This window comes from Chlorocebus sabaeus, chromosome 8 (genome assembly GCF_047675955.1).
Source record: "Chlorocebus sabaeus isolate Y175 chromosome 8, mChlSab1.0.hap1, whole genome shotgun sequence".
Lineage (NCBI taxonomy): Eukaryota > Metazoa > Chordata > Mammalia > Primates > Cercopithecidae > Chlorocebus > Chlorocebus sabaeus.
In genome coordinates this window covers 8,400,029-8,542,933 of record NC_132911.1, presented here as the reverse complement: position 1 = coordinate 8,542,933, position 142,905 = coordinate 8,400,029, and the positions used below count along the sequence as shown (strand labels likewise).

The 142,905-nt window shown below is 47.1% G+C and overlaps 2 protein-coding genes and 1 pseudogene across 4 annotated transcripts; all 3 read left to right on the top strand.

Annotated features, from left to right (window-relative positions):
* The first annotated feature begins 49,606 nt into the window (after positions 1-49,606).
* GATA4 (GATA binding protein 4) lies at positions 49,607-102,460 on the top strand. Of its 2 annotated transcripts, none has more exons than XM_007961645.3 (6): positions 49,607-50,570; positions 91,496-91,662; positions 92,678-92,803; positions 97,560-97,647; positions 99,425-99,573; positions 100,768-102,460. In XM_007961645.3, the coding sequence occupies exons 1-6, from the start codon at positions 49,955-49,957 to the stop codon at positions 100,948-100,950; spliced, it is 1,329 nt and encodes a 442-aa protein (XP_007959836.1). In that variant the 5' UTR covers positions 49,607-49,954; the 3' UTR covers positions 100,951-102,460. The 2 variants fall into 2 exon arrangements, with proteins under 2 accessions (XP_007959836.1, XP_007959834.1); XM_007961643.3 differs by having other exon boundaries at positions 91,493-91,662.
* A 1,408-nt stretch (positions 102,461-103,868) lies between these two features.
* On the top strand, positions 103,869-112,593 carry LOC103215323 (putative uncharacterized protein C8orf49; annotated as a pseudogene).
* Positions 112,270-131,194, top strand: NEIL2 (nei like DNA glycosylase 2). Of its 2 annotated transcripts, XM_007961638.3 has the most exons (5): positions 112,270-112,383; positions 114,346-114,485; positions 123,510-123,862; positions 127,070-127,266; positions 129,808-131,194. In XM_007961638.3, exons 2-5 carry the CDS (start codon positions 114,348-114,350, stop codon positions 130,116-130,118), a joined length of 999 nt encoding a protein of 332 aa, XP_007959829.2. In that variant the 5' UTR covers positions 112,270-112,383; positions 114,346-114,347; the 3' UTR covers positions 130,119-131,194. The 2 variants fall into 2 exon arrangements, with proteins under 2 accessions (XP_007959829.2, XP_007959832.2); XM_007961641.3 differs by lacking the exon at positions 114,346-114,485 and having other exon boundaries at positions 112,301-112,383.
* The last annotated feature ends 11,711 nt before the right edge of the window (positions 131,195-142,905 follow it).

Sequence of the window (142,905 nt, the reverse complement as noted above, 5' to 3'; positions counted from 1 at the left end):
ACTTGTCCCTATCCAGAGCTGCCCCAAATCCCCAGAACCCTACTATCCCCTGCACCTCCCTGTTTTCCTTCCCTGTGATCCCAGACTAGTGAAGTCCTTCTCCCTTCATCAAAACTCTTTTGCTCCTTTCCCAAGAATTTCCCTCTATGGAGACTCTCTCACCTTCTTTGTAAGTGAAAAAGAATGAAACTAAGAGCCCTTTCCCACTTCCCAGAAGCACCTTCCTCATCGCCCCAGAAGCTCCAGCTGGCACCATAGGCCGCCTGTCCCTGCTGCTGCCCAGTGGAAAGCACACTGGACTTTCTCCCCAGGGCACCTTTGGGGAAGTGGCTGGGTCAGCCTGCTCCTTGGTTCCCTGAGGAGCCTTCCAGACCTGTGGTCCCCACCTCAGCAAATTTGGTCTGCTCCAAAAGACCCACGTGACTCCACCTCACCATCTCTCTGAGTGAAAAATGTACCTTATGAAATAGGAGAAAAGATTTGGAAACCATATAACATATAAGGGGTAAATATTCATAATATATAAAGAATTCCAACAACTCAACCACAAGAAAAAATCCAATTTTTTTTAAATGGGCAGAGGACTTGAAGAGACATTTCTCCAAAGAAGATATACAGATGGCCAGCACACTCGTGAAAAGATGCTCAACATCACTAATCATTAGGGAAATGCAAATCAAAACTTAGAAAGGGGAGTTTAGACTACATAGTTGGTGGGAAGACGCGGACAGGCCCATGAAGTTCTGAAGAAGTTACCCAGAGAGAGCGAGGTGCCCATTTCACTGGGGCGCGGGGGGTTGAAGCATAAGATTAGACACTCCTCTGGGTGGATAGAGGTGACATGCCAGTTCACACAGGATGTTCCACTGGGTGACTGAAAAGCCACCCCCAGGATTTTCACTCTGACCACCTTGTTATTCAACCAAGAGCACCTAGAAGTGAGAGAAATGGCAAATTCAAGGCTGACTAACCACCTGTGCTCGTCCAGGGTGGGTCCCAGGGACACGTGGCTCCAGCAGGAGCAGAGAAGGAGTGTGTCGCTGCCTTCCTGCATCCCCGGGACCAGGCAGTGTGGATCACACTCACGGAAGACCAGCTCTGAAGCCTGGAAGTTGGAGGGGCTTGGTCACGGTCTCTCAGCAGGTTAGGAGCAGAGCCTGGCACAGGCCTCTCACTCCACCATACCGCATCCCCTCACAACCCTCAGCCTGACACCAACCATCTCAGAGATGAAGAGTGGTCCCCAAATTTCAGCAACTTCCTCATGTCTCATGTAAACTACTCTCCCTCCTTTGACCTTCATCACCTTTCTGCTTCCATCTTGCCTTATTTCTTTATCATCCAACTGAAGACTTCCTGCCTTGCCCAAGGCTCCCCGTGTCACACAATTGTCACTGGCATTATTTTTTTCTGTAGGTGTTTGCAACCGACCTGATGCTGGAACAACCTCCTCTTGGAGTCTGTGCTCTCTCTGAACCACGGCCCTCAAACTGCATGAAACAAGTGCATCACGTTATGCACATGTACGCTAGAACTTAAAGTATAATAATAAAAAAAAAGAGTGTAAAAAAAAAAAGAAAAAAAGAAAACCACCTGTAAAAAAAAAAAAAAGAAAAGAAAAGAAAAAAGAAACAAGTGCATCAGTTTGTGAGACTCCACTTCTTAAAGGCTTATTCCATCTAGAGAGACGGTACCTGTTCTTTTCCCCTGGGTAGTCTAAACAAGCATCTTAAGAAAAAGGCATTTACTGCCAAGACAATTGGAGATAAGGGAAAATCATCTGTCTGCCAAAATGGCTTGGGCTGGGCCTGAGCTGTGGCATTGTCAGAGTGATTTTAGCACAGACCCTGCTAGACATGAGCCTATTACAAACGCTAGATAAGGCCCTCGTTTTTATAGAGCTCAGAGGAGTAGAGGGGAGACGGGGAGTTGCAGTAATAGTCGCCACTGCAGATAAGAAGAATATATATTTTGTTTAACCAAACCTGTCCGTTGGCTAGAGACTCCAATGCACTGGTATCCATCAAATCCTTTTCTGATTTACACGAATACCTGATTCCCCCGATAAGGAAAAGTGTAAGTCAACACTGCTCTGTTGTAATTGGGTGTTACCTGCCCCGATACTGGACTTTTTATCTGCAGCTCCTTTTTCAGGCTCGCTCCAGCTTTATCTGCCTCTTAGGCGTGACCAAATTGTCGTGTGTGTGTGTGTGTGTGTGTGTGTGTGTGTGTCTGTTGGCTCCAAAGGTTTATTCATGAATAGATTCCACAGAAATGTCACAGAGAAATAGTGACTTGAAGTCCAAAGAGGAAAAAAAGGGAGGCGGCAGGCACATGATGGATCTGTGCAATGGTCATATGTAAGCCGCCATGATGTGCACGCCACGGCGACCCCGTCAGCTATGCATCACCCACAGCACCGGCAGCCGAACCCCAGGGCTGCCCTGATAAGAGGCCGAAACTGTGGTAAATCATCCCACACCTCCATCCCACACCTCTGGACTCAGTTTCTCCATCTATGAAAGGGAAAATTCGGTCCACTGCCAGGTATTTATCATGAGGATAAATGAACTGCATTGCGCCAAGTGATCTTGAAACAGGAAGGCTGGTGGATTAAATAAAGATTTACAAAGAATTATGTCCAAATGATCCTTATTTACGATGTGCTTGGTGAAGGTAATAGATGAGAACTCAAAGAGACCCTAAGAGAACCTGCTTCCAGTGCCTTTTTTTCCAGATGGAAACACACACACACACACACACACACACACACACACATATGCACACCAAAATTGAGGCCCAGAGAAAAGAAGGAACTTGCCCAAGATAAACTAACCCCTTCCCCACCTCCACCTTCCTTAGCTGGGTAAGGCAGGGCTCAGGAAAGACAAGCTTGTGCTACAAGCTGTCCTCAAAGCCACCTTCTAGCCCTGAAAAGGGTGTGCTCAGAAAGAATTTTTAGCAATGCAAAGAAAAATTGTAGTAAAATGTTAAGGAACACAGCAGAATAAGAAAAAATAGCTCACATCCTATGAACTGCAAAAAATTGTGTGTTGGGGGAAACAATATTTCAAAAGACGAAAATAGTTGTGTTTGGGAGTGGGTTTTATTTTCAAATTTTGTTTCTGTTGTCATTGCTTTGTTACTGGTCTGTTACAAATTATTAATATTACATTCTCTTTGTAAAAGCTTTTGTTTTCAAGCAATGCAGAAGTGAATAAAATGTTTTTAAATAAATAAACAAAAGCACTGCCTTACTCCCACTACCCAACCTCCTAATCTCATTCTCCCAGAGTAACTATTTTTACATTTGCAGGGTCTTTCCAGACCTTTCTTGGATACAAACTTGAACCTAAATGTTTGAATTTCTGTGTTTTGTAATTTAAAGGGGATGGTGGTGGTGCTGGTAGTGGTGGTGGAAGTTCCCTGGTGCAATCATTCAACAAACAAGAACAAGCCGTTCTGTGACCCAAGCCATTCGAGGGAGGCGAATGCACTCTTAGAGCCACCAGGAAAACGTGGCTTGTGAGCTGGGTGAGAACAGAGTTCATTCACCTCCCTCAGGAGAGACATTACTCCCAGAAAGACTGACTCAGGCCGGTTCCGGGTGGCCTGGCTCCTTCCCCTCAGCCCACAAGGCCTCCAAGTTTATTGGCCTCATGGACTCAACTAGTACCATTGTAGTCAGAGGTCAGTTTAATGGGGGTGGCTCTGAGACAGCAGTGAATTGGTGTATTTGAGTGACTTGACAAAAACAAATAATAAGACAAGAATTCTGGAGAGAATAGGTAGAGCTGACATTATGTCCAATATATTGCAATGTGTGTGGATAATATTCCTGGGAAATCCACTGCCCTTCAAATACCATCTTTGTAAAGCATTCACTTATCTTCAACCCTGGGTTGTCCTAGTGTGCTAATCCGAGCTTTGGAACAGGACACTTTCATGATGCCAGTAGCCCTGTGTAGCACCCAACCATTGATATAGCATCCCCATCAACACTTACCCCATCCCTTGATCCCAAAACACTTGGAGCAGGCTCTCCATATTCAGGGTTTCTAACTGTAGCAAATAAAAACACAGGATACCCAATCACATGTGAATTTCAGATAAACACCCAATCATGTTTCTTAACTAGTTAGTGTTGGTATGGAAGTTAATTTTTTCAGATACTTCTTTTATAACCAGCTACCATATAAAACTATCTTATAAGCTGGGGTACCAGCCAGGGACCGGTCAGGAGACAGAAACTACATCAGTATTTTTAACAGATAATTTAATAAAATGAATTGTTAATTAGGCATGGAAAAACCAATAAAGCAGAAAGATGATCCTAACATATCATGAAGGTAGAGACTGCAGAGGCAGATATTACTTGTAAAGTTGGGCAAGCAGAAGAAAAAGGTTGAAATTATTAACATTTAGACACTTGGAGGAACGGCCTATGGGGCTGGAAACATATGTCTGAGGAAGGAGTGAGTGACAGACAGTACTGGCATCTCTGACAGTCTTGATGAGTTTGTTTCTGCAAGAATAAGAAAAACCAGGCTGGGCATAGTGGCTTATGCCTGTAATCCTAGCACTTTGGAAGGCTGAGGTGGGTGGATCACTTGAGCTCAGGAGTTCCACACCAGCCTGGCCAACATGGCAAAACCTCATCTTTACAAAAAATGCAAAAAATAGCCAGGTGTGGTGGCACATGCCTGTAATCCCAGCTACTCGGGAGGCTGAGGCAGGAGAATCACTTGAACCTAGGAGGCAGAGGTTACAGTGAGCGAGTATCACACCACTGCACTCCAGCCTGGGTAACAGAGTGAGATTCCGTCTCAAAAAAAAAAAAAAAAAAGAAAGGAAAAACTGAAAACTGGAGTCATCTCCTGCTATAAGAAAGAACTGTTGCTGTCATGATAGAGAGGCTAAAGAAGGGCATTTATGAATAGGAAGCAAACAGAAGGTGTATTTCCTTCACCTCCACAAGCCTTGTAGTCTCCCTCCATTGTTCTCTATGGGCAGAACCTGACATAGAGCCAGCCAGAAAGACAGAAAGGTGGTTTACAGAATCTCAACCCCACAAGCAAAAGACAGAAAATAGAAAGGTGGGTTTGAGGCAGGAACTACAGCTTAGACTCGCACAGTGTGTAGGTAAAAATTTGCTTCCTCCCTTCCAATTCTTATGTCTCATGTTTTTCTTATATTATTGCATTGGCTAGCATTTCCAGAATACTGATGTTGGGCATCTTCTTTTTGTTCCTAACAAGAATGAGAAAATCTCTTCTGGTTTTTCACCATTAAATAATGCTAGTGGTTGGTTTGAGTCAGATTTCAAACTTTTTTTTTTATTTCAATAGCTTTTTGGGTACAAGTGGTTTTTTGGTTACATGGATACATTGTACAGTGGTGAAGTCAGATTTTTATGCGCCTGTCACCCAAGTAGTATACATTGTACCCAATAAGTAATTTTTTATCCCTCACCTCCCTCCCTTCCTCTTTCTTCTGAGTCTCCAAGGTCCGTTATACTACTCTGTCTGCCTTTGCATACCCCATAGTTTAGCTCTCACTTATAAGTGAGAACATACAGTGTTTGGTTTTCCACCCTTGAGTTATTTCACTTAGAATAATGGCATCCAGCTCCATTCAAGTTGCTGCAAAAGACATACTTTCCTTTTTATGGCTGAGTAGTATTCCATGGTGTATATATTTGCTTTCTCTACTCATTAGTCAATGGGCACTTAGATTTGTTCTTCATCTTTGGAACTGCAAATTGTATTGTAATAAACATATGCATATGGGTGTCTTTTTGATATTACTATTTTTCCTTTGGGTAGTTACCTGGTAGTGAGATTGCTGGGTCAAATCATAGATCTACTTTTACTTCTTTGAGACATCTCCACACAGTTTTCCATAGAGGTTGTACTCATTTACATTTTCACCAGTAGGGTATAATGGTCCCTTTTCACCATGTGCAGCCAACGTCTATTGTTTTTTAATTTGTTTAATAATGGCCATTCTTACAGGGGTGAGGTGGTATCTTATTGTGGTTTTAATTTGCATTTTGCTGATAATTAGTGATGTTGAGCATTTTTTCATATGTTGGTTGGCCATTTGTATATCTTCTTTTGAGAATGTCTACTCATGTCATTTGCCCGCTTTTTGATGGGATTATTTGTTTCTTTCTTGCTCATTTGTTTGAATTTCTTATAGATTCTGGATATTAGTCCTTTGTTAAATGCATAGTTTGCAAATATTTTCTCCCACTCTGTGGGTTGTCTGTTTACTCTGATGATTATTTCTTTTGCTGTACAGAAGATTTTAGTTTAATAAGGTCCCATTTCTTTATTTTGTTTGAATCAGATATTTTTATTATGTTATAGGAATATCCTTTTGTTCTAATTTTTAGTAAGAGTTTTATTTGTTTTAATCAAGAAAGGATGCTGCATTTGGTTAAACGCCTTTTCATTCCTATTGGTATAATTGTATAGTTTTTCTTCCTTTGACTGAATACTGTAATAAATTATATTGCTTCCTAATATTTTGTTTTGTTTCTTAGAGATGAGAGTCTTACTCTGTCATGCAGGCTAGAATGTAGTGGTAGAATCATAGCTCACTGCAGCCTTGAACCCCTGGGCTCAAGAAGTCCTCCTGCCTCAGTCTCCCAAGTGGCTGGGATTACAGGCATGAGACACAGTGCCTGTCTATTTCCTAATATTAATGACCTGGCTCCCGAAGGGAAAACCCTATTGAGCATTGATATTTTCTTTTAATATACCGCTGGATTCAGCTTGCTAATATTTTATTCATTTAGAATAGTTGCATCAATATTAAGAAGAATAATTTAATTAAAATGACTCCAAATTTACACCAGTTTTATCCTTCTTTTATCCTAAAAAATTCAGACTGGATGGAGTGCAGTCTGAATCCTAAAATTCAGTCCTAAAATCCCAGCATTTTGGGAGGCCAAGGCAGGAGGATCACCTGAGACCAGAAGTTCGAGACCAACCTGGACAAAATAGTGAGACTCTGTCACTACAAAAATTTTAAAGAATTAGCCAGGCATGGTGGCACACATCTGTAGTCCCAGCTACTCAGTAAGGGAGGTTGAGGTGCGAGGATCACTTGAGCCAGGGAAGTTGAGGCTGCAGTAAGCCTTGATCATACCACCGCACTCCAGCCAGGGTGACAGAGTGAGAGCCTGTCTCAATTTAAAAAAAAAAAAAAAAAAAAAAAGGAAAAGTTTCAAATCAGCTACCTAAGCTCTCACCTCAAGAAACTGGAAAAATAACAGCAAAATAAATCCAAAGCAAATAAAAGGAAGGAAGTAATAAAGACAGGAGCAGATATCAATGAAATAGAAAATATAAAAATCAAAGAAAAAAACAATAAAACAAAAAGTTAAAAAGGCCGGGCGTGGTAGCTCATGCCTCCCAAAGCCGTAGTAGCTCCCAAAGTAATCCCAGCACTTTGGGAGGCTGAGGCAGGTGGATCACCGAGGTCGGGAGTTTGAGACCAGCCTGACCAACATGGTGAATGAAATTCAATCTCTAATAAAAATACCAGTTATTCAAAAAGTCTAAAGTACAACCACTTACTTAATATGAAGTAGGCCATTTAGCCCCATAACTCCTTTTAAAATTGAAATTGTAATTAAAACTCCAAAAACACACCCATTCAACACATTTTTTTCCAGAAAAAAAAGAAAACATTTTCCAATGCATTTTGTAAGGCCAATATTACTCTAACACTGAAACCAGACTAATATACAAAGAAAACACTACAGCCCAATATCCCTTATTTACATAGATGCAAATCCTTAACAAAATATCAGCAAATAGAAGGCAGCAATATGCAAGAATTACACACCATGACTAGTGAGATTTATTTCAGAGGTGTCTAACTGACTGAATAATTTAAAATCAGTGTGATCTGCCACATTAACACGCTAAAGAAAACAAATCATATAATCATACCAGTTGGTACAGAAAAAAGCTTTTGATGAAATTTGATGCCCATTCATGATAAAAACTCTGAAAATTAGGAATAGAGGGAACTTCCTCAACTTGATAAAGAATACTTACAAAAGACCAACAGCTAACATAATTAATGGTAAAAGACGAAAGCCTTTCCACAAAGGCTGAGAATAAGACAAGAATTTCCACTCTCACTACTTCTATTCAACATAGCAATGGAAGTTTTAGCCAGACAATTAGGCAAGTAAAGAAAATAATAATAAAAGGGCTGGGTGCAGTAGCATGTACTAGCAGTAGTCCAAGCTACTAGGGAGGCTGAGGCAACAGGATCACTTGAGCCCAGGAGCTCAGGCTGTAGTACACCTTAATTGCACCTGTGCATACCCATTGATCTCCAGCCTGGGCAACACAGCAAGACCCTTTCTTTTTAAAAGATGGTACAAAAAATAAAAATACAATGCATACAGGTCAGAAAGGAAGAAATTAAAGTATGTCTGTTTGGAGATAACATGATCATCTACATAGAAAACCTCCAAGAAATATACTAGAAAAGAAAAATAAAACCTCCTAGAACCAACAAATGAGTTCAGCAAGGCTGCAGAAAACAAAATCAACATACAAAGATAAACTATATTTCCATATACTAGCAATGAACATGTGGAAAATGAAATTAAATGTATAATATTACTTACAGTTGCTCAAATAATTAGATTCTTAAGTGTAAATCAAACAAAACATGTATAGGACTTGTACACTGAGTATTACAAAACACTGGTGAAAGAAATTAAGATTTAAATAAATGGAGAGACATACCACATTCATGGATTGGAAGATTCAACATAGTAAATATGTCAATTCTTTCAAAATTCATGTATAGATTTAATGCAATTCCTGTGAAAAATCTCAGCAAGATTTTCATATAGAGACAAGATTATTCTAAAATATATGTAGAAAGGCAAAAAAAATTATGTAGAAAGCATAGAAAAACCCACCCAACTAGAAAAGCTGAAACAAGTTTGGGAAAGAAGAACAAAGTGGGATTATATAGCTATAGTAATCAAGACTATTGATAGAGAAATAGGCACTACATCAGTAGAACACAGTAGAGAACCCAGAAATAGACCCACACGAGTATGGTTTTTGACAAAGGTGCAAAAGCAATTCAATGGAGAATAGATAGTCCTTTCAACAAACGATGCTGGAACAACTGGATATCTTGAAACTAAACAAATAAACAAACCTTGAACTCAGCTCATACTTTATACAAAAATAACTCAAAGTGGAGCATAGATTTAAATATAAAATGTATAAGTATAAAAGTTTTAGAAGAAAACGTAGGAGAAAATCTTCATAACCTAGGGTTTTATGAAGACTGCTTAGACATGACACCAAAAGTACAATTCATTAAAAAATTGAACTTCTTCAAACTGAAAATGTTTGCTATGTGAAAGACCCTTTTAAGAAACTGAAAAGACAAGTTATAGATGGGGAGAAAATATTTGCAAACCAAAGATTCACATCTAGAATATATAAAGAACCCTCAAAGCTCAACAGTAAAATAATAATTATAATAACAACAGTAAAACCTAACTACTCAGACAATGGGCAAAAGACAGGAGGAGACATTTCCTCAAAGGATATACAGATGGCAAATAAGTATATGAAAAGATTTTCAGTATCACTAGCCACTGGGAAAATGCAAACTCAAACCATGTTAAGTATCACTACACACCTACCAGAACAGCAAATGCTGGCAAGAGTGCAGAAAAACTCAATCTCTTATATATTGCTGATGGAATGTAAAATAGTAGAGCCACTTCAGATGGTAGTATGGCAGTCTCTTTAAAAAAATAAACATAAGCTTCATCTCATGACCCAGCACTCACATTTCTGAACATTCATCCATAAGAAATGAAAACTTATATTCACAAAAAAACCTGTACGCAATGGCTCTTAGCAGCTTCATTTGTAATAGCCAAGGACAGAAAACAACCAAAATGTCTTTCAGTAAGTAAATAGTTGAAAAACTGTGGTACATCCATACCATGGGATACTACTCAACGATGAGAGGGAATGAGCTGATGATATTTGCAGCAACTTAGATGAATCTCAAAAACATTAGCAGGCTGAAAAAAAAAAAAGCCAGCCTCAAAAGGTCACACACACTGTATAATTCTATTAATATAACATTTTCAAAAATGGCCAAATTATAGAGATGGAGAAATTGGTGTTTGCCAGGAATTAGGCATGCTGGGGAAAAGGGGAGGGGTGGCTGCAGAGGCATAGCTCAAGGGAAGTTTTTGTAGTGATGGAATATTTCCACATGTTAATTGCAGTCATGGTTCCATGCATCTACATACGGTAAAATGACATGGAACTTAGCACATGCATTGCAGCAATGTCAAATTCCTGGTTTGGGTATTGTACTACAATCACATAAGAAATAATAATTGGGAAAAATTGGATGAAGTGTACACGAAATGTGTCCACACTATTTTTGCATCTTCTTGTAAATCTAAAATTATTTCATAATTTTTAGGATCACCTGAGGTCAGGAGTTTGAGACCAGCCTGGCCAACATGGGGAAACCCTGTCTCTACTAAAAATACAAAAATTAGCTGGGAGTGGTGGTGCATGTCTGTAATCTCAGCTACTTGGGAGGCTGAGGCTGGAGTACTGCTTGAACCTGGGAGGCAGAAGTTGCAGTGAGCTGAGATCGTGCCACTGTACTCCAGTCTGGGCAAGACTCCATCTCAAAACATAAAAACTAAAATTATTTCAAAATAAAAAGTTTATATATGTATGTATGCATATACACATATGAATCATGGTGAATTAGCAGCCAAAACGCTTCCCTGTGAGTAAAGACTGAAGAGGAAAGAGCCTTTGTGCTGTCATGAGAGTCTTTTCCTCACGTTTTGATAGCACATATCTCTTTTAATGAAACACAGACGATGATTGGGATGAGAACAGTGATGGCATCTTCTTCCTTTTCCAACACATTTGTAGCGTCAAAGGAAAGCTTGATCACTTAGAATTTGACGCAAATTGTTTGTCGAACCATAAGAAGAGAGGAGATTTGGTTTATCCAATGCCACAGCTTACTCGTTCATACAGGACAATAAGTCAACAGAATGATGGATTATTCTGTGTTTGTGACCCTGTGTTAGTCAGTACTCTTTCAGTTGCAAGTGTCAAAAAATTCAAATTAGCTTAATAAAGACATGGCTGAATCTAGGCGTTCAAAATATGTGAGACCTGAAGACACACATCCTACCAATTTTGAAACCCCAATAGACAAATGCCTTCTTCAACCATCGTGGAAGACAGTGTGGTGATTCCTCAAAGATCTAAAAGCAGAAATACTGTGTGACCCAACAATCCCATTACTGGGTATATATCCAAAAGAATATAGATCATTTATCATAAAGACACATACACGCCTATGTTTGCTGCAGCACTATTTATAATAGCAAAGACATGGAATCAACCTAAATGCCCATCAATGGTAGACTGGATAAAGAAAATGTGGTATATATACACCATGGAATACTATGCAGCCATTTAAAAAGAACGAGATAATGTGTTTTGCAGGAACATGAATGAAGCTGGAGGCCATTATCCTTAGCAAACTAACGCAGGAAGAGAAAACCAAATACTATATGTTCTCACTTAAAAGTGGGAGCCAAATGATGAGAACACATAGAAGGGAACAACACACACTAAGGCCTATCACAGGGTAAAGGGTGGGAGGAGGGAGAGGATAAGCAAAAATAACTAATGGGTACTAGGCTTAATACCTGGGTGACAAAATAATCTGTAAACAAACCCCATGACACAATTATACCTATATAACAAACCAGTACATGTACCCCTGAACTTTAAAGTTAATTTTTTTAAGTTTTATTTTTAATTCATACGCAATAATTACACATATTTATGGGGATAAAATACAATGTTTAGATACATGTATATATTACATAATAATCAAACCGGAGTAATTAGCATATCCATCACCTTAAACATTTATCATTTCTTTGTGGCGAGAACAATGTCCAGTCTTCTAGCTATTCTGAAATATACATTGTTGTTAACTATAGTCACCGTATTGTGTAGCGGAACACCAAACTACTTCCTCCTATCTTACTGAAACTTTGTACTAGTTGACTAACTTCTCCTTATTCCCCTTCCACCCTCACCTGCCTGCCTCCGGCGACCACCATACTATTCTCTACTTCTATGAGCTCAGCTGTTTTAGATTCCACACATAAGTGAGCTTGTGCAGTATTTGCCTTTCTGTATCTGGCTTATTTCACTTAGTGTAATGTCTTCCAGCTTCCTCCACGTTGCCGCAAATGAGAGAATTTCCTTCTTTTTGTGGCTGAATAGTCTTCCATTGTGTGTATGTGCCACATTTTCTTTATTCATCTGTTAATGGACACTTGGGTTGATTCCAAATCTTCACTATTGTGAAAAGTGCAGCAATAAACATGGCAGTGCAGATGTCATTTCTACTTACTGATTTCCTTTTCTTTCCCACTACTCAGTAGTGAGATTACCGGATTACATAGGTAATTCTAGTTTTAAATATTTTTTGAAACCTCTATACTGTTTTCTTAGTGGCAGTACTAATTTACATTCCCATCAACAGTGTATAAGAGTTTCCCTTTCTCCACATCCTTGCCAACACTTGTTATCTTTTGTCTGTCTGACCATAGCCATTCTAAACGGAGTGAGGTGATATCTCATTGTCATTTTGAGTTGCATTTCCCTGATGATTACTGATATTGAGCATTTTTTCACATCCCTGTTTGCTATTTGTATGCCTTCTTTTGAGAAATATTTATTCCTTCTATTCAGTTATTTTGCTCACTTTTAAATCAGATTTTTTTGCGATTGAATTATTTGAATTTCTGACATAGTCTAGATATTAACCCTTTGTCAGATGTATAGTTTGCAAATATCTTCTCCCATTCTGTGGGTTGTCTCTTCACTTTGTTGATTGTTTCCTTTGCTGTGCAGACTTTTTAGTTTGATGTAATTCCATGTGTCTATTTTTTGCTTTTGTTGCCTGTGCTTTTGAGATCTTATCCAAAAAATCCTTGCCCAGACCAACATCATGAAACATTTTCCCTATGATTTATTCTAGTAGTTTCATAGTTTTGAGTCTAGTCTTCAAGTCTGTAATCCATTTTGAATTGATTTTTGTATTTAGTAAGAGATAGAGGTCTAGTGTCATTCTTCTTCATGTAGCTATCCAATTTTTCCAGCACCACTTGTTGAAGAAAATATCCTTTTCCCCATGTGTTTTCTTGGTCCCTTTGTCAAAAATAAGTTGACTGCAGATGTATTAATTCATTTCTGGACTTTCTGTTCTGTTCCATCGGTCTATGTGTCTGTTTTTATGCCAGTATCATGCTGTTTTGGTTACTATAGCTTTGTAGTGTATTTGGAAATCAAGTAGTGGGATGTCTTTACCTTTGTTCTTTTTGCTTAATATTGCTTTGGTGATTCAGGGTTTTTTTTTGTTGTTGTTGTTCCATGCAAATTTCAGAATTATTTTTGGACAGAGCTTTTTCATCATTAGCCCTGGCTAAAACGTCCCAGGAAAATTCTCAGTGGATCTTCAAATTGGCCAAACTTGGGACACCTGTTGCACCTCAGCCACAGGGAGTGGATGTCCCATAGGAAAGAGGATTTGTCCCTTGAAGAAGGGATGAGAGAGGCCATATGATGGGACAAGCCCTCCAAAAAACCCTCTTGGCCCTTAAAAATGAAATAATCAGATGGCCCTTGGCCCTGTAGACCTTATATCCTTATGTCCCAAGGGGAGCAAGATGAATGCAAATACATAATTAATACATAAACACCAGAGATGGGAGATTGCAAATATGCACACACTCAACTTATGAAAAGACATTGATCTGAGTAGGACATTAAAGGCTGAATAATGAAATGTTGAGCTGGTATCCCAAGTGACTGGAGGGTCTGGGATCAGATGAACCTGGTGCAGAGAGACTCCAAGCAGCAGGGTCAAGGGAGGGAAAGTATGAAAACATTCTCCTCGCACACACACAAGGTGGATGGGAGGATCAAATGAAGCAACAGAAGAGAATGCTTTGTAAACTCCAACCTGCTACACAAATTATTGTTGGTATTACTTAGCAAGGAGTGTGATCTTGAGGGCAGGTATAATGAGTAGGTCAGAGTCAGCCTGGCACAGCAAAAATAAAATAATTTTTTTTGAGATGAGGTCTTGCTCTGCCACCCAGGATGGAGTGCAGTGGTGTGATCATAGCTCACTGTGACTTCAAACCCTTGGGCTCAAGTGATCCTCCTGCCTCAGCCTTCTGAGTAGCTAGGACTATAGGTGTGTGCCATCATGCCCAGCTAACTTTTGTATTTTTTGTAGAGACAGGATCTCATTATGTTGCCCAGGCTGGTCTTGAAGTCCCGGGCTCAAGCGATCCTTCTACTCCGGCCTCCCAAAGTGCTGGGATTACAGGCCTGAGTCACTGTGCCTAGCCACAAGAATATGAGAGTGGAAGCCAGAAGACCTCAGTTCTAGGCTTTCTTGTAAAATTAGATAATAAGAGAGAATGCACACATAGGTCTTAGCACAGTGCCTGGTACTGGGAGAGCCCAAGAAATGGTGGTCATTGATCAAAACAGTCCCGGTTCACCAATGTCCCAGTTCAATGTCAATGTGTACAAGCCAGAGGGAGGGAGTGTGGCTCAGTTGCAGATGCGGACCCAGTAAAGTGAGCCAGCGTGGAGCTGGGCCAGCCAAACTCCAAGGAGCACAGTAACTGTAATACCTGGGATTTTATACAAGAAACTTCCAGTAAACATTTACTGAATCCAATCAAACTGCAGCCTTGGGGGATGAAAATGTTAAGATTTCAATACTGATGATGGTTACATAACCTTGTGAGATACTAAAAACCACTGACTCGTGCATTTTTAAAGGGTAAATTGATGGTATGTGAATTCTATCTCATTTTGTAACAGTGGAAGCCTGACAGGCTGGAACAGAGAGCGTCGCTCATTGCAGGATGGAAATGTGGAGTTCAGTCAGAACCTGGCCCATCAGGCCACTTGATTTCAAATTGTTCTCACTTCGGCCCATGCTGTGGGGACTTCAGGCAACTCCAGGGTCCCTTAGCTCTTCTGGAGACTCCGGTGTGAATAAAGTGCCACTCACCAGCAGTTCATCACTTAGGGCTTCCTAGTCCCTAGGGGACACTCTTTCCAGCAGTTCTGTCACCATGATGGGAGAAGCTGCCTGCTGAGCACTCCATAGCCAGCAGAGGCAATGGGATGTCAGAGGTGAAGATCAAACACAGGTGCTCTTGTTACTGTACCACAACACTGGAAGTTATGCTTCCTAATTTTTTAATAAAGAAGTGAGTGTTCTCTCTGCTCCACTGCAATTCTCTAGAGAACTTCATGTTCCACCTTCTTCCTTACTGCACATCACTCTCTCACAGAACTTCAGAGCAGGCAGGGCAATCTGCCCCTGAATGTGACTCCAACTGCGATAAGCGGATGCTGCTGCTCCCAGTTACCTGCTACGTAGACAGAACGATGGAGACCTCCTCTCTAAATTTTGGATCAAAACTCCATGAGAGGTGGAAAATGGTATGGCAATTCCTCGAAAAACTTGCACGTAGACAGGTCCTTGTGAGCCGGCAAACCCCCTTCTAAGGCTTTGCCCGGAAGAACTGAAAGCAGCAACTAAAACAGACATTTGCACACCTATGTTTATGGCAGAATTATTCACAGTAACCAAAAGGTGAAAACAACCCAAATGCCCATCAACAGATGAATGGATAAACACCACACAGTCTTCGTGTGGCCCCTGCTACCGCGCAGATGAAGCTCGAGGACATGGTGCTAAGTGAAACAAACCAGCCACAAAGGAATACACACTGTACAATTCCATTTATAGGAGGTACCTAGAGGAGTCACATTCAGGGAGGCAGAAAGTTGAATGGGGGTTGCCAGAGGTTAGGGGAAAGAGGGGAATGGAGAATTCGTGTCTAATAGGTGCAAGGTTCCTGTTTGGAAAGGTGAACATGTTCCAGAGATGGAAGTGGTGATGGTTGTACAACAATGTGAATGTACCTAACACCATGGAACTGTACACTTAAAAACGGTTAAAGTGGAATCGGGTACAGTGGCTCATACCTGTAATCCCAGCACTTTGGGAGGCCGAGGAGGGCGGATCATGAGGTCAGGAGTTCAAGACCAGCCTGGCCAACATGGTGAAACCCCGTCTCTATTAAAAATACAAAAATTAGCTGGGGATAGTGGCACGTGCCTGTAATCCCAGCTACTCGAGAGGCTGAGGCAGGAAAATTGTTTGAACCGGGACCTGGGAGGCAGAGGTTGCAGTGAGCCAAGATCACACCACTACACTCCAGCCTGGGCTACAGAGCGAGACGTCGTCTCAAAAAAAAAAAAGAAAGAAAAGAAAAGAAAAGAAAAAAGAAACAAAAGCACAGTTAAAAGTGTCGGGAGGCTGAGGCAGGAGAACTGCTTGAAACTGGGAGGCAGAAGAGATTGCAGTGAGCAGACATCAGGCCACTGCCCTCCAACCTGGGTGACAAGAGCAAAACTCCGACTCGAAACAAACAACGGTTCAAGTGGCAAATTTTGTATTATGTGTATTTTACCATAATAATCATAAGTAATAAAAATAACTCCATAAGGGAAAGCTACATGTGAACGAGGCTCCTCCCTGGTGAAAACGGCAGGGCCCCTGGAAAGACAAGGCCTGGCCCTGGCCTGTGCATCTGTGCCTTGTACTGTTGGGCTCATGCGTCAGGAATTTTAATGATCTGACACCACAGGGAGTTTTACACTAAAATCTTCCTGAGGCATAGTTTCTACGAGTCATTTGGCAGGGGAAGAGTATAAAGCCAGATAACAATAATGGACACTTTATTCATCACTTGCAAAAATATTCAAAACCAAAAATTCTTGGAAGGGAAAAAATATTCATGTTTCCTTCATATTTTTCCTCTCTCTTCCCAGCCTGATTCACCTCTCTAGTTCTGTTCCCACCTGATGACCATATGTTTACTCTTTGATTTCTGGCAGTTCACTTACCTTTTCTGTTTCAGTTTCCTGGCCTATATTTGTTTGTTGTTGTTGTTGTTGTTGGTTGTTTGTTTTGAGATGGGGTCTCGCTCTGTCACCCAGGCTGAAGTGCAGTGGCATGATCTCAATCTTGACTCACTGCAGCCTCCCCCTCTGGGGTTCAAGCTGTTCTCCTGCCTCAGCCTCCTGAGTAGCTGGGATTACAGGCACCCGCCACCACACTCGGCTAATTTTTGTATTTTTAGTAGAGATAGGGTTTCGCCATGTTGGCCAGGCTGGTCTCGAACTCTCGACCTCAAGTGATCTGCCTGCCTCAGCCTCCCAAAGTGCTGGAATTACAGGCATGAACCACCAAGCTCGTTTTCCTGGCCTACATTTGGAAAAAAATATTAACTTGTCTGGTTTCTCCCTACCTTGCAGAGATTGTTGTAAGGATCCTGGGAGACTGTGAACTGGGAAATACGTTAAAATAGAAAGGTATTGGGTTTCTTCCTTTCCTCCAAACTGCCTTTGGGAGATACCAACTCCCAACAGGGACAATTTCCCTAAATAAAACCAGGCACGAGAGCAGGGAATTCCACAGCAGACCTGTCAAGGGAGATCTGTTTGCCCAGTTCCTCAAATCACACGACAGAGGCAGCTCCCTGTGCCTTTCTGTGTTCCCAGCCCGGCAATGCTGGGTCATTTGGGAAGCAGCAAAGTGTGGTGGTCAGCGGAGCTGCACACGCATGGCACACAGAGAATGAGCTCCCCATCACCAAGAGTATTCAAGTAGAGTACTGATAATCGCCTTGGAGGGTATTCCTGATTTAAGCAGGAGCTTGGAATTCTGGGGTCTCTTCCTATTCTAAGAAGCCATGGATTTCTTTAATTTGAAATTCAATACCGGCTCCATTTATTTCTTGCTGTGACTTGACCACAGGCACATTCCTAACCTCTCTGAGCCGGTTACCTCATCTAGGTTAATAATATAGCATCTGCCTGCTTGACACTATTGTAAGGAGCTCAGAAATGCTGTTATAGCAGTGCTTGCAAAAAAGTTGTAATTTGTAATTGCATGCTAGGAGGAGTTGCGCTGCTGTTACTATTATTTCCATGCCCAGAGGGCAATCACACAACAGAAGCAATGTCACAACGCAGTCCTCCCTACCTCAATCTAAAGGCAAGACTAGAGTCTGAGAGGAGTCTTGGGGTGCAGGAAGCACATACAGTGAACTGAGCATTTCTCCCCATGAATGGCAATTCCTCGGGTCCTTCTGAGGGACCTTCCAGAAGCATCTCTGGAACCTTGTGAACATTGACTTTTTTAAAACTGTCCAGCCAGAACTTCATTCCTTAGCAGATTTCCTTCCACTTTTACACACACACACCAAAAAAAAAAAAAAAAAAAAAAAAAAGGCTTGCTGAATTAATGAACCACTTCTCTTATCTATTTTTCCTGTTATCTAATTCTGAGAAGGAAGCTGGGAGCTCAGAGGGAGCTGGGAGACAGCTCACAAAGTCTCCCTCCCACCCGGCTCAGAACAGCCTGGATTCCCTGGGCAGACTTTGCCTCACACCAGGCCTTGAGCAGCCGCAGGGACGCCGCTCCCACCGCGGGTGAGTCCCCTCCTGGCCCTCCTGGTGACCCCTCTGCCGGGGGAGGCTGGGATGATGGGGGAATGGAAGGCTTGGGGAGCTCTCCTTGCTCACCGCAGTCTCCAGCTGTGGGGAGAGGGAGGTGGGGGAGGGGAGGCAAGGCTTCCCCAGCGTGGGGCCGAGGCCGAGGCTGGGTAGAGGCTTTGAGGCCTATGCGGGACAGGAAGGAAGGATGAGGCTCTGTGCAGGCCGGGCGGCAGACGCCGGGCTTCCGTCCCACTTTCTTTCTGTGTCCGTCCTTCTTACAATTACGTGGCATTTTAGTTTCTCTATTTCCTGATTCAGCTTCCCATTCCCACAACTGGAAAAGGAGAGGGGTGGCTGTTCTCTCAGGAAAAAACCTAAATAAATACATACACACCAGAAATCCAATGGATCTGACCAGGTATGCCAGGACCATCTGGCCTCTGCTTCCTCTAGCACACCCAAATCCCCTGGGGTCCCCCGCAGCCGTTGGCATCCTTTTAAGAACGCACTTGGAAAGTTCAGGCAAACCACTCCTGGCCCATGTCAGACCCAGCCTAGTTTGCTTTGGGGTCAGCAAGTCTGCATGCTGTTTCCCGTCGGTTGGTTTCATTAGTTAGTAGCTAGCTCTCAGAGCCCTCAGGCTGGGATACTTTTCTTCGCCTATTCGCAGATCAAGGGTCGGCCAGGTTTGGTTCAGGGTTTAATTTTCGTTTATTCTGGAGCCAGACCTGTGATGGGAAAGAGGGGTGGGGGTAGATCTTGCAGGTGGACCGCAGCGATTGTATTTTTCTTCCCCAGGTCCACTGCATGCTTTGCAGAGCTTGGTCGCTATGCTTTTGGTTGCAGTCTTTTGCATACAAGTCGAACTTAACTCTGCTTCCTCTAAAGCCAAAGTCTGGACAAATGAGTCTTGAATCTTATTTGTAGCTGAGAAAAGGACTGAGTCAAAATAATGATAATAATAATAAATAGGAGTGACAGCTTTGAGAAGGAGTGCAGCTTTGAGAAGGCACCGGTCAGTGTCATAACCAAGGCTCTGAGAGTTTGAAACCTATCAGGTTTCCTGTGCCTCCTCCACATGCTCACAGGTTGAAAGCAGACAGTGGCATTTGTTCACTCTGTAGCCTCAGGAGGACCCAGCAAGGGCTCTTCTGGAATTGGGTAGGATTGAGGGCAAAGCCTCTCAGTCCTGGTGTACCTACTACAAATATTAGCTTTGCGAAGCAGAGAACAGAAAATTGTTCCCTTTGACTATCTTTCCATCTCCAGCAGCCCCGCGGGCTTCCAGGGGGTGAATTGAAAAGCTCTCACAAAACTTACACTCATCTGCGTTGCTTATCTTTCCCCTGCCCAACTCTCTGGCTTGCTTACCCTTGCTAATGTTTTCCCAGGGCTGATATTCCTGCTCTTCTGTACGCTGTCCAAAAATAAGGGAAATTGAAAGGGTTTTAGCTGGGAAAAGCAGGGACGGGCCAATCTGAGTTGAGGGAAAGCTGTTATTATGTAAGGTTGCTAGAATCCTGTGATTTATCATCACAAAATTGGATTGGCTTTTTAAGTAGTAGTAGCAGTAGTTGTTGTAGTATTTGTAGTACTAAGAAATGTTTTGTTTCTGCTGGTCTCATTTTGATAAATCAATCTAGAGTAAAGGATACTTGAAAGTCCCATTTTATGAACTTCTTTTTACAGAGTTCATTTTTAGTGACATAATCATTGCCACAGATTTCCTTTTTCTTCTAAGAATTTGTCTCTGAAAGTGATTTTGCAGTCACAAGTTCGATTGGAGGGGAGCCTTAAAGACAATTTTGTGTGCTTGGTATTGAGGAAGTGTTTATAAATTACTCTTTCTCCCTGTTCTAGTCTCAAGCCTAATAAAATATCAATTTCAAATAGCTTTCTAATGTCTTGTTATATTTGCCAAGTGATTTATAGGACAGAAAATTAGAGTTTGCGTGTGTAAAGTTCAGATATTTTAGAGCTTGGAGCAGAGGAGAGGAGAGGTTTTAGGGTTAAATTCAAGTCATCAATCTCCAATTGTCTAAACACTGCACGAAGTGGAGATTCAAGGCAATTATCCGAATAATTGGGGGGGCACTTTCCCCTGAATTATCTAGATAAAAGTGTGACACAGGAGAATGTCCGTGGCCCTGAAGGCCCTGCCTCGAATCTCCACGGTTGCGCGAATTCGGGCAATTTTTCTGCAGGTTCTCAGACTCGGGGATGGGGGAGGAAGGGGATGTTTCTAGAAGAAGCTTAAAGGGGGCTCGCGCCGCACGACTGGAGGTGGAGGGCGTGCGCCGCGGGACGCCCCAGCCGGGTCTGATAAAGCCCCGAAGCCCATCTAAGGTCAATAAACTAGGCGGCGTCAGGCTCGGACCGAGGGCCGGGAGTGGAGAAGAGTGGAGCCCGCTCAGGCTGGGGGCAGAATGAAAAGGAACCAGGACTGCTGCGGTCCAAGCCCTGGTCCGTTTGCGGGGCGCGCAGCCGGGGAGAGGAGCTCGGCGCTCGGCCTGGGCCCCTCCCCTGCCTGACCCCAGGACAGCCAAGCACCCGCGGCCTTAAAAGTATCCCTTAAAAGTATCCCGGCGAACCCTGAGTGGGCCGGGTCCTGGGCAAACTGTCCTAGCCCTGCACTGAGTTTGGAAAAGCGAACGGAAAGTGACATTTTTACAGGGGCGAGGTTGGGGTCTGGAGGGAGATGGAGACCCCCGAATAATGGAAACGCAGAAGCCTCAGAGACACCACCAACAGGCAGAGAAGTGTCCCTAAGTGGGGAAAATGAGGAAGAGGGTAACAGTATTGTTAATTGACCATGAATTTTAATCCCTGTTGTGTGTCGCCGAATAGTTTACAAACTCTTTTTGCCTTGGGGTTTTGTTTCTCCCACTCCCTGTGTGATGAGAAGAAAGATTGGGACAAGTTAATCGGCTCAAAGTCACGTCGCTGGGGTCTCCTGCCAGGGGCTTGGGCCGGTTGCTAAAGGATTTACCGCCGCAGGTCTTCCCAAGGGAGATTCCCAATCAGAGCGCGCAGCCCGCGGGGAAAACATAACGCGCGCCGGTAAATGACGCCGCTCCCACCTAGGCCGCTCTGGGGCCGCTTAACGTCCCGAATGTCCCGACCCCCGGCTCAATCTTTGGTGGAAAGCCTGAGTGGGCAGGTGGGAGACGAGGCGGTGCCGGTGGAGCGGGCTGCTTCAGCAGCACGAGGCTGGAAAGATTCTCGCGGACAGGCGCGACAACGCGCCCTGGAGCCCGCGGATCTTTGCAAGTAACTAACCTGGCCCTCGGATTCATTGCGACTTTCCCGCCCTCGGCCCACGAGGCCAAGGAGCTCCCTCTCTTCTCCTCTCCGTTCCTGGCAAGGCCGAAGCCGGATTGCTTTGGATGCATTTCGACCCTTCTGGCGCCACATGGGCCAGGTCACCTTGGACGGGTGTCGCGCCCACGTCCTTCGGGATCGCATGCTGGTGGGCCAGGAAGCCCAGGCCATGCCCAGCAGGGTCCGAGCCGCGGTCGGTGGCGTGACCTCTGGCCAGGCCTGGAGCTTCTGGGAACGTGTCTCTGGTTGCCCTTTACTCCAGAGACCCCCACTTGGGGAGCGTGGAGTCCTCCAGCCGCTGCGCACTGATACCTGGGGCGGCGAGGGGAGCCCGGCTTCTGCGCACTCCTCTCCGGATGCCAGGTGCTCACCCACCCCTCTCCCGGCTCGCCCCGACGCCGCTGTCCCCACGCTCTCGGCAGCGAGACATATAGCGAAGCCCCTGACCCATTTCTTCTCAGTTGCGACTCTCTGTGTGAGACCCCTAAAGAGGCCGAGGATCACAGTCGGTGTTTCATCAAAAAGGCCACTGTGTCCCCAGGTTAGGCTGCTGGTATCTCAACATCACCCTGCGGAGAGACCCCCGTACCCCGGAATCCCATACCCCAGTCTGCAAAGCACAGATCTAATGCCTTCTTTCTCTGGCTGGGTTTGGAGGGACATTGAGGGGCATGGGTGGCACCCCAGGCTCGCAGGGTTCGTGGTCCCGAAAACCGAGCCCAGGAAATCGCCAGCTCCGTTCTGTTTGAAGAACCTTCGGGTGTTAGTCACAGACCCCGGCCCGCGCGGGATCTGGAGGCAGACATTTCTCGACGTTTGGGGACTTAGGGTTTGTCTGGGAGCCACTGCATTTCCAGGCCTCTGCACGCTGCGGTTCCGGTAAAGAGCACAGTCTTCACCACTTCTCGACCTGCGCCCTAACCCCACGCTTTTCCAGCGCTCATCCCCCTAGGTTTCACAAAAACTCCTGGCAGACGCTTCCAGGACCACGCGGGGGCCGTAGCTGCGATCCCCGCGCAGACGCCCAAATCCGGGGCCGGGTCCCCGCGCAGATACCCGAACCCGGGGCCAGGTCCCCGCACTGGGTGCGGCGCTTGCGGGGGTCGATGAGGCCGGTCCCTCTTGGGAACAGCTGCTGTTGTTTCTTTAGATACTGAGATATAATTTCTCCCTCATCCACCCCACCCGCTGTTCTTAACAATTTTCTTTATTGGTTTGCTATTGTCTTGTTAACGTTTCTTCTCTTCTAGCCTTTTTTCATCCCTTTTCTCTCTTCATTTCTCTCTTTTTCCTTAATTCTGTTGCAAAGTTTCCTTTTCTTGTTTAATCAAAATCCTCCCCGCTTACTTTGTTCTTTGTCCATAGCATTCGTTCTTCTTTTCTCCTTGCCTGCCTGTCTTCTTTCCCGCTGTTCTTGGCCTTGGGCAGACACGGCTGATTTAGGAACTGCAGTTTTTCCCAGGCATACTCTGCGCTTTCAGATTTGGTCCGCGTCTGGCTGGGCCTTTTCCCACCCCAACCTGAGGTCCTTGCCCCTCACAATAAATTCGTTTTTATTCATTCCGATGTTTGCATACAGAAGTTACTCGATAAAGCTGTTTTGTTTGATGTCAAAGGGCTTCTTGTCAGTGAATTAATTTCTGGGTATTAAACTGCACAGTAGCTAATTTGTTTGCCTTTAAGAAATTTCTTAAATTTTTACCTCTAACTAATGGCACATTATAAATAATTTTCCAAGCACTAGGTGGTGTCTGACAAGGTTGAGTCACTCAAAAACAATGCAGAAGTTCTTAAATGTAGAATCTTTTAAAACGGTGTCAGATGGCTTCTCCTGCTACATCGTTTATTTGTAGCTTTCCACTAACTCTAAAGATTGAACAGGAAACTGATATGGTAAAAATAGATAACTTTTCCCTGTTCACTAGCTAAGATTTGATTTGCTTTCTGTTAGATCACAGTAGTTCTAGCATAATAATGATAGAACAATTAGTCTTTTCTTGTAGATAAATAATGATTTTGAGTGCTATTATTTGTTTTATGTAGAATTTGTTGTTAGATCACACATGAGAATTTTATTTCACTGAATAGTGCTAATAGATAGTAGATGCTTTTCATTTTCAACAAAACGGAGACAAGATTTTGCTCATAAGAAGTTTTTTTTCCCCTTCAAGAAACTTAAAGCTTCAACTCTTATAAAAAATTCTAACAAAACTTTTCTTGAAGAAACAAAATTATTAATAGGTAAAAACTTGACCATGAGAAATTCAGAAGGAAGGAGTGAAAGTCAGCTGTGTCTCCTCTGCTGATTGCAGAACAACAAAAATTAGGAAAGTTACCATCCTACTGGTCAGATGTAGTAGTCCCCGTTTGTGCAAAATACTTCTTGGTCGTGGCGATGTGGGGAAGGGGTGTGGTCCAATAGTCCTTCTCACTTCTCAAAGGTTGATACAGAGTCTAACAGTTACCCTCTTAGAACTACTCAGTAGGTAGTAGTTAGAATTCAGTAGGTAGTAGCTAGTTTCCACACCGGGGACCTGCTTTGTTAAATGCTGTGGGTGTGGGGACAAGACCTTGGGTTCAGAAAAAGTTCTGGGAAGAGCCTTGAGGTGGAAACAGCCTCGGTGCGCGGGGGTTTCTCGACAGCTCTCTGGTCTCTCTTACCTCCTAGGTTTTCCCAACCTTCCCGCCGGATTGCCTTGGAAAGCTCTTGGTGTGGTGGCCACTGCGGTTTGCTCCAGCAAAGATAATGGAGGGGCTCGCTATCTAATCTGGACAGCAGCAAGAACAATCCATTAGACCTCAGCTTTTATCCGGGGCGGGGGAGGACGGAGAGACGGGGCTGGCGTGCTCCACCCGGCCCTGGGAGGCGCAGGTCTGCCCCATAGGTGGCAGGGGGATTCATCAAACAGAGAGTTTAGTGCGAAATCAAAACTCACCACTGCGTATTATGCTTGCTGATGCCGGTAAATGGTAATTCTACCCATTATGACTGTTAGGAAGTAGCAGAATCCCTTTGTGTTGGAGGGATCTTTTTTTTTGGTTTAAGAAGTTCAATGTGCTTTACATTGTCTCGTTCAAACTCATCCATCAAGGGGCGCGGTTCGATTCCAACCTTCACCAGTATTCCTTGAGACTAGGGAGACTAAATCCATCCGCCCATTCTTTAATTCATTCATTCAGCAAACATTTACCAAGCTTTCCTCTGCGCTAGGCATTATGCCTTGTACTGACAGGTTAAATTATTTGCCCAAGATGAGGACTAAAGCCGGCGACTGGGGCGGGACGCTAAATCAACTATTTCAGTCCCGCAACTGCTCACTTGTTTGCCCCAAGACACACAAATCGGAGATGTTTGGCGTTGGAAGGGCCCCAGGGGTTATCTAGTCCAGCCTTCCATTCAGTGCAGGAATCCCTCCCCACAATGCCCGGGCCGGGCCCCTACCCGCACTCTCCACAAGCTCAGGAAACTACAGCTCCCGGGTAGGCTTCCCCTTTGAAAGTGACCGGCGAACGGGAAAGAATTTCCCTGGGAGAAAACGGGCTTAGTCTGCCCACGCCTAAACGTGGACTGCTGAGCCCTTCATGCTGCTGTGACTCCCAGGTCTCCGGATTTATGCACCAAGAGTAAGGGTTCCCCTGCCCAAGGGCAACCCATGTCCTCAACCATAACTGGCTGGCCTCCACCCGGGCTGTGCTACGGCTCCCATCAGCTTTGCCCTGGTGATGGAGATCCCTGAGTTGCTGAACACTAAAGCCCCTGAAACTTGAAGACGCTGTGGGCCTTAGTCAAACCAGCCTTCTTCTGTTGCTGTGGTGGGTATTTGCCGCAAGGTGAGAGAAAACACTATAGGCAGTAGCCAAAGAATTGCCAGAGCCTGGATTCTAGATTCTAGTTCCCACACAAACACCTACAAGCTGGGTGACCTTGAGCATGTTATTTCACTTCTATTTCTAGCATAGTCTAAAAATAAGGTGCAGGAATGTGCTTCTCAAAAGTTGAAGATGACATCTTTTTCAAAGATAAAATTTCTCCTTATAATCTGTGCTCACAAAAGGCAATTTCTGAACCATAAACTCATTACAAAGAATGCTCTGGAACCTTTTTAGATTTGATGAGATCCTAAATGTACATTGTCCCTAGGTCAGTGTAAGAGTTTAGACTCCGGTGTTAGAATGATGTGATTTGAATTCCATCTCCGCCACTCACTGCTTTTCTTGGTCAAATTACTTAACATTTCTGTGTTTCAGTTTCTTATATTTTAAAATCCTTATAAACCTTAGAAGACAGACAGACTGTCCTAATCCCTGAGATAACCATGTGTTCAGTTGGACACTACTGTTCTCCTTATTTTTGTTTGGCTTTGTGTGTTTTGCTTCTTTACCTATTACTTCAAAACTCTTCAGTAATTAAATACATCTAATAAGAGGTAGAAATTTACCTGACACATTGATAAATATATTTGTTTATTTAGCTTGTCCAAAATTGATTGCTGCTGGTGGTTGTGGAAATTGTGAGTGCAATCTTTCTGAAAGGCAATTTGGCAATAGACATTCAAAACCCAAAAAGTGGTCATATTCTTTGACCCACTTTTTCTGGTAATAGAAATTTACCCTCAGGAAATAATCAGAGGTTTACAAGATGCTTTACTTAGCAAAATTTATGATTTGACAAGGATGCACCAGAGATTATTTATTGAGGTGAAAACCAGATAATAACCTAAACTCTAAACAATAAGAGTTTACTTACATAAACTACACTAAATCCATTACATGATCATTAAATTATGTTTTCTTAAGATATGCAATGGCATGAAAAGTCTCGATTCTTAAGAAATGAAAAGTAGATTGTGAAACACTTCTATCACAATTGAGAAAGGGAAGAGAGAAGACTCATGTTTCCAATTCTTTCTGCCTAATGTGGCTAAGGATGGATTTGGTTGTCCCCATTATATTTTTCTGTATTTCCAAATGGACTAGACAAACTCGTGTTTATTTGAAAGTAGAATGAAGAAATATTTTGAGAGAGGTGAGGAAGATTGACCAGATCCAAGACATGTTAGCCTTCGTCAGGCTTCCTACGATGATATGACTGTTGCGTTTTCATAGCAAAGCATTTGTTCCAGAGGATTCAGTTTTAGGGTCCCCAAAACTGAGGGGACTCAAAACTCCAAGAACAGCCCTGAACTCCTGATTCCAGGCTAGAGATGTTCACAGTTGGTAGGAGTGACTTTTCCACAAGGAACAGATTCCCCTCCCCATTTAGAAAATGTTTTCAGGTCCAAATTGTCTCAGAATTTCACTTGCAACCTTGAGTGTTTCTGAAATTGAAAACAATCGTCTACGTTCTTGTAACTTTTCCCTCTTCCACGACTCCCTTTTCTGGCAGGAGGATGTGGTGGGATGTGAGGCCAGGTGCAGAGTGGTGGGGGGTGGGGGCGCTGCAAATAGAAGCTGATTATTCAGACCTCAGGGAGGGAGAAAAGGAGGAGACTTAGTGGGGAGGAAAGTCAGACCTTTGGTGGTGGCCAAGAAGCCAGGTGTTCAGAAAGGAAGGCCGTGTGAAGGCAAGAGAGCCAAAGTGAAGGACAGGACTGCAGACTGAATGAATCACAAGACAACTCTTAACAAATGTCAGGTGCCGGTTTTGAAACTGAAATAGTTTGCGGTTTTGAAACTGAAATAGTTTGCACTAGTAGAGGAACAAGTAGCAGATGCCTTCCTCCCTCCCGCTTTACAAGCAGGGCGCGGGATGGGGCTGGGTGAGAGTGGTCACAAAAGGAAGCAGAAATTAGGTTCCACCATAAACTTAGGAGACCTTCAAAAGATCTTGTACTGGGTCTTTTTTTTTTTTTAATCTTAATGTAGCCCATCCCAGTCAATAGAAGATAAAAGTAACATCAATATAAAGACCAAATTCACTTTTATTAATTAGCAAATAAATATTTAGCAAATAAACTGTATTCTGAATATAGTATGAAATATAAACTTAAAATACCATTTAATAATGGTATTTTCTTTCTCTAAGTCCTACATTTCAAAAAAAATTTGAGGTTGGCCTTTGTTGGTTAGGTGGGTGGGTGGTTGTTGATAATGGAGTATGAATAGAATTTTTGCAAACCACAGAATTTTCTGAAGACTGGATCCAGCTCCTCCTAAGCTCATCTCCCGCCTTCTTCATCTACAAGGCAAGCAGGGTTCAGACAGGCACCATAGCCACCTTCATGTAATTTTCCAGCCCCCTGCACTGCACAGGTATAGTGGTAGGAACTTTCTTGAGGGATGATTCTTGCAGGGGTGAGTTCCAGACACCTTTGTTGACTTAATTCTCAACAAACAAAATCCTCAGGCTGGGCGCGGTAGCTCTAATCCCAGAACTTTGGGAGGCCGAGGCGGTCAGATCACGAGGTCAGGAGTTCGAGACCAACCTGACCAACATGGTGAAACCCTGTCTCTACTAAAAATACAAAAATTACTTGGGCATGGTGGTGCACGCCTGTAATCTCAGCTACTCAGGAGGCTGAGGCAGGAGAATCACTTGAACCCAGGAGACGGAGGTTGCAGTGAGCCGAGATTGCACCATTGCACTCCAGCCTGGGCAATAGAGTGAGAATCCATCTCAAAAAAAAAAAAAAAAAATAGTCAACCACAGTTGTTTTATCTGCCCCTTTTCTAGGAAGGGGATCAACTCCAAATCCTGAGCAGTGTTCTTGATGTGGAGAGGACGCCTCCCAAAGTAAGGGGTGTGAGAAGCAAGGAGGACACAGCTGGGAGGGAACATTTCCCTTGCTTTTGAAAAATGCTTCATTCTCTGCTAGCTAGGCATTCTGGGGTGGGCGGGTCAGTGTGTCGTTGACTGTTTTTCTTATCGCTGTACTATTTTGTGTTCCCAGAAATGGCTCCTCAGGCACAGGTTTTTTTAGGCATCCATAGACCAACCCCCCTCCCAGAGAAGTCTCCTAGGTGCTCCATCTTTGTACAATTTTGTAATAATTTCCACCTGTAATCAAAATAGAATGAGGGAGGTCAAGCAATCTTCCTCTTGGCGCTGCTACAAACTGCTGAATCAAACTGCTCTATGCCCTCATCCGTGAGTTGGGGGCAATAAATAATAGTTGTGGTTTATCAAAGTGCTGTCACATATGTCACATTTGAACCTCACAGCAACTCTCTAGGGTAATTGGTGTATTATTAGGGCATTTCCCCCTTTTTATAGATGAGAAAACTGAGACTCAGAGATGTTGTAAAGCCAAAGGTCACAGTACTAATAAGTAACAGAATTAAACTCAAAATGCCTTGCTCTAACTACCAAGTGCTGCCTCCCTCACCCTCCAGAGAAAAGCCAAGGATACAGGAGATTGTCTACATGAGCTGATATATAATGGCTCTGACAAGTTTTATTGGGATCCCTTACTTATCCAAAAATCAAAAAGCAACACAGCTACAAGGCTCTTAGAGCTGATCAAGCCCTGCCCCCGTTTCATTTTGAAGGTGTGGCCCAATGAGGTTAAGTGATTTGCCAAAGGTCACTCCATGAGTTTGTGGAAAAATGACCAATGTCATTTTTTAAAATTAGTTAAAATTACCTTCTACCAAGCCTATTTTTATGGCTTATTTTAAGCGGGTTAATAAGTATACCAGGCACAGCTTAAACCCAACTGAGTAAATGCTGACACCAGTTTACAGATTCAGCAGATAAGTAGCAATAAGGAATTATTCATCTCTCATTTATCATCCAACCTCTCCAAGGTGCAAGTTATAAAGTGAAGCAAATAGCAGTTCAAGAGCCCCCCACACATGTGAGATCAAAACAGTGAAAAAACAAATTGATTTTCAAAGCTATACATTTATAATGCTTCTATGCCGGAGGTCTCCTGAAATATGAAAAAGAATAATATTTGGGAAAATTTTTTGCATTTCACAAATAGGCACATTTCTTATACAGAGCTCTATATTTGACCTTCAGACATATTCAATCATTAATTCATTCTTTTGAGTATGTATTGGGTACCTACTCTGTGCAGACCACTGTAGGAGATTATAGAATTATTAAATGATATTCCAGCCATCAAGACATTTTTAAACCTAATGAGGTGACAAAATAAAACACACATGTGTGCATGCACGCACACACACACACACACACTTGAATCTCAACCCTATAAATCTTTGTGTGGGGACGTTATATGATGCCCAGAGCCAGTGGGTGTCAGGGGGATTGTGTGCATGGGGACAGGAGGGAATGTGAAGATTGCCTGGTGTGACTAGGGGAGCCACAACTAGGAACACATTGAGGAGGTGGCCTTGCCTCAACCTTCTCCCCAGTGACATATCTTTATCATGAGAAGAGGGTTAGGAAAACTCATAGGCAGAAAATAAGACAAAGAATTGATGGCCCCAATTAAGAACCTAATCCCCAAATCCCCTGAAGCACAAACTGGTGGAGAGATGGATGAGGGACCAATGGGGGCAATAGCAGTTATAATATTTGTAATGTCTGCAGAAAATGAATAAAATCAACTGATGATTTATTTGGGAGGTGAGCACTAATGAATTCTCATGTGTTATTCAGAAAGGTTGGTTTACCTTATATTTTTATTGCTCCCAGTCGTCTTCCAGTGATGGACCTGAGACCCAAAATTCAATGTCAATAACAAAGCAGCGACAAATCCAAAAAGTGACTTTGCTCTTAGTTGCCCAGACAAGAAGCTGCAAGACTCCTTCTGGAACCTCCTGTGGGTCAATTCACTGTCCCTCCCCAGGGATGAGGCCTGTTTCTTCAGGCCAGTAACCACTTATTTCTGGGCTCTGCATCCATAAAACTGAAGCATTTTCCAGTGTAAAAATAAATGGGAAGACATTTACTCAAGGGGTTTACTCAAAATCCTTTACTTGGGATATTGGGAAACCGAGGCTCAGCAAATTCAAATGGCTTGTACATAGAGTGACCACATAATTTATGTGAAATTACAGGTGAATGTGTATATCACTGATGATTACCCAGAACAGCAGCATGCACTGGGCCTGTTTCAGGCATCCAGGACATTGGATCACCCCCAATAAACAATGAGAATCAGAACAAGGATCCACCCATTATGCCCCACATACCCTTGACTACCTTCTTTTCTTTATTTTGAAGGCTGAGTCCACAAGACCATTAGGAAGATATTCAGTCTAGAGGTGCAATATGTGCCTGGTGCCCATTTTGGCTTGGTTTATCCCCAGTCTAAGTAGGGCATGGAATAACTGTGGCTTTGAATGTCTATGATCTCCCTTTACCTCATCCTCAAGCCCTCATTCACCCCTACCCTTGACTGGGCCAAGGTCACTGTTTCCAGTGCCCTGCAAAGGGTGTGGGGAGCAGCTCTAACCAGGTTGCCAGATTTGTAGGCTCTGCCCCTCTGCCTTATCTGTGATCTTCTCACCCTAGTGATTGCATCAGGGTGAGGGAAGTTTGGCCTTGGGAGTCAATGTATAGAGGGGAGATATCAATTCCTATAGTAGCATGTTGAAATGGAAGAACAGAGTACGACCAGGGTGCCAGGGAACCTTGTCCTGGTTGTGCGGCTAAATAGGTGTGTGGCTCTAAAGGGCTCTGTAGCTCTTTCTGGGTACTAATTGCCTCTTCTGCAAAATGAGTGGATTGGACCAGAATCCTTGAAGTCTCTTGCAACTCCAGGGCTCCACATCAGTGTCAGAGAGAGGCTGTCTCAAGACTGATAAATGGGCCAAAGGTACCTGGGGCCATAATCATCCACCAATGGAGGACGAAGGTGCTGATGAGGTACCACGTGGCATCTTCTGCATGTGAGCTTCTGTGTTTGCACACAGTGGAAGAGACCATGGCGCCTGCGTCTCAGCCACAGCCATGATACCACATCTTCAGCCATCCAGGATGGGGACTTACACTGTATTAGGACAAAGTGGAAACTCCACTTTTTAAAATTCAATTCAGCAAACTTAAAAAAAAAAGTCTACTATAATTAGAAACTGGAAATTATAAAGATGTCAAACATAAGATTTCTGCCTTCAAGGAGATTAAAGTTTTGGGGAAAGAGGTATATATAGAGGCAGATGTGTAGAGAGATTAAACTAAAATACAATATGATAAAGGCTGTAAAAACAGAATAGGAAAGAGACTGATTCTGGAATAAGGATGGAAGTTAAAAAAAAAAAAAAAAAAAAAAAGCGGGGGGAGGGGACTGGCCTGGTGTGGAGGCTCTAGCTCAGGCCTGTAATCCCAGCACTTCGGGAGGCTAAGCAAGAAGGCAGTGGGAGGGTCACTCCAGCCCAGAATTCCGGACCAGCCTGGTCAATATAACAAGACCCCATCTTTACAAACAAACTAACTAACAAAATAGCCAGGTCTGGTGGTGTGCACCTGTACTCCTCATTACTCCAGAGGCCGAGGTGGGAGGATCGCTTGAGCCCAGGAATTCGAGGCTCCAGTGAACTATGATCGCACTACTGCACTCCAACCTGGGTGAAAGAGAAACACCCTGTGTCTCTCTCTCTTTAAAAAAAAAAAAAAGAAAGAAAGAAAAGGGAAAAAAACGTTATGTAAGAAGATACCCAGCACAGTACCATTGCCTTGCCCAGAGGAGCAGTTTTTGAGTTCTGCAGTCAACCTACTTGAATTTAAGTCTTGGCTCCACCACCTATTAAGCGGGGCAAGTTACTTAATAGTTTGTGCCTTAGTTTCTTCATCTGTAAAACGGAGGAAATAGAGTGATTGTGTGGATAAGTGATTGTGTGGTTAATCAATCCATGCAGCATACTTGGCACTGTGCCTGGCATACAGCAATGCCCAGTGTTAGTCAATAAATGTTTGCCTAGTAAATGGATCCCAGTTTTCATCTGCAAACCAAATCTTTTATTTTGCATATCCAAATGGGCCTCCCATTTTTAGTTCCTCACTGAACATATTCGCTATGAATGGCTAAGATTGAGTTCAGACTTAGGGTCCGGTGTTCCCACCCTAAGAGATACGGTGTCATTCTGTTGCCCAGGCCAGAGTGCTGAGGTGCCATCACTGCTCGCTGCAACCTCGACCTCCCAGGCTCAGGTGATCTTCCCACCTCAGTCACCCTGGTAGCTGGGACTACAGGCACGTGCCACCACACCCCACTATGTTTTTGTATTTTTATTAGAGATGGGGTTTCTCCATGTTGTCCAGGCTAGATTTCAGGAGCTTAAAGTCACAAAATGTTGGGATAGGAAGGAACCTAGGAGAGTTTAGTAGTCTCTTCATTTTACGGACAGAAAACTAAGGCTTAGAAAATTAAATGACTTGCCTGTGGGCATGGCACTCCTCTGGTGGCAGTGGTGGGATTAGAACCCAGGAATCCTGACTCCCATACCAAGGAGCTCCCTCCAGCCTCAACTAGACCCAGATCCTCCAGGCATAAGCTTCGCTCTACAATGACACTCAGGTCACAGCAATCTGGGGTCCATCCCTCCTCTTTCTATGGCACCCCAAAGAAGAGACTACCTGTTTCACAGTTTTTAGGGCACATCTAAGGAAGAATTTAGGACCTTTCCCAGTCCAGGGCTAGCTCTCAACTCATACAGGGAAGAAAAAAAACAAATCAAAAACCACTTCAGACCATAAATGCTCCACGTTGTTTCCAGTGTTGACTTTCTCCTTTAATTCTCATTCACGGAGACTGCTTCGCAGGGGATCTGTTCATGACCCTCACCTTAGTGTCACTAACAGAGGTGGCCGTGGGGGCTTTCCGTAGAAAGGGCAGGTGACAGGTGAGGCAGGCAGGAGCTCGGCCCATTTGTTCTCCAGCCAGTCGGCCTCAGGTAACCGCCCAGCGGCCTCGCTCCTCATTCCCCAAAGGCAAGGGAAGAAAAACGAGGCAATAACCAGAGGGAGGAAGGTGGAACTGGGGGAAACTGAGCGCAGGGGTGGAGAATGAACTAAGCTCGTCACACCTTTTCAAGCACAGCAATGCCAGTGTGTGCTGTTATAAAAGAACACTTGCTCCATGAGAACATTAGAAAAGTACAAAAAAATTCACCAAGACCTCGCCGTCTTTATAGGCAGGTGTGTTTACGTTGATTTCTCTACCTATCTTATCTATCACTATATAATTCGAATGAACCCTAATAGAATATTGACCGGTGTCCTGAATTTACTCCTCCCGTGCACAACGTGAGTAATGCCCAGAAACTTTGCTCTTGCCGATCTAGATTGAATCCGATCCTTCCGGCCGCTGCGGCTCCGCCTGGGAGGGAGTGGCCCCTGCGCAGGGGCGGGAACCCGCCCCGGTGGGCGCGCGGCCTCTGCGCTTCCGCCTACCTCCGCCGCGGGTGCGGGGGTGCGGGGGTGCGGAGTGCAGGGCTGCCCCGCCGGGAGACCGGGAGGGAGAGCCGGCGCCGGGACCCACGCGAGGGCGCGGACGGGCGGGGGGCGGGGGGCGGGAAGCGAAGCTGCCGAAGGGAGGAAGCGGGGCCGGCGCAGCGGGCGCCAGGCCGGGCAGAGGCGGGGGCGGCCGGCCGAGGGCTGACCCCGAGCGCCGCCGAGTCTGCGCCGCCAGCCGCCCCGCGCTTGCCTCCCGCCGCCTGGGGTTCCGCGGCAGCCGTCAGCGCGCACCTCATCAATAAGGCCTGCCAGGCGCCGGCCCCGCGGCCATCCATCACCCCGGCTGCACACCCGGCCGCGCACCGAGGCTTCTGCGAGCGCCTGCGGGGCCTCTGCGTGGAATGGGCGGGGCCCGCGTTCACCTGGGAGCTGGGCCTAACACCCTCGCGTGGATTGCAGGCAGCGTTGTTCTACCCGGCAGCAAATATGTGGCTTTATTCCATCTCTTAATCCCAGTGTCTGTTAACGATTCGGTGTTCATTTGTCCCTAAAGAGCTGTAAGGAAGCTTAGAAATGATTCGGCAAGCGGGCGCGGTGGCGCATGTTTGTAATCCCGGCACTTAGTGAGGCCGAGGCGGCAGGATCGCTTGAGCCCAGCAGTTTGAGACCAGCCTGGACAGCAGGCTAAACCCCATCTCTACCATCTCTACAAAAAAATAAAATTAGCCAGGCGTGGTGGCGCGCGCCTGTGGTCCTACTGGGGAGGCTGAGGTGAGAGGATCTCCTGAGCCTGGGAAGATAGACGCTGCAGTGAGCTAAGATCGCACCACTGCACTCCAGCCTGGTGACAGAGCCAGACTCTGTGGAGAAAGAGAGAAAGGGAGAAAGAAGAGAGAAAAGAGGATTGATTCACCACACACACACACACACACACACACAGACAGAGAGAGAGAGAGAGAGAGAGAGAGGACTGATTCAGCACAACCAGTGCATTTCACAGATGAGGAGACCGAGGGCCAGAGTGGGCGGCTGGCGTGCCTGAGGCCACACCAGGAGATGGTGATGAAAACTGGATTGGGGCCTGCATCTCTTGTCCTACCCCTACTCCCAGCCCTTGTGCCCTCCAAATGAGCACTCCGCAGGTCCAGGATCGATATGCATGGTTGGCATCGAATGTGTGAAAAGGGCGAAGTCATAGGTTATGGGTGTGGGTGTCAGTGCATGAACAACACAGAGTCCGCAGGCATTCTGTCCCCCAACTCAGGCCACACCCTCTGTGTGTGTGTGTGTGTGTGTGTGTGTGTGTGTGTGTGTGTGGTGAGGTCCAGAAAGAGTACTAGGTAAAAGAGAGGGAGAAACACGTCTGCATTAAAAGCAGTGTGTTCCTTGAATCCATTTAAGTCGTCTCCCACCTGCCCTTTTCCCCAAGGAGGCACGGTGGGTCCCCTTCCTGCTGGTGTCTGTGCCAGCATTCACTCCTGCTCCTGTCTGCAGGACGCTTTTGCTCTCTGGTTTGCAGGTAGAAACTTGCGTTCATCCGTGTATCTACAAGTTTGCATGATGCCTGGCACATAATAAACATTCAAGAAATGTTTGCTTTGTGAATGGTAGCTCTTGTGAGGGAATTCGAGTAATTCTGTATCAGAGGGCATGTAGGCTGAAAGAACTCACAGATAAGGTGTTCAATCTCATTTCATAAGAGAGACACTGAGGCTCCCAGCATTGCCCCATTGAACCATTGCCTGCTTCACTCAAGGCCTTCCTCTGTAAGGTCAGAGCCGGCATGGCCCTCAGGGATCCCTTTCTTTTCTCCCTGCAGAACATTGTCCTGCCACCAGCTCTCTGAGACGTGGACTGCATCCTCATCACTTCTTTCCCTTGCCACCTTTTGGTTCCTCTGCTGCTTAATTAGCAAGCTCTCCCAGGGTGAGGGACAGAGAAGATCATGGAAGCCAAACTGTCTGCTTTGTTCCTAGGAGGAAACACAATATTTTGTGGGGGATTGTTTTGTTTTTGTTCATGGTATTGTTTTCTTAGTGTTGGTGGTGTTGGATTTTAAATTCAAATTCAAATGACGAAATTAAAATCAATGGCCAGTGGGTGTCTGCTAATCTTAACATCCATTTTTCTTCCCTGATCACAGAGGTATGACTGGAGTTAGAAACAATGATATTATCAAGAACTCTGGGAAGAGGTAGAAACAATCAATCTCTCTCTCTCTGTCACACACACACAAACACACACCCCTCACTTTTATTGAAGAGCAAAGGTAGCAAAGACATCTTGTAGCCCAGGCAGTCAGTGGCTTTGGGCTCTCATGTGATGTCCACTAGACTATAATTGCTGTAAATACAAGCCTAGAGTATGAGTTTATCTGGCACAGAGCACTTTCATCTGGCTACCTTGCACCCTGATGGTAGCCCATCCATGTGAACATCATGACCTGCAACTGAGCATGATGGAAATTGACTTAAGAATCAGAGCCAGAGGTCGGGCACGGTGGCTCACACCTATAATCCCAGCATTTTGGGAGGCCGAGACTGGTGGATCACCTGAGGTTGGGAGTTCGAAACCAGCCTGACCAACATGGAGAAACCCTGTCTCTCCTAAAAATACAAAAATTAGCCGGGCATGGTGGCACATGCCTGTAATCCCAGCAACTTGGGAGGCTGAGGCAGGAGAATCACTTGAACCCGGGAGGCAGAGGTTGCAGTGAGCCAAGATTGCGCCATTGCACTCCAGCATGGGCACCAAGAGCGAAACTCCATCTCAAAAAAAAAAAAAAAAAAAAATCAGAGCCAGAATAATGGGTTCTGCAGAATGATATTGTCTTGTACAGAAAAGACCACATTTCATTGACTGCTTTTCCCTTAGTCCATTCAGAAATACAGTCCTACTCTCAAGGGGCCAAAGTGTTTCCCCTTCAAGGCCAGTCCTTGGCTTACTCTTGCCTCAGGGGACCAGCTGGACCAAACTCAGTTTCCAAGGACTGATTGGTTCTCTCTGCTTCCCATCACCCTCTCCCAGGCAACCATCAGGTTGTTGAAAGGGACTTAGCAATCCCTGAGCTTCTGCTGTTTGGCTTCAAGACCTTCAGGATGTGAGAGGAGGATAACCCTCATTCTGACGTCACCCTTCCAGCAGCCTGCCCAAAAACCTGAGTGCACCGGTGCTCGTGTGTTTGTGCCATACGTGCTCAAGATAGGCACTGGAGCTGTACCCAGGATGGACCACTGTGGCCATTCCTGTGGACCAAGGATGAGCAATAGGGAGGACCAACCTTGAAAAATGATCCTTTAAAAAGAAATGCAAGGCTTTCTTTTGTATATAAATCACTCTTCTAGATATTCTAGGTGGGAGTCAAAAGTGTACCAGGGATGTGGAGTCGCACTAAAGACAGGATGGGGCTGGAGAGAATGGGAGCTGAAGAGTCTTATCCTGCCCCACCTGTGCTCTTTGTCCTTCTGCCTTTTTCAAAGCCAGATTTATTGAAGTGCAACTTATATAAGTAAATTCACTCCTTTTAGTGTGCAGTTTTCTGATTCTTGACAAACACACAAATCATGTGACCACCATCACGAGATATGAGAATAGTCCCAGCGCCCCTCCAAATTTCTTCCTCCCCATCTGTAGTCAACTCTTCCCATTCCCCAGCCCCTGGCAACCTCTGATCTGTTTTCAGCCCCTATTGTTCTGTCTTCTTCAGAATGTCATAGAAAATGGATTTTGTCTACAATCTTTTGAATGTTATTTCACTTAGCTGAATGCATTCGGGATTCATTAGTGGTGTTGGGTGTTTGTTGTTCATTCCTTTTTGTTACTGAGTAGTATTCCATTGTATGGATGTACCTCAGTTTACCTATTCCCCCGCTTAAGGATCATTTGGGTGGTTTCCCGTTTGGGGCAATTATGAATAAAGCTGTAGGTTTTGAAGATACCAACAATAGTATTTTATAGTTTTAAACACAACTTACATTTAGCTCTTCTTTTCCTGCAGCTCATTGCAAATAGTATATCTGCTGGGGCATGTTCAAAGACTAGGGTGGGGACGTCACAGTCCCTGACAAAAGGTGGTGTATGGAGGGGGTGTGTGCGTCTCCATTCGATGTATGGAAAGAGAGAGGTGAATTCAGAGTTTGGGAAGTGCAGTAAAGACAAAGCGTTCACAGGGTGATTGAGAAACTGAGGTGGCAAGTAAGTCTTTTATTTACTCTACGTGTTCTGAGCCCACCAGCCCCTGAGCCCAAGAGTGTGGGTCCCTGGAACTGGGCATCTGCAGAGACTTCCTAGGGGAGGGGTGGCGTTTGCCCCTCACTGGGGGAGGCCCCCCGGGGAGATGGTGTGAAATAGGGGAGGGAGGAGGAGATGAAGTCGGGATAGCTCTGCACCTTCCTGAGTGACATCCTGCCAGTCCCCTCCACCTAGGTGCGGAGAGCTCCGTTTCACATCGCCCCTTTGCACCTTGGATTTTCTCTCTTCACTTCCTTGCCCTTTGGCAATTTGCTGTTCATTAGCACCTCTGCTGCAGACCAGGGGGCAGCCCCAGAAGTCCCACTTTAACCAGAGAGCCCCTGTCCTTCTGTCAAACACACGCACACGCACAAGACTAAAGAGGGGGATGAGTGGAAACCAGCCGCAAAGAAATGGAGTGGGAGGTTCTTCTTTAAAATCCACTCCGTTCAGAACACAGTGAACACCCTTTGACAGAAGAAGGACTCTCTAGCTATTCCAAGCTCCGTGCCTCTCCTTTCTTGAGACTGTTGTTACAAGAAACCAATGATTTCTAACAATAGGAACTTCCCAGCTTGGAAGCGGTGTTCGGAGGGGAACAGCGCTCTCGGTGGGCACCTGCTGCGGTTGGGGTGGGAGGAGTGGTCGTGGAGGCCACTTTCCCGTCCACCGCCAGGGAAGCCCGGCCTGTCTGAAGGGGTCCTCGCCTGCGCCGAGGACGGCCGGGCCTCCGGTCCCAGCACAGCCCCCCTTTCAGAGGACCCCGGGTCTCTGCGCCTACGGACCAGAGGCTGTTTTCGCACTTGGGCTTCGCGCTTCCTTGACACTTTCCTGTCTCTGCTCGCCGCGCCAGGTCGCGGCGCCTGCCTGGGCGTCTTCCCCAACTCCGGGTCACCTCGGGGCGAGGGCAAGGGTGCCGGGCCGGTGGGGTGTTCCGGCCACCACCGGGCGGGGGAGGGGGCGGCCTTTGCGGAAACTGGCCGAGCTGGCTCAGGGAATGCCAGATATCTGGGGGACCCACCAATCCCCTGGTGTGCGCGTGGAGGTCTTGGGCCTGGTGGCGCTCCAGCCGCGGGTGTCCATACCGTCACCACTGTCCTCCCTGGGAGCTGGGCAAGGGGAGCCCTGGACTCTTGGTTGACCTCGTCCCAGTCGGGTTCTGTCTCCTCCCTCCCAGGCCCGGCCGCTTTCTGGCGTCCTTCCTCTCCCAGGAGGTCCTGGCTTGTCTCCGTCTCCAAGTCTCTTGACTCCCAGCTCGCCTTACTTCCCAGAGTCTGTGGTCTCTCTCCTTTCTCTGTCTCTACTCTCTCTGCCGGTCCATTCCCTGCTTTGGCTTTTCCATAATATTTCATCATTCAACACTCTGTATTTGACTTATTTTTTGTCTGTTTTTCTCTGATAGCATGTAAGTTCCTTAGGATAGAATTCTTCTCTACTTTGTTCCATGCTGAGTACTCATGCCTGTAGTGTTCCTGGCACAGAGTAAGTGCTCAGTCAATGTGAAATGAATGAGTGGGTGAGTGAGTGGATGCATGAGTGGATGAATCGCCACCTCTCCCTCTCCGCTGCTGGCCAGTCATTTCTCTCTGTCCTGGTCTCTCTCTGTCTTCCTCTGTCTCTCCCACTTTTCTCTCCCTCCTCTTGCTTCTCCTCCTCCACTCCTGCATTTTTTCTCTATCCTGCTGACTTGGTCCCTCCATCCTTCCAGGATTTATGGGTTGGGCTCCCTATGCCTCAGAAAGGGTGCACCTGGCTCCTGGTCAGCCTTCATCCCCGGAGCCCTGAGGCCTCCCTCGCCAGTCTAACAGCCTAAGCATCTAGCCAGGTTCCCAGCTCAACTTCCCAAATCCTGGCTGCACACAGAGAAGTCCCTTCTTCCTGCAGTCCCCAGGACCTGGGGACCCTGAGGTGTCCTCAGGAGCAGCCTAGATTTGTGCTGGTGGTTTGTGGGAGGTAGCAGCTCCACTGGCAGATGAAGCCACCAGGGGGATTTGTGCCACCCAGGGTGGGCCACTCGTTCCGCTTCAGGTCAGTGTTCTACTCTGAGAAATGGCAGTCCTGCCCATCAGTGCACCAGGTCCCTTGAGGGGAATGTTTCATTCTCCATCTCCCAGCAACTTTGATGGATGCTATTAGCAGCCCTTTTTAAAATTTTAATCATTCACCCAACACTTATTGACCACCTACTGTAATCCTTGCTCTGGGCAGACCAGGATTTTGGTCACTGCCTTCACAGAGCATACCTTTTGGGGTGTGTAGAGGGGAGGTGAGTGGTGCATGTGTGTGGACAGCCAAGCCCATATAAATTACTTTATGACTTCAGGGGGCATGGACAAATGAATAAAGTGCAAGATCATTTTACTAGTCCAAGGATGTTAACCATGCTCTTGCTCTGGGCTCAGCACAAACAGCACTGTGACTTCAAAAGTCTCTAATTGAGGGGTAGCGAGGCCCCACATGTGAAAGAATTGGGGACTGTGTCACCAAGAGAGATCCCAGAGGAGGCAATCCCCGAAGGAAAGGGCTCCTTACAGACTCAAAGAACCTGCAGTCTGGGAACCAGACTCCCTATGGTCTGGGTGGTGGGTGGCCTGGGCAGTAGGTGTTAGCAGCTCTTTCGGGCTGCTGTTTTCTCCAGGTCCTTGGATGGGGAGGGAGAGAGGGAACCAAGTTGGCAGCAAGAAAGGCAGCATACATGGTGGCACCCACATGGCCACTACGCTGGTGCTCCCCAACCTAGTGGGACCCCTGCCTGGACTTGCCTGCACTGGACTGGGCTTCAGTCCTAGCCTCAGCTATGCTGGACCTGAAGAGGCCCTTCCTATTCAAAAAGGCTATGGTGTCCATCCTGAACTCAGCAAAAATGTTCAGAGATTCCTTTTCACTTTTTCCCCTCTTCCTGTGGGCTCTTAGATTATGAGATATAAACTATATAAAACATCGATTTTATTTTTTAAATGTTAAACATGCTCATTAAAGGAAACTTAGAAAAGTTTTTAAAAGATCGTTTTTAAAAATAGGTTTTCATGGTAGAAAGTCGATATTTAATAGAATGGGAAAAAAAAGAACTAAGATTCAGGAATCCAGGTTCTAGATCTGCAGTTTCGCCCTTGCTTTGCCACTTCACACAAGTACCTTAACCTTTCTGAGCCTCCATGTGCTGGTTTGTAAGGTGAGGGCGGTAACACCGTTTCTCCCTCCCTCTTGCTAATGATATTGTTGTTCCCTAGAGAAAAATGAGATTTGAAAGTGTTCTGTAATCTGGAAGTGACTATAAAATATGAGGGGGTGTGCCACAAACTCTGGTCCTCAGGGCTGGAAGCACCAGGAAGCACTTGCGGAGGTCTACGAGGGAGAACATATATTCGCTTTGCAACCCAGAGTAGTAATTTCGAAAGCAAGACCATTAACAAGAGTTGCTGCTTCCTCTCCTCTCGTCTGTAACAGGCTGCAGCGCTCGGTTCCGGGGGAACCGGGCGGGGCCTCTACGTCCACTCCGTATCCCCAAGAATTCTGAGTGTCCGAGGCACGGACCATAGGAAGTGAAGGAAGGTAGGTCGACGTGGCCTTGCAGCTGAATTCGTTCTCCATTTTTCCTTCAGCAGGGACGCATCCTGCTCCGCACCCTGGTTCTCCGCGCTGCACCCGCGGGGGCTAGTGCAGGGCACGGCGGGCAGCGTCGGTGAGGACCGAGTGCTGCGCAGGGAAGGAGAATCGCAGACCGGCGCCCAGGCCCAGTGGGGGAAATCGAGGGCCGTGTGGGGGCAGGACTTGGCATTCGTTTTGCACGGGTCACCTTGAATGTCTGTCCACAACCCTAGGGACCTGCCGAAGAGGTGCGTCCGTATCTTGGAGGAATTCGTTCCATAGAAGGAGGGTTGATTCTCTCTGGGGTTTCTTGTTTTCCATGATAAGACTCTGGCGACCTTGGTGGCGCCAAATTTTTTTCAGACGTTGCTTTTGTTCCGGGTGTAGCGGCCAAGATCATGGTCCCTGGCGTTGCACTTGGTTTAAAGCAAACTCGGACACGTCCCACCAAAAACTCGCGGGAACTCGGCACTGGGAAACCATCAGTGGTTTCACTGTGAATTCCAGCATCCACCGTTTATTTTTATTTTTTGGTGGAACCAGTGTTTAAATTCCTCTGTACACGATATGCAGCCTATAATTTGCCTCTTCTAGGGTATGGACCAGCTCGAGTCCCAGAAGCCTTAATGGAACAGGGCAAAGCAATTTATTCTTGCTTTGGAGATACTTTCTAAAAGAGTACAGTACACCTAAGTAATTCTTATTTGTCTAAAATCTGACGACCTGACGCTGGGTCATTAGACCCAGGCTCTTAGAAAAAAAAAAAAAAAGGTCGAAGACGTTCACAGTGTTAAATTCTCCTCCGAGATTATGGGAAAGGAAACCCGAGAGAGGACTTGAATGGGGATTGGGCCGCTCTACCCAGGCCAGCCCAGGCATATCTTCCTTAAAAATAGCCAAGAGGCCGGACCTCAGAGCACCCACCCGCTGCCCCCCTTCCCAGCGGCCTCTGGAGCGAGAGAGAAGCCTGGGAACCTAGAGAGGCGCCGATAAACCTCCTCCAGCCGGCGCCCCAGCGAGGCCTTGAAATGCTCCCCACTCCAGGCAACGCGCAGCCAACCTGCAGGCTCCCGCTTGGCCCAAGGGAGGGAGGGGGCGAGCCAAGGAGGAAAGGGGGGAAAAGGAAACACCCCCAAAAAAGCAGCCCGTTTGCCAGCCACTCCTGGTTTGTCCTTGAGCTGAGGCCTTGGAGAGAAAGTTGGGGCGCTGGACCTAGAGGAAAAAGTCACAAGAAACATAATTTTCTCTGTCCCAGGTGCCTTCCAGAGACAGCGAATATTCCTGGGTCAGGGGATCCCAGGTTTCAGTCCACTAGGAGCGCCAGCGGAAGGTGTGGGTAAAGGATCGGGGTGGTGGGGGGTGGTGGGAGGTGGTGGGGGGGCCCAGGGCTGGCAGAAAGTAGCGGCTAAGGGAATCTGGGGTTCCTAGCAAGCAAGCACCCAGCAAAAGCAAGCGATCCCACCCAGGGGTGTGGCAGCGGCCATCCACAGCGCAGCCTGTTATAGCCCCACCAGTGTACAGAGCAGGGGATTGAAGCTTAGGGAGGATGGGGAGGGCGAGGGTGAAGGATCGCCGCAAGGCACCGCACCTCCCGCTGCAGCCCATCCCGCACTACTGAGAGAAGCCGACGTAGGAGCGCCGCCTGTGTCTTTGGCTGTGGGGAGAACGCTCAGATGGCACCCCGCCAGACACTAAGCCCCAAGCCCCTGGCTTGTTGCTAAGAAAATTCACTGCCTGGTCCAGACTCAGCCCTTTTCGTCCTTTGAGGGTCGCGCGTGGGAGGCAGCTCTGAGACCCCAGGCAGCGCTGGAGCCACAGATTTCCTCGGAGAAAAGAGAGGCCGGGGCACCTTCCCGCTCGCCCAAGCCCAGAATTTCCACTCTCCAGAAAGGCCTTGCAGGCCCCTGCCGCGGGCCTTGGCTTCGCGCCTCTCTTGCTCACCCCCGCGAGGATGATTGCCGGTTTCAAACCGCGAGCAGGGAGTCTGCTTCCTTCTCCGCTGCGTCCGAAGGATCGCAGATTGGAGTGTGCTCCAGAGACAGCTTTTCCCCAGCGCCGGCCTCCGAGATCCCCAGGACCCCTTCAGCCTAAGTTCCCACGTCTCGGGTCCATGGCGCCAATTCTGCTAAGGAGCAGGCTAGGAGTTGGGGGAAGTCGGAGAAGAAATCCTAAGTGTGCGCCCCCAGCTTCCGGGGTGCAGGCCGGCCGGGGTCTGAGGCCTTTCGCCGCTGGTCGCCCCACGCAGCCTCTGTTTGGGCCCCCGTGAACCTCCGCACCTCTCATTCAGGGAAGAGAATTCCCCGCGCAGCCGCGCTCGTTTCTTCCTCTGGGATTTTCCTGAGAATCCCCAGGAGTTGGCCACGATCCCATGGGGGGTTTCCTTCTACCCAGCCCCGCGTCCTGGCCTCGTCCTTAACACCCGGGTTGCCTTCACTCACGCTGGGAATCCATGACTGATTTCCTACTGCCGAAGCGGGTGGCGTCCCGAGCCTGATTTCGGAGCAGCACGGGTTTCGTGCAGGGTGATATCCCGACCCCTTCCCCCATTCCTTTAATCTGGTTTGAGAAGCCTGTGCTGGGGAAAAAAACGCGGCCTAAAAAAAAAAAAAAAAAAAATGGTTTAACCGAAAGCGTGAGAGCCACCCGCCGGCTGTTATCTGGGGCTGAAGGCTGCGGTAATCGATGGGTTATTTTTACGCGGTAATAGAGCCCTGTGATTGCTCTATTAACCTTTAGACCTGTCTGAGGGACTCTCCGGCTCGCAGCCCCGCTGTGCTGGGGCCTCCAGGCCCTGACGCCGACTCCCAACTCAGGCCTGACACATTCCCCTCCCCCATTCCCTGGAAGAGCCCCCTCCACGGAGAAGCTCCCCTGGACCGCCGGGCTCCCCAGTCCTTCCCACATCCCTTGGATTGGTGCTGCGGCCGCCGCAGGCTGCAGAAAAAACGGGGAACGATTAGAAGAGAGGAGGCAACGGGAGATGGGAAGCGTCGCCAGAAGGGATGCAGACTTTGCTTAAATACATAAAATTGAGGGTGAGGCAAGGGCTCCCGACCGTCTCCCTGGGCTTTTGGGAAGGTAAAAGGGAGGCTTCAGTCTGTACGCTCTGATTTTAGGAGGCAGTCTGGGTGTCTCCTGAACCTCCCCGGAATCCGGGCAGGATACCCCTGCCCAGAAACTAGCATCCAGCCGGGCACTCCGGGTGACCCAGTGCCCCACACAAGATCGGGAGTTGAGCCCAAGAGGTCACCTTCTTCTCTACTGGCCCCGCCCCTCGCCCACCACCGCGGGATGAGGACCACGGGAAGGGGGGCGGGGAGGGAGAAAGGAAACTCATTAATAAAGCTGACCCTGGGCACCACAGCGAACCCAATCGACCTCCGGCTGGGCTGCGGGCGATTCCCCGCGCCCTGCCTGTAGCACTTGGGCGTTTTCCGCGGAGACCCCAGAGCCTGGACTTTGCCTGCTGGAGGAGCTTTCCGCACAGCCCCGCTGCCGGCGCCCGGCGGAGGTGTAGCCGGGGCCGCGCACCCCCGCCCCGCCCTTGCACGTGACTCCCACAGGCCAGTCAGCGCCCGCGGGCCGAGTCGCAGGGCCAGGGACCCGAGCCGCGAGCAGGGGACTCGGAGGCTACCCGCGCAGGGGCCGCGAGAGGCTTCGTCGCCGCTCCAGCTCCGGGGGCGCCCAGGGGAGCGCGCGCGGAACCTCCAGGCCCAGCAGGTAGGGCTTTTTTCTTCCCTTTCTTTGCTCCTTCCCGCGGTCCCCCAAACTCGGAGCTTCTCCGCCCTTGCTTGTCTGGAGGTAGAGAGGTAGCTAGTGGGAGGAAAAGAGACGTGCGCTCCTCCGTTCCCCGAAATTGGCCAACCCCGCTCTGCTTTTGACTTTGCCTTAGCAACATCTTTAAGTCAAAGTAAGACTTGGGGGTAAAACAGAGACATATTGGAAGCGCTTTTGGATTCTTTCCGTGTGAACTTGAACGCTTTCAATCCCTGCCCCCGTGTGCACTTTCTTCAGCCCTTGTTTGCACATCGCAGGCCGGGGCCTGGGTGGTCATGGTGGCCTTGTGAAGTTACCGGGACTGACGGACCCGAGACAGGCCGCACGGCAGCTCGCACATGGAGGGAAGTAGACGGAGGCGTGTCGCCCACCAGCGACTCCGGGGACGCAGGGTGGCGGTGCCAGGCAGCGCCGCTGGGCCTCAGGGTCCCCCGGGAGACACTCCGAGGTGCGGGAAGGCTGCTGAGTGGCGGAACTGTTCATGCCCTTTCTGGCCAGCCTCCTCGGCCTCGGGGCTGGGGTCCAGGGACTGAATGTTCCTCTGGAAGCTCACCACCCCACCTGCCCGCGCTGCTTCTGCCTGAAACTGGCCGAGGGCCCGAGCCCGGACCGGAGCTGTGACTTCCCTCCGCCGGCCACGGCGCTGCCAGGATCCGCCGGGTTATGTCGCTTGGCTTTGGGCTCAGGGGTCACCGTGGGCAGAGGAGGGTGCCGGGGTGGCGGACTGCCACCAGGCTGAGGAAAGGAGGGGCCTTTTGGTTGGGGAAAGAGCGTGGTGGGGGACCCGCGGCCGATGGAAGCCCTGGGGTAGCGCGGCCCGCACCGCGGAGTTTGGGGAAGCCCCTCGGGGAAAGTGTTTCCTGTATTCCCAGAAAAGGAAGACAACCGAGAGCAGGTTTCAGGCTTTTTAAGAAAGCCTGGGGTGAGGAGGTGATGCTCCGCACATTTCTGTGTCTCCTCCCCGGCTGCGGCCGACTTGGTTGTGCCGGCTAGCGTGTGACCGTCCTCCTCGCTGCAGGCCGCGAGCGGAGGCGTAAGCCCAGGCCAGCGAGGAGTGTCCTGTAAAGGGACGGGTACATTTGGACGCTTGCAATTCTCCCATTCTCAAAAACAGATCGGAAGAGAGCTGTTGGTTGATTCTTGAAAGGAGAGCGCATTTCCTGTTGGCCTGCGAATTTGGGGTGAACTGGGACAAGTGATCAGAAGGAGAGCAAAAACTCCCCAATTCTGGCAGCCTCAGGAGCTGCTGGGCTGTCTCCGGAGGTGCTGGGCTTTCTCCACCAACTGCAGGATCCAGGTTCAATTTCAGCAACTAGCCAGAGGCGTTTTCAAAGAGTAGCTAATTTCTTGTCTTTCCAGAAAGTTACAGAGGGGTATTTTCTCCACCTTCTATTGTTGTAGTAATTCAACTCAGGCAATGTATCAGCCATTTGAAAAGGCAGAGAATGTGATAAAGACAAATATTAGAATTATGACATTTTTTGCATCTACATTTTAAAGTCTGCAAGTTGCTACCTGTGTGTATACTGGAAGTTGGATTATAAAATTCTAAATCTCCTTTCTTTGCCAACGTTATGAGAGAAAAAACATTACATTATCTTGAAGAACTGCAGGAGTTGAGTATTCCGGAAAATGCAATGAAATAGGTCAGCTACTTGATTTAAAAGTCAAATACTGGATCTTTTATTAAGGTAAACTCATAATTCTTTAACTTTATTTTCAAAGGGAAAAGTTGGTGACCTCAGGTCAATTTTTTATCTATTCTCTAACCAAACTTGCTGGAATGAACTATTCACCAAACCAATAGTTTATTGCATATTTTGAAAGCAAATAAGCTTTTAGGAGTTACCATGTGACTATATAATACAATACAGTACTATTAATTCCATTATTATTACTAGTGATGTTGCAAAAAAGGTGAAAAGCATTATGTGGTGTGTATTAAAAATTCCATTTCCAGATTTTACAGTAATAAAGATGATCATTTATTATAGTACATACATCTGAGGTACTTTCTTGTGCTGTGTTAGAAATCTGTAGTAATAGTCAACTGTGTTTTAGAACTTTCTTTTTGCCTGTTAGGACAGTTTTATAAAAATCTGTTACAAGTGTTTTACAAATATTAATTTATAATCCTCACTCCTAAGCTTCACGATGACTCTACAAAATAGGTGCCTTTAATATTTGCATTTTGCAGATGAGGAAACTGAGGCACAGAGAGGCTAAGTAATTTGTCTAAGGGTATTTATTCCGTAAGTGTCAGAGCCTGGATTCAGTGTATAGTTAATATTCTTGTAAATCTACTATTGAAATAAAAAAGAAATATTTGTCGGGAGTAGTTGCCTTCTCTTAAAGAGAGAAATAGAGTGTGCTGGACAGCTTCAAGCCGCTGGAGCCCTGCTGATCCCATCCCCTTCCCCCACCCCTTCTGATTGTACTTTGATCTTAGACAAGTTTCAAAACTTTCCAGTGCTTCAGTTCCCTCTTGTAAAATGAGGAGAGACACCTGTACAATGAGTAGAGTTGTAGAGAAAAAGACCTGGAGGTAATTCAGACAGCAGGTAATTCAGAAAGTGGAGCTCTTGTTTTATCAGAAAAATTGCCTGATAGCAAAACGCAGGATGCTGGGAAGTATATAAACAAGTTCCACAAACTGCTCTTTCCCCAAACGTCCACCTTGGTGTTATGATTCTGCTTGTAGGTGGACTTGTGATTCTATATGAAGAACCCATTCAGTGAATTAGAATGGTCCAGTGGGTTATTCTGTAGAGTGACATTGTACATTCTTCTCACTTTTCTGGTTCTGATATACAATTTGCAAAACGACTAAATTATAACTATTTGCAAGAAACCTGTAACTTGTCCGATTTGACGTCCACATGGTATAGTGTATGGAGGTGGGTTTCACAACCCTCTTCATGAGGCTTAGCAGACACCGTTGTTCATTTATAAACGTTTGGACTCTACTTCTGTTTTGTCTTTTGTGTTTGTTTGTTTTTTTGTTTTGTTTTAATTACAAACAAAAGTTTGTTAGGTTGTTGTTTTGTATAAAGTTTGTCCTTGTCCCCTCAAGGACAATCTAAAGTTCTTTCTAGGTCGGTAATGCTTGGGGAGAGATGGGGGAACGGAGGAGATGAGAGATTTCTTGGGTCCCAGGCACTCTGCATGAACCCCAAACTTTTGGGCTTACACTTACAAAAGTATGCTTGCAGAATAAGGTAACATTAAAGTCCTTCCTGACAAGCAATACAAAAATAATTGACCAAGATCACAACCAATAACTGCACGCCCAAGACCCGGGAAGCCCCTGGTCCCCGGGGCGCCTCTCCCCAGGCTTGCCTGGGCCGCCTGACCCAATGCCTGGACAAAACAAAGGCCCCTGCTTCCCGGCACCGCGCGGCCTCCGGAGCTGGACTCCCAAACCCCCGTGGCGACTTCGATTGCAGCGTGGAAGAAGCAACCACGCAAGTGGAGAGTGGGTTCTGAAAGCTCTGGGATTGAACCGCCCTCTCTCTTTTTCTCATTCCTCCTTTAGGACCCTGGCTGCAGCGAGGAGGAAGGAGCCAGCGTGGCCCTCTGCCTTGGAGCCAGCCTAGCAGCTTCTGCCGCAGGTGCCCTGGAGGCCTCTCGGCGTGACAAGTGGGGGACCCGAAGGCCGCAGGTGTCCTGGAGGCCTCTCGGCGTGACAAGTGGGGGACCCCAAGGCCCGTGCGCCACCTCCAGGCTTGGACGCTGCCCTCCATCTTCTGCCCCCAGTAGGTGCTCCGGACCTCCAGGCCCTGGGGTGAATTCAGCTGCTCCTGCATCACCTTCCGGAACCACCAAAAATTCAAATTGGGATTTTCCGGAGTAAACAAGAACCTAGAGTCTTTTGCTCGATGCTGGATTTAATACGTATATATTTTTAAGCGATTTGGTTTTTTCCCCTTTGATTTTTGATCTTCGTGACAGTTCCTCCCACGCATATTATTGTTGTTGCCGTCGTTTTTTCTCCCCGCGTGGTTCCTTGACCTGCGAGGGAGAAGGAGGACCCCGAAGCCGGGAGCTCTCAGGGGCGATGTACCAGAGCCTGGCCATGGCCGCCAACCACGGGCCGCCCCCCGGTGCCTACGAGGCCGGCGGCCCCGGCGCCTTCATGCACGGCGCGGGCGCCGCATCCTCGCCGGTCTATGTGCCAACGCCCCGGGTGCCCTCCTCAGTGCTGGGCCTGTCCTACCTCCAGGGCGGAGGCGCAGGATCTGCGTCCGGAGGCGCCTCAGGCGGCAGCTCTGGTGCGGCCGCGTCTGGTGCGGGGCCCGGGACCCAGCAGGGCAGCCCAGGCTGGAGCCAGGCGGGAGCCGACGGAGCCGCCTACACCCCGCCGCCGGTGTCGCCGCGCTTCTCCTTCCCGGGGACCACCGGGTCCCTGGCGGCCGCCGCTGCCGCCGCCGCGGCCCGGGAAGCTGCGGCCTACAGCAGTGGCGGCGGAGCGGCTGGCGCGGGCCTGGCTGGCCGCGAGCAGTATGGGCGCGCCGGCTTCGCGGGCTCCTACTCCAGCCCCTACCCCGCCTACATGGCCGACGTGGGCGCGTCCTGGGCCGCGGCCGCCGCCGCCTCCGCCGGCCCCTTCGACAGCCCGGTCCTGCACAGCCTGCCCGGCCGGGCCAACCCCGCCGCCCGGCACCCCAATCTCGGTGAGTAGGAGCGCGAGGGCTGGGGGCGTGGGAGCCGGGGCAGAGGCCGTCTTGAGCCCGGTCTAGGGCCTCTTGTTTTTCCACGAACACCTTCGTTGGGCTGGGGATGGTGCTTGACTACCTCGAGTTTCCAGGGAAGGCAGAAGCCAGTGCGGGGCTGGCGACATCACAGCCCCAGGAGATCGGCTTCAGTGCAGTGGGCCGGACCTGCCGGCTGGGGCCTCTTCTGAGACGGTGGCAGGGTCAGAGTGCGGCCTCCCCACCATCCCGGGCATCGGCCGTGGCCACGCTGCGCTGTGGGTGACGCGGGAGGACAGCGGGCTCCTTGGAGAGCCGGGGGCAGCGGCCTGAGATCCCCTCGTGGATGGTGCTGTCGATTGCTGGGTTTCTGCGCCCATTTCCTCCCCACCCGCCCTCGGGCCTCGGCAGGGAACTGATTACAACGGTTTGGACCTTAGACCTTCTGGGCCATTTGGCGGCCCAGTTGGAGGATCCCTCGGGGTGGCTGATGATTTTCCTGTCGGGGGTCTCACACCGAGAACAAAGGAGGGATGGACAAAGGAGACGCCGGGGAGATGCGGGAACTGGAGCGGGCACCTTGTGGGTGGCACCGGCACGGCGCGTGGGAGCATCATGCCGGCGGCGGAGGGGGGGAACACAGGGACCCCAAACGGGCTTGTTTATGACGCCCGAGTTAAATGGAGACTTTGCAGTCGCTTGCACGCGTGGAGCCTTCTCTTCTCTCGTGGGCCAGGGTTGGAAATAACCATTGTGGTAGGTTCCATACAGTGTTTGCATCGGATGTCAGACGGGGAGGGACGGCAAACGTGTCTCAACGTCCACTGATTCACAAATAATCCCGGGGCAGCGGGATCTGAAAAGGGGCCTGGGTACACGGGCTAGGGAAGAAAGGGAAGTGGCAATCCCTAGTTCAAAATGCAAACGACCTCTGGAATTTCGGGAAAGGACGGAGGAGGGAGTTTGAATTGAGCCCACCCTGTGGGGGAGGGGAAGCCCGGACTTGAGAAGCAAAGCTCGCGTTTATTGACCACCTACTAAGTGCTAAATCCTGCTGCATTTGTTCTCACTTTGAAGAGTAAAGGCTGCCCCTGCCAGGTTTCCAATCTTGGGCTGGCTCCGATAAGGGCCCGGGCTTTGAAGGGCTTTTAAATTATTCTCTGGCTCTGGGTGGCCAGGGAAGGTCCCCGGGGGTGCAGCCGAATACACATCGCCGGCAAACTGATTAACCCTGGAAGTGGCGCCGAGGCCCGGTCTGTGGCTCTTGGTGTTCCCCTCCCCCTCATCCCTCTTGGGGGAGCCAGACGGCCACCCCCAGGGGAGGAGGGGCCCGGCCGAGCCTCGCAGCGACCTTTGCGAGATTGGGCGGCGACATCTCCACACAATGGCGCCCGCAGGCGGGAGTGCGGGGCGGGGTGGGGCGCCCTGGCCTTGCGCTCTTACGGGGTCCTCCCCAGGGCCCTCTGGGGTCTCTGACTTAAAATAGGGAGGACTGGGTCAGGAGATCGAGACCATCCTGGCCAATATGTTGAAACCCCGCCTCTACTAAAATACAAAAAAAAAAAAAAAAAAAAAATAGCCGGTAGTGGTGGCACGCGCCTGTAGTCCCAGCTACTTGGGAGGCTGAGGCAGGAGAGTCGCCAGAACCCGGGAGGCGGAAGTTGCAGTGAGCCGAGATCGCGCCACTGCACTCCAGCCTGGCGACAGAGCAAGACTCCGTCTCAAAAAAAAAAAAAAAAAAAAAAAAAAAAAGGAGGACTGGTCCAGGGAGAGTTTGCTTTGTAACCCCGATAATCCTGGAGGGGATTTGGTGTTTGGTTAAGCCAAAGAGAGCTCAAAATCATGAGTTACATCCAGCAGTGTAAAAACGAAATATCGGCAGGGCGCGGTGGCTCACACCTGTAATTTCAGCACTTTGGGAGGCCCAGGCGGGCGGATCACGAGGTCAGGAGTTCCTGGCCAATGTGGTGAAACCCCATCTCTACTAAAAATACAAAAATTAGCTAGGTGTGGTGGCGCTTGCCTGTAGTCCCAATTACTTCGGAGGCTGAGGCAGGAGAGTCGCTTGAACCCCGGAGGTGGAGGTTGCAGTGAGCCGAGATTGCTCCACTGCACTCCAGGCCTGGCAACAGAGGGAGACTCCGTCCGTCTCAAAACAAACAAACCAAAACAAACAAAAAAAAAACACAAAAAAACCCGAAATACCATGTGAGTGTGCACACAGGATTCAGATTTTAAAATGTCAGTCATGCCATGTGTCATGCCATGTAGAGGCTGCTGCTGAAGTGATGTTTCCCAAATTCCTGTGTCAGCAAATGGCAAGCTGACCTCCCGGAGCCTCTCTCTGCCAAGAACTGCCATCTGCCTTCTCTGGGCTCTTCCCGGATAGCTTATAAAGTCCACAGCCTTTGAGTCTGGCCTAGAGGGTGGATTTTCTCTTCCGCACGCAGCCAAGTGTTTTAGGAGAGGTGTGACTCTGTGAGGGAACACAGGGCATGTTGAACTTGTTGGCATTCATAGCTTCAGCGTGTTCTGCAGGTGGCACTTACATAAAAGCAACTGAAGTTAAAAGCAATGCATGTGGTCAGGCGCGGAGGCTCATGCCTGTAATCCCAGCACTTTGGGAGGCTGAGGGGGGAGGATCATTTGAGGCCAAGAGCTCGAGGTGAGCCTGGGCAACATAGTGAGACCCCATCCCTACAAAACATTTTTAAAAATTAGTCAGGCATGTGGTTGTGTGCCTGTAGTCCCAGCTTCGGAAGCTGAGGTAGGAGGATCACATGAGCCCAAGGCCACTGCACTCCAGCCTAGGTGACAGAGTGAGACCTGTCTCAAAAAAAAAAAAAAAAAAAAAAAAAAAAAACCAGTGCAAGTGAATGTGCTTTTTATATGTTCTTCCCATCACTTGGGCTCTCCTACCTGCCTGGCAGCTTTAGTGAGGTCCAGCATCACGTACTAGCTGACCCTGAGTGATGGAGGGAAGATGAGAATCGACCCCAGCATTCTAAGGAGTTGCCACTGAGCCCTAAGATGGCCAGTGTGGTGGGAGGAGCACAGGGTTTTAAAGTTGGGCAGACCTAGATTCAGTTCCAGGAGCTCGTGTCATCTTGGGCAAGTTACTTACCTCTCTCGGTCTCACCTCTTTTTCTGTAAAATTGGATCATCGTAACTTTTTTTAGTGTTGCCTTAAGTTAGAAAAATAAGGTAATACTTGTGAAGAATTTGGCTTTGGCCCTTCGTAAATGACGATTATTTTATTGAATAGCCACTCACTATCATGTAGAGTTACCAATTTTGCTGGTGTGCCCAGGACTGAGGGTTTTCCCGGAATGTGGGTCTGTTAGTGGTAAACCTGGGACAGTCCCCAGTGAACACAGACTGTTGGACACTCAATAAAATGGTGCATGACCCATCGTTGCAGTTTAGTAATGAGCTGAGGACAAAGGAGAAACAGCAGAGGAGAAGCAGCTGAGAGCAGAGGAGAAGCAGCTGAGAGCAGAGGAGAAGCAGCTGAGAGCAAAGGAGAAGCAGCGTTCTTCTTCCCTCTGCTGAGACTCTGGAAGTTGTCACTTACGCGCTGCCATCTGCATTTGGTATTGAAGGGTGAGGAAGAGATTGTCAGGATTTTTTTAAAAATAGAAATACTGGGCCGGGCGCGGTGGCTCACGCCTGTAATCCCAGCACTTTGGGAGGCCGTGGTGGATGGATCACGAAGTCAGGAGATGGAGACCATCCTGGCAAACACGGTGAAACCCCGTACTAAAACATACAAAAAATCACCCCGGCGTGGTAGCCAGCGCCTGTAGTCCCAGCTACTTGGGATGCTGAGGCAGGAGAATGGCATGAACCCGAGAGGCGGAGCTTGCAGTGAGCCCAGATGGCGCCACTGCACTCCAGCCTGGGTGGCAGAGTGAGATTCTGTCTCAAAAAATATATCTATATATTGACCATTTTATAAGGAAAAAAAAGAAAAAGAAAAAGAGGCCAGGCACAGTCGCTCACACCTGTACTCCCACCCTTTGGGAGGCTGAGGTGGGAGGATTGCTTGAGCTTGGGAGCTTGAGATAAGCCTGGACAACATAGTGAGAACATATCTCTAAAAAAAAAAAAAAAAAAAAAAGGCCGGGCGCGGTGGCTCAAGCCTGTAATCCCAGCACTTTGGGAGGCCGAGACAGGCGGATCACGAGGTCAGGAGATCGAGACCATCCTGGCTAACATGGTGAAACCCCGTCTCTACTAAAATACAAAAAAAATTAGCCGGGCGAGGTGGCGGGCGCCTGTACTCCCAGCTACTCGGGAGGCTGAGGCAGGAGAATGGCGTGAACCCGGGAGGCGGGGCTTGCAGTGAGCTGAGATCCGGCCACTGCACTCCAGCCTGGGCAACAGAGACAGACTCCGTCTCAAAAAAAAAAAAAAAAATTAGCTGGGCATGGTAACGCATGCATGTAACTCCAGCAACTCAGGAGGCTGAGGTGGGAGGATCCTTTGAGTCAGGGAGGTTGATTGAGGCTGCAGTGAGCCGTGATCGCACCACTGTACTCCTACCTGGAGAACAGAGCAAAGACCCTGTCTCGAAAAAAGAAAAAGAAAGGATATACTCTACTTTACTAATATGTTGTGTGGCACCATGAAATGATACAATGCAACCTAGCCTTTGGTTTAAATAATATACTTGTCACTGTAAGTAAAACTATACAGACTAATTCACCCTTAACTCGGAATCTGTTTTTAATTTCAATGAGGAGAAATAAGAGAACATTTTTATTTTTCTATGTAACTGCTGTAGTTTTAACAGTATCTTGCCATAGTTCTTATGTTGGTTATTTGAATGGGGCAAAAATCAAAATAAGAAAAGTTAACAGGGGCCTCTGTAAAGCCCTGAACTTAGGTTGGAAGAAATAAGTGTGGCCTGATTGCAATGTACGTGAACTTTAATTCACTCCAAGTTCCATCTGAGCTATGACCCTAAAACAACTGTTAAAATCATTAATTAGACTGCATGAATGGAATTAGGTGACCTTACTGAGGGCAGGTACAGAGTCTTACTCATATTTAAGTGCCTGGCACATGTTGGGCACTTAGCAAATATTTGCGTAGGGATCTTGGTGGTAATTGCTGCGGGACTCTGCCCTGCCTGGGTCCAACCACAGAGAACGGCTGCGGGAGTCCATTAAGAAGCAAACTGGAGAGCCCTAGGGGAAGGGTGGGCAGGATGGAAGTGGGTTCTGGAAACTTCAGGGAACCACTGGTGGAAAGTAGGGCTTTTAGGCTGGAGAAGTCACTGAGTGGATAAAAGTAAGCTGGAGTATGACTGTGTCCAAATTTCTAAAAATTTAAAAAAAAAAAAAAAAGACCATGGCCTTTTACCTCTGTGTTACTGAAGGTGAGCGATGTTAGATGCGAGAACACTCCTAGATGATTGTGGTTGTGTGGAAATGCAATATGGAATATGACTTGTGTTCATCATAAACTCCTGGGCGCTGGAAGCACCGTGGTGGAGGTCGGCAGACAGTTCTTGCCTTGCAGGGACTAGGATCTGCATGCCTGTGAAACAGACGTAGCCGGAGAATGTAGCTGTTGCCTTTTAAAGAACCCAGTCACGGTGGTTACACTTGTATCTCCATATGGCAATATTGTGGAGCTGTGCTCTTAAAATGGGATCTTTTATTGCGTGTACATTACACCTCAGTGAAGCTGATTTTTGTACCACTTAATGCTTATGAGTACTTAAGGCTGAAAAGGAGACCGAAATGGAAATAGATTGTAAATATGGCTTGACGGCTATACGGTGGTAGGTGTTACTGGAAAGGCTAGGAAAATAGATTTTACTATGGAATAACAATTATTTTGTGTAATGGAGAAATAAGCAATTATGATATTCTCCCAGGATTTCAAAAATTTTGAATCATTTTTAGAGTCGATAAAAATAACAACACAATGAAATACATGTACAGTATATCACTGTGTTACCCAAACAATTTATTTAAAAGCAGTTTTGCCCCATTAGGGATGGAGTGGGGGCATTCAAAGTGTTCTCAGAGTTTGTTTATGGTGGAGGTCAGTGAAAAACCCTGAAGTGTTTTCTGGATCTTTTGGGACCTGCTTATCAAGTACGCTAGTGGCTTTCAGAGTCGGCTCATTTGTGTGGGGAACTTTGTGAAACTGGAGAATGATTTGTCAGTCTTCAGGAAAACCAAAGTTGTTTAACTTTCTGGTTACCACCCTGAGCAGGTCAGTCAGAGTTGGGGTTGGTCTGTGGTGCTAAGCTGGGAACGAATTAAATAAGGAAGGCGTGTTGGGGTAGCCAGGGGTGTGTCACTACCTCTAGTGAGCCCAATTGTGTCCCATCAAAAGGTCAGGCCACATTTGCTAGGCACTTTCTAAGCACTCAGGTGGAATGATGCCCGGGAGACAGTTCTAGATAACGTTTTATTCTGTATCCCTTCCCATTTCTTTTCTTACTTAAATGCACTAAGAAAACAAACATACCGAGGTGTGGGGAAACAGGAACTCTGATACCTGTGGGTGGGCGTGTAAATCGCTCTGACCTTTATGGAGAGTCTTTGGTGTAGTAGCCATAAAATTGCAAAGTAGACAGCCCTGACTCCGGAATTTTCATTTCTAGGGATTTGTTCCACAAATACACCGGCACATATTAATTTCAGTATTGCTCGTAATAACAAAATTGGAAATAATCTACACTTGCATCCTCAGGGGACTGTTTGTATGCACGTGGCACATAGAAACCATAAGCTATGTGGGCATAAAAATAATGAAGTTCGTTATCTAATGTATGGAATCCTCACAAAGACATTTATAAATGCAGGAAGTATATATAGCACTTTACTCTTGGTGTTTAAAAAAAAAAAGGAAGAAAAAGATTATATTCACTTGAAAATACAAAATCTCACAAGAAAGTTGTAACACAGATTTGCCTGTGGGGAGGAAAGCCGGTAGATGAGGGATACTGGTAGAAAAGGGACTTTCACTATGCATGCCTTGGAACTCTTTGAATTTTTTAACCACTTTAATCATTTTTATAGTCATTTCTGTGCTTCATTAATCCATTTAATAACAAGAAAATACATTTAACATACAGGGAAGTTAAAGTTAAGTTTAACCTAAAAATTTCAAATCATTGTCTGGGTGCAGTGGCTCACGCCCATAATCCCAGCACTTTGGGAAGCCAAGGCGGGCGGATCGTGAGATCAGGAGTTCAAGACCAGCCTGGCCAATGTGGTGAAACCCTGTCTCTACTAAAAATACAAAAATTAGCTGGACATGGTGGCACGTGCCTGTAATCCCAGCTGCTCAGGAGACTGAGGCAGGAGAACTGCTTGAACCCAGGAGTCGGAGGTTGCAGTGAGCCAAGATCACACCACTGCATTCCAGCCCGGGCAACAGAGCAAGACTCCATCTCGGGAAAAAAAATTCAAATCATCTTAGCCATTTTTAAGTATACAGTTCAGTAGTGTTAAGTATATTCGCATTGCTGTCTATCAGATCTTTAGAACTTAAACTCTGCCCATTAAAATACGACTCCCATTCCTCTCCACACCAGCCCCTGGTAACCCCCATTCTATTTTCTTTTTCTTATGAATTTGACCACTCTAGGGACCTCATACAAGTAGAATCATACAGTATTTGACCTTTTGTTTCTGGCTAATTTCACTTAACATAATGTCTTCATGATTCATCCGTGTTGTATCATGTGCCAGAATTTCCTTCCTTTTTAAGGCTGGATAATATTCCATTGTATGTGTAGACCACGTTTCGTTTATCCATTCATCTATGGATGGACACCTGAGTTGCTTCTCCCTCTTGGCTATTGTGAATAATGCTGCTATGAACATGAGTATGCAAAAGGAACCTTTTGAATATTGAAGGACGTGATTATATTACCTATTTTTAAAAACATATTAAACTAATTAAGTTTTTAAAAACAGATATATGGTATTCATGAATCAACTTCCTGAAAGTAGAGTTTTTTTTAAAAAAAGAAGATTCTGTATTGAGTGTTTATGGATGTACAGGAAAACTGCTTTAAGGTATAGGTTATTTTTTATTAAATTTGTCTTTTGCCCATTCTTTTACAATTTTGGGGGTTTTCCTTTGTGCTCAAGATTCCTCAAGATTCTTAAAGGTAGATCAAAACCATCCTCAGTGACGATCCTGTATTTGGCTTTTGATTTTGCTTATCTCACAGGAGGTTGCTTTACTGAGATGGGGGAGTCTCTCCTGGTCTCAGTACTGGTAGTAGATCTAAGTCAGCAATGGGCAGACACCCCAACCCCACACTACTGTGGCTTCCCCACTTGTGGGTACAAACACTTACATACTAGGCAATGGTGACCTCTCCAGGTAGGCAGTTTTCCCTCAGGTTATATTGGAGTCAGAACCTGCCTGAAAACCACTAACCGGCTGCAGTGGTGGGATTGTGTGAAGAACAAGTTACCTTCCTCCAGGGCAAAGTGATTCTTTTGAACACGTTTTAAGACAATTTAGTTGTACTGAATTTAGAGCTGAAGCCAGTTGCAAATGTAGCTGCTTGTGTTTGCATAAGAAAGAGGAAGTATGCTGGTTTTCCTTTCCTCGTTCCAGAAGGGGGCAATTCTTGCCGAAGAGAGCTGCTGCTTTAAGAACTTGAAGCAACTTTTCTGACATCTGAGACTATTTGTCTTTTGGGAACTTATTTGTCCTAGTCTGCTTGCAGAACCAGCTGATAAGGCTCTCTTGGGAAGGAGTATCGCTCTGCTATATTGACCTCTGGTAGACCATGACATGGCCCCATGTACCATACAACATAAACCGGTTACTAAGACTAATTTAATGGCTATCTCTAGAGCTACTCTTTTGTCACCTTCTAAAGAAGACAGGGAAGAGAATATGAATGGGGTTATAATAGGAATAATCTTGAATCTGTTTTGATTTATACAAAGTACATTTATAAATTTTGGTAGATTCATGTTTGGATACTGGCTAACAACTTTTTAGGGAGAGTAGCCTGTATCTTGCATGACATTCCATTGAATAGTAAGGCGGATCCCCGTCAATGAAGAAATCATCTGATGCCAGGGACTTTGAAGTCTTTCTCCAAGAGGTAGATATGATGATCTCTGTTTTGCTGAAAAGGAAGCTGATACCCAGAAAGAGGCTGTAATCTCAGGTCCCCATGGGTAGTAACAGCCCTGGTTTGGAACCCAGTGAGTCCAACCTGCAGGATTGTACTTTCCCCCTTTCCCCACATTTTGCATTTGCCAGATCTGATATGAGGGCACTTAGCTCTTCAGAACCAGAAGCTATGTGTGATTGAAGAGTTCTATTAAAACCTTAGGATTTTCCATGACTTGTCGCTCCCATCCGCTTCCTCTCCCCAGGGTAGCTTCTTGTCTGAGTTTCCGTTTGCTTCCCACCAATCACTGTCTCTCTAGGACCAATGTCGTCCTAAGGTCCCTTCTGTATCAAACTGCAGAGCCTGCAGTTGAGGAATGCAATGTTAGGAATCCCAGTGTTGCACAAACTTCCTTTTTAGCCCTTGGATTCTGGTGTGCAGAGAATTAAAGAGACTTCCCGGGACTCAGACCCTTCCAATGAGAGGATTCTCCTAACTCTGGGGGAACTGTTGACTGCTTAAGAGCAAAACCATATGGCTCACTCAAAAATCCCTTTCCAAAGAGAAATCTATAACTGACCTCTCTGTCTTCCCTTTTCTCTGAAGATTTCAAATATATTTGTGATAAAAGCAGAGAAAGAAAAGGAGAAAAGCACAATAAAAGCACACTAATGATGATTTTAGTAAAGATGAGAATAGGGGCATGGATCAAGACAGTGACTTAAACCCCAGGCAGGAAAAGTCCCGTGGAATTGGTCTGAACTGAACTCAGCAGCCCATCAGTGGAAGTTTTCTTGTTTCTGGCAGGTGGCCTATGCTTTTATCTGTTACTGCTCTGTAATCAGAATTGAGCCACGATATTCAAGTTTCTTATCTGAATGATGGGAATTTGGTTTTCTGGCCTTCTGCGTTTTGCAGGAGCCCAAGAATTGACTTGATGTTTTAAAATACATTTTTCCTCCAAAGGAGGAGTATAATCCAGACAGGTGGGCCATTCTGTGTGTTTAAAGGCACTGAAAAGCCTCTGCAAGTAAAATCTGAGGCTGTCTGTTAACCCACATTGAATAGTTACAGATATGTTTTATCTTGGAGGATGAAAAATCAAGAAGTTCCTACCACAGTTTGGTGGGAATTTTGAATTTTGAAGTTTTCCTTTATACTCAAGCTTCCTCAAGATTCTTCCATGCAGATCAAAGCCATTGGTTTGGGGATCCCCTAATCGCAAATCCAGTTTTGCTTCTTAAAATCTAATTCAGTCCTTAAGTTATTTTTAAAATTTTCCTTTCTACTCCCCAGTTTAAATCTCCATTTCTACTTCTAGAAATCCAGTCAAACCTTATCACCTCCATTTAGAACTGATCAATAGCAACTGGTGAGCAGGTTAATTATAATCGCAGAATAAACGCTGAAGTCTCAAAGTTCACCACTTTTGCAATGTTTCCAAACCCCTCGGGACCATGCCAGGCGGCGCTCATTGACCCATTCCGAGCAGGTGTGGGAGTTTGAACCAGGGGCAGACAATCGGATCTGATTCAAACAACTCAATTTGGTTTCTTATCTAGAGGTTTTCCTATCTTATGATGTCTGTCATTTCAGATAAAAAAGAGTTCATCAATTGAGCTAGGAAATGGCAAGTTACATTTTATTCTGATAAAAGTTTTCTAGTTGTTGTTTTATCAGCTTGGGTTGAAATTGTGTCTCTGTCAAGGTCTGCAATGACCTTTTCAGATATTTTATCAGGTATTAGGTGGGGGAGTCCTTTTTTTTTCTTTCTTTGACCTAGAAAAGAATGACCTGACTTCCAAGATCATAAATCAAACCAGGTAAAGAGAGGCAATAATACAGGTTGCCCCTCAAAATTGAGTAGGCGGGGAAAACAAACAACAAATAAAACCTTTCCCTAGCATTTAGGGAGAACTTAACTTGACCCTAAATAAAGAATGTGGTTCCCACGGAGTGCACAGATATAGGAAAATACTGCTTATTTTAAAAAAGAAAATGTTTTCTAGGCCAAAAATGGCTTCAGAAAAACACGTAGTATTTTTTTTTCAAGTAGTATCAGTGAAACTTCTTTCTTTTATTAATCAATGTATATTTATTACAGAAAAATGGAAAACTCACATAAACCAATGTGAAAATAATTGGTAATCTTACCATCCAAAGATAACCACTGTTAGGCATTAATCCTTGACTTTTAGTTATCATACATATACAGGCATGTGTATAACTACATTATTAAGTAGTCATAAAAGTTACTGTTTAAAGTCATTTCAGCACTGATGGCAGTTTCTGTAAAATTAGTGACCCAGAGTGGATCCTTAAATCCTGAAGACATTTTTAAATAAAGCAGAAATGAGAAATTGACCAGCATTGTCAATAACAGCCGAATGGAAGAGATGGGTGTAAAAATATGTTTTTCAATCTTATGGTATATCATTTATAGCCACTTTAAAACTAAAGCATATTTGTAAGTTTTAAATTAGGGTCCTTGAAGCGAGGTGTCCCCAGGATGTGTGATTTAGAAGTCCTCACTGGGGAACGAGAGTTGCAGCGCTCAATATGCCATTTGAAAAGGGGCGACCCGAGATCCCAGCAGCCGCAGGGAGGTGAAAGCACGTTGGTCTGGCACGGAGAAACCCTGGGCTCCTCTCCCAGACCCTTGTCTTCCTTCCATGTGACTCACTGTGCCTCTCTCTGCTTGTGTGGCCATTTGTAAGGTGAAGAAATCAGGCCAGGTACAGCAGTGGTGAGGACTGCTCTACTGCCCTTTGGAGATGTTTAAAATCCAGTGTCTTCTGGCATGCCCTGTGATAGCCGTTCAGGCTGACTTTGTCTTTCCCGGTACCACAGAGAGTCACATTAACAGTAAGCCTTCCTGCGCCTGCGTGGACAACAAACTCGAATTCATCCTTGCCTGTGTCAGGCAGGTTTCCATGGCTGCCTGCCTCGTTTTAAGCAACTCTGTGAAATCTTGGGTTTGAGGGACTCATCTTTTCTTTTTACCTTTTATTTTAGGTTTGGGGGGTGCATGTACAGGTTTATTACATAGGGTAACTCGTGTCACGGGGGTTTGTTGTACAGATTATTTCATCACCCAGGTATTAAGCCCCAGTACCCAATGCTTACCTTTCCTACTCCTCTCCCTCCTCCCACCCTCCACCCTCAGTTCGACACCAGCATCTGCTGTTTCCTTCTTTTTGTTCATAAGTTCTCATCATTCAACTCCCACTTATATGTGAGAACATGTGAGTCGGTTTCCTTTCCTGCATTAGTTTGCTAAGGATAATAGCCTCCAGCTCCACCTATGTTCCCTCAAGAGACATGATCTGGTTCTTTTTTATGGCTTCATTGTTTTTCTTATGCAAAGTGACCTCAGTTGCTCTTGAGTTTCCTGCTGCTTGGGCTTTGCTTTTCTGTTAATAAACCCACTCAGTGTTGTCTGCAGGTTTAGGCAGTGGTGGAGATTTCATGGAAGGTCAGCTCCCTTCACACCCCAGCTCCACATGCGTGATTTGCTTCATCCATCCACCAGCCAATAAATACTTCTCCCCGCTCCCTGTGAGCCTGGCACTGGTCGGTCTGCAAAGATAGAAAATGAATAGAAGTGTCTCCGAATCCCAGCAGCTTAGAGCTTGCTAGGGGAGGGAACACGTGGATGTGCACTCTTAGGGCGGGGGATGAAGCATGAGGGGGCGAAACTGGGTTTTACGGAGCCCTTAGGATACTGAAACTGGCCTCAGCGCCTGAAGTCCAGCCCAGGCTTCCTAGGCAAGGCAGACTTGTGGAATCCTAAAGGATGAGTAGGAGTTTGCTGCCTATGGGAAGGCCATTCTGAGCCCAGGACTTAGCTTGAATCAGGCTGTTCTGCAATCCCGAGCGGAGGGAGCAAGGCAGGAATGCAAGCAGAGGCATGGCGTTGAGGGATGTTAGAAGGTTGGAAAAGTGAGCAGGATTCGAGCAGCACTTCAGATACAGTGCATTGGTTATGGTATAGAAAGGCGCAAGCTCCTGGCTCTTGGTTTTGGTTTGCACCCATGCAGGGTGATGAGCGCCTCCCGCTGAGTCACCCATTTCCCATCGGAGAAGGAACTCTGGTTAAAATGAAGCCGCACGCTACAGGCCTGTTTGGAGGATTTATGTGATGTGCTTCGGCAGTAGGGCATGGCGGCTGTGTGGTTTGAGTTCACGTTGAGGGCCAAAAGGGGACAAAACTCAAGCCGATTTTAGTCCCCAGATCTGGATCCCTGCCCTGGGAAGGAAGAGGAGTGTTACTCTGACCCAGGAGGACAAACATCTTCTAATTCTGCCCTCTTGTACTTCTCTAAAGGTGGTGGGATCAAATAGGAATACAATATAGATAATTACAGGGGACAATACTATGATGCAAGGATGGATTGCCAGACCCTGTAGGGTGGATTCACTTATCTCCCAGGAGGTGTAGAGGTGAAGAGGAAGGGCTCAGATTAACCAGTCTTTTTTCGCATTTGAACCTCTCTCACTTTGATCCACCGCCCTGCATTTAAGTTCAATTTATACCTTTTAAATAAGTTTAAAAAAAAACTTTTTTGAGACAGACTCTCACTTTGTTGCCCAGGCTGGTCTCTAACTCCTGGGCTCAAGCGATCCTCCCACCTCAGCCTCCCAAAGTGCTAGGATTACTGGTGTGAACCACCACGCCCCACCTAAATAAGTTTTTTAATGTGAAAAATTTCAAACATAATAAAAATAGAGAGTAGAATATTCATCCCTCAGCTTTGACAAATATAAATTCATGACCAGCTGTTTAATCTATACGTTACTCACTTTCCCCCATACAGTGTCATTTTGAAGCATATTCCAGACAACATGTCATTTCACCCACAAATACTTTTGTATATATCTCTGAAAAGTACGAGGACTCTTTTATTTAAAAAAAAAAAAAAAATACAGCCCCAGTACCATGTTATCACCCTGAAACAAATCGTCACTGTTTAATATCATCAAATATCCAGTCACTGTTCAAATTTCCCAGTTTGTCTAATTGTCTTTTAACACCTTGTTCCAATCAGGATCTAAATGAGGTCTAAGCGTTGCCTGTGTTATGCCTCTTAAATTTCTTTAAATCTATGCGTTTCTCTTTCATCTCCTTTTCTTCTCTTTGCATTCTGTTTGCTAAAGAAATGAGACTTTTCCCAGAGGACTGCTGTAGACTGGATTTTGTTGACTGCATTCTCTTGATGATATTGAACATGTGCCTCTGTCCCCTGTTGCTCATGTAAGTCTGTGGTGGGAAAAATAGGCATAGTCAGATTCAAGTTTGTGATGGCAGCAGCCTGGGACGCTCATCGCCTAGACCCTTTGCTTTGTTAGGCGTTGCTAATGGTGATATTCTAATGCCATCATTCCTTCTTCATTTGTTAGCTGGAATTCTTCTATAGCAACAAGCACATTTTTAGCTTATGGAATATTTGGTTACCTTGAGGTACAGTTTGTCTAGGAAAGGCAGGATACATGCCTACTACTGTCACTTTCTTTTTCATTGTTCAAAAGAACAGATTAGTTCTCTAGCATCCTTCAATGATTACCAATGAAATTAAGTTGTTTTCAGCATGATTAAGAACTCATGGACTTCAGCTGAGTGTAGAGGCGCATGCCTGTAATCCCAGTACTTTGGGAGGCTGAGGCTGGAGGATCATTTGAACCTAGGAGTTTGAAGCCAGCCTGAGCAACATAGTGAGAGCCTGTCTCTACCAAAAATAATAATAATAATAATAATAATAATAATAATTAGGCAGGGGTGGTGCATGTGCCTGTAGTCGCAGACACTTGGGAGGCTGAGGTGGGAGGATTGCTTGAGCCTGGGAATTCAAGGCTGCAGTGACCTGTGGTCCAACCACTGCAGTCAGCAAGACCCTGTCTTAAAAAAAAAAACCCTCATTGGTTTAAACAAGTATGATGTGTTTCTATCCATGTATGCTGATTGATGCTCAGATCGTCCTATCTTTGCTAGAGGGAACTTGCTCAAACTGAGCTCTTTTGACAAAATCTTAGTTTAATAGTTTCTTGTTTTCTATCCTATAAAATGTCCTAATCTCTTTTTATGAGTTTTCCCTTGCCAGGCCTGGATTTGGCCATTTCCCCCAAGAAACCTGGTTCCTGTTAGTGAGGAATGGCATTTGGAGATCAATCTCAGAGCTAGTTCTGCCAGCTGGGCTTATTGCTACTGGGTTAGTCATTCAACAGGCAGAGTTAGGAAATACGTACCCCTCCTACCCCAGAGATAAGATAAAACACAGCCTGTCTTCATACTGCTGCTTTCAATTCAAATTTAGGGCTAAAAGGCTTTTACTTGCTTTATTCATCTTTTTAAAAAAATTATCATAAACTATACATAAGATAAATGTACCATTTTAGTCATTATTAAGTGTACAGTTGGGTGGCATTAAGTACATCCACAGTGTTGTGCAACCATCACCCCCATCAGTCTCTGGAACTCTTGCATCTTCCCAAGCGAAACTCTGTACCCATCAAATAATGTCTCCATACCCGCTTCTCCCCAGCCTCAGGCAGCCCCCATTCTGCTTTCTGTCTCTGAGTGTAACTACTTTAGTTATGTGGAAGGACACAGTATTCTCTCGTGACGGGCTCATTTCCTTTGGCGTAGTGTCTTCAAGGTTTCTCCGTTTTGCAGCATGTCAGAACGCAGCATGTCCTTTTTTTTTTTTTTTTTTTTTGAAGGCTGAATAATATTCCATTGTATGGATCGATACTGTATTTTGTTTATCCGTTCATCCCTCCACAGACACTTGGGTTGCATCTGCCTTTGACCAAAGTGAATAATGCTGCCATTTTTACATGGGTGAACAAATATCCATTCAACTCCCTGCTTTTACTTCTTCAGGGTATATACCCAAAAGCGGCATTGCTGGATCCTAGGGTAATTCTATGTGGTTTTTAGGGACCATCATCCCGTTTTCCAGAGACTGCACCATTTTATATCCTTCACAGCATCTTTACATCTGTCAATCTTTCCATCCACACCAAAAATCCCATTCTCAACATCTCCAACATAATTCTTCATTTTCTTTATGTCATAACATCCACATCTCTGAGTAATACTAGCAACACTTCACCAGCAGTACCAGTTCTGAAACCCACCTGGTGTGGCTTGCCTTTTCACACTGGGTTCACCTCCAGTGTTTCTAGCTCTTGGCTGTGGGCTTCTCATCACCTTCCTGAGCTGGTGGCACATGGGCAGGGATGATTAAATAAGTGCCTTAGGGACACATGCACACAGAATTGTGTGTGTGTGTGTGTGTGTGTATGTGTGTGTGTCAAATGCATTGCTCGCATGGAGGCTGAAAGCAGCGGCTTGAGAGAGGAGGCGATCACAGGCCTAACCCAGCCTTGGGAGTGAGTGAGTGATGGCAGAGGACAAGGAAGGAGGAAAAGTCACAGGCCAAATAGGGAAAGAAATCCATGGGGGAGCCAGTGGCCATCATCTTTCTCTTGAGCTCCTGTAGCCACAATGTGAGGGAAGAGCTGCAGTGTACACCAGCGGGGGGTGGGTCACCCTGACGTGGCCCGCCCAGGGGTGTCCTGTGCCCTGTACACCGGCGGGGGGTGGGTCACCGTGACGTGGCCCGCCCAGGGGTGTCCTGCGCCCTGTACACCGGCGGGGGGTGGGTCATCCTGACGTGGCCCCGCCCAGGGGTGTCCTTCACGTTTGCTTCACCGCCTTCATTCTCTGCTGTCCTTCTATGTTGTCATGGAAGGAGTCATGCTTTGTCCTTGGAGCCCACGCATTCCCTGTGGGGCTGGGGTGGAGATGAGGGAGGAGGGATACCCTGTAGTAAATGGGATCCGGTCATCTGGCCCAGGCCAATGTCCTCGCACTCCCCATCAGGGATTTAGATCCGTACTTTCCCAGTAGCTTCATTTGCTGGGTTGAGAAAGTCTGGAGGAATTTCTGAATAGGGAGTTGAGTACATTTTGAGTAGGCTGTGAAAGTTACAAAACACTGTCTCACCGCCAGTCCCGCTGAAGCTCCCTGCATCACGCAAGGGCTGGGGAATCTGATCCCGCACCGGCCCCCACCCTCAGCAGCCTCGGGCTCCGGGCACATGCGGGGAAGTGGATGCCACTGCCAGGGAGGGAACTTGTGGAACCGAAGGCCTCTTTGTGACTGGTTTCCTGTTGGGAGAAGAGCAAATCCTACAGTATTTCTGGAGAGTGCTTGGGTTTCACTGCGTAGGCTGGGGTGAGTCTTGGTCTTAGTGGGGATGGCCAAGGTTGGTGAAACTCCTGCCCCTCGCTCTTGACTCTGGAGGTCAGACTTGCTGCTGCCTGCCTATCGTGGCAGGGAAGAGCGCGGACCCAGCAGCCTTGGCTCACAGCGAGTGCTGACCCTGAGCCATTATTACTCCGCACCTTGGCAATCCGTCTGGTACTGATGGCCTCAGAGGGAAGCAGAAGGTGCATCTTGCAAGTGCATGAAAGCCAGTGGCGGGAAGGGGGTTCGGGGGCAGGGGGGTGGCCTCTGGCCTCTGCATCTCTGTGTGGCTTGTCTCTGCAAGCAGCTTTTGACTCATTTCCAGGCACAATTCCTGAGCACCAGCCTGTGGCCTCTGTTCTCACTATAGCTTCTGGTACTGTCCTTTTATTTGGATTATAGTTCCACTACTCTGGAAGTATTTGCAGGGGAAGAATTATGCCACATTTCCTTTTGGGGTCCGGAATACAATCACCTGGAACATACCAGACACATGCACGTGTTCCTTCACTGAAAAAAATGCAACCGGGAATTCATCCCGAAGCATTTGGTAACTTTGGGTCACATATTCAGACCTCCGTGAATGGCTCTGCTGAGACATCTCCAGCGGGGAGCAGAGCCATCCTTATAAAGGAAACCTGAGAAACGGGAGCCCAGGGATGAGCCTGTGTGGATCCCTGGCCAGTTTTACAGGGAGAGGAGCCTGAGAGACGTCGGAGGAGATTGAGGGAGCAAAGGCGCCCAAAACCTAGAAGGCCAGGAGGCCAGAGGAGAGTGCAGAAAGTTCTAACATTGTGTTCTCAAAGGTAGTAATACGGTCACAGGGCAGTGAGGTGTGGCCAGCACCGGGGACCTCCTGGGTCTGAGGCAGGAAGAAAGGTGCAGGTGGAGATGTCCCGGGGACAGTGGCACAGGTGGTGGTGGCTGGAGTCCGAGGGCTAAGGGCTGGTGCACATGTGGGACCCTCCAGCCTCCCTTTGAACTCTTGAGAGTAGGAGAGAGCCCCCAGGGGAGTGGGGGCGGTGCAGAGGGCTGGAGGAGGAGCTCTGCAGGGCTGGCTTCTTATGCAGTTGGAGGCCTTGGGAGGCCCAGAGCCAGGCAAGGGAGATGAGGAAGTGGACAGGCAGTGTGCCCTCGCGTTTGCCTGTAAACACCCCGGCCTCCTCACTTGATCCCTTGGTGCTCTGCTGGGCCCTGATGCTGCCCTCCTGGCTTCCAAAGTTCCCCCACCATCTTCACATTCCGTCAGTGTTCTGGACCCGGAGCAGATGACTCACAATCTTTCCCTGTCAGCTCAAAGGGACTTCTGGACTTTTCACTCAGCCAGTTTATCCTTTCCCATCTTGGGTGCCTCAGCCCACTGTTTTTCCCTCCAACTCTGAGTAGATTCCCCAGGATCCTTCCTGGAGAGCCCCTTGAGGCACCAGGAGGGCTGTGTGTGCCAGCCACGTTCTCAGCCTCATCATAACAAACGCCACGGGGAAAAAAGCTCCCTTCAGACCCTGTTTAAAGGCGTTTAAAGGCGGTAAGTGCCTGTCAATCTTGGAGGATAGTGACTCCCTGCCTGAAAAGCTTCACAGAAGTGACAAGACACTTTCCTTCGGGGAATGTTGATACTGAGTTTCCTTCCCTGTGTAAACACATCTCCAGGAGTGGCATAAATAATGGGGACCCTTTCCCCAGCACAAAGCAGAGGATGGGAGGAGAAGGAAGAGGAGAATGGATCCGCCTGCTGGGAAAGGGAGAGCTGGCCATATAAGCAGCTGTTCCTGGTGAAGGGGGAGCCCATTAGCCAGACCCCTTTTTCCTTTGTTTTCAGGAATTTTGCTTATAATCCTTATGGGGACCTCCAACTTTTTATTTGGCAGTTGATAAGGAGAGGCCGTAGAGTCTAGTAAGTGGTTGAAGAAGCTGGAGTCAGGCACCTGATTTAAAATTCCGGCTAGCCTGGGTGCGGTGGCTCACGCCTGCAGCACTTTGGGAGGCCAAGGCGGGCAGATTGCTTGAGCTCAGGAGTTCAAGACCAGACTGGGCAACATGGTGAAACCCCTTCTCTACCAAAAATACAAACAGTTTGCCCGGCATGATAGTGTGTGTCTGTGGCCCCAGCTAGGGAGGCTGCAGTGGGAGGATCACTTGAGTCTGGGAGATGGAGACTGCAGCGAGCCATGATCTAGCCCGGGTGACAGAGTGAGACTGTCTCAAAAAAAAAAGTTAAAAAAAAATTTCATCTTTACCCTATATAATGTCACCCAGTTTTCATGCCCATAAAATTGAAATAGAAACTACTCCACAGAAGCTAAGAAATAATACTCATAAAGCATAGTACTTGGCATGTGGTAAGTATGTATAAATGTTAGTCTGTATTTATTTGTTATTTATAGATGGAGTTTCATTCTTGTTGCCCAGACTGGAGTGCAGTGGTGCGATCTCGGCTCACTGTGACCTCCACCTCCCAGTTTCAAGCGATTCTCCTGCCTCAGCCTCCTGAGTAGCTAGGATTACAGGCCCCCGCCACCATGCCCAGCTAATCTTGTATTTTTAGTAGAGATGGGGTTTCACCATGTTGGCCAAGCTGGTCTCAAACTCCTTATGGCAGGTGATTCACCCACCTCGACCTCCCAAAGTGCTGGGATTACCAGTGTGAGCCACTGCACCCAGCCAAATATTAGTCATTAAGCCAACCATTAATAAATGCTAGCTATTATCATTAAAGGAAATATTTAAAATAGGATCTTTTTTGTTTTACTTTTATTTTTGAAACAGGGTCTTACTCTGTTGCTCAGGCTGGAGTGCAGTGCTGCAATCATAGCTCACTACAGCCTCCAACTTCTGGACTCAAGCACTCCTCTTGCCTCTGCCTCCTAAGTAGCTGGGACTACAGGTGTGTGCCACCATACCCAGCTTTTTAATTTTTTTTAATTATCATTTTACTTTATGTAGAGGCAGGGTCTTGCTCTGTTGCCCAGGCTGGAGTACAGCGGCATGGTCATGGCTCACTGTAGCCTTCAACTCCTGGGCTCAAGCGATCCTCCTTCCTTAGCCTCCAAAAATGCTGAGATTATGGATTTGAGCCACTGTGCCCAGTCCTGGATTCAATAACATAAAGGGTTACATTGCACAGGAGGCTGCCAAGTTGAATTAAGTGGGGTTTTATATTAGTGAGAATTTGCTTTCTTTCTCAGTATTAACCTACATTTAGGTCGTAGACCCCATATCCAACTTACTGTTTATAATTTATCTTACATAGGGGAGCACATTTAGGTAAGCAGAGACTAATGGGGTTATAGTCATAGTTTTAGAATATTTTAAAGATCTAGCTGAGGGCTAGGCATGGTGGCTCACGCCTGTAATCCCAGCACTTCAGGAGGTTGAGGCAGGAGGGATCACTCGAGGTCAGGAATTCGAGACCAGCCTGGCCAACATGGTGGAACCCCGTCTCTCTAAAAATAGATAAATAAGCCATGTGTGGTGGTAGGTGCCTATAATCCCAGCTACTCAGGAGACTGAAGCAGGAGAATCACTTGAACCCGGTTGTGGTGAGCCATAATTGTGCCACTGCACTCCAGCCTGGGTGACAAAGCAAGAAAAAAAAGAAAAGATCTAGCTGAGGAAGTTGGGACCAGATGACTTTCTCCAGTGATATCTGAACAAAAAGAAAAAATGCAGAAGCCAGGCATGGTGGCTCTCGCGTGTAATCCCAACACTTTGGGGAACCAAGGCAGGTGGATCACGAGGTCAGGAGTTCAGGACAAGCCTGGCCAACATAGTGAAACCCCATCTTTATTAAAAATACAAAAAATTAGCCAGGCACGGTGGCATGCACCTATAATCCCAGCTACTCGGGAGGCTGAGGCAGGAGAATTGCTTGAACCCGGGAAGTGGAGGCTGCAGTGAGCCGAGATTGTGCCACTGCCCTCCAGCCTGGGCAACAGTGTGAGACTCCATCTCAAAAAAAAAAAAAAAAATGCAGAAGCTACTTAGGTTGAACTCAGAAAGGAAGAAGGACTGTGTGGTTCAATAGTGTGCGTTCTGAGAAAGCCCTCACGGGGTTGGTCTCTAGTAATCTCTGGAAATAGTGAATCATTCCAGCTTGAATTATCATGGTATAAAATTTGTTCGCTGAAAAGCAGGGGTTAAGTCCGCTGCCCTGTGAATTTCTGCCTGGAAATGCATCTGACCTATGGTGGTTGCTCAATTCTGAGTGAGTTTGGAGAAGAAAGGAAAATGAGGAGTTACTTATTAGTTAGTTATGCATTTTTGGTTTTTAAACCCAGTGTATAATTCCTGGATATTCCTGCCACTTACTATTTGTTATTGTTGTTGTTGTTGTTTTTATTGTTTTTGAGACAAGATCTTGCTCCATTGCCCAGGCTGCAGTGCAGTGGCATGATCATGGCTCACTGTAGTCTTTACCTCCAGGGTTCAAGGAATCCTCACACCTCAGCCTCCTGAGTAGCTGGAATTACTACCATGCCCAGCTAACTTCTATATTTTTTGGAGATAGGGTTTTGCCATGTTGCCGAGGCTGGTCTTGAACTCCTGAGCTGAAGTGATACTCCTTCCTCAGTCTCCCAATGTGCTGGGATTACAGGCACAAGCCACTGTGCCTGGCCTCACTGAGTGGTTTTATGGGCAGGAGTCAGGATCCAAATTTCCTGTGCTTCCATCTTCACTGCAGGAGTGACATGGACGTGGTGTCCATCTCAGAGGAGCCAAACGGGCTTGTCTAGGCTTTTGATTCTTGTGAAGATGAGTGAATTGAAACCAGATACCTTTTAGATCTGTGAGCCCTTCTACCTCTGATGACCTGTGAGATTCAGTGGAAGTGAACACTCACTGTTGGGATGTTTTAACGATTTTATTAAAAATCTGGATAGAATGTGAAACAAGGGGAATTGAAGGGTGATTATTTGTACTGTTCTGATCAGGAGCTGGGGGCTTTGTCTGGCCTCCATGTAGGGGCCAGAGGACAAGAACTAGGCAGAGGTGTAGACAGCAAAGAGGAGGATGGATCCTGGGTCTTCAGGCCGCAGCCAGCCTGCTCAGCAGAGCAGTTGTGAGGAAAGGTGTGATATTTGGTGGTGGCATTGAGGCCCAGCAAACACTGAGCGCTTACCATGTTCCCTACTGTCCTGGCATTGTTTTGTTATTTATTCCAGTGACTTCCTGTGGGCAGGAACTGTAATGTCCATGGGCAGGAGAAGAAACCCAGGTCACAGGGACCTGCCCAAGGCCACAGAGGGCCCGAGGCTGGCGGGACCTAGGTCAGCCTGACTTCCCTGGCCAGTGCCCTCTCTGTTTGTCTCGTGTCATCTGCCCCAGGAGCTCCCATTTCAGGGCATGTGGCCCAATGCCCACTGAGGTGCAGCCCGTGTACCTGGATGGCTCTGTCAGGGCGAGCTTCTCCGGCAGTTTTCCTTCTCTCTCAATTTGTTGCTGCAGGATTCTCCTTTGGTCCTGACTTTTCTGGTTTTTCATTTCTTTACCTGTAATCTGTTCACTCTTGGTCAGCAAGAGAATAATATTGTAGCTACCACTGCCTCTGAGTTTCTTCCTGAAAGACTGAGTCTCATGAAGACCCGGTCTTGAGGAGTTTCCTGGCTGGATCAGCAAAGCCACAGTGATCCACATTTGATTGATGTATTTTGAGGTGACATTTATTCCCAATGTTTATTTTCTTGTAAAAATGAGCACATTATTGATTAAAAGAGAGAGACACAATATCCAGAAAGTAGAAGCAGCCTAGGTGTCCATCCATGGATGAATGACTGAACACGTGGTCTGTGTGCACAGTGGAGTATTACTCAGCCTTGAGAAGGAAGTCTTGCACTACCACGACGTAGGTGAATCCTGAAGACATTACGCTAAGTGAAACAAGCCAGTCACCAAAGGGCAAATACTGTATGATCCCACTTCTGTGGAGCCCCCAGAGCAGTCAAATTCATGAAGACAGAAAGTAGAATGGGTGTTGCCAGGTGGCGGGGGAGAGAGGGGAGCAGGAGGATGGGGAGTTAGTGTTTAATGGGTGCAGAGTTTCAGTTTTGCAAGATGAAAACAGTTGTAGAGATTAGTTTCACAACAGTGTGAACACATTTACTATTACTGAACTGTACAATTAAAAATTGTTAAGATGGTTAATTTTATATGTATTTTATCACAATTTAAAATAAAGAAGAGAAAAATGGAGAGGCAAGCTTAGCTAGTAGAAAGTAAATTGTGAAAACCTTTTTCCTAACACCTCATTCTGTTTCCTTCCTTGGCCAAAGGTGTAAGTAGCATTAATGGAAGATTAGGTAGAACGATCCATCCAGAATTTGTTCTATAAGATTGCCTTTCTGGCTTGTCAGTGTTTCTGTTTGCCCAAGTCTCAGTGTTATCCTGCTGTCAGAACAGGGCTGATCAATAAGGAGAAGGTTATCCTTGGTGAGGTAGAAAATGGTGATTTTTAAATGTTGTACTACAAGCAACTAGTCCGATTTTGATCTGCAAATTTATCATGTTTATAATCTGCATTAAAATTTTAAGTTACATTCATAAAATATAGCAGTGAATGCACTTTTATAATTTCCTTTGGAATGCAAATCAGATTGGATTAAAACTATTAACCATACATAATAAAAGACTGTAGATTTTGTAGCAGCTTCATACTCCACCTAAGATGTCTGTCAAGTAAGTGAGATTTATTTGTAAAAAGGTAGATTGAACTACTAGACGTTTTGTCATCGAACTATGCTCCAGGAGCACTGATTTCAGCGCAGGTGCTTTAGATGGAAGGAAGGCTGAGAGCAGGGTCTGTGGGGCCCCTATTGCAGAGAAGCTCCATTTCATCTACTTTATATTTGATTTGTAAATGTTTGCTTGGCTAAAGATTCCGAGGCTAGAGCAACAAAACAAAACAGAGAGAGGTTGGGAAGAAAAAGTGAAGTAACACCAAAAAACGAACTGCTGTTGCAAAATAAACAATTCAAGATAAAATAGATAATTCAAGATAGATGCGATTGATTGCCATAAAGATTCATGAACACATCAGGTGAACCTGAATCTGAAGGCTAGAGGCAGAGGAGCTGACGGAATTTGAGCAGGGTGTATGTTTGGTCTGAAGAACAGGCGGAGACTTCCTGCGAAGGCTAACAGTAAAGGTTTGCTTTCTCCCCCTTCTCCCTGAAGACCAGCACATCAGATGAAAAGAAACCCCCACATCAAGTAAAACTTTTATCTGCAGTGAAATTAAGAGACAACTCATATCCCCAACTATAGAAAACTGCCAAATATAATAAAAATCCAGACCCCATTGAAGGAAAGACTTCAAGAGCTGGTCCATACCTCTCAGCTCTCCAGTCAGGAGTAAATTTCCCTGTTAATGAAATAAATGGCATAGGAAGAAAAGTGGCAATGTTTTCATTATTTGCAGATGAAAGACTGGTCAACTTCAGTAAACGAATGTAAGTTCCCTGTGGAGAAAGCTATAAAGCTTTACTGAAGGGCATAAAAGAAGACATGAATAAATGGAGAAAGATACTAGATGCTTGGATTGGAAAAGTTGGCAGCATTCTTTATTCCAAACTCCCTCAAACAAATCTATAAATTTAACACAGTCTCAGGAAACATCCCAACAAGATTTCTTAAATACGACGTGTCCAGCTGATTATAAAATTTATATGAAAGAGTTATTGTACAAGAATAGCCAAGATAAATTTTTAAAAGGACACTTAAGAAAGGGGAACTTGCCTTATCAGAAATCAAAACAAACTAGAGACACGCTGGCACAGAAGCTAAAGCAGTGATGTTCATTGCAGCCCTGTTGTGTGTAGCAGTGAAAAATTACTTGCTGAAATGCAGCCAAGGTATTAGGAATGGGGAGGCTGTGGTATAAAAAGATTGGCATTAGCATTGAATCCTTTCAAATATCATCTACAGCTAAACAGCTGTGAGAATTATGGAGTAGAATGTAAGCCTTATGTGTCTTAATAATACGAAACTAATAAATCCTCTTCAAAGAGAGACGTAGATCTGTGCTGATATGGAAAAATGTCTAAACAGATATGCTTCCCTGTAGAAACAGCTGCAGAGGAGTATGGATGCTATGATCCCACGTGTGTTCAGCACACTGCTCTGTTCTTCCCATACTGAGGGAGCCCATATCTGGTGAGGATTATTTCCACCACCCTGATGACACAGGCTTGGCTATGAGACTTGCTTTGATCAAGAACATGTGACTCAAAGTCACTATGCAACTTCCACAAAGAGGCATTAAGAGCCATTACATGGTTCTGTCATGACTTTTTGCCCCCTGCCACAAGCCTGGCATGGACCACATAGAGATTTTGCCTTCAACCTGCATGTCCGAGTGAAGTACACATATAGCATTTCAGCCAACTTGCAGCTGACATGTAATGTGTACAGCAAACAAATAAATATTTGTTTGTTACAGCATAACAACTTAAACAGCACCAAACCAAGCATAAGTGTTTTATGCATATACATTTGAACATGGCTAAAATATATCTCCTATATCCTACTTTTCTCATGTGTATAAACAGACGTGTACAAGGATGCCTGATGAAGCATTGTTATTACACCAAAAAACTGAAAACAATCTGAATATATATCAGTAAGTGTCTTAGTCAGTTTAGGTTGCTGTAACAGAGTACCATAGAATGTGTGGCTTTAATAACACTTATTTCTCAAAGTTCTGGAAGCCAGGAAGTTTAAGATCAAGGCACTGGCAGATTGGTGATGAGAGTCCCAAGCTTGCTTTGCAGAAAACCATCATCTACACATGGGGTGGGTGTAGGGAGATATCCCTTCTGTCTTTTCTTTTCTTTTTTTCTTTTTCTTTTTTGAGGTGGAATTTTGCTGGTCACCCAGGCTGGAATGCAATGGTGCAATCTCGGCTCACTGCAACCTCCGCCTCTTGGGTTCAAGCAATTCTCCTGCCTCAGCCTCTCCTGAGTTGCTGGGATTACAGGCATGCACCACTATGCCCGGCTAATTTTTGTATCTTTAGTAGAGATGGGGGGTTTCACCATACTGGTCAGGCTGGTCTCGAACTCTTGACCCTCAGGTGATCCACCTGCCTCAGCCTCTGAAAGTGCTGGGATTACAGGAGTGTGCCACTGCACCCAGCCTCTTTCTCTTCTTATAAGGGTAATAATCCCATTCATGAGGGCTCCATCTGATGGCCTGTTCACCTTCCAAATGCCCAACCTCCAAATACCATCACATGTGAGTTAGGATTGCAAGATCTAAATTTGGGGTATTCACAGACATTTAGTCCATAACCATAAATAAAGGAACAAGTAAAATGTGATTTGTTAATATAATGGAAAACTATAAATCAACTCAAATAAAGCAGATCCATATGTATAATTAAAACTGGGAAACATAATGGGCAAAAAAGAGACTGGAATTGTGGGTTACACAGAGGCATCTACTGTATCTGCAGTGTTGTATTTCTTTAAAAACATCTGAAGCAAATATGGTAAAATATAAAGATTTGAAAAAGCTGGTGGTGGGTTTAAGAGTGTTAGCTATCTATTTTTTTCTCAGTGACTGAAATATTTCATATTTTTTAAAGAAAGCATTCATGTAAATCTTTAAAATTGCAAAGCAATGCTTATGTTCTTCAGAGGAACATTTATACCTGTGTGTAGAAGTATATAGACTAATTAGAAGGATATACACTAAATTCAATATAGTGATTGGATAGCAGATGGTGGGGGAATAAACAGAATTGTTACAGTGTCCTTTGTGTTTTTATGTAATTTTAAAATTTCTAAAAATAAAAATGTTCATTAATGAAGTAGAAGATATCTGGAAAAACAGAAAAATTGTTAGCCACCTCTGCCCCTGGGGATGGGATAATGGTGATGGTGGAGACCTTTTGTTTCTTTTTTTTCTTTTTTTTTTTTTAGACTGAGTTTCACTCTTATTGCCCAGGCTGGAGTGCAATGGTGCGATCTCGGCTCACTGCAACCTCCTTCTGGGTTCAAGCAATTCTCCTGTCTCAGCCTCCCGAGTAGCTGGGATCACAGGCATGCGCCACCACGCTGACTAATTTTGTATTTTTAGTACAGATAGGGTTTATCCATGTTATTCAGGCTGGTCTCCAACTCCCGACTTAAGGTCATCCGCCCGCCTCGGCCTCCCAAACTGCTGGGATTACAGGCGTGAACCACCGCGCCTAGTTGGGACCTTTTGTTTCTATGTGACATTCTTCTGTACTGTTTGTTTGAATTTTTTTTTTTTTTTTTTTTAAGACAGGGTTTTGCTTTGTCACCCAGGTTGGAGTGCAGTGGTGCGATCATAACTCGCTTGCAGGCTTGCAGTCCCGCAGTCCCAGGCTCAAGTGATCCTCCTACCTCAGCCTCTGGAGTAGCTGGGACTACAGGCGAGGGCTACCACGCCCAGCTAATTATTTTTTTTTAAGAGAGTTACCATGTTGCCAGGCTGGTATTGAACTCCTGAGCTCAAGCCATACTCCGGCCTCACAAAGGGGTGGGATGACAGACCAGAGCCACCATGCCTGGCCTGTTTGAATTTTTGTAGCAATTAAAAATTGCATAATTTAAACACAAATTAAACGGGACAGGGACTAAAAACATAAATGAGAATTAGAATGCAGTGCCACGTTGAATGCTTTCACAAGTAGGAGCCTAGAAATCATCTTTTCTGACCGGGGGTGGATCACGAGGTTAGGGGATCAGGACCATCCTGGCTAACACGGTGAAACCCCTGTCTCTGCTAAAAAACATACAAAAAATTAGCCGGGCATGGTGGCGGGCGCCTGTAGTCCCAGCTACTTGGGAGGCTGAGGCAGGAGAACGGCGCGAACCCGGGAGGCGGAGCTTGCAGTGAGCTGAGATGGCACCACCGCACTCTAGCCTGGGCGACAGAACGAGACTCTGCCTTGAAAAGAAAAAAGAAATCATCTTTTCCAACTACTGCACTTTTGAGTTGTGGAGACCAGACCAAGAGAGGTGAAACGACTGTTGGCCACGGCGTCCACCTCTGCTTGCGTCTGGAATTGCGCCTGCCCCTGCCTTTATGTCTGGTCTGGCAGGCTTCTGATAGTGAAGCCGGGGGCCGACCCCATCCACCGCATCAGGCGAGCCCTGAACAGCGCTTGGCAGGAACTCTGCAGCGCAGGGCGCCCTCTAGAGGCTGGAGGACCTTCCTCAAGGCCCCGGGAAGTGTGGATGTGGACCTGAAGGAGTGCTGGGTAGAAGACGGAGCCACCCTTTCACCCAGTCAACTGCATTCCTCTGTCTTTAATGTTGGGCTTCCTCAGATTATATTTTCTTTGAAGAAAGAGTTCTGCAGCTTAAAAAAAAAAAGTGACAGAAAAATCACTGGTGCAGAGTAAGGTATAGCATTAGCATTTGATCTGATATTATCTAGATTATTTTCACACTAGGAAGGACCTAAGTCATCTGGTCTAACACCTTCCTTTCACCAAGAAGAGCTGAGGCCTATATAAGCAAAATGTGTGCTGCCCAGGTCCATGGCTGCAGGGCATTGTCTCCTGGCCCTGGAAATCTGGCCTTCATTCTTATTTTTTGTTTTGTTTTGTGTTAAATGAACTCAGAACTTAACTTAAGATCTTAACTTAAGATCCCTTAACTTAACTTAAGATCCCTTGCAACTTGGCCTAGACTCCGCATTTCATGCAAAAAGCTTTCAGGGTAGCAGGGTAACTGGGTGGATTAGCAGGAGAAGAAGATGTAAAGTGATGGCGATTGGAGCTTAACCTTGGTTTGATTAAGTAATCCCCCAGAAACCCCCGAGAGGGGAAAACAGTCCCCACGTATAAATTTCTACACCCTTGCTCGCCTCCTCTTGTGAAAGGCGTAAATCTCCCCTGAAATGCCTCCCTAGCATTCAGGGCAATAAAGAGGTCACATTATATCTCCATAAATCTCCCAGCTGGCTGCTGCTGCTGCCATTCCAGGGGCGAAGGGGAAGTTGTTTCCTCCTGACGGCAGGCCATGGGCCTGGAAGGAAAAGCCTCTCCCTGCAGACCCATTGTCTCGGTCCCTGAGGGAGCTGCCCTGGCAATTTGTTCACGATTCCTTTTCCGTCCTGCCAGCTCCTAACTGGGGTTGCAGAGTCAAACGGCCCAGACTAGCCCAGCTTAAGTCTTCTCTGGCCAAAGCTCCATTGCGGTCTTCCTAATAAATAAAAGGAACCGGGACCATATCACTGAGCATTAGAAGCCAGGCAGGATTCCCCGGGGCTGAGTCTGGGGCTCCCTGGGGCAGGAGCTAGGGTGCTGTGAGAGATGACAGCGGGTCAACAGCTTTAGGAGTGCAGCAAAGCTAAGGACCCACTTGGGAAATGGGTTCCATTTTCTCATTAGGGAATTAAGATGCTTTTGTAGGAAAGTAAGGTGAGAGAAAAGATGCTTTTGTGGAAAAATCTGAAAATGGAACCTGCCCAGCTTTAAATTAAAAATGTTACTGCATGAGTGATGATGCTAGCCCATGACATATTTCTGTACTTTATTTAGCATGCAAAAGAATCATAGGCCAGGTGCGGTGGCTCACGCCTGTAATCCCAGCACTTTGGGAGCCCAAGCCTGGCGAATCACCTAAGGTCAGGAGTTCAAGACCAGCCTGACCAACATGGTGAAACCCCATCTCTGCTAAAAATACAAAAATTAGCCAGGCATAGTGGTATATACCTGTAATCCCAGCTTTTGGGGAGGCTGAGGCAGGAGAATTGCTTGAGCCCAGGAGATGGAGGTTCCAGTGAGCCAAGATCATGCCACTGCACTCCAGCCTGGGTGACAGAGCAAGACTCTGTCTCAAAAAAAAAAAAAAAAAAAAAAAAATCACTGTCACAAATAAGAAATACATTAACATTAAAATAGTTGAGTGTTTAAAAGGTACACAACAGCAAACAATGAGAAGTACTTCCATGAGCCACCAAGACGCGTCCCTGGAAGCAACCAGTATGATCAGTTTCTTATCTGTCCTCCTAAAAATGTTCATTGTATATATAAACAAATCCATATACAGATTCTTCTCCCCTTCTTTTTGTAAGAGAATATCAATGTATTGTCCATGCCTTCTAATATTTCACAGCATATACTGGCAAGAATTCCATATCAGTACAGCAAGACCATTGTTTATGGCTACATAGTATGCCTTAATTGAATTAACCGGTCCTGTATTGATGAACCTAAGAGTGGTTTTTCCAGTCCTCTGCTATGGAAAAACATGCCATAGTGAATCTCCTTGTATATAAACCATTTTACACAAAAGTAATCTGGAGGATACATTCCTGAAAGTGGAGTTTCTGGATCAAGTGACACATGCATTTATACTTTTGATAAGATATCGCCAAATTGTTTTCCCCACTGGCTGTGGGGTGTACCATGTCACGCTTCCCATCAAGACCCAGAGTGTCTGCTTCCCCACATCCCCCAACCCCAGGGCACACTAAAATGACTGAGGCAAGCTGGGAGGAGCCTGGAGAGGGGCATCATCACAACACAGTGACTTGGAGGAACCAGGACCAGTGCCAGCCTTTGTCCACAGTGTGACTGGCAAGCTCTTCATGTACATTCTACCCTGGCTGGGACTGCACCCCGAAGGGAGGGGTTCTCCCTTTCTTTCTGTAGGGTGGGAGGAATAGTTGGTGCCATAGCGATGCCTGAGCCCAGATGGGGCTGCCACTGTGGTGGGAAGGCAGCTGGGCCCAAAGTGGAAAAAGTACTTTGTATTTTTTCTTTCAGACTAGGAGGATCCCAGGAAATTGAAGAAAATAAACATCTCCGATCCTGCAGTGCCTAGGCAGAGATGCTTGTTTAATTAACTGCATATTTAACTAATTTAAACCATGTTACAGGAAGAGAAAATCTGAAGAACATAGTCTATCCAGTTGTCATTTAATAAACCAACTCCAATGCCCGTATGGCTTTACTGAAACTTTGTTTTCGTATTCATTCTTCTACCATTGGGCATCTTGGTTGTTTCCAGTATTTGGCAGGAACATCTGAAAAATAGACATTTTCCCTTTAAAAACAGTTTATTCCAGTGAATTAATTAGAGCAGTTTTATTGCTAGCAAGAGTGGGCTGGCTTTTAGTGCAACGCGGTGTAATTTTCCATATACATCCATTATATATGATTTTACATACACACATATATACATACATGTACACACACACACGGAAACTTCTGGCCCTGCACAGATAATTCTCACAGCTGAATTATAGTGTGTGTCCAGGAACGTGGCATCTCAGTGGCCAGGCAGCCCAGGCGGCCGGAAGCCCAGCCCTGTCCCATCGTCATTTCGGCCGCCTCATGGGACTCTCTAGGCACTGGGTTTGTTGAAACTCGATGGCTCTGTGTGCAGAGCTTCTGTTATGTGCAGAGCTTTTGTCGTGCGCGGAGCTTCTGTCGTGTTGCGGAGTTTCTGTTGTGTCTGGAGCTTCTGCTGTGTGCAGGGTGCTACAGGTGGCGGGGTCCAGCGGAGAGCAGTGTGGTGCTGTGGAAGGCGAGGACTGGGAGCTCAGATGAGGCACTTGACCGGTCTGCTCTGCACCTTGGTTTCCTCTTCTGAATGTTCACGGAATAGCCCAGACCCAGCTTGCAGGTTTTAAGACTGTACCACTGCGCCGACTGCCCCTTGCTCCTGGACCCTCACAGCCTCTCCCACAGAAGGACTGGGGATGTGCAGAGCGAGCCAACTCAACAAGGCAGTGGACAGGGAAGCGGCGGCGGGGGCGCCCTTTGCATGCAGTCCCCAGAGGCCAGGAAGGAGTAAATATTTTCAAGTGCTGATCCCCAGCCAGAGCTACCCTGGCTGTATCTGAGCTTGAAGCCGGAAGTCCCAGGAGCTGCAGGACCCAGCGCCCAATGCGGTGTCCTGGCCTCTTTCCTGGCTTGTCTGGGAGGGGGCAAGTAAGCCGTATTACCTGTCAGCTGGGACACTAGGGAGACACAGAGAGGAGAGATCAGCATGTCACAGATGCAGGTCTGACAGTGAGGTCTGCAGAGGGTTGCCACACACCCTGGTGTTAAGACTGTGCTTTAAGAATAATTAGTAATATGCCCCCTCGCCTCAGAAGTGTCCCATTTTGTATGGTGAGTCACAGGGCTCCCAGATTAACCCGGGGAGGGGGACAGCACAAAGAGGAGAACATTGTCCCAGGTTTCGGGGTGGGGACTGCCAGGCAGGGTCTCTGCAGACACAGCAGCTGGGAGGCCCAGGCCCCTCCACTCTGGGACTGATGGTAGCTTCCCACACGGAGGCCCCCAGGAAAACTCCACAGCTCTTTCACCTGAAGGTGACAGCTGGCAAGACAGTCTTTGTAAAAAAATGTATTGGTATAGGGGCAAAATGCCGGCACTGGGGAGAGTTTTCAAATAGAAATGTAGAGCTCACTGCAGTTTTTCAGTGTCCTCTTCTTTTCTTTGTTCCTTTTCCATTTTGTTGGAGACAGGGTCTCACTGTGTCTCCCAGACTGTAGTACAGTGGCATGATCACGGCTCACTGCAACCTCTGCCTCCTGGGTTCGAGCAATTCTCTTGCCTCAGCCTCCCGAGTAGCTGGAATTACAGGGATGCACCAACATGCCCACCTATTTTTTATATTTTTGGTAGAGACAGGCTTTCACCATGTTGGCCAGGCTGGCCTTGAACTCTTGACCTCAAGTGTTCCACCGGCTTCGGCCTCCCAAAGTGCTGGGATTACAGGCATGAGCCACCATAACTGGCCCTTTGCCTGTTTTTAAGATAGTGTCCCAGCCTGCGGTTCTCTGGTGGGAAGGGGCCATGGTGACCATTTTCTGGGAGTCTGCATATTTAGTGTCGAGATGCAGCAAATGAAGTCATATTCACCACAATACTTTTGTTTCATTTGTTTCAAGAAAGTGCTTGTGGCCAGAAGTGGTGGCTCATGCCTGTACTACCAATACTTTGGGAGGCTGAGGCGGGAGGATTGCTTGAACTCAGGAGTTCAAGATCAGCCTGGGCAACATAGTGAGACCCCATGTCTACAAAATGCTACAAAAACTAGCTGAGCGTGGTGGTGTGTACCTGTAGTCCCAGCTATTCAGGAGGTTCAGGCAGGAGGATCGCTTGAGGCCAGGAAGTTGAGGCTGCAATTAGCTGTGACTGAGCTACTGGACTCCAGCCTGGGTGACAGAGCAAGACCCCATTGCCAAAAAAAAAAAAAAGTCCTGTGAGAGTAATGCAACAGTCCACAAGTTCACAGACTTAGCTCTATGGCATTGTCATTGCAGAGGCTCAAATTTGAATTCAGAAGCATCCTACATTTCTCTTGGAGCCAAAAACTGATCCTGCATTTTATGGGGAAATCTTTATGCCATAATTATAGACCCACGTGTAGGGGTTCTCGAAGGTCTCAAAATCTAATCTTGACAATGATGAAGGCCAGGAAGCATTTCCCAAGTGGGTGAGCTGAGCAGCATTGAAACAGAGATGCTGGGAAGTTTCTGGGATCAGACACGCTGGGAAAACAGAGCATGCTTGGGCTCTGGACTCCTACAGGTCAAATCGAGACTGATTTTCTCTCTGCTGCCAGCTACTGCCGCTGGGGAAAGGGTCAGGGATGGCCAAGACATCTGTGGGTAGAGCTTGTGGGATGCTGGCCTGCGGTTAAGAGACTGACTGGCCAGCCTGGGTTTGATCCCATCTCTGCTGTTGATTAGCTCTGTGGCCCTGGGCAGAATCTGTTTTCTAAAGCACATGAACATTCCTCCATTGCCATCCCTCTCCTGGACCAGCCTCCCACACTGACCCGACTATGAGCACAGACCAGGCAGGTGCGGAGGTGCTGGGAGTTCTTAGACCTCCAGGGAGGAGCCGCCGGGGCCCAAGGCGTCGGAGCTGGAGTCTTTCCACAGTTCCTCCAGTGACAGGTGTGGTTGCATGTTACAGCCTTCAAGCTCATCTTTCTCTTTGTCATCTGTAAAACCTCTTTGCATATAAGCAGGTATATTTTCCTCTATCATTTGATCTTCAACCTCTTCCTCCTCTGTCTCTCTGTACATTCCCCCCTCCCTCCGTTCTTGTTTTTGTTTTTTTGGTTTTGTTTGATTTTGTTTTTTTCCTTTCACAGTGTCCTTGTCTGTTTGTGATTCAGGGAAAAAAAACAAAACAAAACTGAGTCACATTCCGTCACTCCAGCCAGCCGGCGTCCGGGGGTCTTGTCCTTTACAAGGGTCAGAAGCAGAGGCCTTGGACTCCGTGGGGTGACTCTGCAAGGTGGGCGGTAACTGGTAACCTCCTCTGTTCAGCAGCTGCGGGAGCTTCCAAAATAGGTGATTTCATCCCCTCGCCGGAGCCCGCTGGAGCTGTGTGGGCCTCCCCGTGACAGCCTCCTGTCACAGGCATCTGCCGAGCCTGACGAAGCCCAGAAGACCCAGGGCTCAAGAGCTGCCAGGAAAACCTCAGGCTTTGTTTGGGCCTCGTGCCGCACACCCAGGCGCCAGCCGCAGGGACAGATCTGGGCCTGTCGGGAAATCCAGGCTCCATCTCTAGTGAACTCTGAATGGGACGTGGGCCTGGGGTTCAGCAAGGGACCTTTGGGTGGGGCTGAGACTTTGCTCTGGAGCCCTTTTAGTTCCCAGGGAACGGTCTCTGGGCAGGTCCCTCCCCTCCTGCCCAGTCTGGGCTGGGGTCTGGCCTTTTCCAAGAAGCCTTCTGGGTTGCATCTCCCTGGCCCCCGTGGCCCTTCTTGTGTAGCACTGCCCAGCTGCCCCAGCACGGGCCCTTTCCACTGTTGATGGGTCTCTCCCTGAACGTCCATTATGCTGAAGATCTGAAGCTGGAGGTGGTGGACTGGGCGCCGGTGTGAGGCCTAGGCCCACTGCAGTTTGTCACCTCAAAGGTAGCGATTAGTTTTGAGTTGTGCATCCCCAGCTAGACCAAAACAACTTTGGGCAAGGAGTTAGCGTGGGATTTTCCACCATGTTCGTTATGTCTAGCACTCGTACAGGGGCGCCTATACAGACACATGGCAAATGTTTGAGCTTCAGACATTGCAGTGAAGGGGCTGAGACCCATCACCTCTGCCTCCAGGCGTGAGGGTGAGGCTCTTTCCAGTGCAAGCTGGGGCTCAACACCAGCTCTCCCCAGCAGGTGGAGGTCTGAGGGGCGCATCTGCAGGAGAGCAGACCAGGCTCTGTGGCGCCGATGGGGCGGCAGCAGTGGCCTGAGCTGTCTCCCCAGCAGCCAGCAGTGCCCAGGGGAGGGAGTGGAGAGCGGAACCATGACCCTGGCCTCTGATTCCTCTCCCTTTCTTCCTCCCATGCCTTCCCTCTCCCGGCCCTGATTGGCTTCCCCTTGTTGGGGTGGGTAGGTTCCCCAAGATGGATGGAGCAGGTCAGAGGAGAGGAGAGGTCGCAGTCTTTGCCTCTGGTGGCGTCAGTTCTTTGTAGGGAAGTCAGGGGTGGGATGTTTCAACCTCCTGGCCTACATTCTTCTTTCAGGCACTAGGGTGGGAGTAGTTTGCCTTAATTCATAGGAACATCCATATTGCACTGGATGTCTGAGAAATCAGACTATCAGACTTTGTTTCCGCTTTAAAAAAACTTTGTTTTAGCAGGGTATGGATGGAAGTGAGGAGTGAGATCCCCATCCTTGGAGTTAGGACCTAGTTTATTTTGTGCTTTTCATTGCTAAACTAATCATTAATTCATACTTCCACGAGCAACAACTTGGAGACTGAGTAAGTGTACACGGTCAGCCTTGCCGTCAGTTGGTTCCCGGGTTGCAGTCTCAAACCTGACGGCTGAGAGCGACAGACAATTCTGAGCATAGCCCCAGTGGTTTAAGAAAGGTCAGATTCCCCAATCTCCTAGCTCTTTTATCTGTCCTCCCCTCCTCCAATAACAGCGCCAAGGTTTGTCCTGGTCGCTCCCCTTCCCTCCTGACCCCTCCAGCTTCAGCCTCCTAACAATAATCCATCATTGTTATCTCATTTGATGTTTGCAAAGCACTTTACAGCCATTGTTGTAAGTTTTTCCTCTCATTTGCAAAGTACTTTACAACTATTATTACAAGTCTTTCCTCCAAACGTGGGTGATGCCTTCCAAGTGGCTGGAGCAGTTCCCAGGATGCCAGCACTGGGTGGGAGGGGCTGCATCCGAGGCCCCAGCTGTGCCCCCTGGCTTCAGAATCATTCTTGCCTCTCAGTACCTCTCCTAAGAAGGAATGAGAAGTGGTGCTTACCGAGGTTCATACCAGATGTGAGTGCTAGTTTGGGACTTAGTGCTGTGTTTGTCATTTAACATTATAGGGTCAACATTTTCCTCTATGATTACCTTGTTTTTAAAGTAATTGTTTAAAAATGTGTGTAACATTTCATTGACTGGGTTGGATGGCAAGATTCTGTGGTCAGAAATATGGAAACTTCTGCAGATTTGGAGGTGTTGCAGGTTGTCTATTGGGTGTCTTTAGGAAGCATAGCCTTTACTTTGGCTGTTTTGGTGACCCCTGACCCTTCTATCACAATGGGACTTTTATGCTGGTGGGAATTCCACACTTTCTGCCCTAGACAATTGGGTCTGCCATGAGTCCCCCACTCTGCTGAGGGTATGTTCTAAAAACGAACCGAGTAATATTATTACTCATTATTGATATTCAAATCCAAGTTGTCCAAATAGATCATTAGCGTTCTGAGAGCTGAGTTCCCTCCTAGCTCCTGTGACATCTATCAGAGTGATTAAATAGCAGATGCTCAGTAAATATTTGTTGGTGACAAATACATATTTGGCAACCTCCAGTGACTTTACCTGGACAGTAAAATAGTTGCTTGAATGCATAACCCAACTTTGAGGTGAGCCTGCAGGAGCTTCCGAGGCAGACCTATGTGTTGGGTTCTCGAGGAAGCCAAAGGTGAGTCAGCAGCTGAGAGAACGCTCCAGGGATTCCTGGGTCCTGGGGGGGACACGGTTCTGGGGTGGGCATGGTGGCTCATGCCATAATCCCAGCACTTTGGGAGGCTGAGGTGGGAGAATCGCTTGAGCTTAGGAGTTCAAGACCAGTCTGTACAACATAGTGAGAGCCTGTCTCTACCAAAAATACAAAAAAAAAAAAAAAAATTAGCAAGGCATGGTGGCATGCACCTGTAGTCCCACATACTTGGGAGGCTGAGGCGGGAGGAGTGCTTGAGCCCAGGAGGTTGAGGCTGCAGTAAGCCAAGATCGCAGCACTGTACTCCAGCCTGGGGGACAGAGTGAGACCCTGTCTCAAAAAAAGTTTTTCTTTACATCAGTGTAGTGTGGGAAGAAGAAAAAAACCACTCCGATATTCCTGCATATAAAACAATAATTGTGAGAAGAAAAGAGAATCTCCCCTCCGAACAAGAGGAACACATTATGAGATGTTTTTGACTTAAATGAACCAGAATGTAGGAGAGAAGCCAGTTTGCTTATTTTTAAGAGTGTGATTCTTTATCTGTTAGAGCAACATACTGAGATATTTGTGAATAAAATCATAGAAGTCTGGGATTTTCTTCAGTAGCACAATATGGGGGAAAGTGAATGGAGGTATCTATAAAACAAGATTGACCACAAATGATTGGAAACTGGATGATGGTTAAGTCAGAGTTTTCTTTCATATTCTGTCCACTTCTGAATATGTTTAAATTTTTTCATAATAAAGAAAAATAGGGCTGGGTGCAGTGGCTCATGCCTGTAATTCCAGCATTTTGGGAGGTCAAGGCAAGAGGATCACTTGAGCCTAAGAATTTGAGACCAGCCTGGGCAACATGGTGAAACCTTGTCTCTACAAAAATTAGCTGGGGATGGTAGCGTGTGCCTGTAGTCCCAGGTACTAAGGAAGCTTGAGGTTGCAGGGCCCACTGCACTCCAGCCTGGGTAACAGAGTGAGACCCTGTCTAGAAAAAAAAAAAAAAAAGAAAAAGAAAAATAGGCTGAGGCAGGAGGACCTCTTGAGGCCAGGAGTTGGTGGCTGCAGTGAGCTACGATTGCACCACTGCACTCCAGCTTGGGTGACAGAGTGAGTCCCGTCTCTAAAGAGAAAACTAAAATAAAAAAGGAAACCAGGATGAGAGAGTTGTGCTAGGTTTGGACTGGAAAGGTGATCTTACAAGGCCTCTATGTCCAAGTGTCATTCAGGCCAGACTGCGTGTCTTGGTTCAATTTTGAGATGGTAGTGCCACCTAGTGTTTATTGTGGACACCCAACAAAATGACGACATTGCCTGCGCCCACCTCCTGCTGTGGAGTTGGCTTGGTCTAATGTCCTTCTGTGAATTCCTGGCCTCTCGAATCCCCTCATGAGCAGGCCTGGATGAAAGAAATGAGGCTGACGGGCCATAGGCACCGACTGTAGAGGTGGCAACAGTAGTGTTAATTGTGGGGATCCAGCTGGGAGCAAGTCATAGGCAGGAGTGGCCACATCTCATGTATGGCTCTGAGGGCAGGCGACCTTGGTAGAGGCTGTCAGTGACCCAGGTGTAAAAATAGCCTCAGTGTGACGCCTGTGCTCCGTTCCCTGGCCTGAGCAAATAGCCCCTCACATCTGCACACTGTTTACTCGGTGTGGACATGCAGCTACCTGTTTGCAGGTGCAAATGACTGTTTGTGTACCCAGAGTTCGGGGGAGGGCCCCCCACCTGCTTTTCTCTGGCCCACATTCCCTTAGAGCAAGTAGCTGGGCCACAGAACTAGCAAAATGTACAACCTTAACCCCCTCCCGGGCTGGGTCCTGTTGGAAAGAGAGCTCTTCACCACCTGTCCTCCCAACTCAATAAAAGCTCCCCTCTTCACTAGAGAAGAATCTGCCCTTGCCTCTGGCAGCGGCATAGGAAGAATCTGGAGACCAAGGCAGATGTGTTTAGGGACAGCAAATTAGGATACCATGAAGTCAGAGAGACTTCTGGAGATTGTGAGCCAGGCTTTATATAGACTACAGGGAGTAAGAAAACTGGCCCAGCCTGTCTCATCAGGATGAGGAGAATGGACACAAGTGGAACCTGTCAGTTTAACGTTCTGTAGACGTGGACGATAAAGGTGATGGCGGGAAGGAGTGAGCGAGTGAAGGGAGCGGCAGACCTTGTGGTAGTCGGGTCTCCGCTCATGTGAGCAGCTCTAAGTGCCATGGCTTATAATATGCACCTTTATTTTATATACCAATAAGCAAGAAAAATGTCAAACCATGATACAGCAGCCCATACAGGTATATTAAAACAGAAAAAATGAATGAATGAAGCATTTTTTTTTTGCTGGACAGTTAGATAATTCCAAAAACTTAAAAGAAATCTAGTGCCTTTGACTCAGAAATTTTACTTCTCGGAGAGTATCCTAAGGAATAACTAGAAATGCACAGATTCATGCACAAAACAAGCAGTGTTTACAAAACAAGAATCCAAAACTGGATGAAATTTAATAGTTGAATGATACTAGTTAAATGATGGCACGTTTATATGATGGAATAATGATATGAGTTTAAAAAGAATTTTATAAAATGAGTTTATAAAGAATTTCTCATTGGGAAAATGTTTTGATATTAAGCAAAAGACCCACACAGACTCAGAATTATATAGCTTGGCAAAAATACATATCAACATATGAAAGTTTCACAAGGTTGGGTGTGGTGTACTCAGTACTTTGGGAGACCAAGGCGTGCAGACCACATGAGGTCTGGAGTTCGAGACTAGCCTGACCAACATGGTGAAACCCCATCTCTACTAAAAGCACAAAATTAGCTATGTGTGGTGGTGCATGCCTGTAATCCTAACTACTTGGGAGGCTGAGGCAGGAGAATCGCATGAACCCGAAAGGCAGAGGTTGCAGTGAGCCGTGATTGCGCCATTGCACTCCAGCCTGGACAACAAGAGTGAAACTCCATCTCAAAAAAAGAAAAGTCTCACAAAGGGCTGGGCACAGTGGCTCAGGCAGGTAGTCTCAGCACTTTGGGAGGCTGAGGCTGGAGGATCACTTGACCCAGGGGTTCAAGGCTGGACTGAGTTATGATTGTACCACTGTACTCCAGCCTGGATGACAGAGTGACCCTGTCTCTGATTAAAAAAAAAAAAATACAGTCTTACAAAGGATACAATAGAACCAAATGCTGAAAACATTAGTGACAATCTGAATTTTCCTTATATATTTTGGCACTGATTTTCATAAGGTAAATATTTATATCTTTATGCAAAGGGAAAAGTAATCTTACTAACTTTGAAAAGGAAAAAGAGAGCGCAAGAAGGTTTGCGTGGACCTCAGTGTGAGGTAAGAGGCGTAGGGCTGGAGGCTCTGAATGTGATATCTGGACTGAAATCCAGGTGTCCCGCCTCCCAGCCCAGGACGCGGGTGATCACTGCAACCTTTCCTCTTCTCATGCTCAGGGGAGCTCGCAGTGTCTGGGATTAGGGGGCAGGGGCTGAAGTCAGAGTGAGGAAGAGCAAGAGCAGCCCAAGGTGGTCTTCTCCTTCCAAGGAAAGGGCACCATTTCTGCGCGCTCTAGATTCTCAGAGGTAAGAGATGGGCATAAACAAAGAATTAATCCTCTGTCTTTTCTTGTCTGTTCTCCCCAACTCAGTAGATATGTTTGACGACTTCTCAGAAGGCAGAGAGTGTGTCAACTGTGGGGCTATGTCCACCCCACTCTGGAGGCGAGATGGGACGGGTCACTATCTGTGCAACGCCTGCGGCCTCTACCACAAGATGAACGGCATCAACCGGCCGCTCATCAAGCCTCAGCGCCGGCTGGTAAGCACCTGCCTCGCGGCCTCCTCTCGGCACCTGGCTGCAGGGCTCTTGCCTTGGTGGGACATCCTCTGGTTTTGAATTTTGGAACTTGAGGGTGTGGATCAGGGGATTAGATGGGTGAGAGCTCCACCATAATTGTCACAACTTTAGACTCAGCTGGAGCCACCAGCATGATCCAGGCTGTCCAGTTCAACCTCTTCAGCACACAGAAACGGAGAGTGACGCTCAGAGAAGCTAGTGGCCTTGCCCACAGTCACTGAGGTACTGAGTCTCCCATGTGGAACTCTGGAACCAGAATCCAGGTTTCCTGGTTCCCACCCCGGTGTTGACTGGAGTGTCTCCTCCATCCACACCAACCCTGCAAGGAAGGTCACTTCAGAGGCTGGTCTCTATCCTGACCTCAGTTGATCAGTTGATAAATCCCAAAGCCCAGAAGTGCAAGCAACTTGTGTTGGGCCCCATGGCTGGGGAAGAGTTTGGGCCTGGGGCTTGGCTCCTGGCTTCATGCTCCTTTCTAATATAATTTGATTCTGATCAACACCAACCAGATTGCACTATATTAAGGAGGGAAGAACAGAGGGGATAAACCCTGGTGCCTCCCTTTCTTGAGGTCCCAGGGCCATTCAGACTTTGATACCATTTGGACACCATGATTCCTCACTCTCCGTCTGTGCCTGGCACCTGCAGCTTCTCTCAGGAGAAGCTTTCCTTCCGGCAGTGTCCGGCGCTCACTGGGTTATTTGCCTGATGGTGAATGATGGTTAGGACTGGAAACCAGGTCTCCAGTGCCCACGTTCGCTCTCCTCGTGCAGCAGAAACCTTGTTCTGATTTACTCCTCGCAGTGGCTCAGGTGACAGGAGAGTTAGGTGCTGTCACAGGTCAGAGATCTCATGCAGGGTCATTAGGGCCCAGCCCTGCCTCCCGTTAGGGAGGCCCAACTCCGCAGCCGCACGCGAGGTGGCAGGCAGTGCCCCCTTCTACTTGGACATGAAGGGTCTGTTTCCTGTCTTGCAGTCTGCCTCCCGCCGAGTGGGCCTCTCCTGTGCCAACTGCCAGACCACCACCACCACGCTGTGGCGCCGCAACGCGGAGGGCGAGCCCGTGTGCAATGCCTGTGGCCTCTACATGAAGCTCCATGGGGTACGTGGGGCCCACGCCCACGCGGCATCCTTGCCTTCTGATGCCCATCTCTCAGTCCTCCCTTGTCTTCTTCCTTTGGACTAGCGTTCATTTTCCCTTCTTAACAAAGATACTTAGATTTGTAAGGGACTTTCAACAACTTTGCTGGCCTCTTCCGTCCTTTACATTGCATAAGTGAATTTTCCATTTTACAGATGAGCAGGCCATATTTATATATAGCAGCTTGATATGCAACAAAGGTGACATTTCGATTCAGTGGATAAGAAGCTTAAGGATAGTTGCGTTGACAAAATTGGCTGTTCATTTGGAAAACAAAAGGAAAGCATGACCTCTACCTCCTACTTAAACAAAAATAAACTTAGGTGAATTAAAGATATTAAATATAAAATATCTTTGAAATAAACTAAAAGTAAGGCCAGGCATCATGACTCGTGCCTGTAATCCCAGCACTTTGGGAGGCTGAGGCAGGAGGATTGCATGAGCTCAGGAGTTCAAGACCAACCTGGAAACTTTGTCTCTACTGAAAACAAAAAACAACTAGCTGGGCATGGTGGTGCATGCCTCTAGTCCCAGCTACTCAGGAGGCTGAGGTAGGAGGATGGCTTGAGCTTAGGAGTTTGAGGCTGCAGTGAGCTCTGATTGTGCCACTGCACTCCAGCCTGAGTTACAAAGTGTGAGACCCTGTCTCCAAAAAATAAAAATATTAGACAATAAAATACTACCAAAAAAAATCAGACGATAAAAACACTGGAAGAAAATGTAAGGGAAAGTATTTATATAACTTTGGGGATGGGAGAACTTCTTAAACAAGATTTTAAAACTTTTTAGCCATATAAAAATAGTTAGATAGATTTGATTTTGTAAATATTTACTATTAGTGCCTGGAAATGATACCTAGGGAAAGTAAAGACCAATACACACAGTACCAGAAAAAGGGTTAATATTTCCAGAATTACAAGGAGCTTCTACAAAGCTTTTTACATTTTTATTGGAACATGCTCCATTATACAGTGTTAACAAAAAGGCAAGGTGCAGAACACTACTTACTACGGCACTATTTTTATAAATATGAGGAAGAACATAATTTATACATGGTTGCTTCCATGTACACAGAACACCTCTGGTAGGATATGTAGAGGTTGGTCACATGGTCACATGTATGCATATATATGTACATGGGGTGCCTCCAGGAGAAAAACTGGGGTCCTGGGGAGAAGGGATTGGAAAGACACTCTTTTTGCTGTGTACCCCCTTGGTACCTTAGACGGTACATTTGCAAGTCTTAATTGTTCAAATACAATTTAAATTAAAACCAAACCAGAAACAGATAGCCCTTATAGCCTAATAAGAAAAGAACAATTGATTTTTCCCCCACTTCCCCCAAATGGGCAAAAGATATGAACTGACATCTCACAGAAGCTGTCCAGATAGCCATGAAACATGTGCAGACATGCTGAATCTCACTGAAAATCAGGGAAATGTACCTGAAAGTGACCATGAAAGTCCCTATTTTGCCCATATATTTGGCAAAAATTAAAATGTGTGCTGCTATGGATTTGGGGAATTAGATACTCTCACGTATTATTGATTTGTATTTGAATAACTGCATTTGTTAACTTAGTGGTATTTTTAAGGGTTAAAACCATAAACACCTTTATACCTGGCAGGTCTACTGTTGGGAAACTAGCCTATAAAAAATAACCAGTACATGATGACCTTTGGACCATTTATTGCTGCATTGTTTGTGGTAGCAAAAACTAGAAACCACTTTAAAACCCCATAAAGGAATGGTTGAAAAAATTCTGGTATATCCCAAAATGTGGAATATTGAGGAGAAATTTAAAAATAATAATCTAGAGCCATGTATCTTGATCTAGAAAATGAAAAAGCACATTGCAAAGAAATATATGTAGCATGACCACATACTACAAGTGTTGAAGGTGCAGTAAACACACATACATATGGGATGAGTGGACAGACCAGTGGATGGGTGAATACATACACACAAATATACATGTATAGGTGTATTAGTCTGTTTTCACACTGCTGATAAAGACATACTCAAAATAAAAAAGTGGTTTAGTGGATTCATAGTTCCGCATCGCTGGGGAGACCTCAAAATCATGGTGGAAGGTGAAAGGCACATCTTACATGGCAGCAGGCAAGAGAGAATGAGAGCCAAGCAAAAGGAGTTTCCCCTTATAAAACCATTAGCTCTCATGAGACTTCCTCACTACAGTTAGAACAGTATGGGAGAAACCACCCTGTGACTCAATTATCTCCCCTCAGGTCCCTCCCACAACACGTGGGAATTATGGGAGCTACAATTCAAGATGAGATTTTGGTGGGGACACAGCCAAACCACGTCAATAGATATATATCTGTACACGTGTTTGAGAATTTTTTTTAAATGTAAGAATATATAACAGGCTGTTAAATTCAGTTGCCTCATTGGGATAGGATTTACGGTAGTGGAGTGAGAGGGCTGTTACTAACTTAATCTCGTGTATCTTTTCATGATTTCTTGTTATAATGAACAAACAAATAGCTAAAGTTATGAACATTCATAAGAAAACATTTCTTTCTGCAAAGAATATGTATAAGGGTGTTTGTTAATCACTGTAATAGCAAAAATGGAGGGGGAAAAACCTTTGGAAGGCAATATGGGAATGGTACAAGAAACTTATTGGGAAATATTATGTAGGTATTCAAAAGATTATATTCTCAGAAAATAAAAAAAATAAAATTACCACATGATCCAGCATACCATTTCTGGATATATACCCAAAAGAATTAAAGGCAGGGTCTCAGAGCTATTTGTACACTCCCGTTTACAGCAGCATGATTCACAAATGCAGAAAGATGGAAACAACCCAAGTGTCCATGGGGTAATGAACAGATAAACAAAGTGTGATATATATACACGTAGGATATTATTCAGCCTTAAAAAGGGAGGGAATTCTGGCCCCTGACACCATGTGTCAAATCCATGGAGGCAGAAAGTAGAATGGAGACTGTCAGGGGCTGAGGAAAGGGGGAATGAGGAGTGATGTTTAATGGGTATGGAGTTTGAGTTTTGCAAGATGAGAAGAGTTCTGGGGATGGTGGTGAGGGCTGCAGAACAGTGTGAATGTGCTTAACACTACAGAACAATATACTTTAAAATGGTTAAGATGGTAAATCTTAAGTTACATGTATTTTATTTTACTGTAACTGAAAAAAAAAGCATACCTAAGTGAATGGAGATTAACATGAGGGGAAGATTCTTCTGAGGCTAGAATGGGCCTGAACATTTGAGGCATAGCTAGGGGGATGGGGTGGGGGAGGACACCCTCCCACAAGGTGGAAAATAGGGGTCTGGGTATAGAGTCACAGACAGATAGGCAGATGGTGGGGTGGGGGCGTGCAAATGCTGCCCCATGTACCCACAGTTAAATAGGAGGCAAGTTCAAGTTCACATATGCTGGTGCATTTCTCGCTTAACCGTTCCATGTTCATGTCTCTGAAGCAGTAATTGCTTTTCTTTCTATATTTGCAGGTGTGGCCTTTAGCGATCCCACATGGTAGACAAGCATAGCATAGAACAGGGGCTAAAAGACTTGGCTCAGCCTAAGAGAAACCAGATGTGGGGAAGGCACCCTGCAGTCCTGCTCCCCAGGACTGGCTTAGGCATCTGTGAATGGCTCTGGGGCCTGCCTCCCAACAGAACTGTGGTCAAAGTATTGTCCAGGGACATTTTATCTCAGAATGTCACAGGGCAGTCTCTAGAATAGTCTCTTACTGCTCCCCACCGTTCATAGATGCACCAGTGGCTCCAGCCAGACCCAATGCAGTACAGAGCTGCTATAAATAGAGTGATGTTACATCTCAACTCCCTGGGGCTGTTGCTGTTGAGGCCAATTTTCCCAGCACAATTATTGATAGCACCCCCGCACTCTCGCCCCTTTTTGAGACAGGGCCTTGCTCCGTCGTTCAGGCTGGAGTGCAGTGGCACAATCATGGCTTGCTGCAGCCTCGACTTCCTGGGTTCAAGTGATCCTCCTCTCTCAGCCTTCTAAGTAGCTGTGACTACAGGCATGTACCACCATGCCCAGCTAATTTTAAAACTTTTTTGTAGAGATGGGGGTCTCACTATGTTGCCAAGGATGGTCTTGAACTCCTGGACTCAAGTAATCCTCCCACCTCGGCCACCCAAAGTGCTGGGATTACAGGCATGAACCACTGCGCCTGGCCTAGCACCCACTTTTTGTTTTCAGGGTCCTTGTGTGGATGATAAAGGCTTTTGAACATTCTCTCTGCTGCCTGAAACGCCTGCCTCTGTCTACTCAAAACCTTTTACACACTCAGCTGTCACCTCCACACTGAAGCCTTCCTTGATATCCTCATGTGCCCCTCCTTCCCACTCCTCACCCCAGGACAGTTTCGTGTTTCTCTGTCTTTTTATATCACCTACCAGAGTCTGGTTATTTCTACTTGTCTATGAATTTCTGAGGGTAGGAACTGTGTGTCTTTAGTTCCCTATTCTCCAGGCTCTAGTAAAGGCCCCATCATATCACATAGGTGCTCGATAAGTTTTTCAAAAACAGAATTGATTTCTTTCTTGCTGAATTCCAGGGGCCTGTGCACGTCGTCTGAGCCCCAGCCTTTGTGGAGAGATTGCTTAGGTGTTGCCTTCTCGCAGCAGCTGTGTGTCTTTCAGGCTGTAGCAGATTACGTAGAAATGGAAAACCATATATATTGACTTGTGACCCTCCAGGTCCCCAGGCCTCTTGCAATGCGGAAAGAGGGGATTCAAACCAGAAAACGGAAGCCCAAGAACCTGAATAAATCTAAGACACCAGCAGGTGAGGAAAAGATCTGTGAGTGATTACGTGAATACGTCAGAAGCCCTCAGAGTGCACAAGAATCGTATCTTCTGGGTTAGGCAGGCCAGCCCAGGCTGCCAGGGTGTGGTGACAGCATTGTACATCCCTGGCCTTTCAGGACAGGATGAAGAGCCCAGCAAAAAAGTCACAATTGCCATGGAACATATTGGGAGCTTTTGAAGCAGGCTCAACTCAGGCTGGGGTCTGATCATTGCCAACTGCAAAGATCCCAGTGGGCAGGCTGGACCAGTCGAGGGCCTGCAGGAAAGAGGAACTTTACTCGGTCCCTTCATCTTTGGTGCTGCAGCCACCCAAAAGCTCAGTTCCTTTCAATTTTCTTTGGGCTAACGGGGATCCAGGAGGACAGGGTCCAATTAATCATGTTCCTAACAGATTGATCTCTAAGCCAGTGGATAATGAACATCATGCAGTGCTTTGTGCTTTAGAAAGCCCTTCAGAAACATTATCTCCATGAACGTGAGACTCCATGAGAACCAGTTTATGACGCCATTTGAGTAACAAGCAAACTGAGGCTCATAGAGGACGATGATTTAACGAGGGTCATACAGCTGTTAATGGGTAGAGAATTAAAACCCAAGCTTTTATGCTTCCGGGTCAATGTTCTCTTCAATATACCACTCTGCCTTCTTAATTTCTGGATTAAGAATGAGGGCTGCTCAAAAGTTGGAGGCTGCAGTGACCTGTGATCGTGCCACTGTACTCCAACCTAGAGAGCAGAGCAAGACCCCGTCTCTAAAAAAAAATAAAAATAAAAAAGAACAGAGGCTGTTCTTTTTAAATTTATTTTTAGTAAATAAATTTATCAAATATTTATTAAATTTAAATTATATTTATTTGTATTTATTAAATTATATATAAATTTATGAAAGAACAAGGGCTGTTCTTTAACACATTTATGTTCCCTACCAAAACATTCCCCACTCAGTACGGCTACCCAGTTAGAGATTGGACTGGTCAGTGCTACAGTCACAGAGAAAATCAATTGGCTGATCTGATGGAAAATGTATCTTCTAACCTAAGGCATGACAGAGTCAGATACATTGGCCCTTTCCACTACCAAGGGCATGATCAAAGTTCTGCTTTTCTAGATTCAACCATGGTTTGCCCCTTCTGGCAGGCATATTTCCTACCGGAATTTTCAGTGTCTCACACCTGTGGTCTTCCACCTCTCCTCCTGCTTCCCTACTGCTGCCGAGTACCCTATGTGCCCTGGGTAACCTTATTTCCTCTCACGTAGCAGTCACAGGTAGAGAAGACATTCGGCTCAGGTGCACCATCCCTGGTCCAAAATTCCAAATCCAGGAACCTAGATTTGGCAGCAAAACCTATTTTGAACAGACACAAGGCTGTTGATGGTCTCTGTTTACCCCATTCAGTATGATATTCACATGTTTTGCTGTGGGGATATTAATGTATTTAATTATAGGGTATTATCTCAGGCCCTGCGGGAGGTATTCTATAATACACAGTATTTGGACTTTTAAAAATTTGAATCTTCAAGTTGAATGAGGAAGAATTTTTTAAAAAGTTTTGAATCCTGAAACCCATGTGGCCTCAAGGGTTTGCGATGAGCTAGGGGGAAGCAGCCATCCTTGTGAGAACTGTAACTCTCCACTGATAAGGGCCCCGCTGCTCTCCCTGACAAATGTAGATAAGTCATTAGCACAGACCCTTCCCCGCTGTCTCACAGGCTGTCCCTGCCGCTGATTTGGGTGTGCTGACTGCTTCATTCCAGGTCCTGCAGGCAGTGAGAGCCTTCCTCCCGCCAGCGGTGCTTCCAGCAACTCCAGCAGCGCCACCACCAGCAGCAGCGAGGAGATGCGCCCTATCAAGACAGAGCCCGGCCTGTCATCTCACTACGGGCACGGCAGCTCTGTGTCCCAGGTACACGCCACGGGTGGGGCGCCAGGGCTGTTTGTGGGGAGGCCGACTGCCGAGTCCCAGGGGCCAGCCTAGTCTTGGGTGGGATTGCAGCCAGGCCTCACAGGTGCAAGCAGTGAGCTACCCTCTGGGCTAGGAAGCTCCAGCCTTTGAGCTGCGTGGTGCCCTCAGGGCCCCTCGAGGCTAGGGGCATCTGCATCCGGCTGTATTTCAGGACATCTTGTCAAGCTATGGTGGTGTGGGCATGATTATGACTCACAATTTTTTAACAGCTCCTCTGTGCCACTATCTTTGGAAACAAAGAGAGGGGAGTCCGGGGCTGGCATACAGCATGGGTGGCAGGGGAGGAAAACAACACACAAAGACAGCCTGAATGAGACTGCCTGCTGGGGCGAGGGGAGGCGTGGTCCCGCTGTGGGAGGCAGAGCAGGGGTTCTCTAGGCCAGTCTGTCTCCTATGTGCAAGGAGGTGAGACTTCAACAGGAGAGGGTGGGGAAGGAGGAGGAAGCTGGCATGGGGAAAGGCCTGCATCCTGCAGAGGGCAGGGAGGGCAGGCTGGTGGGAGGTCACAGGCGGGATGCCACTTTCATGAGGCCCAGGTCTGCACGTGTGTCAGGGGACACCCAGGGCAACCCAGGTTCCCTCTTGTGGAGGATGATGGCATCTCAGCTTCCCTTCCTCGTCCCCTCTGCAGTTCCCTCTCTTGGGACCAGGACGCACCAAGCTTGACCACAGTCTCCTCTGACCAGCCCCTGCTGTTAATCTTGCCTCTGCTCTTAACTGAGAGAGGCCGTGTCTTAATGAGCTTCTTATTGCCTAGGAGAACCTGATCCCACAGAACCAGGGGCAGCAGGAGCCCCTTCTGGGCCGGGTGGACGGCTTCTCTGTTGGAAAGTGGATGTGGTAGTGATAGGATGGTAGAAAGTGTCTCCTGTAACCATCAGAGCCTTCTGGGCAACCACAGTATCCACAGGCCCACCGGGTTCTCGCCCTGGTTGTATACTGTGCTCAGAAGCAGCTGATGCATCACCCAGACCCTTTGTGCCCAGATCACCGGGATCAGGAGAAAGAGAGAGGCGCGCTCCTTGGTCCCTTCCTGAGGGCGGGAGCCATCCTGGCGACATCTGCATAGTAGGGCACCCTCCCCTACCTCAGGAGTGCCTCCATGGGCCTCATCATGTGCTTTCTGCTTTTCAGACGTTCTCGGTCAGTGCGATGTCTGGCCACGGGCCCTCCATCCACCCGGTCCTCTCGGCCCTGAAGCTCTCCCCACAAGCCTATGTGTCTCCCGTCAGCCAGTCTCCACAGACCAGCTCCAAGCAGGACTCTTGGAACAGCCTGGTCTTGGCTGACAGTCACGGGGACATAATCACTGCGTAATCTTCCCTCTTCCCTCCTCAAATTCCTGCACGGACCTGGGGCGTGGAGGACTGTGAAGAAGGAGGCCCTGGGCTCCCAGGGGCCGGCCTCCTCTGCCTGGGAATGACTCCAGAACAACAACTGGGAAGAAACTTGAAGTTGACGATCTGGTCAGGGGAAGCGGGTGTTGGATTTTCTCGGATGCCTGTATACGGTGGTGGGACTGGAGGGAGCCCAGCCTGCAGCACGAGCACACTGCATCTCCCTGTGAGTTGGAGACTTCTTTCCCAAGATGTCCTTGTCCCCTGTGTTCACCGCTGTGGCCTAGATGGTAGGTTTCGCATTGTGTTTCCAGCACCGGGTATCTGAGAACAAGCGGAGGGCTGGGCCCTGGGACCCCTGCTCCAGCCCGAATGACGGCATCTGTTTGCCATGTACCTGGATGGACGGTCCCCTGGAGAGAGGCCCCTGCCCCATCCATCCGCTTGAGAAACGGCACCGCCCTGCTTCCCCAATACCAAATCTGACTCCACAACTGTGGGATGTGACAGAAGTGACCGAACACTTCCTGGGGAGCTAGAGGAGCACTGCACCCACCACAGAGCGCAGCCTCATCCACTGCGGCTGGCAACTTCTCCCCCAGGCACCTTCCCCTGCTGCGGGCCTTTGCTCCTTCACTTCCAACATCTCTCAAAATAAAAGTCCCTCTTCCTGCTCTGAGTGATTCAGCTCTGCCTGCAGCTTGTACATGTCCCTCCTCTGGCAAAACCAGAGCTGGGGAGCTTAGCCAAACGGCCCCCCTCGAGTTCACTGCAGGCCCTTCATTCGCCCCGTCACACACAGAGGGGTTCTGAGTGAGAACAAAACGTTCTGCTGCTCAAGCCAGTCTGGCAAACGCTCAGCCGAGCCTCGAGATCCTTCCGGGGAGAGTGTAAGTGGACAGAGTCCTGCTCGGGGGGCAGGAGTGTCCCAAAGGCTGACCCACCTGCTGTCTGCTTCTCCTGGCCCTTGGTCAGATGGCAGCCAGAGTCCCTCCGGACCTGCAGCCTCGCCTTGGCAGAAGTCTTTTGTCCAGGAGGTGAAAAGCCAGAGATTCTGCAACACGAATTCAAAGCAAACAAACACAACACGACACAAGTCACGGAAAGAAGATGACTGCTAAGACATGGCAGGGGGCCTGGAGGGAGCCTCCGACTCTGAGCTGCTCCGGGATCCGCTGCCTTCTCCTCTGCACATTGCTGTTTCCGCCCCTGACGCTGGAGCTCATGGAGACTCCTTCCTCTTTCTCAGCAGAGCTGTAGCTGACTGTGGCATTACTACACCTCCCCACACGCCCAGCCCCCTCACTCCAAAATCCTACTGGCTATAGCAGAGAATACCTTTGAACCAAGATTCTGTTTTAATCATCATTTACATTGTTTTCTTCCAAAGGCCCCCTCGTATACCCTCCCTAACCCACAAACCTGTTAACATTGTCTTAAGGTGAAATGGCTGTAAAATCAGTATTTAACTAATAAATTTATCTGTATTCCTCTTTCCCTCCTCTTCCCTCAGTGGTCTTCACCGGGAGGTTCAGCACTGCTGTTCTCTCCTGGGGAATCTTGAGGCCATGGATCCACTGACCCACTCATGGCTGCTTCCTTTATTTTTGGCCATTGGCCAAGGCTCCCTCTTTTGGTAGCAGTGGATCCTGAAAAGAACACTCATCCCAGCCCTGCTAATGTCAGACATTAGATGGGTGTCACCGCTGGACTTTAATTTCCTAGGAGACAGTTGTACCTATCCATAAACAAAGTTCCTTGTGGTCCAACAAAAGTCGCTCAATGTATTTATTGATTTATTGAGACAGGGCCTTGCTCTGTTGCTCAGGCTGGAGTGCTGTGTGCCATCATGGACCTACCTGGCTCGAGCGATCCGCCTGCCTGTCTCTTCAGTAGCTGGGACCACAGATGCACACCACCATGCCCAGCTAATTTTTATTTTGTAGAGATGGGATGTTGCTTTGTTGCCGAGGCTGGTCTTAAACTCCTGGGCTCAAGCAATTCTCCCGCCTCGGCCTCCCAAAATGCTGGGATTAGAGGCATGGGTCACCGCTCCCAACCATCTGTGGGCATTTTTAGAACCCTCCAGACAACAGGGTCTGGAGCACGAGACTCCGCCTACCTGGAAGAAAACGTTCTCTCTAGCCCCTTCCGACTTAAAACGGTCCCTCTAGGACAAGGAGCTCTTGCCATTTTACGGTTTGATCCGAACAGGCTAAGGGGCAAATGATGCCTCACAAGAATGAGAGAGAAGGCGGCACTTCCTCTCCTTTATCCATTTGTCTTCACCTCCTTAGGCCACAGGGGTGCTTAACCACTTCCTCTTAAAAGTATGTGTAGTGGGGCCGGGCACGGTGGCTCACCCCTGTAACCCCAGCATTTTGGGAGGCCAAGACAGGAGGATTGCTTGAGCCTGAGAGGTTGAGACAAACCTGGGCAATAGAGGGGGACCCCATCTCTACAAAAAATTAGAAAATTAGCCAGGTATGGTGGCATGCCCCTGTGATCCCAGCTACTCAGAAGGTTGTGGGAGGATCACTTGAGCCCAGGAGGTCAAGACTGCAGTGAGCTGAGCTCATGCCACTTACACTTAAGCTTGGGTAACAGAGCAAGACTCTGTCTCAAACAACAAACAAAACCTTTTGAAACCCACATCAAGTCTTCTAACAATTAAGAAGCGCATTTATCTTTAAAATGAGACTTTCAAATGCCTCTAAGATAGGTGAGCAGTAACAAAGTTAATTTTAGCTGTGATTATGCTGTGATTGTGTTTGGCTTAACAGTAATGAAAATAAGTTTAGGCCGGGTGCAGTGACTCATGCCTGTAATCCCAGCACTTTAGGAGGCTGGGGTGGGTGGATCACCTGAGGTTGGGGGTTTGAGACCAGCCTGACCAACATGGAGAAACCCCATCTCTACTAAAAACACAAAATTAGCCAGGCGTGGTAGTGCATGCCTGTAATTCCAGCTACTCAGGAAGCTGAGGGAGGAGAATCGCTTGAACCCAGGAGGCAGAGGGTGCAGTAAACCGAGATCTCACCATTGCACTCCAGCCTGGGCAACAAGAGCGAAACTTCGTCTCAAAATAATAAGTTTACAGTCTCTGAATATGGACCAAATGGAGCCAGGGGTGGAGAGTATTAGGACAAGCCGCCCACTGCAGAGCCCCCAGCTCTCACTCGTGGACTGAGTGCACGGGACACAGCCATTCGGAAAGCTCTTTCTTTCGGAGCGGGACTGGGTGTTCTGGTTTTGGTTTGCTTGTTTTATCATTTTGTGACATTGGCACCTATTCTTCAGATTGCATCCTTGCCTTGCTTGCTTGAAGCTGGAGCACAAATGTTCCATCACCCTGTAACAACACAAGTATGCGTCATCCCTGCGAGGCTTAGCTTGGGAAGCGGCATCTCCAGGAACCTCCTTCTGTGGTCTGTCTGCCACTTTACACTGTTGCTCTCATTTCAGTCACTGAGGCCCTTTCCCTTATCCTCCAGGAACATGGTGCTGCTCTATAAGCTCTGACTCCAGTGTGACTTTCATATTGCTCCTCCAGATAGCAGTGGCAGTGGCATTTGCAAAAAGGCTGAGAACAAGAATAAAATCATCAAAGTGAAGATGATAGTGAAACAGACCTCATTTTTCAAAGTCCATTCTTTTTTCTGTCTATGCACTGCCAGCCCCCTCCTCTGGCTAAAACCCGGGGGTGGCGGGGGTGTGGGGGTCGGGGGTTAGTTTTGCAGAAAGCAATGATGGCACAGGTGTGCTCCAAGTTAACCAGAACACAAGAACCAAAAAAGCCTGTGAGACACTGGTGCTCATGATCGCAAGCTCCAGGTCGGGGGGTTTTCAGATGAACACAAAAAGGGGGCTTCTCCCGTCCCAAAATGAGTGATAAATGAGGCACTTCTCATACACTCACACTCACTCCATTCCCTCTGGGATGACTGTCTTCCATCCTACAGCTGTGGCTGCCGTTCTCTGCCTGATAAACTTCTCTCCCTCTCCCTCCCTCTGACACAGAAACACACACACACACACACACCACATACACACACACACACACCCCACTGGATCTATAAGCAGTTTGCAACAGGATGCACCAGTTCTAATCACTTTTCAAGTCAACTGAAGCAGTCACAGCTTCCTAATCAGTGAATGACTGACATAAGGAGTTAATTCAGAAGCAGCTCAATACTATGGACAATACTAGTGAACAATATTAGCATAATGTTTGTACAAGAAAGATACCATAGTCTCTTGTGCTCCCTCTTCAAGATGAATTTGCTGAAAGTGAGTCGTAATTAGAGATGTTAAAAACAAACAAACAAACAAACAAAAAAATGGCTGGGCACGGTGGCTCGCTCCTGTAATCCCAGCACTTTTGGAGGCGGAGGCGGGTGGATCACCTGAGGTCAGGAGTTTGGTACCCGCCTGGCTAACATGCCGAAAGCCCATCTCTACTAAGAAAACAAAAAATTAGCCGGGTGCAGTGGTGGGCGCCTGTAATTCCAGCTACTTGGGAGGCTGAGGCCGAAGAATTTCCTGAACCCGGGAGGTGGAGGTTGCAGTGACCCAAGATTGCGCCATTGCACTCCAGCCTGGGCAATAAGACTGTAACTCCATCTCAAAAAATAAACAATAATAGTAATAAAGTTGAGATTTATTGTTCCTCCTCTGTCCTTTTCCTTGACAGCTTAGTAAAAATGGAAATTTTCCATTACTTCTAGGGTTCTTGATGATCTAAAATGGTTAAGCCGGGATGGAGGATAGATGTGGTCAGTAAACACTGAAATCACGGAACCCTAACGAGGCCAGGGCTCTGCTAAGCAAATCAATGGGTCCAGAGTGCCCTAACATGCTGTTCTGCTATAGCCTCTGAGGGGCCCAGGCCCTGCTGCAGACTCTGGGCTGGAATCCTCTGGGATATCCTCCACAGTCACCCATTGCATACCTTTCCTTGGGGTTCCTCAGAGTGGCTTCCAATCTTCCCACCAGCAGAGTCCCCTTTACCCACTCTCACCCCTGCCATGGGCCCCATTTTTGGTTTTGTTTTTATTTTTGAGACAGTCTTGCTCTGTCCTCCAGGCTGGAGTGCAGTGGTGCAATCACAGCTCAGGGCAGCCTCCACCTCCCAGGCTCAAGTGATCCTCCCACCTCAGCCTCCTGAGCAGCTGGGACTACAGATGTGTGCCACCACCACATTTGGCTAATGTTTTTGTATTTTTAGTAGAGATAGGGTTTCACTATGTTGCCCAGGCTGGCCTCAAATTCCTGGGCTTAAGTGGTCTGCCCACCTCGGCCTCCCAAAGTGCTGGGATTAGAGGTGTGAGCCACCACACCCAGCACAGGTCCCATGTTTTGAAGTAGTTTTAACTAATCATTTGGGGTTTTCCTCATTTTTCATAGATCAAAAACAACCACATGAAGATTATACCTCAATTTTAAAATGAACAAGCCAGACGCAGTGGCTCATGCCTGTAATCCCAGTACTTTAGGAGGCCGAGGCGGGTGGATCATTTGAGATCAGGAGTTTGAGACCAGCCTGGCCAATGTGGTGAGACCTCATCTCTACCAAAAATACAAAAATTAGCTGGGGGTGGTGGCGGGCGCCTGTAATCCCAGCTACTTGGGAGGCTGAGGCAGGAGAATCCTTTGAACCTGGGAGATGGAGGTTGCAGTGAGCCAAGATCCCACCACTGCATTCCAGCCTGGGTGACAGAAAGAAACTCCATCTCAAAATAAACAAACAAACAAACAAGCAAAACCCATAACTGTTCATCTCTGCTAACAAGTACCAGAGAGTCAGTACACCAAGCTGGGTTCCCGCCGAAGGCAAAGACATTCCATTGAGTTTACTTTGTGGCCTTGTGACAGACACTAAATGGATGGTTACTTAGATGCTTTCTGACTGGTTTTCAATGGCTTGTGGGTTCCTCTGGGTCCTGGGGCCTCCAGAAGGGGCCACTGCCACACACACACACCTGGAAGGATCCTGTATCAATAGACACTTGCGCTTCTGCCTCCTCAAAAAAAAAAGGAGGGGACTGGAAGTGCCCACAATGGGGAATTCTGAGACCTGCCTTCCGGCTCAAGTTTGGTCATGGGCTGGCTGCGTGCTGTTGGGCCATTCACCCGACTGCTCTGACCTCAGCATCCTCATCTGTAAAATGGTTTGGCCTGGGCAGCTTCAGGTGTCCAAGACTGGACCAGCAGCTATGGAATCACAAATTGTAGGAAAATGACTCACCTCTCTCTCTGGGCCTCACACACTCTCATCGGTACGGATGACAGCTCAGGGCCCCAAGATTTGAAACTGCTCTTTCTGGAGACTCAAGATTGATGTCTTGGCCGAGTGCGGTGGCTCACACCTGTAATCCCAGCACTTTGGGAGGCTGAGGCGGGTGGATCACCTGAGGTCAGGAGTTTGAGACCAGTCATGGCCAACATGGTGGAACCCCATCTCTACTAAAAATACAAAAAATTAGCCGGGCGTGGTGGGGGGCGCCTGTAATCCCAGCTCCTTGGGAGGCCGAGGCAGGGGAATTGTTTCAACCCAGGAGGCAGAGGTTGCAGTGAGCCAAGATCATGCCATTGCACTCCAACCTGGGCAACAGTGCGAGACTCTGTCTCAAAAACAAAAAATAAATAAATAAATAACATTGATGTCTTGAGTCTCAAATGGAAAGCAGTGTCGTCATTGTGTCCCAATTAATAAGGTTTAAAAAAAAAATGGTTCCAAGAGGCTGGGTGCGGTGGCTCATGCCTGTAATCCCAGCACTTTGGGAGGCCGAGGCAGGTAGATCACGAGGTCAGGAGTTCAACACCAGCCTGGCTAACATGGTGAAACCCCATCTTTACTAAAAATACAAAAATCAGCTTGGGCCTGGTGGCGCATGCCTGTAATCCCAGCTACTTGGGAGGCTGAGGCAGGAGAATTGCTTGAACCCAGGAGGCGGAGGTTGCAGCGAGCAGAGGCCGCACCACTGCACTCCAGCCTGGCAACAGAGTGAGACTCTGTCTCAAAAAAAAAAAAAAAGGTTCCAGAATTATACATCCAAAGAGCATTGTTCCTCAAAGTAGCCTTGGAAACTAAACTTCTTCCAGAAGACAAACTGCTAATGAGTGGGAAGTTAGCACCCCTAAGTTTCCAACAGCTGGCCTGAGAGACTGAATGGAACAAAGAAAACTGAACTCTGCTAAGGAAAGGAAGCCCAGATTGAGATACCGTGCCTGACTCATTTACAAATCATGTCGAGTCTCGAGACCATCTGGTTCAAACCCTTTTGTCTCTCAGTCAAGGGAACTTGCCCAAATCCACAGAGCTGGTGTATTCACTGACCACCCACCCGCACTGGAAGGCCATGGGACCGACCTAGGGTACGCCCTTGCAGTTAATGCGCCTACCATGTGGGGGCGCACGTGTTCTCCCTTTCAGCTTCCACTGCAGCCTGAGTTTTCCAGCCGTCAATCCGTAAGCAGCCCAGAAATGCTGCCAGCAAAAATCACCTGCTGCTTATTGAACACGACTGCATGTCAAACGCTGCTAGTAGCTTTCGACAGCCGCAGGAAACACTTCCATATCCCCCCACTCACGTTTTGCACACAAAAAAGATATGGCCCACGGATTTTAAGTCGCTTGTTGAAGGTCACAGAGCTAGTAAGTGCTAATCAGGGTTCAAACAACATCTATTTCACTCCAGAATCTGGGCTTTTACACCCCACTCTTGTGTCTCCTAAACAGTGGAAATCTACAAGCTGGGAAGCCCTGCCCAGTCTGGGATTAGAAGGCAATCCAAGAGGAAGTCTTTCAGTGTCTTTCTAGAAGTTGAGGAGAATCCTTGGTTCCAAATTCTCCCAACTTATACGTAATGAAAGAAAGACCTAGAGACATCGGGGAATAGGGCTTACTGTCCACGGCCACATACCCCAAAAGAGGGGCAACTGGAAGAGCCTCCAGAATCTCGCTCAGCCCCTGCTCCCGGGGTGCTCCTAGAGCCATATGGATCCTCCCCGCGTGCTTCAGAATCCCCAAACTCTCAGCAGTAACTCAGTCCCTTAAAGGATCCTAGTGTTTTTTCTCTTTCACTCCCTACCTTGCATTCTTTGGGGCGCCTGTATTTTAATCTATTTTCATGTGCATTACAACTCTAGCTCTGTTGGAAAAAAACAAGGACACAAAGGCAGGGGGAGCAATGGGTTCCACGCCTCTTAGAAAGCTGGGTGCCGATCCTTTCGGAGCTGAGGCCCACTTCAGTGGGCTTGGAGGTTGCCCCACTCCAGGAGGCAGACAAATACTACTACTAATAATAATAATAATACAAAGAATAATTACTAAAACATTTAGTGATTGCTATACACCAGATCCAGTTCTGGAGACCCAGTGCAGTGACCAGACCCAGTGCAGTGATGGAGGTGAATCATTTCAAGAAATCCCACAGGGGCCAGGTGTGGTGGCTCAGGTCTGTAATCCCAGCACTTTGGGCAGCTGAGGAGGGGCATATCACCTGAGATCAGGAGTTCGAGACCAGTCTGGCCAACATGATGAAACCCCATCTCTACTAAAAATACAAAAATTAGCAGCATGTGATAGCAGGCGCCTGTAATCCCAGCTACTCGGGAGGCAGAGGCAGGAGAATCGCTTGAACCTGGGAGACGGAGGTTGCAGTAAGCCGAGATCGCACCACTATACTCCGGCCTGGGTGACAGACTGAGACTCTGCCTCAATAAATAAATAAATAAATAATAAATCAGTGAAGTCATTATTTGCAGATGAAGAAACTGAGATACAGAAAGGGCGAGTTACTTGCCCAGGCTCTCTCAGCTGAGTGGTGGGTTGTGGACCCAGGCAGCCTGGTATGGGGCAGATTTCTAGCCACTCCTCTGTGGAGTCACTCTTCCAGGCTGGCCTTTTCCAGGCAGATTATTCAGCCTTTTTGTCTTAGAATGATGATTGCATGTGCTTGCACAGCACTTGCGTATACTTACAGTTTATGTGTGTTTCCTAGCTAATATCTCATTTAATCATTCACTCAATACCGATGAATTGAATCATTCACTCAATTTGTTGAGTGTCTACCAACTGGCAATCGCTGTGCTCTAAATTCTTGCTGCTTGTCAAAATGTAGCCCCTAGTGCCAGGCGCAGCGGCTCAAGCCTGTAATCCCAACACTTTGGGAGGCCAAGGTGGGAGGATCACCTGAGGTCAGGAGTTCGAGACCAGCCTGGCCAACCTGGAGAAACCCTGTCTCTACTAAAAATACAAAAATTAGCTGGGCATGCTTGTACACACCTGTAATCCTAGCTACCTGGGAGGCTGAGGCAGGAGAATCCCTTGAACCCAGGAGGCAGAGGTTGCAGTGAGATGGGATCACGCCATTGCATTCCAGCCTGGGCAATAAGAGTGAAACTCCGTCACAGAAAAAAAAAAAAAATGTGGCCCCTAGATCAACAGCATCAGCATCACCCAGCAGCTTGCTGGAAAGGCAACATCTTGGGCCCTGGTATAGACTTTAGAATCTGCATTTAAACAAGGTTCCCAGGGGATTCATAGGCACATTGAAGTTTGAGAAGTGTGGCTTTGTAATATTTCTATAATACCATTTAATAGATATCCCATTTAATGAAAGAAGTCAGAGATACTGTGACTTGCTTGTATCCCCACAACTAATAATGAAGCAATATATGCAAAGCGCTCACAACAGTGTTTTGCACATAGTATGTGCTCAATGAACAATAATCATCAATGACACAGCCAAGCTGTGAACCATCTGCTTTTCAATTGCATAGCCCCTTGGCCTCAGAAGAACCCCTTTAGGCACCAGGCATTCATTCCATCAGGTGAGGTGAGAATTATGGCTATGGCTTCCCTCCCAGTTCAGCCAGTCTACAGAAAGGGAAGCTAGGGGTTCCAGAAGCTACCATTGTAGTGAGCCTGATCTATCGCAGGGGCGTCCTGGGAGGGGTGGGGACGTGATTCTCCAGAAAAGGCCAGATATAGAAAGAGGGGCACCAGAGGCTCTCCGAGGGATGCCTCCTGCAAACCCCATACCCTCCAACCTCATCCCCTCTGCCTCCAGATGCCTTTCTAGATGAGAACCTTTCACCCTAGGCCTCTCCAGGCCTCTCTCTCCTCACCTCCTGCCCTAATCTGTTCAGTAGGTGATCACTGTGGGAAGGTCACTTGTACCGTCCCTCTCAATCAGTAGGACACAACTATGTCTCTGACGGTGGTGGGCTGGGCTTGTCTCCCTGTGCTGACCAAGTCCTTCCCCAGGGCCCCCTCAGCTACAGTCCATGGTGACTTCACCCCAGCCTACTTCCTGAACACCTGCTGCGGAGTTCCTCAAACTTTCCTCCCAACTTCCTGGAAAGCGCTGGAGAGTTCTCCTTCGAGAACTAAAGACAAGAAAACGTGTATCTTTAAACAGCCTATTGTTTTATCTTTTATTCTTTGAAATAAAAAATTTAATACACAAATATTTTAAGCAAAATTTGCTTATAGTAAAAATTCAAGTAATAACATCCAAATAATAGAAAGCAAAAAAATCCCACCCGTTCAACATTTCAAGAGTCTTCAGCACCTGTTTCCTTTGCACCATACTTCATTAGGCTCGGAGGCAAAGCAGACCCCACCGAAAGGCTTGCCATTGTGGGAACACCCAGGCTGTCCCATTCCAACCCATTGGCTAAGAGGGTTAACTTTTCCCTACAACTGTCTCCTTGAGACAAGAAATGTTCCAAAAGGGCCGGGTGCGGTGGCTCACGCCTGTAATCCCAGCACTTTGGGAGGCCGAGGCGGGCGGATCACCTGAGATTAGGAGTTCAAGACCAGCCTGGCCAACATGGTGAAACCCGGTTTCTACTAAAAATACCCAAAAATTAGCCGGGCGCCAGTAAGCCCAACTACTCGGGAGGCTGACGCAGGAGAATCGCTTAAGCCCAGGAGGCCGAGGTTGCAGTGAGCGGAGATCGCGCCATTGCACTCCAGCCTGGGCGACAGAGCGAGACTGTCTCCTCCGCCAAAGAGTATCTCTTCAATGTCAGTCTCAGCCTGCACCCTTCTTCCACCGCGGCTTTCACTTCCGACCCTGTAACGCAGCTCCGCCTCCAGCAACCCCTGGGACAGAACCCCTCGCCCACCCGCAAGTGAGCAGCCTCGACCCCCGTTCCAGGGTATAAGCCTCGCGCCTGCGCGCACCCGGGGACGTAGATACGAGCCCAGCCACTGCCTCCAGGCCGGAGTCCACGCCCACTTAGGGGAGGAGCCCCGCAGCCTCCACCTACAGGGGCGTCCCCTAGGAGGACGTAGCCTTTGTGGGCCGCTTCCCCGGGAAATCTCCGCCCCCAGCTGGAGCGGCTGTGCCGGCTGCGCAGCGGTGCTGGGTCAGGCCGAGGTGCCACCCACCCGGAGCCGGTGAGTGCAGCCGTCCGCTCTCCGGTAGATCTGCGGCCTCGCGGAGTAGTCGGGAGGGGACAGGAAGGGAGGGCGGGCGCGGGGCCCTCCTCCGTCTCGGCAGCCTGCGGAGGTGCTGCCCACGTCTGGAGGACCCCAGTGACCCTCAGGCCCGCGTTTGCGCCCCTCTCCCCACACACCGAGTCAGAGCTGGGAAAGCAGTGGTCTTAGACCCCCCTCGGGCACTCGGAAGAGAACGGCGAAGACACCCCTCCCCCTGGCTGGCGCAGAGCCAGCCTCGAGCTCCTCGGTAGCCCGCGGGCAGGGAGGGCCCGAGGATGGGGCGCCGCTTCCGCAGAGACTCTTCGAAGCCCCTTCTGCGTCTCATCTGGTTTGTTTTTTTGTTTTTTGGTTTTTTGATGCGGAGTGTTGCTTTGTCGCGCAGGCTGGAGTGCAGTGGCGCGATCTCGGCTCACTGCAAGCTCCGCCTCCCAGGTTCACGCCATTCTCCTGCCTCAGCCTCCCGAGTAGCTGGGACTACAGGTGCCCGCTACCACGCCCGGCTAATTTTTTGTATTTTTTTTAGTAGAGACGGTGTTTCACCGTCTTAGCCGGGATGGTCTCGATTTCCTGACCTCGTGATCCGCCCGCCTCGGCCTCCCAAAGTGCTGGGATTACAGCCGTGAGCCACCACTTCCGGCCCCGCGTTTCATCTTTAAAGGCTGTTGCAGAGGCGGCTTGCTTCCCACCTGTCCATCTCCATAAAAATCCCTACAGGAAACATGCCCACGTGTCCAGAGCTTTTAAGGACTTGGTGCATTTCAGATGAAGGCTTTTCCAGAAGCTTCCGCGTAGGAGAGGATCAGGCTTCCAACTGGTTATGGTCAGCGGCCTTTGGCACGTCTCCTTCCAGCCTGGAGGTTGTGTGAGGATTCCCTGTAGAGTGTCTCGAAAGCCTGATAGAACCTCTCAGTGAATCGGCACCAGCGAGTGTAAGATGCACGTTATTGAATGTGTTGCTGCCGAAACTGTGAGAATGCTCAGATTGTGAGCCATCCCCCTTTCTGAGATTTTAAAAGTATTCTAAACTGTTTTTTAGGATCACTGAAATATAATAGCTACCATGTGCCTGATATCTACTTAGTTCTTTTCGATTTTCATATAACTTACAGAGAGGCTGGTGCAGGAACAGGTGGTTAGGCAGCTGCCCTGGCTGAGACTGGGGGTCTCCTCTGCCCTAGCAGCCCAGGTGTAGACCACTCAGACTCTTATGTAGGCAGCTCTCAGTGGACGGGGATGATTTGGGGCAGGGAGAGTAGAGGTGGCCCTGGGAGCCCTGCATGGTCATTAAAACAGAACCACAGCTTTTCTCAGTGATCAGAGATAACTGTCTGAAGTTAAGCTGGGCTTAACTGCATGGCTGGGAGTCTCACTTATGATTCTGAGCTCTGTCCGCATATTGGTCTCCCCGTGCACACCTCCCCCATGTGAGTGGTCGGTGGTCCTGGAGGGCAGTATCCAGTCCCTTCAAAGGTGGGAAATCAGGCGCAACAGTGGGTCAGAATGGCTGGGTTTTTTTGAGAGCGGGAGGAGGGGGCGCAGAGAAAGTCAAGAGGTGTTAGAGGCTCACAGTCCAGGCAAAAAGTAACAAGGGCCAGCTCCTGGTGTTGTAGTGGACACTCAGGAATAAAGTGGATGGTGCCCATGATGTGCTGCCTAGCACACTGTTGGTGCTTAATAAGTGTTTGCTGCATGAAGAAGGGTAAGAGGGGCTGCCTTTACTGCTAAGTTTGCCACACCCTGCCGCAGCTGGTCTTCTCTACGATCTGACCCCCTCCCAGCCACACTCCCTTTTTGACCATATTTGCTCTTAAAGTTAGTTGGCAGCAAAAATGGCGGCGTGGAGGTTGCTTGGCACTTGTTAGAGATGCTCGAGATAAATGAGCTAAATCCGTGGCCTCTTTTGCCCATTTCTGCCCACAGGGATGCCAGAAGGGCCGTTGGTGAGGAAATTTCACCATTTGATCTCCCCCTTTGTGGGCCAGCAGGTGGTCAAGACAGGGGGCAGCAGTAAGAAGCTACAGCCCGCCAGCCTGCAGTCTCTGTGGCTCCAGGACACCCAGGTGAGGCAGTCTTCCTCTGAAGAGCTGGCTCTGTCACACATCCTGCGCCTCCCCTAGGATCTATCCCCACATGTCTCAGGGTGTCACTTCCCTGAGTCCGGAACCACCAAGCTCGGACTCCATGCAGCTCTGTCTTTCAATCTCATGTGTCTCAGCCAGAAGTAGATATTGCTGTGGACTGTAGAACTGTAAAGAACATGTGTACATGAGCTGGAGACCCTGATTCCAGAGGGTCTGGAATGCTTCTGTTCTCTCCAGCCACAGCTGATGGGCACCTTTGGCTGGGAACTGTGTTTGATTCCCCTGAGCCAGCGGAGAATTAAGGAAAGAGCAGAACCGTCTAGATGTGGTGGCTCACGCCTGTAATCCCAGCACTTTGGGAGGCTGAGGCAGGCGGATCACGAGGTCAGGAGTTCAAGACCAGCCTGGCCAACATGGTGAAACCCCATCTCTACTAAAAATACAAAAATTGGCTGAGTGTGGTGGTGGGCACCTGTAATCCAACTACTCGGGAGGCTGAGGCAGGAGAATCACTTGAACCCGGGAGGCAGAGGTTGTAGTGAGCCGAGATTGTGCCATTGTACTTCAGCCTGGGTGACAGAGTGAGACTCTGTCCAAAAAAAAAAAAAAAAAAGAAAGAAAAGAGCAGAACCTTCAGATCTAGGTTCAAAGCAGCTCATCCTTCCAGGGGCTCACGGGGATCCCTGTTTTCTGACCCCTGCCTCCCTCTCTAACCTTCTTACCCTGCCCCAAACCTGTCTTCTGATCGATGGAACTGCCTGTGGCTCTTCTTAGTCTTTCTGTCCGTGGTTTTGACTTGCTGCCTCCTGCTCAAGCACTTCTTCCTTTTTCTCCCAACTCTGCCCCTGTCCCCTCAGTTTATAATGGTTATTCCTGGTCTTCCAGCTTCCACTTGGCCGCTGCATCCTCAGAGAAGCCTGCCCTGTCTGCTTTACGTGGGGAGGAGACTCCATCTCTGTGCTTCCAGGATATCGTGTACTTCCTCCCTGTTCTTCTTCCCTTTTTACTGAGTTGTTCTGCTTGTTGAGGGGCGAGGGCAGATGCAGAGGGCAGGGGCTGCTCCTTGCCTGTATTGTGCCCCTAGCACTTAGCTGAGTGCTGGCCCATAGGAAGCACGGGGCGGTGCCTGCAGATGAACTCATGAGCTCTGCGGCTGCTTAGCCGTGTGCTCTTAAGCACATCATCTCTTAGCTCTTTCTTCTATTGTAGAATGGAGATAAGCCATTGACCTCTCAAAATTGTTGTTTTAAGTAGACTTTATGCCTGGCACATAATGGACACACCATAAGTACTAGTTCCCTTTCTTCCATCTTGCCCTCACCCCCCACCCCTGCAACACATACACACAGAGGTTTTAAAACTGTTTTTTGTTAGAACTGGAAGAGATCTTGTAGCCCTTTACCCATAGTTGATTCCTTTGGAGACTGAGGCTCGGAGAAGGGAGTACTTAGCACAAACTCAGGTGGCTGGCAAGGAAAAGGTGAGATCCCAGGACCCCATGGCCTCCAGGACTGTGGCCTCTTTGTACACACTGTCCTGCGAGGTTTGCAGGGGCAGGATTATGTCTCTTGTCTCTAGATCCCCAGCACTTCCCAGGGTGTCTGCCACAGAGCTGGCTGTAAGAGAATATTTTGCAAGTGGGTGGGTGGACAGATGGATGTGCAGTGAAGGAACCTGTAAACGGGCCTGGGAGCTGCTTTCCCAGTAAACCAAGCAAAAGCCCATGTTGCAGGGAACCTAAGGTTGCAGGGAACCTTGGGGGCTGCCTGGCAGTGCTTTAAAGTGAGCGCCCTTCCCTGCTTCTCGCTGTCGGTACATCCCTGACCCTAGGAACTTAGAATTGCATTGAGAACATAGGGCCTGTGTCGACGCAGGCCACACTATTAAGCTACACTAAATGGGGAGGGCAGAGCACATGATGAAGGCCCGGGTAATGGCCCTGATAGGAAGAGGTCCCAGTGGCCTGGAGATGATGTGCGGGAGGTAGGACTTGAGTTGGGCCTTGAAGGCTGAAGGATTTCGGTGGACTGAAGAGGGAGGAAAGGGCATTTCAGGCTTGAGAAGCAGTTACAGGCAGGCTGATGGAGGTAGAGTGAGCAGGACAAGTTGATGAGGCAGGAGAGAGCTTGGCTCCACCCTGTGCCATCTGTTTGTCTGGCACATCCTTTCCTTGTCAGCTCTCCATTTTCTGTATCAGGAGTCGTATTGGATTACTCGTAATAGACTGAGAAAAATGACTACTACAACTCAGGGTTTCCCCCTCCACTCCGGTAATGGAACAGTCCAGGGTGGTATAGGAGCAACATTGGAAAACAAGCTCCTTCCACTCTCCCCTTCCAAGACTGGGTAATTTATTAAGGAAAGAGGTTTAATGGACTCACAGTTCTGCATTGCTAGGGAGGCCTTGCAATTATGGCAGAAGGCGAAGGGGAAACAAAGGCACATCCTACATGTTGGAAGGCAGGAGAGCTTGTGCAGGGGAATTACCATTTATAAAACCATCAGGCCAGGTGCAGTGGCTCATGCCTGTAATCCCAGCACTTTGGGAGGCAGAGGTGGGCAGATCGCCTGAGGTCAGGAGTTTGAGACCAGAGTGGCGAACATGTTGAAACCCCATCTCTACTAAAGATGCACAAATTAGCTGGGCATGGTGGCAGGCACCTGTAATCCCAGCTACTTGGGAGGCTGAGGCAGGAGAATTGCTTGAACCCAGGTGACAGAGGTTGCAGTGAGCTGAGATCGCACCACTGCACTCGAGCCTCGGCAACAGAGCGAGACTCCATCTTAAAAATAAAAACAAAAACAAAAACAAAAAAAACCATCACATCTCGAGACTTATTCACTATCACGAGAACAGCCCCCATGATTCGGTTACCTCCCACTGGGTACCTCCCAGCGGGTCCGTCTCATAACACATGGGAATCACGGGAGTTATAATGAGATTTGGGGACACAGCCAAACCATATTATTCCACCCCCAGCCCCTTCCAGAGCACATGTCCTCACATTTTAAAACCAATCGTGCCTTCCCAACAGTCCCCAAAAGTCTTAATTCATTTCAGCATTAATTTAAAAGGCCACAGTCCAAAGTCTCATCTGAGAAAAGGCAAGTTCCTTTCACCTATGGGTCTGTAAAATCAAAAGCAAGTTAGTTACTTCCTAGATACAATGGGGGTACAGGCGTTGGGTAAATACACCTGTTTCAAATGGGAGAAATTGGCCAAAACAAAGGGGCTACAGGCCCCATGCGAGTCTGAAATCCAGCAAGGCAGTCAAATCTTAAAGCTCCAAAATGATCTTTGACTCCATGTCTCTCATCCAGGGCACGCTGATGTAAGAGGTAGACCCCCCCGACCTTGGGCAGCTCTGCCTCTGTGGCTTTGTAGGGTACAGTCCCTCATCCTGGCTGCTTTCACTGGCTGGCATTGAGGGTCTGTGGGTTTTCCAGAGCAGGCTGCAAGCTGTCAGTGGATCTACCATTCTGAGGTCTGGAGGACAGTGGCCCTCTTCTCATAGCTTTACTAGGCAGTGCCCCAGCGAGAACTCTGCACCGGGGCTCTAACCCCGCATTTCCCTTCTGCACTGCCCTAGCAGAGGTTCTCAATAAGGGTTCCACCCCTGCAATACACCCCTGTCTGGACATCCAGGCATTTCCATACACCCTCAGAAATCTAGGTGGAGGTTCCCAAACCTCCATTCTTAACTTCTGTGCACCTGCAGGCTCAACATCACATGTACACCACCAAGGCTTGGGGCTTATACCCTCTGAAGCAGCAGCCTGAGTTGTACATTGGCCCCTTTTACATTGGCACCATTCTGGGGTCTGGAGCACAGTGGCCCTCTTCTCACAGCTCTACTAGGCAGTGCCCCAGTGGGAACTCTGCCCTAGGGCTCTAACCCTGTATTTTCCTTCTGCACTGCCCTAGTAGAGGTTCTCAATGAGGGCTCTGCCCCTGCAGCACACCTCTGCCTGGACATCCCATTGTTTCCAACATCCTCAGAAATCTAGGTGAAGGTTTCCAAACCTCTATTCTTAACTTCTGAGCACCTGCAGGCTCAACACCACATGTAAACCACCAAGGCTTGGGGCTTGTACCCGCTGAAGCAGCAGCCTGGGTTGTGCATTTGCCCTTTTTAGCCATGGCTGGAGGGGCTGGGACACAGGGCACCAAGGCCCTAGGCTGCATACAGCAATGAGGCCTGGACCTGGCCCAGGAAACCATTTTTTCCTTCTAGGCATCTGGACCTGTGATGGGAGGGGCTGCCATGAAGGTCTCTGACATGCTCTGGAGACATTTTCTTTGTTGGCTTGGTGATTAGCATTTGACTTCTAGTTACTTATGCAAATTTCTGCAGCCGGCTTGAATTTCTCCCCAGAAAACGGATTTTTCTTTTCTACTGCATCATCAGGCTGTAAATTTTTCAAACTTTTGTGCTCTGCTTCCTCTTGAATGTTTTGCCACTTAGAAATTTCTTTCACCAGCTGGGCATGGTGGCTCATGCCTATAATCCCAGCACTTTGGGAGGCCGAGGCAGGCAGATCACAAGGTCAGGAGTTTGAGACCAGCCTGGCCAATATGGTGAAACCCTGTCTCTACTAAAAATACAAAAATTAGCCAGGCATGGTGGCAGGCACCTGTAGTCCCAGCTGCTCAGGAGGCTGAGGCAGGAGAATCACTTGAACCCAGGAGACGGAGGATGCAGTGAGCCCAGATCATGCCACTGCACTCCAGCCTGGGCGACAGGGTAAGACTTTGTCTCAAAAAAAAAAAAAAAAAAAAAAAATTTCTTTCACCAGATACCATAATCATGTCTCTCAAGTTCAACATTCCATAGATCTCTAGGGCAGGGGCAAAATGCTGCCAGTCTCTTAGCACAGCAAGAGTCACCTTTACTCTAGTTCCCAACAAGTTTCTCATCTCCATCTGAAACCACCTCAGCCTGTGCCTTATTGTCCATATCACTGTCAGCATTTTGATCAAAACCATTCAACAAGTCTCTAGGAAGTTCCAAACTTTCCCACATTTTCCTGTCTTCTTCTGAGCCCTCCAGACTGTTCCAACCTCTGCCTGTTACCCAGTTCCAAAGTTTCTTCCACATTTTGGGGTGTCTTTACAGCAGTACCCCACTCCGTATGCCAGTTTACAGTATTAGTCTGTTCTCATGCTGCTGATAAAGACATAACCAAGACTGGGTAATTTATAAAGGGAAGAGTTTTAATGGACTCACAGTTCCACATGTCTGGGGAGTCCTCACAATCATGGTGGAAGGCAAAGGAGAAGCAAAGGCATGTCTTACATGGCAGCAGGCAAGAGAGAGCATGTGCAGGGGAACTGCCCTTTATAAAACCATCAGACCTTGTGAGACTTACTGTCATGGGAACAGCATGGGAAAAAACCCACCCCCATGATTCGGTTACCTCCCATCAGGTCCCCCCAACAACACACGGGAATTATAGGAGCTAAAATTCAAGATGAGATTTGGGTGGGGACACAGCGAAACCATATCATACATTTTATAGTCAGTGATGTCCAGTCATCAGTTGATGGACATTCGGATTGTTTTGACTCTTTGACTTCTATGGATAATGCTGCGGTAGGCATTCATGTGCAAGTATTGGTGTAGACATATGTTTCCATTTCTCTTGAGACTATTCCTAGGAGTGAAATTGCTGGACCATATAGTACGTTTAACTTTTTTAGTGTCTTCCGTAGTGTTTTCCAAAGCAGCTGCACCATTTTATCGTCCCTCCAGCAGTGTATGAGGACCAGTCCTTCCATTTTTAACCTCTTGTCATAGCACCTGGGGCCTATCTCCAGCTCACCTGGGTTCAGGGTGGATAGGTTCCCTGGGTTGCCTCTTCCTTGGGGTCCCCCTCTGCTGCAGCAGGGGTCTCTGCTCTGCCTCGTCAGTTACCCTTCCTGTGCCTGTCCCTCATCTTCTGGAGGGAATTTGTATCTCCTGTCTGCTCCTCCTCTTGATCCCGAGGGTTTAGAGCTCTTTGGTTCCTATAGTGGGTTTGTTGGGAGCAGTGCTAACAGCGCATGCCCTAGCTACTGTGTCTGACCAGGAGCTCCCCGTCCCAGTATGGGGTTTCCGCCTCTGCGTTCAGGTGTGTCCCCTCAGCTGGGGACTCCCTGTCTCCTCTGCCTTCCCCTCTTCTTGTGAAGCCCAGCCCAGGTAACTGCCAGCTTCCCCTTATGCTGTAGACTTCTTCTGTGTGCTACCTCTGCTTCTACCCACACTTTTCTTTTCTTTTTTTTTTTTTTTTTTGTACAGATGGGGGTTTCACTTTTTTACCCAGGCTGGTCTCAAACTCCTGGCCTCAAGCAATCCTCTTATCTTGGCCTCCAGAGTGCAGGGATTACAGGCATGAGCCACTGTGCCTGGCCTACCCACACTTTTCTCCATGCTCTTGTAGTATCTGTTTTCATACTTGTCCCCCTCCCACCCCCACCGCCTTTAAAAAATTTTTTTTTTTTTTTTTTTGAGACAGAGTCTCGCTCTGTTGCCCAGACTGGAGTGCAGTGGTGCAATCTCGGCTCACTGCAAGCTCCACCTTCCAGATTCAGGCCATTCTCCTGCCTCAGCCTCCCGAATAGCTGGGACTACAGGCGCCCGCCACAGCACCCGGCTAATTTTTTTGTATTTTTAGTAGAGACGGGCTTTCACCATGGTCTCGATCTACTGACCTCTTGATCCACCGGCCTTGGCCTCCCAAAGTGCTGAGATTACAGACGTGAGCCACTGCACCCGGCCGCCTTCTAAATTTTTTTTAAAATTATGATGAAAAACACATAACAAAATTTACTGTCTTAAACCATTTTAAAGTATATAGTTCAGTAATATTAAGTATATTCACGTTGTGTAACAGTTTGCCTGAACTTTTTTATCTCCCCAAGCTGAAACGCCATACCTGTTGAACAGTAACTCTCCCTTTCCTCCCTTCCTGCAGCTCCTGGCAATCGCCTTTCTACTTTCTGTCTCTATGAATTTTACTCCCCCAGCTACCTCATATCAGTGGAATTATACAGTTATACAGTATTTGGAGTTTTTTTGACTGGCTTATTTCACTTGGTATAAAGTCCTCAAAGTTCACCCATGTTACAGATAAGGGAACATTGGAGATTGTTGTAATCTATTTTTGCTGCTATTACAGAATACTTGAGACTGGGTTATTTATAAACAATAGAAGTCTATAGAGCTCACAGTTCTGGAACCTGCAAAGTCCAAGGGCATGGCATTGGCATTTTGCCGTGTCATTTGCAATTGGCATTATTCCATTCAGGAGCTCAGAGCCCTATGGCCTAATTTCAAAGGGGCCATCTCTTACCACTGTTCCATTGGGGATGAAGTTTCTGACACATACTTTTTGGGGAACACATTCAAACCATTGCAGAGCCTTACTCATCTGTTTGCCCTTGGAGCCTAGCACACTGCCAGGCACATTGAATAAGCTTAATTAATGATTAGCGAACTGAAGTGGCTGCAATGTCACAAGAACCTAAAAGAGGGACAGTAGAAATTGCCATAGTTGGAGAGGGTATGAGGACATCTTGACCTAGATATTTTTGACCTAGTAAATGTTTTGATCATCATGGGCATTTGACAGTTATTTTCATCAGAATTATATCAACATTGGTGAATTTACACCAAGAAATATTTTCGGCAGCAGATTCTATTATGCCCACTTAAATCCTTGCTCAATTTTTTTTTACGTAGGTCAGTTAAACCATTTCTAATATGTGGCAAATAACAATCTGTGCTCAGATTGACAGCTAAGCTATTCTGGGATTATTTCGAAAGGTAAGGCTCTTTTGTGTAGAGGATTTCAAGATTAATTTGTATGCTAATTAACAAGTCAAGATCGTATCAGAACAGTGATCTTTAAGCACAGACCTGTAGCGGTCAAAAAAGTGACACAGGCGTTTTCCAGTATTAATGCCAGATGTTTTGGCTTATACTCTTTGAAAGACTGCCTGAATTTCAGGCTGTGTAGAACCGACACATCCTGGAATCTAGGCATACATATTGCATATCAGGAGGTGTAACATGAAAATAAACTCAAAGCAAGGGCCGGGCGTGGTGGCTCATGCCTGGAATCCCAACACTTTGGGAGGCCAAGACAGGCAGATCACTTGAGGTCAGGAGTTCGAGACCAACCTTACTAATGTGGTGAGACCCGGTCTGTACTAAATATATAAAAATTAGCTGGGTGTGGTGGTGTTCACCTATAGTCCCAGCTCCTTGGGAAGCTGAGGCAAGAGAATCGCTTGAACCCAGGAGATGGGGGCTACAGTGAGCCAAGATGGTGCCACTGCACTCCAGTCTAGGCGAGACTCCATCTGAAAAATAAAAAAAGAAAATAAACTCAAAGCAGCCAGAACATCCTGTAACACACATTTTCTGTATTTATTTTCTTCTACTGAAATCCTTTTCAGTGAGATAAGGTGGGTCCTTTGCCTTGTACATGTTACAGTGGTGATTTGATTCATTGGTCAATTTTTGTTTCGGTATCTAATTTTTATTGATTACAGTTTTCTTATCAAGTCCAATGCACTGGTGGAGGGGGTAGCGTGGGGTACCCAGTCTTATAGTGTGTTGTCTTTAGCTGCTCTGTGTGTGCATTCCCATGCACTGCTTATTTCTGGCATAGAGAATGTATTACGAATGGAATGAAGGAATGACAACTTATGTTCATTTCTTAGCTACTGCATGGAAAAATTGGGAGCGATTCCCCTCAGGTTGTCCAGGGTTGTCCTGCCATCTAGCATGGGTCTGTTTCACTGCCAGCTAAGTCTGCTTGCTCCCAGTCACTTTGAAAACCACATGCGAACTGCTCACACCACTGGAGCAAAAGAGCAAAAGGCAGAACCCAAAGACTCCATTTGGGAAGGCTCCCCGCGAGGGCCGAGAAGGAAGACCTTTGCAATAGGATAAATATCTGCATTCGCCCGTTCCCCTCTGGGTCTATAAGGCTTAGATCTCTGTTCATTTTTTCTAGGTCCATGGAAAGAAATTATTCCTTAGATTTGATCCAGATGAAGAAATGGAGGCCCCTGGCAGCAGCCCACTGCCAGAGCCTCCACAAAAAGAAGCGCAGAAGGAAGGGGCTGCGGACCCAAAGCAGGCCGGGGAGCCCAGCGGGCAGAAGACGCCTGATGGATCCTCACAGTCTGCAGAGCTCAACCCCCAGGGAGAGGATGAATCTGAGTGTTTGGAGGGAGACGCCCCTGCAGGAGATGCTGGGAAGTGGCTGCGTGTCAGCTTTGGTTTGTTTGGCAGCGTTTGGGTGAACGAGTTCTCCAGAGCCAAGAAAGCCAACAAGAGGGGGGACTGGAGGGACCCTTCCCCGAGGTAATGGTGTGGCCATCTGATTCTCAGGGGCTCTGATAGTCATAGGGCCCTGCTTGGTGGGGTTTGGGATTTAAGCAGTGGGGTCACACTGAGGACGTCCAGGCTGCCCCCCAGGGCCCTGCTGTCTTGGGGAGAGAGGCCACCTCTGCATCTACCAGTGATAGGAAGTAGACTGTGGCTGCACGCAGGAGAGGGTATGCACCCAGAGGTGGCTGGGAGAAGGGGAGAATTTTCCCAAAAAATGTGGCACTTGAGAGTGGACTGTCCCTGAAGAACATTTTCCTGCCTGACTCCTGACTTGTGTGCTTTGAGTTTAGGGACAAGATTTTCCCAGTTTTAAGTATACTGTTTGTGTGTTTATGTTTTATTGAGATATAATTAACATACAATAGAATGCAGATCTTAAGTGTTCAGATGGATGAGTTTTCTTAGTTTGTTTTGAGACGGAGTCTTGCTCTGTTGGCCCAGGCTGGAGTGCAGTGGCACGATCTCGCCTCACTGCAACCTCCGCCTCCCAGGTTGAAACAATTCTCCTGCCTCAGCCTCCTGAGTAGCTGGGACTACAGGCGCGTGCTACCACACCGGCTAATTTTTGTATTTTTAGTAGAAACGGGGTTTCACCATGTTGGACAGGCTGGCTGGTCTGGAACTCCTGGCCTCAAGTGATCCACCTGCCTCCGCCTCCCAAAGTGCTGGGATTACAGGCGTGAGCCACCATGCTTGGCACCAGTTTTTAATCTATGAATGTTGAGATCAACATTTTGTGCATAAAACTCTATCTAGGTTTAGGATCATATGCTCAGTGTCAATTCCCAGGGGAGTAATTGCTGGTCAGAGGGAATGCACATGCTTAGGGCTGTACGTTTGATGACCTTAGGAAAGTGCTAGTGAGCTGAAATCTCATGAGTGTTAGGTCATTTGTGTACTTCTTATCAATTTATTGAAGCCTTTGGACCGAAAGTCTGTTTGTTTATGTGACATGTGTTGCCAGCATTGTTTCAAGTCTGTCCTCTGTCCTTTGAGCTTCTGATGCCTCTTGGCATTTGGGATTTGAAATTTGTATGTCGTCAACGGTGGGTATTTTTCTTGGTTGCTCATAGGCTTCCCCTTTTACTAAAAAAAAGGTCCCTTCTACCCCCAGAGAAAGTCACATGACTTCTATTTTCTGAAGTTTTATAACTTGTAAAAATGTTTAGAACTGTAGTCTTTTTTTGTGGCATGATGTAGGTACCATAGGATGCTTTGGGCTTCTGTGGTCCAGAGATTTGGGGCTCACATGACTGAAAGTTCAGAAGGAGGGTAGGCTTTGGGGTTGCAGTTCCGAGGTTCTGGCTTCGTGTGTTTCTCCTGGCTTTGCACTTTCCACACATTGGTTTTGTCCTTAGACCAGCAGCAAAAGGCTACTGCAGCTCCAGGACTTTATTCACACCGAAAAATCCAGAAGATGAGAAGGTCATTTTTAGAAGTTCAGATGAGGAAACTTTTCTTAGAACCTCCAGCAAACCTCTCATCATCAGGAGCCTGCCCTTTGCTGAGTCCTGGATTAGTCACCAGCTGGAGGCATTGAAATGCTCTCCACGAAGCAGGCTCACCCCTAGGTTTTCAGATATGTTGCCATAGAGTGAATGTGTATCAGGCCATTATTTTTAAATCTCTGTTTACCTGGTTATGTCTCTTTTCTCATTTACATGTTTTATATTTATTTTGCTTTGTCTCTTTTTTCTTTAATAGGCTGGCCTGAGTTTTATCTACTTTGTTGGTCTTTGAAATAAATAGTATTAGCTTGCCAGGCATAGTGACTCCTGTCTGTAATCCCAGCACTTTGGGAGGCTGAGACAGGAGGATCACTTGTGCCCAGGAGTAAGAGACCAGCCTGGGCAACATAGTGAAGACCCTGTTTCTACAAAAAATAAAAATAAAATTAAGCTGGTATGGTGTAGTCCCAGCTACATGGAGGGCTGAAGTGGGAGGGTAGTTTGAGCCAGGGAGATTGAGACTGCAGTGGGCTGTGATTGTGCCACTACACTCCAGCCTGGGCAACAGAGCGAGACCCTGTCTCCAAATAAATAAATAAATAAAATTAGCTTTATATATCCTTTCTATATGGAAAGGGTATATGGAATATTGAAAATATTAGGTCAGGTGTGGTGTCTCACACCTGTAATCCCAGCACTTTAGAGGCCGAGGTGGGTGGATCACCTGAGGTCAGGAGTTTGAGACCAGCCTGGCCAACATGATGAAACCCCATCTCTACTAAAAGTACAAAAAATTAGCCAGGTATGGTGGTATACACCTGTAATCCCAGCTGCTCGGGAGGCTGAGGCAGGAGAATCACCTGAACCCAGGAGGCAGAGATTGCAGTGAGCCAAGATAGTGCCACTGCACTCCAGCCTGGGCGACGAGAATGAAACTCCATCTCAAAAAAAAAAAAATTATAAGTCAAAAATGTGTCTAATATACCTAGCCTACCAAACATCCTGGCTTAGCCTAACCTACCTTATATGTGCTCAGAACAATTACATTAGCCTACAGTTGGGCAAAATCAGCTAACACAAACTTGTTTTATAAAATGTTGAATATCTCAGGTAATTTATTGAATACTGTACTGAAAAGAAAGGTTTTATAGGTACTCAAAGTATGGCTTTTACTGAGCGTGCATTGATTTTGTACCATTATAAAATCAAAAATTAAAAGTGAACCAGTGTAAGTCAGGGATGTGTGTATGTGTGTATGATCTGACCACAGAGTGTGCTCTGACTATATCATGGTAACGATGTGGGGATGTGTGTATGTATGTATGATCTGACCACAGAGTGTGCTCTGACTATATCATGGTAATGATGTGGGGATGTGTGTGTGTGTGTATGATCTGACCACAGAGTGTGCTCTGACTATATCGTGGTAACAGTGTGGGGATGTGTGTATGTGTGTATGATCTGACCACAGAGTGTGCTCTGACTATATCATGGTAACAGTGTGGGGATGTGTGTATGTGTGTATGATCTGACCACAGAGTGTGCTCTGACTATATCATGGTAACAGTGTGGGGATGTGTGTATGTGTGTATGATCTGACCGCAGAGTGTGCTCTGACTACATTGTGGTAATGATGTGGGGATGTGTGTATGTGTGTATGATCCGACCACAGAGTGTGCTCTGACTATGTTGTGGTAGCGATGTGTACATATGACCTGTTCTTTCTTCCCAGGTTGGTCCTGTACTTTGGTGGTGGTGGCTTCCTGGCATTTTATAATTGTCAGATGTCTTGGAGCTCTTCCCCCGTGGTCACACCCGCCTGTGACATCCTGTCTGAGCAGTTCCATCGAGGACGAGCCTTAGAAGCTGTAGGCCAGGCACAGCCTGTCTGCTATACACTGCTGGACCAGAGATACTTCTCAGGGCTAGGTATGACTCATGGGAAAGGGGTGAGTCCACAGACTTGCCTCATGGAAAAGTCGCTTCTGTGGGAGTCACAAGACCTGAGGCCCACCCTAGTTGTGCCAGTGCTGTTGGTCTTGAGGTGCCACTTGCTTAATCTCCTTGGTTTTACTTCCCTTGTTTTTAGACTGAGGGCATTAGATCAGGCAGTTTTTAGCTTGTCTCTCGGCTTCAGAATCCACACCCTAACTGTGTTATCAGTTGTGGGCCTTCTGCCAGCAGCGCTGGAACGTCACCTCCTAAAGGGCAGGGTCATGTCTCGGGCATCTCTGTACCCTCCACAGCACAGTGCAGTGCCTGGCACACAGGAGGTGCCTGACCTGTGTCTGTAGGGACTGAAGTCGTGCAGGCTGCTACCAGAGGAGTGAGTGCATGTTCTAAGGGATGCTGCTCTTGGGTGGATGCACAGAGATGACTCCGTCTACATTGGGTTCTTACAAGACACGAGTGAAGAAGAGTTTCCCTCTCTCCATTGCAGTGGCATGAGCAGTGAAACCGTGAGCATTTCAGGACAGGGAGAAGAGCGGAACAATTTCAAAAATACATGTAACAGCTAATTAGCTGGACTATGAGAGCGTGCCATTCTTATTACCCATAGCAGGGGAATAATTGTGCCCAAAATTGGCTGCTGAAGCAATCAGGCAAGTTGGTGGTGACAGAGTCACCTCCATATCCAACATGTGGCTTTGCTGCCTGCTCACCTCCCCTCACGAGGGTCGGAGAAGGCCGGTGGTGCACCAGGCACTGGCCTTGCATTTTCATGTTAGGACCATGGGAGTCCCTATGCCCTCAGGAGCAAAGAGCCATCGGAAGTGGCTTTTTGGGTATATGTGGCAAGAGCTAATAAAGTAACAGTAGTAATTTATAATGGCCAGTGTTTTCCAAGCAACTCTGATGTGCCAGGCACACGTTTTTGTCCTTAGTGCTGTTCCATAGGACGGTTATAGTGGGTTTCCCTTCCTTCAGATGAGGAAACTGAAGCAGAGAACGCATCTCTAGTACACGGTGCAGCTGAGACGCGAATCCAGGTATTCTGTCCGCGAATTCTGGAGAGAGCGATGTGTGTAATGAGGAGTGTGCCTATGAGGCCTTGGAAAAAGAAGAATTTCCTTCACCCGCTCGCTCCAAACACACAGACACTCACTTGACCTCTGTCACGCTCACCATCTCTCCTTAAGGAGATCATTGTTTAATGTCCCAGCAAGCACAGTCTCAGTCCACTGCGAGTCAGGAAAGATTGCAGCGAATGCCTGGTGGAGCTGAAAGAGTATGGTTGGAACATTCCAAAGAGAGTTGCTGATTCTGGAAGGAGGGATCGAGGCTGGCTTCACAGAGAATGAGGCAGGAGTAGAAAAATCATAAGATAACACCTCCCCAAACACTTTCTACATAACGAGCCTTATGCTTGGTATTTCATTTTATTTTATTTTTTGACACAGGGTCTCTCTCTGTCGCCCAGGCCGGAGTGCAGTGGCACAGACACAACCCACTGCAGCCTCAACCTCTGTGGCTCAAGCGATCCTCCCACCTCAGCCTCCTGAGTAGCTGGAACTATAGGTGCATGACACCACATCTCACTAACTTTTAAAATTTTTGTAGAGACAGGCTCTCACTATGTTGCCCAGCTGGTCTTGAACTTGTGGGCTCAAGCCATCCTCCTGCCGCTGCCTCCCGAAGTGCTGGGATAACAGGCATGAACCACTGTGCCTAGCTATGCTCGACATTTTGTTTTTAATTAAAAAAAAATTTTTTTTTGAGACTGTCTCGCCCTGTTGCCCAGGCTGGAGTGCAGTGGCACAATCTCAGATTACTGCAACCTCTGCCTCCCAGTTCAAGCGATTCTCATACCTCAGCCACCTGAGTAGCTGGGATTATAGGCAGGTGCTACCATGCCTGGCTAATTTTTGTATTTTTGGTAGAGATGGGGTTCACGATGTTGTCCAGGCTGGTCTTGAACTCCTGGCCTCAAGTGATTCACTTGCCTCTGTCTCTCAAAGTGCTGGGATTACAGACATGAGCTACGGCACCAGGCCAACATTTTAAATAATAACAACAGTTAATATTTATTGAGTACTCTACATACCAGCCACTGTGCTCAGCGTTTTTTAGTGAATTCTCATTTACTGCTCACAAAAACCAGGTGAGCCATCCCTGCCTTACAGATAAGGAAATTGCAGCTAATTGAGACTGAGGAGCTTGCCAGGGTCACGTGGGTAGGATCTGCTTGAGCTGGGATTCAAGTGCAGGCAGTCAGATGCCCGACCCCTTTTTGATAGCCTATTTGCCACGACGGGCCATGCATGAGTTTCATTTCATCTTCACAGCAACCTTAAAGGTAGGAATTGTCAACTCCAATTTACAGACAGAGAAGCGGAGTCAGAGATCGCAGACCCGCCCAGGGTCCCACAGGACGTGGAAGAGCTGACTTCTGCCGTGCTAACTTTGTGGGTGGTTTCATCGTGCCATGTGTCCTTTCTCCTTCGCTTACCCTCCCCTGCTTTATTTCAGGGAACATCATTAAGAATGAAGTCTTGTACAGAGCTGGGATCCATCCCCTTTCTCTTGGTTCAGCCCTGAGTGCCCCGCGTCGGGAGGCCCTGGTGGATCACGTGGTGGAGTTCAGTACAGCCTGGCTGCAGGGCAAGTTCCAGGGCAGACCGCAGCACACGCAGGTCTACCAGAAAGAACAGTGCCCTGCTGGCCACCCGGTCATGAAGGAGGCGTTTGGGCCCCCAGGTGGGTTCCAGAGGCTCACCTGGTGGTGCCCACAGTGCCAGCCCCAGTTGTCAGAGGAGCCGGAGCAGCGCCAGTTCTCCTAAGGAACTCGTGGTGCTCTTCCTGGAACCTGGCCCTTGGGGAACCTGATGTCTAAGTGTCCAGAAAGGAGGATGTGGGCGGAGATGGGGACACAGAGGACAGTGTACGTCGGGGTGCCAGGATTATAATATTCACCTCCCTGGAGTTATGTTGAAGGCAGAGTTTTCATAGGATTAGATTCTTTTTATCCTTTTCTAGTTCAGTGAATTCATCCTATTGAATTGCATCATAGTGAGAGATGAGAGAAATTGTGATGATGGGGAAGGGGAAAACCTCCCAGAAGGCACTGGGGCAAGGAAAAAGAAAGCCTATGGGAAATGGCTGAGCTCCCAACACGGCTTTGCAGATGATGTGGGGTTTTGTTTTTGTTTTTGTTTTGAGACAGGGTCTTGCTCTGTCTCCCAGGCTAGGGTGCAGTGGCGTGAGCTTGGCTCACCGCAGCCTTGCCCTCCTAGGCTCAAGCAGTCTTCACCTCAGCCTCCAGAGCAGATGGGACTATGGGCATGTGCTATGATGCCTGGCTGATTTTTGTTTACTTTTTATAGAGATGGGGTCTTGCCATATTGGCCAGGCTGGTTTTGAACTCCTGCAACTCAGGCAGTCCTCCCACTTTGGCCTCCCAAAATGTTGGGACCACGGGTGTAAGCCACCGCACCCAGCCAGCTCCTGTGTTTTGCTTTTGTTTTGTAACTTTGGTTGATGTTAAGGCCCTCCATTTTGGAAAGCAGGAAAACAGGTTGTTCTTTGTTTTTTTGTTTTTTTTTTCTTGTTCCCCTGGAGGATCCAGGGATGAGGATAGAGTGACCTGAGAGCAGTGCTTGGATTCAGCCTCCTGCCGGGTCCTTCCTGCTGGACACAGACACCAAGAGGCGGGGGTGGAGCAGGGAGCTGCGCCTTCCTGGGGTGCCCAGTGGTCTGTAGAGAAAAGCTGCTTGTTTCTCCTGAAGTCAATGTGTTTGTGACTGTTGACACGTTGAACGATTCAGGAATCAAGGGCTGTGGAGAAACGCCCTCCGGTTGTTGGCAACATGAATGAAGCTAGAGCAGTGACATGAAAATAAAGCTCTCTGTTACTTGCTGTTGTCATCTTTCTTTGGTAGTAAAAGGTCTTTAAATAACACAACTATTCATGGAGGTGGCCTCCAGGGCTTACTGGATCAGCTGAGGAATCTACATAAAAGGAGCAGTGAGAGGAGGTGCGGGCACACCTGCTCTTCTGCCCTAGGCGAGCAGAGATGGACTGAAGCTCTGTCACCGTGATGTCTGCACAGAGATTTGTGAGAGTGAAACAGAAAACACCGGCCGATGATTCTGGCTTTCCTTTATTCTCACACACGCACGTTCTTTTTTTTCTTTTTCTTTTTCTTTTTTTTTTTTTTTTTTTTTTTTTTGAGACAGGGTCTCACTCCGTTGCCCAGGCTGGAATACAGTGGTGTGACCGCGGCTCACTCCCGGGCTCAGGTGATCCTTCCACCTCAGCCTCCCCGGTAGCTGGGACTACAGGTGTGCACCACTATGCCCGGCTAATTTTTGTATTTTTGTATAGACGGACACTCGCCGTGTTGCCCTGGCTGGTCTCAAACTGCAGGCCTCAAGTGATCCGCTTGCTTCGCCTCCCAAAGTGCTGGGATAACAGGCATGAGTCACCGTGCCCCACCTCCTCTGTCTTCAATGATTGAGAACGGTCAACAGTGCAGAGAGCCACTTGATGGCAGACTGAATCTCTTGTACTGAAGGCTCCCCCTGCAACCAGGTGCTCTCCCTGTGTTGAGGGCTCTCTCTCCCTCACCCAGTCCTCACCACTTCGCTTACTTCTTGCACGTGATCTACAAAACAGCTCGTGAAGGCAGGTGCTCACCCTTGTCCTTATGTTATAGATGAGAAAACGAAGGAGTCTAGAGAGGCTGAGGACCTTGCCTAAGCTCACACAATTAACAAGGGCCAGAGCCACACCTGAGTCAGCTCCGGCTGCCGTAATGTGCCATAGGTGGGTGACTGAAACAGCAGACTGTTATTTCTCATAGTTCTGGAGCCTGGGAAGCCCAAGATCAAGGGCTGGCTGACTCGGTCCTCAATGAGGTCACACTGGGAATTAGGGCTTTATATGTGAATTTTAAGGGAACAGAATTCAGTCTGTTACAGGCTACAAAGGAATTTGGGAGAAAATCCTCAACTTCTCAAAGGCCATCTCCTCCCACTCTTTAAAAAAACATACAATAGCTTATAAAAACTTCACTTTCCCTTCATGAAGCCCTGGATTTAAGAAAAAATGAATGAAACCTCAATTCCAGAATAGATGATGAGAAAATATTGAATAATGGATGTATTTGTATTTAGAAGAGTGAAGAGCATACTCATGCACTCGTGTGTATATATGCACATATATAAAATATGTAACATTAAAGAATGTGGGCCGGGCATGGTATCGCATGCCTGTAATCCCAGCACTTTGGGAGGCAAGGCAGGTGGATCACTTGAGGTCAGGAGTTCAAGACCAGCCTGGCCAACATGGTGAAACCCTGTGTCTACTAAAAATACAAAAATCAGCCTGGTATGGTGGTGGGCGCCTGTAATCCCAGCTACTTGGGAGGCTGAGGCAAGATAATCATTTTAAACAGGGAGGCAGAGGTTGCAGTGAGCTGAGATCACGCCACTGCACTCCAGCCTGGGCCACAGAGTGGGACTCTTAAAAAAAAAAAAAAACGTGTGTGTGTGTGTGTGTGTGTGTGTGTACTGAAACGCACCTTTCTAACCCATATGGATAGGACAAGACTAGGACTCCAGGCATGAGCTACGGCAAATGAGGCTGAGACCATTTCCTGTGAGTTGGTGTCTACAGGACAGTGGGTCCAGGGGCTCCCCAGACATGGCGGGACCGGACGCCACAGCCTGCGTGTTGTCTGCTCCAACTGGGATTGGTAGAAAGGAAAAGGCTGTTGTGGTGCCGAGAAGGAAGTTGTTGACAAGCCATGGGGCGGCTGTAGCTGTAGGAGTGGAGAGGGTGAGAGGCGCGGGCCATGGCGGCAGTGGCTCTGTTGGTGTCACCTGGCCAACAGTGTGGGCACCGGGGCGAGAAGGAAACACCGGAGGGGCTCAGCCAGCACTGAGCTGAGCGCTGGCAGAGGCCACCGCCTGGCAGATGGGGAAAGGCAGAGCGGGTGAGCGGGCACTGTGTATCAGCCCCTGAGGCCTGTTGAGCTCGAGCCTGCGACCACCTGTGCTGTGGAGATGGAGACAACGTAAGTGGGGAGCAGGCCTGGCCCCCCACAAGCATAGAGGCCCCGATGGGGCAGCTTTCCTAGTAGCAGTCATGGTGAGCTAGAGACGCTCACAGTGTGTCATGGAGTATGAGGAAAGGTGCAGGGAATCCTGGAGAAAGGCTTGTAAGTTTAAGGAGCAAGAGAGGAAGGAGAAACCCATCAGTGAGATGGGTCAAAGGTAAGTGGAGAAAGGAACGTCCAAGGAGAAGCGGGCAGTCGGCATCGTGAATCATGCAGAGATGAAGGCGGAACGATGGAGCAGTGGCCCCTTGGGCTTGGCAGGTGATCAGATTCGAGGTCATGGTGACCTTCAGGAGAGCACTGTGTGCAGAGTGCCAGCAGTGGGAAGGGACCGGGTGGGAGGGAGGACGTGGAATGTGAGGGTGGTCTCCCGTGCAGGAAGTTTGGCCTTGGAGGGGATGAAAATGAAGGGCAGGGATGTTGTGCACATGTACCCTAGAACTTAAAGTATAATAATAATAGTAATAAATATATTTTTTAAAGGAAAAAAAAAGAAAATGAAGGGCAGGGAGGAATCCCGAGCGAACAAGAAGGAGGGTGTTTGACTGCTAGAGCTGAGCGAAGCGATGCCTCAATCAAAGGAACTTGTTTCTTCAAGCTCTTCTGGCAGTGATTCTGACAGTGAAGTTGACAAAATGACATACACATGATATTTTGAGATTTTTATAACAGCAGTGGAATACAATTCTAGGTAGAGTAGAAAAAGGAAAGGTTTAAAGACATATAAAAGATTCTCGTTGACAATTTATTTTTGGTACCAAATCTCAAATGAGTACCTGCTATTAAGAGCTGCCATATCAGAGTTTTGCACTATTTTGCTACCAAGTTTGATTCGTACATCTAAAACATTTTGTAGTCGATTGTCAAGGACTTAATTTGAAAATAATTTGCCAGACCACGTAGTTATCAATTTTTTTTTTTCTAGCAGCTATTCTGTTGTATTTTTAAAACATTTTTTAGATGACTTTTTAAAGTATATTTAGCAGTAACCTTAAGAGATGCAAATTGGGAAAATCTCTTCTTGTAATTTAGCCTTCATCAAATAATAGGTACCAATGTATTAAAAATATGTATTTTTTTTTGCAGCCCCTTGAACCAGAGTAGGTTCAGAGAAACTCCCAAAATTTGTATTTTAGATACGTCATGCTTGATTGGTAACTTCCCTCCTTTTTGGGGGAACATGTTTGTGTCCTATTAACTTAATTGGATAGATTTTTAAGTATTTCTTATTTTTGGCACACAGGGTTGTTAGAATTCAGAACTTTGATTTTTGGTGTAGATGCAGAGAGAATGATGAGTGAATTTCCTAGGTTTATATGAATTTAGGGGGTGTATGCATTTTGAAACACTATTAACAGATGGTACTGAAATCTATTATCTACATGTTTTCTAGCTGTTTAGCATTATGTTAATGAAGCCTCCATATAAGGAGCGTTTCTCTGGCACAGTTGGTAAGTTGACTGCTAACTTCATTTAAATGTGTTACTGGATATGCAATATATTGAAGTTATTAATCCTTTTTTTGTGTATAGGGAAAAAGAACTGGGTTGAAAGAAGCAAATTAACTTGTTCTGAAAAGAAAGTATAGATTAATTTTGTTTTCTGTTTAAATTTTATCTCCTTGGTAAGATTTTTTTTTCCAAGGCAGAAAGCTTAGTATTTTTAGGCATAGATACCTTACCTTACAATGCCAAAATGAATTTAATTCCAGTACTCAGGTTTTTCCCTTTAACAGACTCTATGCATATCAGGGCTTTCTAATGGGTTTTTCCTCTTTGTTTTTAAAATGTGAGCAGCATTTGACCAATTTCCAGTGCTCTTAGCATTTTACTTAAAGAACAACCACTAAAAAAGAAGCTTTGTAACTTGATTGTCTTTTGCTTTGCTTTATCAATGCCTAAGAACTTAAGAGTACTCCTACCTCATTAGCTACTCAAGATGCTGTGACGAGCAAATCTATTCTACATAATGTGTTTAGAAACAATTTGAAAATCATTTGGTTTTTGGCTCTTGGGTGAAAAATGAAATAAGTATATTCTGACTTGGCTATTGAGGGGGAAAAAAAGAATTCGGTATTAAGTGTTCCTTATAGGAGATACGTTAGCAGCATACTATAAAAGTTTGAAATGTTTAAAAAGTACTAATATTTAGGTATCCTGAAATTCTTTGCAGTTCGTTTTTTATGGAAATTAATCCAGTGAAACACTCAAAAGTTGTTTTTTTTAATGGTGTTCTTCCAGATAAACTCTAGGGTAAATATTCACATAATCACAAATACATAATTCTGTAATTGTGAAATACCTGTATGCTTTGTTTTCATACATCTTCCATACATGTGCTGAATATAATATAATACTCCATCTATTAATATTTTAAATGTTGAAATAAAAGTAAGAAATATGGAAAAAAAGAAAAAGAAAATGAAAGGCAGGGAGGAGAGCAAAGGATGAATATAATGTGAAGGTTTGTGTGTAGTTAGTTCAGGGGAGAAAACCAGGAGAGAGAGAGAGAAAGCTTACACCAGAGCTGTCACTTAAAGATGACTGGGCTAGGGTGGGAAGAGAAAGAATAACAAGTCCCTAGAAAATTTGCTAAAAGTGAGGCCTTTGGGGTGCAGAAGAGGGAGGAGGTTTGTAACAGCTGTAAGGGAAACATGATCACTTCGGGGGTGGAGGGTAGAGGGAAGGGCTGTAGAGCCACACGGCAAGCCCAGGGCGCTTGTGCATTTCCTGACTTTTCCTGACAGCACCCAGTGGCTTAGGATCAAAAACGAAGACATTGGATGTTGGATTACCCCACAATGGACGTGGACGTTTGTCGGGGTAAGAATGGTGGGAGACCAAAGGGGCCAGGAGAAACATTATTTTTTAAAATTACAAACGTCGAAAGAGTCACACAATAAAGTTTATAGAGTGAAACGTGAAAGAATGACCTTCGTCCTTGCCTTAGGAGGATCTCTGGAGCAGCCTTGCTAATAGTGTCTCTGACTGCAGTGACTTATGGGAAAACCTAATAGTTGGGGAAATACTAGTACCTAGCAGTTGAGGGTAAGGGTTGTGGTTGGTGCCGTTGGAACTCCATGGAACGTGTTCCACATGGAAGAGGTGGGGAACGGGGAATGTGGACAGGTAACAACCCACACTCCCATGCTTCTCTCCCAGTAAGTGAGGTCTAACTCACCCTGGCAGTAGGCTCTCAGTGGGTTTCAAGCTGGTTCCAAAAGGAGGTAGGGCCTGGTGCAGTGGCTCACATCTGTAATCCTAGCACTTTGGGAGGCTGAGGCAGGAGGATCGCTTGACCCCAGGAGTTCAAGACCAGCCTGGGCAATGTAGTGAGACCCCATCTCTACAAAAAAATACAAAAATTAGCCAGGCATTGTGATGCACACCTGTAATCCCAGCTACTAGGGAGGTTGAGGTGGGAGGATCACTTGAGCCCAGGAGGTCAAGGCTGCAGTGAGCCAAGATCATGTCACTGTACTCCAGCGTGGGTGACAGAGTGAGACCTTGTCTCAAAAATAAATAAAATTTTAAAATAAATACATAAAAGGAGGTGGGCATGCTATAGTGTAAGTGGACTGAAAGAGAGAAGAGGAGATGGTACAGAGATAGCAGGGTGGAACATGACCAGTGGCAGTTATGCCGTTTGTGCCTGTGCCTGTTGCCTGGAAGGAGGAGAGGTTTTTGCTCGACAGGACCGTGAAGGAGGGCATGGAAATATGGAGGGTGAGGGGTGAGTCTAGGCTTCCATCAAAGTAAGGAGAGGCGGGATACTTGGACTCGACAGATTCTAAGGGAAAGATCGGTTTAGCTCCTGAGTTGGGGTTTTGAGATAACTGACATTGTGAAAAACGTGGGATTTAATGTAAGCTTTCACAGTGGCTCTAGACATTTCATAAATATTTCTTAAATACCTCCTAAATGCTAGGATTTGGGAATACAAGGATAAACAAAACACAAAGCCAAATTCTATTGTAACGGGAGTGTGAAAAGTGTTTCTGTTCATGGAAAAAGTGCTGTGTGAGGATGGGGGATAAGTGACTGGACTGTCCATGTTCTGAGCTTTCTAGGACAGACCTGATTATGCTGTATGCACTCTGCCAGATACTGTGGAGGCCCAGTGCTTGCCCTTGAGGGGCCACTGTGAGGTGGCGAGACAGACAAGAGATTGTTAGAATACAGAAAGTTCAGGATGGGAGGAACCACTGAACATGGTAGAAGTACTAGAAGTACTGAGGGCTGTGAAAGTAAAGACCAGCCCAATGAGCACAAAAAAATGAGGCTCTTGATTCAGAACTTGCTCTAGCAAGGGAGTTGTGCACTTGGTGGACACTCCGAGGCAGGCAGGGGAGTGGGAAGCTTTACAATGGAAAAGGGGAAGGCTGCAGGGGTGCTCTGATTGGAGGCTTCTGGCCTGGGGAGGCTGGAGGCAGCTGATAGAGGTAGGTGTCTTCAGTGATTGGTTTGAGGAGCGTATTTGTCTTTCTGTGGTTGATTCTGAGTTGCGAGAGTCCCGACCATTTGGGGCTGATTGCTGCTGAGATTGTGGTTTTGATGCAGGACAGGCAAGCCCCAAATTGGGCCTTAGCCCATGAGGGTTCTTGGCTTTGCCCAGGAAAGAATGCAAGGGTGAGCCAGTGGTAGGGTGGAAAGAGGCAGTGTGGCAGCTCTGTGACTGCTCCTGCAGAGTGGGGCTGCTCCACAGGCAGTGTGCTGAAAGCAGCAGCTCAGGACAGTTCTGCCGTCAGATCTATACCTACTTTTAATTGCATGCAGATTAAGGGACAGTTTCTGAAGACAGTTCTAGGAAAGGGATAGTAACTTCTCAGTTGTTGGGTCATTGCCATGGAAAGGGGTCCTAAAGCCAGGGTGTTGCCATGGCAATGGTAAACTGACATGGTACACTGGTGGGCGTGTCTTGTGGAAGGCTGCTTCTGCCCCTCCCTGTTTTAGCTGGTCCTCAATTTGGTCGGCTGTCTAAGCCCCGCCTCTGGAGTCGAATCTCATCTCCTACCTCAGTTTGATTTCCTCGGACTGCTTGCAGCAGTGGTTGTTGAAGCCACAGTTCTGTTATCATATAAGGTCTGGCTGTTGTCCATTTGTATATTCAGCCTCCAAGTGGGCACCTCAGTCAGATTGAGGGAGCTGGATTAGGGGCTCCAACTGTGTCTCTAATAAATAGCACCATCACATAACACGTCTGTCTCTTCCTCTGCTTGTAAGCTCTTTGGGTGTGGAACCTTATCTTACTCATCTTTGTTTTTTCCCATGTCTGCTGCCACATTGTAGATGTTCAACCAATGTTTGTTGCATTTAAAGAAGAGATAAAGAATCACAGCTACTAGGGAAACTGAGATGGGAAGATGGGAAGATCCTTGATCCCAGGAGTTTGAGGCCCACCTGGAAAACATAAGACCCTGTCTGTCTTGCACAAAAAAAAGGGGGGGGGGGGCGGGGCGGGAACAGATAAAGGAGAGGCCAGGAAACACCAGAAAAGGATGATTCCTGAGGCAGATTCCACCTGACCTGTAATGGAGGCGTGGCAGGTGGCTAGGCAAGGAGCAGGAAGTGTATTCCAGGCAGGTGAATTGCTTGGGCGAAGGCCGGATGTGAAGTACTGCAGCCTGTTTGGGGAACAATAAGTGCTGCTAGGACTGGATCAGGGTGTGAAAGTACAAGAGTGGGTGGACAGGAGGCTGAAATCCCAACAAAGGATGTAGATGCCAAATGGCAAGGGAGTTTTTATTCTATGCCAGAAGGCTTGATTTCCTTTAAATCAATTTATTGATTCAAAGACATTTCCATTGAGGAATTTAAAATGGAAAGATTATAATCAAGTGTGTGTTTTGTTTTTGTTTTTTTTTATTTTTTTGAGACGGAGTCTCACTTTGTCACCCAGGCTGGAGTGAGGTGTCGTGATCTCGGCTCCTGGGTTCAAGCAATTGTCCAGCCTCAGCCTCCCAAGTTACTGGGATTATAGGCACCCACCACCATGCCCAGCTAATTTTTCTATTTTTAGTAGAGACAGGGTTTCACCTTGTTGACCAGGCTAGTCTCGAACTCCTGACCTCAAGTGCTGGGATTATAGGTGTGAGCCACTGCACCCAGCCCAGTGTGTGTTTTAGACAAATAACTCTACCTGCCATATGGAAAGGACAGGGGAAGTCAACTTCAACATGGTTTGGGAAAGAAGATGTGGCTTAAACCAAGATGGAGCAGAGAGGAGAGATTAAAATGAAAGATATTTGTTTTCTTGGACTCCATAGGACTTGATGAATGATTTTGAAGGGGTGGATATAAGGAAAGAAAGGGAGTTAGCAATGACACCCGGATTTTGTGATTACAAAACTGAGAGGCTGTTAATGCTATCCACAGGAGAAGCAGATTCAGTGGGAGAGAGATGTAAGGAATGGGCATGTTAAGTTTGCACTGTTTAGGCGCCATCAAAGAGGAGATGTCCAACATACAGCTCAATTCAATAAATATTCATTGAGCACCCAGTATGTGCTGGGCACTATTCTAGATGCTTGAGGGGACATTAGTGAGCAAAACAAAGATTCGTCATCATTGAGCTTAGATTTCTAGTGTTCACTTAAAAAATATGACTTATCAATTTAGAAAAGGAGAAGAGACTTTATTTATTCTAAAGGGTTACAGCATGCTTCCAGCTTAGACCAGAGACAGGCACTTCGAAGGAGAAAAGGTTGAGGTAGGCGCTTTATGCTGAATGGGTTGGCTAAACATTCATATTTAACAGGTTACAAGAGGAGCTATGAATATTTATGAAGGTGGACCTGACACATTGAACAAACTTGTATGTAATATATGACCCATATTCACTTTGAGATAGAGACTCAACATGTGAATGCATTACAATTAGACCGTATATGTCAAAAGGTCTTTTTAGGACAGGAAGGTGTCTTGAGTGTACAGTCTCTGTAAACTGGTCAGACCAGTCCACGGTCAGTGGTATTATCAGCAGAAAAGTTACTGAAATCAGTCTCTTGACCAGTCAAAGCCGTAGTTATGGCTGGTGGAACAAGGATTCAGTTAGTCACTGTCTGGTGGAGCTGCAAGTGCTTTGCTATTGCTTATCTCAAGGCCAGTGTTGTTTAGCTGCTGGAGAAAAAGAAGAACCCTGTGGCAGTTAGAGCTTAGTCGATTCTTTAAGCGTAGGGGTGCCTGACTTCACCATTGCCTGCACGGCCTTAGGACCTGTTTATAACTGGGTATCTTACTGCCACAGAGTCTGTTCCATTAGTCTTATGATCTCTGTTTTAATGTTAATGCCGGTCAGTTGTGTATGAACTCCAAAAGGGAGTGGGTACAATGAGGGCTGTCTGATCTCCTGTCCCGTTATTTGAAATGCTTGTTCCCCAGTGCCTTAAAGAAATAGCACTTGAGCCGGGTGCGGTGGCTCACGCCTGTAATCCCAGCATTTTGGGAGGCCGAGGTGGACAGATCATGAGGTCAGGAGATCGAGACCATCCTGGCTAAAACGGTGAAACCCCGTCTCTACTAAAAAATACAAAAATTAGCGAGGCATGGTGGCGGGCGCCTGTAGTCCCAGCTACTTGGGAGGCTGAGGCAGGAGAATGGCGTGAACCCGGGAGGTGGAGCTTGCAGTGAGCCCGGGAGGTGGAGCTTGCAGTGAGCCGAGGTCACACCACCGCACTCTAGCCTGGGCGACAGAGTGAGACTCAGACTCAAAAAAAAAAAGAAAAGAAAAAAGAAATAGCACTTGTAGGCGGGGCGCTGTGCCTCACACCTGTAATCCCAACACCTGTAATCCCAAGGCGGGCGGATCACGAGGTCAAGAGATTGATACGATCCTGGCCAACAGGGGGAAACCCCGTCGCTACTAAAAATACAAAAATTAGCTGGGTGTGGTGGTGTATGCCTGTAGTCCCAGCTACTCAGGAGGCTAAGGCAGGAGAATCGCTTAAACTTGGGAGGCAGAGCTTGCAGTGAGCCAAGATCGCGCCACTGCACTCCAGCCTTGCGACAGAGTGATACTCCATCTCAAAAAAAATAAAACAGCACTTGAATTCTGGGCGCGTGGCTTACACCTGTAATCCCAGCACTTTGGGAGGCCGAGGTGGGTGGATCACGTGGTCACCAGTTCGAGACCAGCCTGGCCAACATGGTGAAACCCTGTCTCTACTAAAAATACAAAAATTACCCAGGTGTGGTGGTGGGTAGGAGGGAGGCTGAGGCAGAAGAATCGCTTGAACCCAGAAGGCAGAGGTTGCAGTGAGCCGAGATTGCGCCACTGCACTCCAGCCTGGGCAACAAGAATGAAACTCCGTCTCAAAAAAAAAAAAAAAAAAAAAAGCACTTAAACAGAAATTTAATTTACTCAGCAAGGCTATTTTTACTTCCTGCAGAAAGGGTACACTTGCCAGCAGTTTTGTCACAAGAGTATACCAAACAAAGGAGAAAGGGTCATTTATAACCTGACACGTCCACCCTACTGCTCTGTCCGGTTTCCGTTGTCTGGAATGGGACCTGACATTCTTTATTTGTCCCGATTGGCTAGCAACTTAGAACTTCTTAAAAGAGGAAAAGGTAGAGGAGAACAAAGGAAGGAAGAAGTAACTTGTGGAATGGTGAGAAAGGTAAAAACACCTTCAAATAAGAAAGAGGAACAGGCTTGTTTGGACCAGTATAAGCATGCCAGGGCAAATATTTAGGCTAAATTGTGGGAGCTAAGAACATAAAGTACATTGATTTCTTTATCACAGCTAGCAGATATTTAAGAATGTTAGCACAGCTCTTTGAATAAATTTTGCTTCTAAGAGAAGTTACTATTTATTCCTAACTAAATGCGGAGGAAAGTCTTTGAAGGGGAACCTCTACTTTTTACACCATCATGACTGGAAACTAAGTTTTTAAGATTTTTCTGGGGTTCCCTTGGCCAAGGTGGGGAGTGGGAGGGCTGTCCAGTGGTAGGGGCTTAGGATTTTTAGTTTACACTAGCAAGGGGAAACACCCTTTAATCTAATACATAAGTAAATGATGTATTTACTATAGAATATGGTAAATACAGGCAAGTGGAGCAGGAAAATGGGATCAGCAGTGGTGGAAATGCGGGAGAGGGCAAGCAGGTGGGTCTAGATGAGGTGTGAGCAGACTCGAGGGGCACAGGAGTTAGCCAAGCCAGTATCTGGGGGATAGTGCAGGAATAGTGAACAGCTAGACAAAAAGCCTTGGGACTAGAGAAAGTGAAAGCATAAGAGATGGAGGCCAGAGAGGTAATCTGGGTGGAAGACTATTCATTGCAGCCTCTTGGGATCCCCGTAGGGGCTTTGGCTTTTGCTGGAGAGACACTGAACAGACCTGACGGGTTTTTGTTTTTGAGAGGAAGTCTGGCTCTTGTCCCCCAGGCTGGAGTGCAATGGCGCCATCTCGGCTCACTGCAACCTCTGCCTCCTGGGTTCAAGCGATTCTCCTGCCTCAACCTCCCAAGTAGCTGGGATTACAGGTGCCTGCCACCACACCCAGCTAAT

What these genes read in the sequence shown, in the direction of transcription:
- NEIL2 (XM_007961638.3), top strand. Translation starts at nt 114,348, where the DNA reads ATGCCAGAAGGGCCGTTGGTGAGGAAATTTCACCATTTGATCTCCCCC. An exon ending in TGTGGCTCCAGGACACCCAG is followed by an intron (nt 114,486 to 123,509) that starts GTGAGGCAGTCT and finishes CATTTTTTCTAG; the next exon opens with GTCCATGGAAAGAAATTATT. An exon ending in GAGATACTTCTCAGGGCTAG is followed by an intron (nt 127,267 to 129,807) that starts GTATGACTCATG and finishes GCTTTATTTCAG; the next exon opens with GGAACATCATTAAGAATGAA.
- GATA4 (XM_007961643.3), top strand. Translation starts at nt 49,955, where the DNA reads ATGTACCAGAGCCTGGCCATGGCCGCCAACCACGGGCCGCCCCCCGGT. An exon ending in TCAAGCCTCAGCGCCGGCTG is followed by an intron (nt 91,663 to 92,677) that starts GTAAGCACCTGC and finishes CCTGTCTTGCAG; the next exon opens with TCTGCCTCCCGCCGAGTGGG. An exon ending in TCTACATGAAGCTCCATGGG is followed by an intron (nt 92,804 to 97,559) that starts GTACGTGGGGCC and finishes GTGACCCTCCAG; the next exon opens with GTCCCCAGGCCTCTTGCAAT.